The sequence below is a fragment of the Pimephales promelas genome, chromosome 18 (assembly GCF_988280905.1).
Source record: "Pimephales promelas chromosome 18, fPimPro1.hap1.1, whole genome shotgun sequence".
NCBI classification, from domain to species: Eukaryota; Metazoa; Chordata; class Actinopteri; order Cypriniformes; family Leuciscidae; genus Pimephales; species Pimephales promelas.
Window position 1 is genome coordinate 27,145,566 of NC_142786.1, and position 121,896 is coordinate 27,267,461.

Genomic DNA, 121,896 nt, shown 5'->3' on the forward strand with positions numbered 1-121,896 from the left:
ATCGATATCGCAATATTCATTATCGATATCGCAATATCACATTTTTGTCAATATCGTGCACCCCTAATACAAATGTGTCGGATAAAAAAAATGTTTGGTCCTGCCGCCTATCATGCACTGTAAAAAAAAATATTTTCAAGATTTGTTATCACAACATTTTTTCTTTTGTCAAATCAACTTAAATAATTTATTTAGTTGAGATAACTTATAATTTTGAGTTTCTGATGATTAAATTAATTTCCTTCATTGTATGAACTCACCTTTTCCAGTTCAATCAACTTAAAATTTTAAGGCAACCAGGTTACTTACTTTTTTAAGTTAAACCAACAATATTTTTTACAGTGTATCTGGCAACCTCGAGTCAGGGGGGGAGGGGAGGGGATACAATGCTCTACATTAATTTGAAAGGGATTGCAGTACCAGTTTTGGCCACAATCTTACATACGGCTCCTTTAATGTCAACTAAACCTGTATGCAGTGTTTATATTTACATTCATGCATTTGGCAGATGCTTTCAAAGCCATTTACAAAGACTGCAGGAGGGACTCACTGCATTGTTTTAATGATGTGAAATAAAGGTTTTGTTCCATTATCATATCAGGGAGAATGCAAAACCTTAGATTAACTTCTACACCAACACATAAAAACCCTGCATTGGGTCAAATTACAGGGTCTCTCAAAGGAACACGAAAAACTTGCTACACCTTTGCTTCAACTTTCTGTTTGATATGTGACATGTTATCATGATTCAATTGTGTTCTAAACTCCTTGCAAAGTGCACAAGCCATCTGTCCCTAAGGCATTTAGAAAGGAAGTGATTGCACATTTTTAACGTTAACTACCCTTTCTTGTGGTCGATTGAAGGGTGTAAAGTGGTTTTGCACAACCTCCTTCCACCCATCGCGGAAACCATCAACCGTCATTCTGGTAGTCTAGTTGATTTTCATATGTGAACAAGAGTACGATGGAAGGCCATTTGCTCTTTTCGCAATAAAAGTAATATAGAATGTTGAAAGATGAACAAAATGATTAGAAGCAGCATTAAAAGAAAAACCCTTATGTGTAACAGGAAGGAGAGTGGCATGCATGACCTCCCGCAGGAGAAGCTGTGCTACTTTATAATTCAGCAGTGTGGCTTTTCAGAGGCATAGACCATGGTCTGATCATCTCCTTCTGATTATTAGACCTTTGTGGAGGCTCTGTGTGCTGCCAGGCTGTAATTATAAGAAGCCCCAGAGTTAGCTTTTACATGTCAATGCCTTTCACAGAGCAGTTCTGGCAAATATGCATAGGGAGAATGAGCAAAAAAAAAAAACGGATTGAACAGAACCAACTGAAGATAAAGAAGGTAAACATTATTTCGTATTTCAACAAATGTTTGTTTTTTTACATTAACTTGAATTGGCCCTCAGCCTTAAAATTAATTTCAGTTGCATTGAATGGATGTTAAATGTGTTGGTGAAATGTCATGGTGCAAAAGCAGACTGCTTATTAATGTCACGGTAAAATCGCAGTGTGAAGTCTGCATGAAGAAATACTCATACTGAAACTGTGAAATGTATTAAAGTTCACCCCGAAATTAAACGTCTTTTAAAAGTCATTCACTCACCTTTATGTCATTCCCAAACTGTAGGATTATTGTGGAACACAAAATTAAAAGTTAAGCAGAAATGTTCTTTCTGTTAAGCAGAAAGGATGACCAGCGGCTGTTAACATACATATATATATATATATATATATATATATCTTTTTTTTTTTTTTTTTTTTTTTTTTTTTGCTGAAGTCTGTCAAGTTGGTGAAGCACTAGAGATCTTATTTTAGTGTTCATAGGGGTCAAGACCCCTATGACGTTGATTAGGAAACACGCTAGAGTATAAATAATATTGAACGTCGATCAGGAGATGTTCAGGGACATTGATTTGGAGACGACCCAGGTAAACTTGTATCAGGTGCGAAAAAGAGAAAAAATTCTACTATTCTTATAACGCTTTGACAAAGACTCTTTTTTTTTATTCTAGGGATAAATTAATGGACAAAACAGTTCAGGAACCAACCGCACCAAAATAGTGGGCGGGCATTGTAGCACTCTATAGGAACTACCAGTGACGTAAGTGGACTTTGATTGGCAGAACGCATTCCATATGACACACCGGCACCTGCCATTTTTAAATAGCCATTCAAACACACAGTTTACGTACTTATTCCAGGAACTAATTCCAAGAACCTGTTAAACAGAGATAGATAGTATTTGCCTGTTACCTTTGTCTGCGGCGTTGTGTTCTTTTCTCAGCCTGCATGAAATGTTACTGCAAGTTTTCATGGGAGATTTTTCCTCTTTCAAGCGCATAAATTTATGTCTATATTCCATATCCATTGTCATGAAACCCATGACCCACAACAAAAACACAGCTCTGATCATGGAGTCCTCCCTTCCTCCAGTTGTCGCTGTCTGACGGCTTACGTCACTTCAGAGTTCATACTGGCGGTCCGAATGCAACCAGGAAAATGGTTCTAGGGGAACATTAGTTCTCGGGGGACCGGCCTGAACCATTTTGCAAAATGTAAACAACACTGGTCCAGAAGCACTTCCTGTTTCAGTTTTTTAACACTACATAAAAGTTGGGATAAAATACAACCAACAGAACATATAAAACTGAATCAAAAAGTTAAACGCATATTTTTAAGATGTTTTCTTTACATGTGAAATAAAGAAAACAGTTACAAACTGAAACAGGAAGTGTTTCAGTGTTGTTTACACCTTGTAAAATGGTCTATAACTACCCGGTGTGAAAGCCTAAGTGGAAAAGAACGACTTTCTGTCACACATAGGTCATGGGTTTAAAGATCTTGAAAGTAAATAATGACAGAATCTTTTTATTTGAGTGAACTATGGAAAGTTGGTCGAAAGTGGATTGGCATCATTGAGGTCAAGATAAAAGGAGCTGTTCAGATGATGTGAAAACATCAACAAAAAAAGGCTTATCGCAAGCAAAGGTATTGCCGTGAAGCTGTGACATAAATAAATCTTTTTCATTTTTCTCAGTGTAGTAAAGAAATACCCCGAATCAACCAAGCTTATGGAACATGAGAATTTCTGTGGTTAGTTATTTGTTATTTATATATATCTATAAATTATGACCTGTTGCAATGCTTGTGCCAAATCTTGCTTACGTCCCACAATACCTTTCAACTAAACCACAGCACGCAGCAGGTGTTCACTGATGTCCAACAGTGTCCAAAGCTCCATATCCCATAATTCCCTTCACCTGTGTCGACTGAAGGTCCTTCACCCATTGGGTGGACAGGAGGCTTCAAACAGCAGAGCTTTGAGTGAATTACTCTCATCTCTGTCTCCAGGTTGGCATCAAACTGAGAGGTGTGTCACGCTCCCCATCTACTAAGAGAGATTTACGTTTAAAAACAACACGAGTTGGCCAAAGTGCTTTATATTAGTCAGTCTATTATTAATTAGTTGTTCCTTAGGCTGCTGATTTTTGTTAATGGTATTTAGCTGCAACAGGATGTTTTGCAAAAAGTCAGAATAAATATGTTTGATGTCTATGTTTGACTTTTTTTTTTTTACATATTTGTATGGAATCTGGGAATCGATAAGCAGAATGAGAATTGTACTCTAAATCTCTAAAATTTAAATGATACCCAACAGTAAATTGGACAGTACAGTATTTGTATTGTTCATTAATTGACCTAATAAATGTATTTTTGCTTGTATTCATAGTTTTGTCATTAAATGCAATTTATTGGTGTTTACTTGAGCCACTTTTGGTCCTGTGGACTAATTTTGTCAACAGTGGACATGCATGGTCTGCTGTGGCCAAACCATATAGGATCTCAGCCTCCTTTATACAATCATGTGTATCATCAGCAGTATACAATGGTCCAACCAAGATGTAGTATGCCAGGCTTCACCCACATGTGTATAGCTATCTGCTGGCAGTGATTCCTTAGTGGACAGAATAACCTTGTTATCTTTGCAGAACTGTGTCAAGTATTGACCAAAAAGTGAATTCATATCTGATATATCAGCATTCAGATCCCCCAAGACAAACATGGATTCACTTTCCCTTATGTAAGACCCTATAAAAGCAAGCTTATTCAAATGCTCATTTACATTTTTGTGACATTCATATGGAGTATATACATTTAAGATTAGAAAAACATTCTTATTATGCACCAGTCCACATCTAACCTGATCACAGTGACCAAAGGGTCAAATTTCTTGAGCCAGAATATAGCCACACCTCCTGGGATACTACCACACAAAATTCTGGTGTTTAAGTCTGTTGTGGATTCCCCTGCCCCATGAAAGTCATCGTTCACAGTGTTGAGTTTACCCAGATCTTGAATAGCTAAAAAAGTCCCTTTCAAACACACCACATCAGCATTCACAAAGAGCTTGTCAATAACAGTGCGTTGGGCTCTAGCTCCAGCATCCTGCCCAATATGCAAACCACGGGAGTAATAGGATACAACTCTCATAGCAGTTTATCATTGTTTAACATGCATGGGACACTCTTTGGATCAGGCGCATCATCTCTGTGTCAAGTGGTGCTTTAATACCTGCACGTACCAGAGCCCTAGGCTCGCGATTCTCACAGAAGCGCCTTACATAGGTCCCTTCAGGCCACATTGCAGCAAATACATCTCTGCTACTTCCTTGCATTCAGCTATAAGTAACTTTGAAAGAACTACAGCGAGTATACTCAGTGCCAATCTTCTGACAAGTCACATCTCTGGAAAGCTATTCTTTTAAATAACTAGCCAGCGTCTCAGAATCTAAGTCAGGATCAAGCTTTGTCACAAAGACACTCACCAGCTTAGTTGTTAACACACGACTCTCCATTCAGAGGACGTCGGCACCTCAATTCCCCCGCCAGCTGTCTCCTCAATGACGGGCAACGCCGAGGGTCCTGGTGACTTGGTCCATGGAGCCGGGCCTCCTCACTGGCCATGATTGTGGCAGCATTTCCCTTGCTGGCACTGGGTTGCTCAATCACACTCAGTCGTTTGCTCCACGAAGGTTCTCACATTCAGTCGACTGCTTACACACAGTATTTTTCATGGAGACCAACTCTATATTTAGCCGTTCAATCTTACTAACCAGGCGAGAGACATTGAGGCTATTAAAAGTCACCGATGGTAGATCATCCAAGTGAGAGGACACAAAGCGAGGAACATTCTCACCAACCTCATTCAGTTGTTTTAGACAACTCTTAACATTGTTGATATCTTTCAGTTGCCAGAACACAGTTCAAACAGGTGTTTTCAATCCACTCTGATCCAAAATGATTTACAGCCATCAGGATAATGTCATCCTGAGGTACAGTCTTCAGTTTGACAGAAAGGAAGCTTAACAGTTCATCTTCCAGTATAATTTTGCCGTGTAAATCTCAGGTTTAATCCTTTGTTTGATAACATGCCGTGCGGCTCTGTCATCGGCGGCCATCTTGGATTTCAATCAAATTTCATAGGGAACATTTTATCTCTCCTAAATACACATCAATGATATTAACAAAATTTTTTTTATAACTTGACAAATTTACAGCTTGATTGGAAATGGCACACAATAAAAAAAAAGTACGCTATAAATCTAAAGGGTATTTAAAAAGTAGAAGAAATATGGCCTGGTAAAATGTTTCCAAATTAGTTTTAATGTGATCAAAAAGAAAAATATTGAAATCTTGTAATTTCAGTAAACCAGTTACTGAAGAGAAGAAAAAGCTTTATTTGTGTCATTTTTCAAAACATGGGAACACTACATGTTTACACAGATTCTGAAAACCATCTTGGAAAGACAGCTTCAGTATCACTCCTGACAATAATATGAAACAGTCTGTTCTTTCAACAAAGCTAAATGGCTTTTTAAACCCCCTCGGCATCATTCTGTTTCTTTGGATCGGAGTGTTTTGCTAGTTGATATTAGACTTGATATTAGATATGAAACTTTATGGTCTCCCCCACATGAGTTTCTCCTGACATGATTGGGCGCATGAAGGAGGCTGGGATGTGAAATTAACGTTCCGCTCTGATAGTTCTGACCCTGAGCTTGCTGTATTCAGTGCTCCAAATATTGATGAACTTAAAATGCGTCCGAGGCAATCACCGCTGGGCACCAGTAAGGCCCTGTGAATGAATCATTCAGGTTGCCCATGGGAAAGTGAACAGGAGCAGTGATTATTCATGCATTACCCGCAGAAGCAGCAACAAATAAAATCTTTAAATTGACAGAGATTTTGTATAACTTGAGAAATGTATGATTCAGCATTTGGTGTTCATCATAGTGGCTCCTGCAGTCTGCAGTACCACCTCTTAGTCTTGTAACATGACAGCTTTTATACACAGTCAGACAGGATAGCTTGGTATAAGAGCTTTTTTGCTAAGGGAAATGGAAATATAACAATCATGGGTTGCAACAGTATTCATTCGTTCTATTTTTGACGTGTTACACACTTGCGCTACTTCCTACAACTGTACAAATAAATTTGGAAGATTCATGAGTATGTGTCTAGTGTAGACATGGTGGTCACAACAAGGACGATCACTATAAAGTTAATAATCATAATAATTCCATAACAATATGGAAGTCCAAGCCATATAATAACTATACAGAACAATATAATCAAAATCACAAATTCAGAACGATTTTTTTGGAACTATAAAATGGCACCCTTTAGCGTCGATATAACACGCACAAAGTATGGGTAGGTTTGTAATTCTGGGGTAAGGTTAGGTTAGACCACTAGGAGGCGCCTTCTGGCCCATATATACTGTAACTGTGTCTCATATCGACGCTAAAGGGTGCCATGTGCGTTGGATGTAGACACATTAGCAAAAGCATCAGTATATGACGCCTTGGGATATGAACGGGCTGCTTGAACACATGGAATGAGACGGTGCTTTATTTGTAAATGTTGAATGCGATATTACAATTTTGCGCATAGGTTAAATATGCAACTTTGGATGGAGACATACCTAAATCAGAATCAACCTAACTTTTACGAATCAACCTACAAATTTAAAGCAGTAAATATAACTGCAGTGCGCTTATAATGCAAACAAGAGTTTACATTATCGTCTGTTGCTGTGGACGCTATCAGATATCTTTATAGTTATCATTCTTGGTGTATCATTTGTCGTTTAGAGCTATATCCAATGGCAGAGCAAAATTAGATGAAGTATGTCAATACTGTGCCTAAACATAAGTTAAAAACATAACAGACAAAAGCAAACACAATCGCTGAAATAGCTTGCCTTTTATTTTAACAGTGCGCAAACATGCAGACATCAACATGTATGCTTCTCCTCCATTCATTATTGAGGCAAGTGTGAAACAAGTGACTAAGAAACAATCTGTGGAGGGAGAATATATTCCAATTCACTGGAACCATGTAATTAAATGCAAAGTAGATTACCCAGTGAATTCATACATCAGGGAAAGCTTGATTAGATCCTGGAGTATGTGACTATTGGCATTAATCCATTGCCAAAATAAAGCTGTTTCACTTACATTCTCAGATGTTTGGTGTCAGACAGGTTTTTTTGTATCTTGGCAACCATTTAATCTCCCCTTTAACATGGTGGTGTCTAAATAGGCCTCATTTCCCAGCATCCTACTCATAGGTATTAGCATGTCAAATTTTGTTATGGTTGCCAAGCATCAGTAACATCAGGAGTGTGTGCGTGTGTGTAAACATCTAAAAACCATTAAAACACTTAAAGCTTTAACTTTAAGTTAAAGGGATTGTTCCCCAAACATGACAATTCTGTTATCATTACTAATTTTGAATATGTATTGATTTGAATATGTATTGATTTGAGAGTTTTGAAAGTTGCCAAAATTTGTAAGATTTTTAATAAAAACAAATAACAATGTCTGTAACAGATAAAAAACCTGACATTTGACATTTTTTTAAATCATGGTTTAATCGTGAAGTTCACGATTATGATGTTAACAAATTTTGTTGCAAATCTAATTCATGTGTGGAAATATTTTTTTCGACCCTCATTCAACCCTTTGTCAGAAATCAATAAACAGCCATGGTTATAATTGACAAAGGCCATTGCATAGGAATAAGTATAGCGCCCCCGCGCTATTGCACACGGGTAGTGTTCTGAAAATATCATTCATGTAAACATTATCCATCATTTACACACAAGACATTGTGAAAAGTTTACTTACGGTTTGCAATGATGTAACTGCTGTCAAATCCAATAGAGATGACTTCATCTTTTTAAAGGGGTGATGAACTTAGAATTCAATTTTTCCTTGAGCTTTTGACATCTAAGAGGTCATCACATTATAAGAATATCCTGTAAGTTTCAAAACTGAAAACGTCCTTGTTAGTCCAATAAAAGCTTTTATTGACACCAGGCTCAGCAAACGACTAACTTTTAAAAGTGGGGAACTATGACGTCAAAGAGGATAAAACCCCACCCCTGCAGAAGAAGATCAACGCCTACTTCACCACGGCCAGTTTAGCCCCGCCCACCGATTCACGTCAATGGGAGAAATCAATGGGAAATTTACTTCTGGCACCAAAGCTCTCTCGCGCTGTGGGCGGGACTGTGATGCTCTATAGGCTAACTATTCTTCATATGCAAATATCTTTGCCAATATGATGTCACAGATCCCCAAACGAGGTGCTTGATTAAATAAATGCCTATTATGAGGTGGATGAATTATAATATGAAACTTGTAGGCTGTTTTAACAATGTCAATTTCTCAAGTCATATCCAATTTAATATCATATTTGAAAGTGGTTACAAAACTTTAAAAAAGTTCTTCGTCTTTCACAATCTTGCAATAAGCCATCTTTGCTCACATTGTCTGTTAGTGCTGTGATTGTTTCCTCCTGTCAAATTTACCATTGCTATAATATATACAAGATGTTGTGTAGGACTAGGACGTACGCTGTTCCAATTTTCTGTTATGCAGCATGAGTATCGCTTGCATTTCTTGGCATGTATCGAACCCACTTAGTGGCCTCTCATCGCCCTTGTTTAAATGTACTATCACAGTCCTCCGTGCACAGCGGGTGCTCTGAAGTTGGGCAGAACACATTCTCTATCAATTACCTTCCTCGAGTCATTTACATCTCTGTCGTAAATCTTTTAACTCAGCCACCATTGGGTCGTCTTAGCAGTAAAGGTGTACTATTATGAATGATGGAGGTTTGGGTTGGAGGAGCTTTTATGTCAGAAAGGAGAAGTGAGAGTGCTCTAAAGAAAGATAAGGCCAGTCCTCCACGGCACTTATCTGCATGAGGCAGACCTCAAGATGCCCACTTCTCTTAAATATTAATGCATAACCAATTCCTGTCTCAACACACAGAAAGAAGCGTTGATTTTTCCCAACACATTAAAATGCCCTCACAAATACATTAGGCTGTTGTTCACAAGAACTCAAAAGCTCAGTGGCAAAACTGCATATTTTCACAACCGACACATCAGTAGGTTTTCTAAACGACTAAACGAATAGGTAAATGTCATTTTTTTTGCCATGGAGAAACTGATTTTAAAGCAATTCCTTTCAAACTGACCTAAGATCCAAGGATAGTAATCATCAGTCAATAATAATCGGTTAGTGTCATTTCAATTACATTTTTACAGGCCAAATCCAATGTGATCAACCACACTAAACTATACACTTCATGAAGAGAAAGATCCTTATAAGTCTACAATGTGTGCATATGTGTGTCTGTAGCATCATCACTCCCTAAAATCATTAATATGCTGTTCTCAATATTTTTGAGGAAACTGTGATACAGTTTTTTTCAGATTCTGTGATCAATAGAAAGTTCAAAAGAACAGCATTTAAATGAAGCACACCAATTTTAATTATAAATGTCTTTACTGTCAGTTTTGAATGTAGTAATTTATGCCCCCAAACTTTTGAACGACATGTGAATCTAGGCAAGTCATTTGACCCTTATAGATTTTAATCATTAATGTCCTAATGACCCTTTATAAATACATTAAAATAATTAAAAGAAGTACAGCTAACAATAATTTAACAGATATCTGAATGAGATATTTAGGACCCAAGCACCGATGGTTTATTATCTGACATTATCTTCTCACATTATCCAAATTCTAAACCGTTATCATCATGAAATATTTAATGCATCCATTCACAATGCTGGCATCAGATATGACTGATATGCTAATTTCTTGTATTTTCATCACATTTGTCTCATAAAAAAGGGAAAAATCAACATTAATCAAATTAGAATAAGGCGCTCCATCTAACAGCACCACATGGAGTGAGTTTTCATTGTGCGCCCGGTGTTTCGATGGTGCCCGGCATCACAATGAGGCCCCTTGAAGCCCTGGAATTTCCATAGCTTTGATTGAGCCAGCAGGTATACAAAAAGTGATCCAAATACATGATCCGTGTGAGTTCATTACATATCCAGAATGAAAATATGTCTCATGGAGTCAGGATGATTGATAGAATTTGCCATTTTTGTGTCACCTATTACGCTTCAGGCCTTTTATTAATTAGCACCAGCTTTAGAAGTCATTTCATCCATTAATTCAGTGTCATTACGCTGTTAAGGACAAACTCTTAAAACTTTAAAAGCTTTTAAGAACATATCGGCACTCTTTCATATGTCTTTCATGCAGGAAAGGAACTGAATTCAACATACCTTTCTAAAAAATGGATTGTTTTTTCTAAGACTGGGAAAAAGCAATATTTCATGAGTCCAGTAGTGGCTTCAATGTTCCTTTATGATAGCTTTTATGTTGTCGATCAAATAGGTTTTTCTTCTGGAGAAATAAGATATATAATCAAACAAGCTTTCCTCTTTCTAGGATGTTCAAAGCAAAACACAGACAGTGGGTAAAAGTTAATTTGACAACATAGGCTGGAAAAATTGTTTCATGACATGTTTGTCTTTCATGTGGAAGAATAAGTAATTAAATACAAGATAAAACAAGCACTTAAATAACTAAAGTTTATATTCAGCAATAGTTCTTGCAATTTAAAAAATAAGTTTATTATAATTCATGTTAAGTTTTGTATTAATATGATATTAAAATTTTGTATTGATATGGCCAGCAGCCATATCACCCTGTAGCCCAAGACTGGTTGCCCATTAAAGGTAAGCAGGGCTGAGCCTGGTTAGTACCTGGATGGGAGACCTTCTGAGAAAGCCAGGTTGCTGCTGGTAGCTCACCCTGTGGTCTGTGTGGGTCCTACTGCCCCAGCAAAGTGATGGGGACACTATGCTGTCAAAAAGAGGACTGTCCTTCGGATGAGACGTTAAACCGAGGTCCTGACTCTCTGTGGTCATAAAAAATCCCAGGATGTCTTTCGTAAGAGCAGGGGTGTAACCCCGGCATCCTGGCCAAATTTGCCCAGTAGCCTCTGTCCATCATGGCCTCCTAATCATCCCCATATACACCAATTGGCTTCATCACTGTCTCCTCTCCACCAGTAAGCTAGTGTGTGGTGAGCGTTCTGGCGCACTATGGCTGCCGTCGCATCATCCAGGTGGATGCTGCACATTGGTGGTGGTTGAGGAGATCCCCCCCTTCTATGTGAAGCGCTTTGAGTGTCCAGAAAAGTGCTATATAAATGTAACGAATTATTAATTATTATTAATTATTAATAATAATAATAAACTAGATTGTTCTCACATAGAACATCTCTATAGTTGTTGCAATAAGATATAGAAAAGGTGACTTGCCTTTAGATCCAAAAGAGGTCTTTTTAAAGGCATAGCAAGGAAGAATTAAAGAGTTCTTGTTTAATCTTTCTGATTCGAGTCATTTAAAAAAAAATACAGCAGAGCCTTTAAATGAGGAAAAAACGGTGCACCTTTAACAATACAATGTTACTGCATTTACATGTTTTTTTGGCATAAGTGTCATTGTTTTAAATATTATGTTCTGTATAGTGTGTTTCGTTCACGTTGCTCATTCAGTTTGTCATGTGATGATTCACAAATGTGTAAACATGACTGATAACTGTACACAACGAATGGTTATAGGACATTATTGCATAAATCCAATTCAATTGGACTTACCGGGATGGTTTAGAATCCCCAATATTATATATTTCTCCTTTAATTGCATTGCCTCCTGATGTTGCAAATGTACACAATGTTCATCCATGTTTTTGACTGCGCAAGATCTCAACTAAAACAGTGAAACTTTTCGAGTGAAACTTTGAAGTGAAGTTGGAGAAAACTGTCAAGGTAGACTGTGATAGAACAACCAAACTCAGAGCGGCTTTCAGACCGAGAGGCAGGTTACAACACCTGAGGAACTGTGTGTGTGTGTGTGTTAGAAATAGAGAAACAGCGATATCAACACTAACTACAGCACTTCACATTTCACGACTCTTTGAGAGTGGTTAGAAGGAAGACATTTTTGAAAAGCAGTTTTAAATCATGCCTGGAGTTTGAGAACATCTCAAAACGTTTTGAAGCCAAATTTGTGAAATGATGAGACTAAAATTGAGCTCTCTGCCTGAGAGTAAAGCATAGTTGGCACAAACCAAATGCTCCACACAGTATCACTTTGTTCACCAGTATATGAGAACCTGTTTCAGTTGGTCAAAGATCTGCATCTAGAGTGAAGATTGATTTCCCATCAGGACAATGACACAAATCACACAACAAAAAGGATAAAAGGATGGCTTGGGATAAAAAGGTTTGTGCTCTGGAATTGCTGCGGCTGGAGCCAAGCTTGAATCCAATCGAAAATATTTGGCACCATGACTCGACAATTGCTGTCCACCGACGCTCTCGTCTAATCTAGCAGAACAAATTTGCATTGAAGAGCAGGTAAAAATGCCAAATGTAAATGTGTGACGCTCAAACAGACAGACCCAATAAGATCCACGGCTGTTTGAGATACGCACAAAGAATTAACTGGGATTGGAAAATGTACTTTTGCAAGGGAGACGTGTTTGCCATTTCAGAGAAATAAATCTGTAAATGTTTTGGTCTGTAAATGTGTTGAGGGACAAAATGTACAGATTGGAAATATGGAAATAGAACAGCTGCTTCTACCTCTTCGCAACAGGAAGATTCATAAGTAAGAAGTGAAAAAGCAAATTGACAGCAAGCAACTTCCTTCCTGCTCGTTTTTCACCTTTAGTCTTTTATGGCACTGAATGAGAGGCTATAGTGTTATAAACAGTGTTCAAAAAGGCTTAATCTCCAATATTACAATATTAGCATAATTTAAACACGATTTTAAAAAGCATTTTGTTAAGCCCTGAGGTTATCAAAGGTATATCATTAAAGGACACGCTTTTAACTTGCATGGAAATTGTGACTCAATATTAATTAAATATTATTATCAAAGTCTATTGAATGCTTCAGACATTACGGCTAAAGTAGATTTACATAATGATTCAGGTGTGAAGAGTCTCATAATGAGATAATGAGAAGCAAGGAAAAGGTTTTGCTGTGGTTAAATAAGCACGTTTGACAAAGTCGATAAGCTCTTTAAGCATTGACAAATGAGCTTCACAAGTTCACCTCAACCCCAGTCATGTGATGTAAAGGTCGGCCAAAAACCATGTGGCTGATAAGGACAGTCGATTTGATAAAAGTTACTGGACTACTCTTTATATATATATATATATATATTTGTTTTTGTTTATTAGTGAATATATGAAGCTACAATGGGATTTTGATGAATGTCGCTTGAATACACATTCAATTATTTCGATTTTTCTTTCTTTCTTTCTTTATTTTATTTAACATGGATAATCAATACTGCTACAATATGTACACTGGGATTTTACAAATGGCACACTCTTTTTAAATATTTAGATTTTATTGATGTACATATGTAAGCTTGTACTCGTTCTGGAAACATTCCTCTAATTGTATCCTCTTTTTGAAGGCCAAACTAAGTAGTTTGGCTTTCGCAAAGAAACAAAAACAGCGTCAGGCTGGTGGCAACAATAATACAGCGAGAATAAAAGTCACGCCTCCTGTCTTTGCGTATACATTTGGCCAGTGATATGAAGCGTTAAGAAGGCGTGGCTGAATCTCCACTTTTACAAAGAATATCTCTTTGGGTTTGAGACTTCGAGCTCTGCAGATCTTATACATGCACAAACAGCTACATAACACACTAAAGAAAAAGGAAAACAACAAATCAAATCATATGACCCCTTCAAATAAGAGAAATCTGGAACTGATTGAATTGGAACTGTTTTAAAGATCTCAGAGAAATCTGAAAGCCCTACAATATCCATGGCCTAATATAACTCTTGCATAGTCCAAATCAATAGAGCCGTTTGATCATAATGGCAATGGGTTGGCCAACCTGGAAGGTTGCCATGGATTCCCTAAGGAATTTCTAAAGCTAATTCTATTCTGGGTTTTAGCACGGCAAACTGAAAACAGCTCTATGGCTGAAATGCCTAACTATTCACAGAAGAGCTGAAGGGACTAGGCAGAAACCTGTACTCACTGAGTCAGATCACAATTCAAAACATCACAGACTAAGTGCTCATTAGGGGGCTGTTGTCTCAAGCTGGCAATAGTGTTGGCTTTCCAGTGATTCACAAAGACCGTCTTGTTGCCTTTGCGGGCAACCATTACTCACTCACAGTATGGCAGATGTAATTACTTCCCTGTTTCCCAGCATCTCGTGTTTACTCAGTGTGGACCTGTGGCAGTGCGATAGGGCTCAAATCATAAAACATGCTTTCCTCATCTAACAAAACACATCTTCTGTGGCGTATCTCAAAGGCACGGCTATAGAGAGAGATAAGTCATACTGAGTTTCTGTGACACTGTGTTTTGACCCTTCAGATTGTCCATGCATTTCAAGTTTGACCACCTGATGTTTTCCCAAGAGGTCAAAGTCCAGTTTGGATGAAGCAATTACCTGATCAACATCTCATGATCTCACGACTGAATGGCTCACTGCTATGAACTACTGCCTGTGGCATTTATAGGGCTCTTATTATTGAGTGTTGATGCAGAGATGTGGCTTTTGGCATATCCAGGCTTAGTAAACTGTTTTTACTACAGCCTCACATCATCAATTCAATTCACACACTCAGAGAAAATTGTAAACTTCACAAGTGGGAGGCAAATTAGAAGGTACACCAACTTTGGCAGGCTTGCAAATGAAAGTCGTGCAGAGTTTGCGGGGTATTGAAGAGGCTCACGATTAAGGCATTTGCTGAATATTAAAACACTACATCAAATGATTTCTATCCGATTTTTTTTTAAACAAACTCTTGTTTACACCTGCAGCATTCTAACCCAGCCATATTAAGTGGCCTCTGTCAATTAAAAAAAAGTCCAATATAAACAGAAGGATGTCTACATCTGATCTAAGTTAAGTCAACAACGTATTTGACCGTTAGACGTACTCACGTACATTAGAAAACAACGTTAGCTTCTAGCTGCGTTGTACATCATGTCAATTAGCTTCATTAACGTATATCTGTAAATAACCGAGATAACAAATGTTAACAGTGTTGTGCTGAATGATTCATGTAAATACTGTAGCACCAAACGGTGATGGCAACGATATGCGGGTTATCATGTTTACACTGTGACCTGTAACGTTACATCATCTTTTCATCGACCTTCTCAACAATAAAATTATTAATATAACCCTCCAATGCATATAAGGCCCTTTAGGTGACTTCAAGATGATATATAATTTTTCTGTCTCCAAAAATCACCAATTGCCTCTTGTGAAATGTCTCCTACTGTGACAGCTGCCGTAACGCCCGAGAGGGGCGTGGCTTAGCCATAGGTCAATTGCCTACCCTACCTTTAAAGGTGTTTGATGACTGACGTCTGTCTAACTCTGCATAGTATGAAACATGCTGATGACGTATGATGTCTACACGAGCAGGCTGCACGGAGGTGTGGAAATACAAACTTTGACAGGACATCATCGTATCATCGACATTTGAATGCAATGATTGGACAAACATCCTTTGGTCCTAAGCCTTTCACAGATGATATATGTGTACAAAAATATGTATACCACTTATATAGGCATAAATAGATCAAATACAAATAACCAGCATAATGAAAAAAAAAATGTGTCTGGAACAAATCACCAACACTGCCTTTAAGAAATGCCCCATACTGACCCAGCTAAAGCACTAATTGTGAGGTCAGCTATGTTCATGTGTATTGAGAAAAACAGGAATAACAGAAAGAGGGTATATAGGTGGATTTAGTCACAGTTTACTTGCTTCAATTTCATCTGTGCCAAAACTTTTATAAAGGAAGGTCCACATTTAAGGAGTTATGGCAATTTTGCAACTCATAGAGAGCCTGATTATACATGATAAAGAACAGCTTACAACTTGAGAGCATTTTAAAAACAATACCATCATCTGACTAAAATTCTTTTAATAACTGAGTGTGACATTTTTCTAACATAATTTGTCATAATGTCAGATGAACCATCATAATACGTGATGTCATGAATCTCACGAAGCCCCAAAATTAAGAAGAAAAAAAACAACATTTTTGGCCGAAATGAAGCATATAGAAATGTTTTACATTGTAACATTATTTTTAACACATTGCCATAGAGTGCTTTACTGTTTTTATAAAGGTGATTGTGAAGAAAAGAAAAATTAGGACACAATTTTTGGCAAATTATTTAAGTGACATCCTTCTCTTATATAGTCCCTGACATGACAGATCATCAATGGGAGTGGCGCATTGATATGATGAAGAGTTACTGTATCATTTGTGTGCTGTAGGCTACTGACATAATCTTAAAACTGTTCTTAAAACAGTTATTTAAGTTAAAAAAATCTTCTATATTTCTTTTGATTTCGAAGGGAAATGTTCTGAACGGCTTTCGTGAGAATCACAGATAGCTTATATGTTGTTGTTCCGCTACCTGTTGCATGTGTCAATGAACGTTCGCTTCACTTCCGCTATGGCTTAAATGATGCGCCAACTCCTGTATAACAGCCGCTTTACCGATCTGATCATTTCTCCTCTTTTCCATGATCAAATCCTCCAAACTCTGAAACTCCAGAATATGAAACTGTTTGTCAGGCAAAAGGATCTTTAATCTGTACGGCTGTTTTCCTATCCGTATCTCCACTCCCATCTTGAACTCCCGCTTACCGAATTTGCACCAGGCGGCGAAACACTCCGAATTTCTCCAACTTAATTCTCTGTCTTTCGCTCCCACCTGCTCCATTGCGTTCTGCACCACCATGTCACAACTCAGGGGTTTGAATTTGTACAGCTCGTTTACGATCCTGCCCCTCCTGCCCTGACTAGCATCGGTCAGAAAACTGTTCTTGACCTCCGCCCGATGCAGGTGCACCACCTGGAAGTCCCCGACGTACACAGCCCAGTGCGGGTACTGGCCGGTGGACACGAACTCCAGAACGTCTCCGGGCTTACATTTGTTCAGTAAATTCTCCGGGCTAAACGTCTCCAGTTCCCTAGTGTTGCCACTCTTCTCGTAAATGCACTCGTCTCGGTGGTAAACTGCGCAGCCCAGCTCGTTGTACGGCGTCTCGTTCTCCTTTTGCTCCGGTCCATCGACATGTTGATGATGATTATCGTCCAGTTCGTCGTCGTCGGTCGCGAAAATGTACGAGACCCCGATCCGCGGGCCGTCTTCCTCCGCGTCCAGTCCGTTCGGGTCAGTCGTGGGAACTTCGGCGTAACTTAGGTGTGACAGTTTGTCAACCTGGTTGCCCATATATGCCACTTCAGCAGCGGACAGATGGAGTGAAACGAGCTCCACCTGTTACGAGCAGAGAGATGTGGACATCTGGAAGTAGATTCGCTGCGATGCTCGTCTGCGCATATGGTCGCTTACTAAAGCTAGATCCGCGCGCATCACAATAACAGACCGACACAAAGTCTACTTTTCATAAGAGTTACGTTATTGTTTGGGATAAGTAAATGCATTACATCCAGTGTGTAGCGTACATCCAATGATTCGTGTTGTTGCTCCACGCAGTTAGTAGTTAGGCTACTTAGTAGTCCTATCACACCTGATGTGTCCAAGTTCTTCAAAGCTTCATACTGATGAAATGAATAAAATGTTTCTGCGGAATCCGAATAGAGAAAGGCAAACACGTTATTCGCGTCTTTACAGTTACGTAAAGCGGGTTGTCTCTCTCGTGCAGCGAATGTCAAAATGCTACCGATGGCTTGAACTGCGTCTGCTGCTGTTTGCTCGGGTCTATCAGATATGCGAACTGAACTAACAGGCAGAGCTGAAAAAAAAAATAAAACCAGTCACACTTACACGCGCTCCCTTATTTAAAGAGACATTACTGAAAAAAGCATAACACGATTTAAAGCAGTTTAGACAGACACCATCAATTTAATATGTGAAGTAGCTTTATCAACCGCAAACAAAACTAGCAAAACCTAGGCTAATTCTATGAGAATGTGAAATATAAAGAATGATGTCATTAGAATCACGTTTAGAACAACTTTTTCTAGCCAAACAATAAAAACATTGACAGCCAATCAGTAGACAAGCCTATCGTGCTTTAAAAAAAAAGAGCATTAGGCTAATGCTGCCACATTTTATCGTATTATAAATAGGTTTCCTGGTCAGAAATTGGACAAAACACCCCTCTAAAGTCATAAATGAGAAAATAATTTTGATACCCGAGTTTCCGGCGTACTAAAAACTTTAAACGCAGATATAGGAGAATTAATTATTGCTTTTGTGACTCTTTATTAGTTTGTTAACACAACAGATAGCACAAGTCTATTTGATGTGATGTTTACATCTGGAGGACGTATTTTTAAGAGTGTTTCATTTGCAATACGTCTATAGGATGTTTCCTGTCAGATGTCAAATCGTTTAGAAGATGTCAGTTTAACATGCATTCATCTTAAAGACATCTTCTAAACGCCTATTTGACATCTGACAGGAAACATCCTATGCGTATTGCAGATGAGCAAACACTCTTAAAAATACGTCTTCCAGATGTAAACATCACATCAAATAGACTTGTGCTATCTGGTTAGGCTAGATATCACACATCCCTGATAGCACATCACAGAGACGTCTATTTGATGTGTGTGTTTACATCTGGAAGGCACGTTTTTTAAAGTGTTTGCTCATCTGTAATACGTCTATTGGACATTTTCTGTCAGATGTCAAATAGACGTTTAGAAGATGTCTTTAAGATGTAATGATTTAAAATGAATGTTAAATAGATGTTAGTAAAAAGCAGATGCTTTCCAGATGAAGTAATCTTTAACAGACATCTTGCAGACGTATGGGAAGCTTCATCTGGAAAGCATCTGCTGTGTAGAAACATCTGACAAATGTTTTTAAGATGTCAGTTTTACATTCATTCTAAATCATAAACATCTTTAAGATATTTTCTATATGTCAGTTTAACAACAGAACGGAAACGAGACGTATTGCTGATGATTAAACACAACTTTCATAAAAAAAAAAAAAAAAAATAGGAAATAGCATATTTGACCGAAATTCAAAAATCCTCAGCAAGCTCTCAGATAGAATAATGTGACACTATTTTATTCAAAATTTCTTCAAAACATTTTGACTTCAATAAGATTTCCCCAAGAAATAGGCAAGACTAAACCATGTTGTTCTCAATGATTCCTATTCTTTCCATCAAAAGCTTGTAATCACGACTTCAGAAGTGGGGAAGGACATCATTTCTGATAACATGTAATGGCAGCAAAGCAACAGACAACATGCTGTTTATTTTTCCAACTGATGAACAATAAAACTATTGACAGCCAGTCAGAATCCAACTGAGCTTGCACATTTGAAACATAGACGACATAAACAGCACTTATAATAAACAGAGCGTCATTGTCTTGGCGTGGACGTGAAAGCAGTTATCATTATGTAATTATATAGTTATCAGTATAGTAGTTATTGGCTATTATAGTTGTCGTCCTTGGTGTAAACGCACCTTAGCATCTCTATTGCAGGTTGTGAATGACTTACTACAGCTATAGGCAATTAATATCCATAACATTATCACATAATATTGGGACACATTTTAATGGGGTTTGTGCTACTGATGAAAGTCTACAAACACTCCTGTTCACAAATGAGGTCTATTTAAAGTGAGCCTCAAGTCTTTTCAACTGTAAATAAAAGTATTTAACCTCCTTCCAAATAAGTGACAAATACATTACACATATAGTTATTAATGTAGATAGTACCAGTTTTTTAAAGCACTGCTTAGAAATATGAAAGGGTAGAAAGAAAATTTTCTGGCTAAAAGTTTCAGAGGTTGCAAGAACATCTACAATAGAAATGTAACCACCCGCTGTCAAATTTCCTCCCATACACACATTTCTTGAAATATTGAAAGTTTCTGACTTCAGTTACTGACCTAGTTTTAAAGAGCAAGTCTCCAGATAAAACAATTTTCAATTATTAAGCTACAAGAAGATTAATTATAAAATTAATGACAAAAAATAAACCACTACGTACACTGGTCTTGCACATACTGTGGGACAGAAAATACATCATCAGATGCTTTTTCTCCCCCTCTATTCCTATGATGACATGCCCCATTTCAGGGCCTCACTGCCCCCTGGTGACACCCCGAATTTGTGTTGCTATAGTAATTAGAGTCACCAGGGAGCCGGCCTGCCTGTAGCTGAGCCATCAACAACCTGAAGAAAACAGCTTTCGAAATGAAACACAGCACGCTAACACTTTATAATTGGTGTTTTTGTAACATATTTATTAGTACTTTCATATACTTTATACATATTCATTTGTTATGACATATATTTTGGAGAACGGGATGGCGTGAGAGGGGAAATGTAACTTCTGTACCCATTTAATTACAAGAGAATGAACACAGTCCAATCAAGTACACAACAACAGAGAGTTCCTAAAATGCAGGGTGACTTTATAAAACTATCGTTTTTTTTTTTTTCCCTAACACTGTGACAGGGTCAGGCACGGGGCCGCTGATGTTTTGGATCATATCGATGCAGGAAGGAATGGACAGGGGAAATAAAGAGATGAGCAGAGAACGGCGCACAATACACACAACGACTCTACACACTCATCATGCATCATCAAGATCTCTAATCGGTCTTCATCATCATCATACACCACTATAAGGTTTGTTTGGGAAAACACTGGCAACACCCTCAAGTAAAGGCATGAGAGAAAAGGTCAGGCCACTGAGGGGGATTTTAATGCTGTTTACTGCATAATATTCGCACGACAAACTCTAAACCTATACTGATATTCAACACATCGAGGTACTTATTTGATATTCGATGACCTTGTCACTAATTGCAGGTTTATGTGCCTCAGCTAGACTAAACCGAATTGAATCTGTCAAAACTGGCCAAGTGGAAATAAATGCATTTGGTGACTCAGCAGTCTACTGGGCACAACGGAAATAAGGCAGCAAGAAAGTAAAATAATGGTAAAAATCAGCATAAAACAAGTTGGTCTTTGGTCTCAGTGAAGCAGAAATGCTCCTCTGCTAAGCAGAACTGAGAGACAGGTTTTCAAGCTTGAATACGACTCAACCAAATAGACTGTAAGTCCCGACAAAGGTCTTGATTTACAAAGAAAATAAAAAAAAACACAAATCGATTATACCTGAATGTCATCCACAGGCTTTGTGCAAAAAGAAAACCTCAACGTCATGTTTTCAAACCCTCAGTCAAGTAGTTTTTGAGATTTTGTGCAGTGATATCATGCATCAGGTCACAAAACATGACAATACGAGTAGGGTGACTTTTCAACCACAGGATTGGTCCTATGTTTTCCGAGCAAAGTCTATATACACATTAAAAGGTCAATATAGGATCATTTGTAAATAGCTTTTCTATTTTGTAATGGTGTGACGTTGGGTGAATGGGGAGATGTTTGATTGAAACCGTAGGGATTTTTGAGTCACTCTGGACGCTCGCATCCAGATGTGATGAGTGGCGGCAGCACTTGATGGCTGTGTGTGATTGAGTGCCACAGGTAACATGGTAACTCATGACATAAGTGAGTGGAGTATGGTGTGGAGATTTTTAGAGTGCTATTTTATGTGGGCTGATCTCTCTGTGGGGCAGAGATGTGTAGAGAGGGGGGCGCTCGCCCGCTCCATTCCTTCAGCTTGCCGTCCTTGAAGAACAGGTTGATCGCAGGGAGGGGGACGCCAGCTTCTGCCGGGGGCTGACACAGGGGGCCCGAGACCCCACTGTCAGGGTCCGCAGGCTGTTTTCCGTCCTGTGAGGGACGGTGAAAAATGGTAAACTCACCACACATTCAACATTTGACTGAAAAAAAACACCTGGAGTCTCATTTTTCTAGAGATTGCACTCCCAAAGAGCAATTTCTAGCTGATGAAATATTCTACAGCAGAGCATACCCTGCTAAAAAATATCCAGCATAAAGCATCATGAATTTCATGTTGGTCCAGGCTGGTTTATGCCGGTTAGAGCTGGTATGGTGCTGGTAACAGAGCTCGTGTAGCATGCTGATCCCAGCATACTAAACATACCTTATGCTGGATTTTTCACAGGGTAACTAGATATGCATTGAAATTGACTTTTTTAAGTTCCTGATTTCTTTAAACTCCATGATGCATGATGACAGTGTAATACTGCTGAATTACATTTTTGAACTGCTATGAACTAAATCCACATTATATTAGGAACAATAATATAAAATAGAAAATCAGTGAATATTTACCTGGAATGACTGAACAAAACTGAGAACTTTTAATGACAGTTTTCGACTGGAATGTAGTAACTCTTGAAGACTGCAAAAGAAAAAGATGTTCCTTATTCTTCAGTCCAATTTGACCATATCAGTTGTAAATAAAGCTGTCAAAACTAACATGATTAAATATGCTTAACACTGCTTAAATTTTCTTAATATTGTTCATGCATTTATTCAATGTCATTTTGCAAGCAGACATTGTTTCTGATTAAAAAGCACAGGTCATTCGCAGACGGTCACAGGGAACAGGTGTGATTTCACACACACCTATTTTTAGTGTTACCTGTCAGTATAGTAAGATAGTGATAATGAAACATGGCAAATGTGATTTCTTTTTGTTCTTTCTGGTATACACACATTGAATTGGTATTCCAAAACACAGAGAGTTTATTTATAACATTTCAGATTTTGCATCTTCAAACATTCATTTGTACAAACATGAATGAGAAGGTAATTATTTAATTGTTATTTAATTATAACAGATTAATTATATCACTGTACCAAAATATAATATATTTTTGTGCTGTCAATTCTGTAAAAATAAGTATAAACAATAATCGCACTTTTTAATGCAACCCAATGTTTTTCATATATTTTTGTATTGTAATAATTTCACATTAAATCCCCAAATTAAGGTAGAAACAACAAAGACAGTAGCTCATTACCAACCACCAATATTTTTTTTTCTCAACCACATAATTAAAATCTATATTTTTTTAAAATAATTTTAACATTTATTAGGCTTTAAATAATGTAACACATTTTATTTTAAGTTAACTTAAAATAATCTTTACATAAACCCATTATAATAAAGGCCCCATTTACCTGCCCTTCAATATATATTGTGCTCAGTTTCAAGTTTTTACTTGAGTGATTTTCTGGGTCTTTTGTTCTTTGATTAACATTAATGACAGACATCACAGCGGCACGATTAATAGGATGCTGTCACATATGCTGTCACTTGATGCAGTGGATCAGACGTCCATCTATTTTCTCACAACTCTGCATACATTTAATACTTAATATAACTGTGCTTGCAAGTATACTCGTCAAAACTGGCATTTTGGCATAATTGTGTGTGTTGTGCGTTCAAGCGCTGCTTAATGTTAATATATATATATTGATTTGGATAGTGTACAGACAAAAGGAAATGGTTAAAGAGAAAGTAAATGCGCTGGATTCATATGTGCTTAGCCAAAAATATTTGGAGACATGCTACCACAGTATTTTTAAAAACCTTTATGCACAGTAAAAAAAAAAAGTTGTCACCTGTCTTTGCTGCAGAGTTTGTGGGAGACGATCCTCTGACACACTTTGCGGTTTAGCTCAGAGCTAAAAAGAGGCATCCCGAAGCAAAGCTCCAGAGGAACCCATTCATCCTCACTGGACGTCCCTGGGAGAGTGAGCAAACATGATTTTCTGAGCGCCTCATATTGATTAGCATTCCCCACTAGTACTCTCAGCTCAGTTTAACACATTCTGGCATGTTCAAATACATTCAGCATGCTTTCTCAAAAAAAAAAAAAAAAAAAAAAAAAAAAGAATACATCTGTGGTTCTGGCTATATCAGTCAAAGAACACCTACCTTCTGTTCCCTGTTTCTTGCTGCCATCTCCGTTATTCTCCTCTGTAACCAGCTCAAAAGATTCATTGCTCCCGTTGGTTTCAAGCACTCCGCTAAGATCAGGGTCTCCTGTGAGGAAAGTAAAGAGAGTGAATCTCATGTTTCTTTGAGACCATGAAGGCAGCGTTCATGTTTCACTCTGATAAGTGATGCAATCAAACATGTGGACTGCAATTAAAACATTCATTGAATTAGAGACCTGCTCTAATAAAACACACTGGTGAGAGCTTGAAGTGGTTGTTGTTCTCATTCTAATCTAATTGCAGCACTTATCGATACAGCTTGGAGTGGCTAATGATCAGCGTAGGTGCTGTCCTTATCAGGCCTTTCACAGATTGGTTAAATGGGACAGTGTAGATTCAGAAGAAGCTCTTAGCCCCACCGTCGGCGTCACTGGGTCGTCTGCGATGTCTGTTGTTGTGGTTGAGCATGGTGATGTAGCCACACTGGTGCTCCAGATCCACTTTGTCCTGCAAGATCTTAAGGGCTTTGTGCGCACACATGTTGGAATATGAGAACTCTGGGAGAGGCAACACAAACCAGAGCGGCCAGTTAGAATGGCTCTGCTATTCAGAGTGCTAAAATGACTCAAAAAAGTATTTAAACACAAAATATAATCACTTTTTTTAATTTTAACTAATGACATTCGGAGATTTGTATGTCCAAATACTGTATTGGGCCACTGTATGTGTATAGATAAAGATTTTACCTGCTTTAAGGTCTTCCTCATCAAATGGGAAGGGGACATAGACAGTCTCACCATGTCCATGCATTCCATGTCCCTGGACAGAGTGATACATTTTGGTATAACTTGGATATGAGAAAATGTTATATAGTATGAATATGTAACTCTTCGTTGTTTAGGGTCTCCCTGTATTACCTGAATGAGCACAGCAGAGTGGGTCAGCGCGTCATTCAACATTGTTAGCACGTTGGATGATGGGACTACCCCGGGGTCATGACCCCATGATGTAATAAGCAGTCGATCGTAGGCCTGGATAACATGCCAAATTAAAATGCATTTAAATGCATAAAATAAAATGCAGTCTTGGTGTGGAAAAAAAATCCTTATTTATTTACATGGAATTTAAATACATGTATTTAAAATGCATTCAAATATTGAAATATATGCATTTTAATATTTAAAAAGGAATACTGATGCAATAAGAATACTGATGCAATAATAATAAATGCACAATAAAGTAATTTTTTTTTTTTTATGAAATAAATATGTGAATGCTGAGACTGACCTGGAAGATATCTGGCAGCTTCCGGAGCCTGGAGCCCTTGGACAGCAGCAGTGAAGGAGGGCCTTGACCAGTGACAGAATACAGATACAGCTTGAACCAGATGGAGCTGACCTCAGGAATGGCTGGACCGATGTGCTGAAAGAAACAGACCAGAATATATAAAGATAGTCTAACATACAAGCCTAACCTAGTGACAAAACATGTAATGTGACGTGAAGTTATTCTAGACGCACACTGAAACTTATCCCCAGGCCAACTGCTGACCTTATTTGTGCTGTTCAAAATAAAAGACATCTAAACAGCAAAGAACATTATGGAAATGCAGAGCTGGGTAGTTTTATACAATGTACAACTTTTGTAAAGAAACCCAGAGGCAAAGAAAGACCTATTTAGCTTGAATCATACTCTCAAGAGGACGTGGATCTGTCTGCTCACTGAGCACACACAAAGTCCCAGTGATCGCACATCCCTCTCTACGGGTCTGACTACAGTTGGGACTACCTGAGGCGTGCAGCTGCTGATTGGTCGGATCTCGTTGCTGAGTGGCGCCATGGAAACTAGCAGTTTGTAGTTCTTGTTTAAAACACGGCTGCAGGTGGCAGGGTCCAATCCCAGCAGGCTTTCACAGCGGAGGAGGTCCAGAGGCAGACCTGATGAGAAAAACAAACATATATTAGTGCCAATCAGAAAGTGTAAACATGCATGGACTTGTAACACTCCATAATTAAAAAAGAAAAATTTAACTCATCATTTTTTAGATCATCCAGTGATACAGTTTAAATAAGGACATTGATAATGATTACCAAAGGGAATAAAACAACATGCCATTAATCCAATATCTCATTAGAATTTCAATGAAATATTTACTGATGTTTGAAAAAAACGTACAGACCAAGGTTGGGAAATATACATCTATTTTTGCAATTTTTATATTACATTTGGAATACTCAGTATATATACTATATTTGATATACATATATTTGCATTTGCTCTGAAAATACTTACATTTAAATCCTTAAAAATGATTCAAATGTTAAAGCGGGAACTTGAATAAATAAGGAGCAAAATGCTAAATTAATCAAGGCATATTTCACATTGTTTTTAACTAGATAAATTTTTTACATATTTTATACATGCTTTTGTGCTGTATATATATTTTGTATATTTTTTCATTAATTCAATTATTCATTGTATTCTTAAAAATGCATCTGTAAACATGAATGAATTCTTGAACAATTCAGAAGGCCTGATATGTGAAAATGAATTCATTTTTGTCAAGTGACGTGCATGAATATTTGATTTGTCACCAAGGTTTTGCACATTCAAGCCCTCAGATACTGACACATACCTATATTTGGTAAATCAGGGCCCTGATCAGGCGTGAGATCTTTGTTGTAGCGCAGAAAAAGTATTGTGTTCCTGAGGGTCAGCGCATGGTCAAAATATCTCTGAGCCTCTCCTTCAGCCGTGCTCTCCACCTTATAACATGAAAGCATCCTTATCAACCTCAGCAACACAAAGACAGTCATTATATGAGTGTGAAAACGTGTGCAAACAAGAAAAGAGAGATTAAGGGAGAAATGCAATAGCCTTTATGCTTTTATGTGTGCAAGAGATGTGAGAGCAGAGCCAAAGTGAAAAATGTGAGTCTGTGTGTTGTATAATCAGCTCCTGGCGGTGGCCCCTTTCTATTTCAATACAAGCACAGAGCCGGAGATTGTCTGTCCACTGTATGCCTATTTTGTGTCCTATAATAGGGTATTACCTTCTCCAATTCCATGAGAAAACTGTCCAAGGTCTCATCAGACAATTTCCCCACCTCAAACATCGTCACGGCGTGGCTCTTCAAGTTCTAAGATGAAAAGAACCAAATGACATCCCGGTATTTATAGATGATATACAAAACCTCTTTGATAGCAGTTCAATCTTAGACAATTTTAGAAAATCCAAGAGTACGAATCCTCCACCAAGTTAACTAAATCGGTGTTTCTTAACTGGTTTAGCTTCAGGGTCCAGCTTTTACACTGGAGTTCAAGTGGTGACATAACACAGTACTAAAATTGTTTAGTGTACAAAATTGAATTTCGATGGTTTCATGCTCTCGGCTGGCAATAATTCACCACACTAAACACATTGTGGAGGGCACAGATCGTGTTTTGTCCTTGATGCAAGTATGCAACTCATATTTAACGTATTCTGGGTGTTTTTCTTTAACTTGAGTAGATTTGTTCTTTTTTTTTTTTTAAAGGGCATGACAGATTCATCAGTCACTTGATAAAAGCAGCCAAATAAGGCAGATGCCAAATATGAATTGTGTTAAAAAACCATAGAAAATTACCATTATAAGGTCAGTGCAAGATCAGACATCAGCCGATATTAGAGTTTTTAAAATTTGACATTCGATAGTCAATATTGCCTTTTAATTTTTACATTTTGATGACCTTTGCTGTAACCTAACGTTCCCTTAAAGTTAATCTTTAATATATATTTATTGCATTTAATTAACAAACCAGGCATGCAATCTGCAATAAATTAAGCACTTTAAAAATACACTATAAATCTGTCAACTGTAAAACAGAAATACAAAAAACTGTGAGTGAGACACTAACAGGGGAGAGATTGCCCATCATGAGGAAGGCGGTGAGGGTGGAGTCAAACAGGAAGGCGATCCTCTTAGTCGGGGCCACTGGAATACTTAGACTGCTCACACTTGCTGTGTCTAGAGGATTGGGAAAAGCACAGTCATTTCATCCCCATTATTGTGATTTATGTACTGATTGGAGCCAGGCTAATGTTTAACAGTAAACTGCAGTAGAGTGAGTTAGTGTTTAATGGTTGAGTGGAAAGCCGTTTACGATTTAATGAATGCAGTTGTGCTCTCACCCTGGTCCTCTAGGCTGGTGGTGTCTGTGTCAGTGGCTGAGGAACCTGCCTCCATCACTGGACTGCCACCCTCCCATGACAGCAGCATCTTCTGAGGGTCCATGGTGCCCCTGTCAATGTGAGACAAACAATCTCATGTTAAAACACAATAAGCCTTTTACAGGACGTTCACATATACAGCAATTGCAGCCAACAACAACAAAAAAATCCTGATTCGATTTGACTCTCAATCACAAGCTCTCAATTCAATTCTGATTTCAATTTGTTAGTGTAAATTTTGGCTGTCACACTACAGGTTCTCTTTATTTGAACATTTCCAAATATTTTAGCCATTACAGAGTGTGAAACAAAGCTTTCTTTCATGGGAAATGAATCAAAAAAAGTATTATTATTCTGAATTATTGTTAAGTATGCATACTTTTAATATTATTTCATTATCAAATATTATAAATATTTGATATAGCAGAAATGTTCATGCATCAACTCTAAAAATGCTTCCAATCTTTGGATTTTAAGAATCAATATTTATTTCATACTCATTTTCATTTATTGGAAGGACTAAATCAGAAAATGTTTTTTTTAATCAAAAGAAATGGCCACCTGTGTAGCCCACCAATAATAATAGAGCACTTAATAGTCACTAAAAACAACCAAACAGATAGTCTCTGTATGTCTGAATTGTCCTGAATCTGGCTGAACTTGAGGTTCCCACAACAGTTTTTTGTTTCCTCAGACATGAGCCAGCACTAATAGCCTATTCATCAGTGTCAGTAATGTCTTCTCATACTTGAGCCTATTGACCGAAGGGGCACTCTTCCATGAGAGGTGCAGCTGGTCCGGGCTGATCACCTGACCCTTTTTGATAGCGAACCCCAGGCGACAATACATGGACACTGCATTCTGGAAGACAACAGAGAAAAGTCCAATATTCACTCAGCACTCATACACAAGCCAATGATGATTATTGACAACTATATGTGCATGTTAACACCATAACTTCATGGCCAAGTCGTCCAGCCTCTGAACTGTCTTTGGAAAGCATCCACACATCTTCATTAATAATCCATAGCAATATCGGAAAAAGCTTTATAATAATAACAATTATCACAGCAGCATCCTGCCAAAACACAATTTCCATCTGTCCTTTTCACCTGACAACAAGAGACTCATTTTGCAGCTGTGCCAACCGAGCTAAGGTTATGAATACATATTCCCTTATTTTTCCAAAGGTTATTCTCTACATGGCTATAAGCACAATTCAGAATGGTTCCAGGTGAAGTGGAACAGAAAAGAAAATTGCTGTACTGTCACATATGAAGATAACACTGTTGGCTCTGAGAAAGATTGAATGGTGCTGGAGAAACTAGGTCAGGATTTGGGCTCCATACAGCCTGGTATTGTATCATTGTGCAATAAATTATGATGATAATGAGAATTTGAATATCACGCCACTCTATTTTTAGATGAGAATGATAAGGATTTTCACTCAACACTGATGTTTCTGAATATTTTTATTTTATTCATAAATCATGAGAGGAATGGAATTGTGTGTAAATCATTAATTAATAATGTCCATTAAACCATCCTTACATAAATTGTTGCATGGACTGGTTCAAGCTTTTCCAACTTGCCAAAGGTATTTGTCTTCAGGCACATCCCTATCAAAAGGGACCATGTCTGCCATGTAAACACTGACAGCAATGGATCTATTCAAACATACTCTATTTCATCATCATTTACTAAATGAATAGGTTTTATCTAATAGGATGACTGCAGGAAACGTTTCCTTCTATTTGTCTTAGCAAAATGTCAACGAGATAATGAAAATGAATACTGGCTATCCTGCATAAAAATAAATTCATTGGTAAAGATCGTGTCCTTTGAGTCACGTCAGTGTTGGTTTTTCTAATAAGGAGTGATGGTTTTTCATGACAGACCTTATGAATAAGATTGTTTTCCACTCTGCCAGATATGGGGGTAAATGGATACAAAGGAAATGTGTGAACACAATGCTCCATTCTCCTCAGTCTGCATCATACATTCAAAGAAGGACTCATTTCATAACCCATCAAAAGGGCAAAGGGTTTAGAAAATTGCCTTTCGTATTTTTTTTTTTTGGTTTTCTTTTACAGTGCTGGTAATTCCAGCACTGTTGCATCCTGGATTCACTGCTATAAAAGCATCATTTCATATCAAACATTCCATGTAAATGTCCTTCCATTTCCATCCCTGCAAGACACGTACCTTCACCAGGCCCAAGTCAATCTCCAGTACATTAGCCAGCTGAAATGACAAATAGAAAAGTGGTATGAGGGGCTCAAAGACAAGCAGAATCACTGAAGAAACGAGACAGCATTTCAAGAGCACTGCAAAGTGAAAACCGAAAATGTACCTCAGACACGTTGGTCTGCTCGTCGATGGAAACGAAGATTTTGTAGAGAAGCGTCTCGAAGTAATCGCCCTGGACTCTGTTCATGACAAACCCCTCAAGCGGAGGCACTGAAAATGAGAACCAAGTAGAGGTTGTGTGGGTGAGCCATCATCTCTTTTTGATCAATGATTCTCCCATCCTCTATTGCGTACAATCTAAGCGAAACTCGGGATGGTTAACCAAAATCCTTTCAAAAGGGTCATACTTTGGGTTTCATACAAACTCACCAGAGAGCTTATAAATAAAGCCTATTTGATAAAGTGTAGTGCATACCTGAAATACAGCTGTCGTCTGATATGGGCACATCAAGATATATATAGCCCCGGTTGTACAAACCTGAGAACATGAGAAAATGAATAGGTTGGAATTTTCTTGTACGAAATGCACCATCTATAAGAGCGGTGGCTAAACTGTGGCATTTTCAACCACTTTTTCTGCATGTGCGACTACATTTTTGTTAGAGGTCGTACTGTTACTGGCCCCATACTTTTAGAGTGTGTGCTGCCATTACCTGCTGGCATGGAAACCAATCCTCTGCACAGGCCAATGGACAGCGGGGCACAGTCCAGCACAGACCAGACGTTACTGTAGTAACTATGGTAATTTGGCTCAAATGTTAAATATTCAGTAAATATTCATGTTGTTACTATTTTTATTCTTTGATTTTATATCTGTCCGTTATATAGTCTCATTTCATAAATTCACAGTCAAAATATTAGGCCTATATAAATACGATATATATTAAAATGTGTACCTTTGTATCAGTGTCCCAACTTCCTCAATGCTTTTACAGCCAAATATGAGATTTTATGGTACAAAATATATGGTGATTGCATTTATTGGTCAAAACTAATATTTGCAATTATTTATTTATTTATTTTTTGTCTTTACTTTTTTGTTTTAATGGCTCTGTCACAAGTGCTACCTAATCAGAAAGTTTCAACATCTGCGGTACTGAAAAGGGATGACAATCAAAGTTATTATCACTACATTGATTGCATTATAACATTAATGGTTGCCTTGGCTTTTGGCTTGCTTAGTTGGGGACATTTAATATTCAACAATATTATTGATCTGTGTTGTATTATTTTTACGTTATCACTGTGAAGCTGCTTTGATACAATCTGTATCAAAGGTGACTTGACTTGGTAAAACATCTAGATCAATCAGTACAGTAACTTGAATTCACGCATATATTATTACAAGTGGTTTTTCATTTAAGTTGGCCTCCTAGAAGTCAAGGCAAGTTTATTTATATAGCACATTTCATACACAATGATAATTCAAAGACTGAAACTGGCTCAGTGACACTCACTCAGAACCACATTGTACTCCATTGATCCAGCCAGCTGTGGTCCAGAATCGATCAGCTTATCAATGGCAGACTTCTCCACCACAGAGCAGATCTGGAATCATCCACCAAAAAAAGCCACAGGTATTTCACACCAGTTACCTTCAAATGAACAACTTGCAGAGACTTTGTCCTCTTGACAGTTTCATGCAGGAAAAATTACAAAAAAATGTAGCAGTTGATAATAATTTGGTTCTTTGTTCAGATCTTCTTCTTTTTTTAAGGTGTGTTAAGTCTTAGTTGAATCATAACAGGAATATTAAATTCATAATTAAGTTTTATTCTTAAAAGAACTAATATTCTTTTCTTTTTTCCACTTCCAAAAGCCTAATTTTCTAAATAGCCTAATAAATAAGACTGAAGAAACATAGTAGAATTAATCCATCTTACCCTCATGTCGTCCTCTGTGATGTATCCGGTCTGTACCACCCACCAGGGCTCTACTGTGATCTCCACAGGTTTTGCTGGCAGGAGATCCCGAGCCGTTTTCCTCCGGAAGAATTTCTAGCCACAGACAGATGCTGCTTAGGCAACAGTGTGAGGTTATCACTGTGTGTACAAAGCACTGCTCTCTATGGATTTAGATCTTTCATCTTCAAAGGGACCCATGAAATCATCCAGATTTGAGAATCATCTAATGAACATCATGTTGAAATCCCAGAAGAGCTTTGAAGTTAACCAAAAGATCCTAACTGATCTACAGTGTGAAACCAAGAACGACTTACTTTGGAAGACCTGCATTGGTTCATTAGGTCAATGTACTGGTTCCTGCCAATCCCAAGTAGCCTCAGACCTGAAAAGGTCAACAATTTGATCAATTAATATGCTAATGGATGCTGATTTTCAAATACTTTATGTGTGGACACCTAATCTGCAATCTATGCCCCAGATCCTGCCTTCCTGTGGCCTCAGCAGCCTGTCCCTCCCCATGCATAGGACACAGGGTCCTGGGATCATTAGAGAAGGCCAGGGCTGACCGAGTCATGCCAGGCATGATGCCAAAGGCTGTGGAGTGAGCTGTGAAGGGCAGGAGAGCATCACCACATCCAAATCAGACTAAGATTCGAGAGAGAGACACATGGATAGCCTGCTGTTTACCTTCTGTCTACCCAACCTAAAGACCATGCTCTCTGAGCATGCACAGCCTAACCAACTATGGTGATTAATAATTGTTTCAAATACAATTATTTGTTTCATAACATGGTTTATTATTATATATTATGCTATTGACGTTTTACCCAGATGCTTCGGAGTGCATATGTACTGTATGTATGAGTTGTCGCACTGTAATTCCTTCTACACAATTCACTATAATCTGTGCCTGCAATTCCCATAAAAGTGATGACTTCAATTCCAATAGGATACACCAGCACGTGAATTCATGTGAATGATGAGAAGACATATGGGTAAATGTAAGATTTTTGTAAAATACTTCCCATATTTCCACAAAATAATGTAGTGTGAAGGTTTGTTTTATTGTCGAGTGCTTGTCGACTATTTTATTGCTCCTTAAAACTCATATTCATAAATGCATAATCCAGCAAACTATAGAAAATACCAGACCAAAGCCTAAACACACTTTATGTCGATGTCTTACTATTTACACAGTATTTTACACTTGAACCTGCAAAACTATTGATTTCAATGCTATAAATTCAGTGCTTGTTGAATACTAGGCATACTGTGCTTCTAAACTACATTTAACATTCAATTTAATGGGTCTTTCGATGATATATGATATTTATAATAATAAAAAAACAATACCTTCAGAAATTACATTGATTGCTGACTGAATCAATGTACAGACATTTTTTTAGTTTTACAACTCTAGCTTGAACAAATTCAACTGCATAATTTTATTTCTATTTTATTTCATTTCTTATATATAATCTGACGTTTTCACAAACTATATATATTTATGGCAAGCTTGTAGTGCAAAGACAACATTGCTAAATTAATTACTTTCAAAGAATTAGCAAACCATATTGATTAAAATATTTACTGTACGTTTTATTTTTCATTTTGACTTGGCATTTTGAAGTGCCACTTCATTTTTGAGTGGGCAACGTTCAGTCGTCTCTCGTGGTTTGTGGCCTCATTATTGTGCATGAACAGTCAGCAACAGTACCAAATAATGATTCCCAGTTCCGACAGAGAGAAAACAACTTACAATCAGCAGCAGTGAAGTTGGGCAGGGAATCATAACTCTTCTCACAGTTCATGATGTCCTGAATGAAGAGGACAGAGATTGGGTTGTTATTCAACTGAAATGAAGTTACAAAACAAAAGCTTTGATTCTATCATCATACTCTTTCCTTATGCCTTTCAAAACCCATATGACAGCAGAATGTCCAAGCTGCTCTTTTGAATGGATGAATAATGACTATGGATAATTTTCGTCACACAAAGCTGTCACAGAGCTTCAGATTATTTAAAAGACAGCCTGGTTGACAGCCTGGATATCATCCACTTTCTGTCACACTGGGTTGTCGCAGAGAATGAAAACAAAGATCTAATTGTAGCAGTAAGGTGTTTAATGAAGAAATAACAAAATAATCAGGTGACTTTAAACACTTGACAGAAACAACCTCTTTATAATGACAAGAGGATCCAGATGAGTAAATATGGAAACAAGATAATGAGCGACTCAACTACAAACATGAGCGTAAATCAATCAGTAACCAAGGCAACCAACAAGGAAATCATAAAGGCAGGCATGCAAATACCAAAACTAAGGGTAAGTTTACATGACAATAAGCTCGTTTCCATCCACTTTTTGCGCTTTTATGTTATCGACAAAGTGAATGCGAAAAAAAAAAACATTACGAAATTTATCGTCATCAGATTGTTTCCATTCAATTGGTCTTTTACCGATAAGGGTGCGTGCGTGATGATGTCACAAATGACGATTTGTCGCATATGTTTTGGTGCATCGCAAAAAAAGTGCCCTTGAGCCATTTCCACACACTTTTTTACATTTTATTTTAATATTACAAATTCTACCTTTTGGGGTTCCAGTCGGCAACACCAAACAAACACCAACACCAAAAAAAAAAAAAAAAAATGGAGAGAGTATTTAGGCAGTTAATTGAAATTTGCCAGTTTACTGTCATTTCAATTTCACAAATAATTGTCTGAAATATCAGAAGACGACAGCATGGCAGAATGAAGCAGTTGCTAATCTGATAGGACTCGAAGTACCCTTATGTGACGGGTCTGGGAGAGACCACGGAATAAGGCGTTCTGGGAGGAAGTTGTGGAGAGACATTTTACAGAAAGTGTAGATTTTTAGACATTTTTAGACAACATTTTAGATTTTCTTCAATTAAATGGAGAAAATAACGAGTTTTGTCATCTGTTCATGATTACCGCTCCGAGTCCACCATGGGTTGTGACAACTGCTTCCACGTGATGAAAATATCATGTGACACCACATTTATTTGCGTTAAAGCCCTTTTTCTCAACAAAAAGTGTTTCCAAACTAGTTTTTCGCAACATTTAAAGTACCGACATAGAATTTATGTGCTAAAGTTAAAAGGAAAAGGATTATGTGACGTAATGACGCAAAGACATGCTCAAATCTCGCGCGGAAATCCACCAGTACCACTTGAATAAACACCACTGGAATTGAAACACAAAACTGAAAAATTATTACAAGCTTACCGTTTTAAATTGAACACTGGCTGGTTATGTACTTGCTCAAATTTATCATGGATAATTTTTAACCCACAAATGTTACGGAATGGAGCTTTAAGTCACAAGAGATACAAAGCAGACACTTGCTTTATACAATTAAATATGGTAAGCTGACACACTGCATGAGTCATCTACAGTAATCTTCATAAGCTCAAAAAAAAAAACTACCCGTCTAACAAAATTACATGTCTGGACTCTGGAGCATTGTCAGAATGCAGAACTTATACTGTAATGATCATTAACACGAGCAACAAGAAAATGGTAAACAGTTAATACTTCTCTATCATTAGGAAGAAGAACAAAAACACAACGCTTGGATGACAGCCCATGTCTACCATATGTTGCAACAGTTTTCACATCATCGGTGGTAACTGTAGACCAAATAACTTGGAAGGACTGTTTGAGAAAATTAAATTAAATTCTTTAGAGATGTAGCCAACACATTTAGCTCTGGTGCTTAGGTGGGCAGTGTAGGTTTGAGTTAAGCATCATTTGCAGTCCATCTGCAAATGAGGTTTATACTCTCTTTAAAAAAAGTACAAAAAAATGTTAAATAAACGCTTTCAAAACAGTTCAAGACTTTAAGAGTTTAAGAGCAAACCTCCATTATGCTGATGTAGTAGGAGAAGGGGGTGACCCGCAGACCCTTGACCATGATGTCAGACAGGTGGTAGGGGTAAAGCATAAGATGCTCTCGGCTGTACTTCAACAGCTCTTCATAATACTTGCGTTCATCCTTCTTCACATGCCTGACTGTTAAAGAAGAGGTTTTTAAAGAAGAGCGACCGTGTTGTGGGACACTAAATCAGGGCAATGATTCAATCACCCCTTCAAGTCATTACTTTTATGTAATTACATCTGCTAACAGAAGCTACAATGAGCTTTTTGGTCTGGAATGGAGTGAAAAATATGAGAAAAACAATAGATTTTCTGAGTTGATCTAACGCTTACCTAGGTTATTGCGGAAGCGTAACTGGTTTCGGATACTGTACAGAAGAACCTGCTTGTCATATTCACGCTGCGAGTTTCCAAGACTCTATGAATTAAGCAAGATGATGACAATTAAAAGGTGAAGCAGGTATGAGAGAAAGTGCAAAAACATTTAATCCCAACAGAGTCAGGAACACAGTGCATGGTCAGTAAACACAATGTTCTGAGAATTTGAATTTGACTGCGTGACTATGAATTGAATGTGAAAGAAAAATCAACTGCCACATGAAAAATCAATTTCAACATTTTATCAAGTATTTCAAAAGCCACATTTTCTATGTTATAAACATTTACTGTATGACACAATATTCCTACTGTATGTCAATACATGTCTCATTTTGTTTCCTTTTTAACCCTCTGACGCAAGCTTTCTAATTTTCATACTCATAATTATTTTAACTAGTTTATATTGCAGTGGATGACTCTTAAAATATATCATTTTGATAAATCAATCAATCAATCAATTGATAAATTAATGAACTGCTCAAGAAATAATTCAATAAATACTAATAAATAAACAAATAATTCATAAATGTTATAAAATGTATATATTATGTCTACTACAATATAAATTACAATTGTGGATCATAATGCATAATTTATGTTGTATATATATATATATATATATATATATATATACATATATGTATATATTATAAACATTATTTTATTAATATATTGTTAACTTTAACATGCATTGTTTCATAATAACGCTGCATTACAGGGTTACTAGGAATTTTAAAGAAACATGATACATGCACACATCTTATTCAATAATTAAATTTACTGACAATGTAAAATTAATTATTGGAACAAAATGACAATTCCAACGGTCTTTAACACACATAAAATATTCAACTTTCTATAATTAACCTTCCAACATCTATTGATCTTACACATGGACTAGTGTCATGCAGAGGAATCTAATGATAGTAACGACGACGACGATGAGGATGTGTGTGTGTTTACGGGTGAATGAATGAATGAGAAGATGGATGACAGAATATCTGTAAATTGAGCTGATGCTGTGAATTATTACGCAAGTAGGGCAGGCAGCGATGGCAAATGTGTGTGTGTTTGTGTGTGTGTGATAAAGACATGTGTGCTGCTGTGTGTTACTGTACCTGTTTGACATTTGCTGGCAGTTTGTTCCACGGGTAATTCTGCCTGACGTGAAATTCAACGTCCGTGTTCATTGCTGGACTCGAGCACCACGGTTATTCAAACAGATACTTACGGGCTTTCGGGTAAGTCCGAGATGACTATACCCTCCCGGAACGTATTCAATGATAGGTCACCGTTGGACTATTAAATGTCTCCTTTATAAATGTTATTTTAGCCTTGACAGTGAACGTCTACTTCCTTGTTGTATTTCTAAGCTAGCCTTCGTCACGCTTCTTGCTATGTACGTCACTTCCGCTCAGCGCGTGACGACAGTTGTAAGTGCGGATCATCAGTTAGTGATGGGAAGCCCGTCTCATTTTTGCGCATCTCTATTTCAAACGGTTCATTTCTATGAACGGGCTCGGAAAACTGATTTGGCGGATCTTGCTGTTCTTTCTGACATAGCCTACAAGCGAGCACATATCGCTGTTTATTAGTATGGGTGTCCCTTATGTTTTATTAATCATGGTTTTACTGTAATTCCATGTGTAGCCTACCAGTTCCATCATTGCAGTCCTGATTCGGTTTAGATTCTTTTAGAACCTAAATAGGTTATAAATTCGGACTGCTCGGACCAATTTAATCAGATTCGTGAAAGGTTTTTTTTTAGTTCGTTTTTTTATTAATTTAACTAGGGCCTAATTAATGGGGAAAAAACGACTCAAATGAACAATTCGTCCACGAGTCAGGCGTCGCTGAATACAGATTAATACACATTCCATATATGTAGTAACCAAAATAAACTCTGATTGTTTTTTATTAAATCTTTGCCTACACCTTATTAGGCTATAAAACTATCATTAAGTTTTTTTTTTGTTTGTTTTTTTTTCACTGACTCCAGCGTTGTATTTTATTGGTTGTAGTAAGGACTCCAAATTGCATATATATTGCCTATATATGCAGTCAGGCATATAAGCGTTCAAAATGCTCTCTAAAAATGAGAAATATCCTTAGTGGGACTGTTTGTGTTTAGATAAACGAGTTAACTACATGAGCAAGGTAATTCCAGGTATAGGCCTAAAGCATGCAGTGGGTAAAGCAAACACAGCTGTTGTCATCCAGGGAAGAGGTGGCATTGCTAAAGATGATGCTCCCTTGCTGACATTCCAGACTCCATGGCATTCAAGGACTGTCACATAATCTGCCTAGATGCATGTTTGTTTTTCTTTCCCTCTCCAGCAATCTAAACATGACAATAATTCATCTTCTCCCAACATACAGCTGATGATATCTGCTCCAGTACATAACGTTCAGTTCATCTGAGATGGGTTTTACTTTCCATTTTATTTCTTTGCCATCTTTTAATCTGCCAGTATGACTTCCATGCTTACTGAAAAAGACAGGTAAAAAAAGACACAAGTAAAAAACAATAAAACTTTATATTCAAGAAACCAAAAACCATGACTTGAGTTGAAGAACAAAATATCTTGAAAACATCAGATACAGGCTATAGCAAATATGAGGGGTTTAAAACAAGATAACAAGAACCCCCAGCATACTTTAAAATAGAACACAAAATTGTCATATAAAAATAAAAAGACATGAACATAAAACATGACATAAAAACAAGGTAAAGAACATGTTGAAAATGCTGAAAGGTCTAGGCTATCTGAATGTCTATCTTAAAAGGCAGGTAAATAGCCGCCCGTTGTGGTTTTCTCCTTATCTTCTCAAACCAGAGGCAAACCAAGGTAACCGGGCCTAACGGTTCAGCTGTTCACCACATTCATCCTAGCCATCAGCACTGCACTATATTTACCAGCTTCCTGAGTTACACAAGCCTGCCAAGGGGTGTGCACAAGCCCTCGACCCCTTCCTCTGTCCTCCGGATAAGCCTAGTTTGTCACTGCCATAGTAAACACACAAAAAGAATGGTGCACGGCCCACCGCTGAGGGAACAAACAAGGGGAGGGTCACATGTGAGACCCGGAGGGCAGCCCTCCAGACTATTCTAGGTAACTGGAATGTATACAGCGACCTCATGGCAAAAACTTGAGACCTCGTGTCTTTCTCCATACCACTCTTGACTGTGTCGTCTTTGAGAAAGAAATTCGGTAGAAATGTATCTGCTTTTATCCTGCTGAACTGGGTCTGATTCACATTGGAACTCAAGAACAAACAGGTGAGTTCAAAAGCTACTTTAAAAATATAAGCAAGATTGAATTAATGTACAAATTCCAAATTCTGATATAGGGCATATGCTTTTCCTGAATTGTCCTGCTAGTTTATAATGTAGTTCAAATCTAGTTATTTTATGTTACCTGTTTGATGAACTAGAGAATTATATAAAAATCGTCATTAGTTATTGTTACTCAGCCATTTTCACAACTGATTGTTTGTTGTCTATTTTGAAGCTGTCTTTTTTTTTAAATGAGTACCACTGGAATATGATATGGTATCTTTTTTCTGTGGGGAATACTTTCAGCCTTGTTGTGGTGTCTCAGAATGGTGATTAATAATAAGAAAAAAACAATTAGCATCCCAAAATAGACGTCAGACCGGCCCATGTGACCTAGAGTGAAATAAAATCAGTAGCTGTCTCTGGGGTGATTAGACGACTTAGTGTTGATAATAGGCCCATGAAATGTCCTGGTCTAAATGGTTAGGCTGTCAAGGGCAAACCTACTGAGAGGATCAGAAACAGCTGGCAAGTGATACAACGGCGTTGATAAACTTAGCTTTGATTGGGAAATGTTACCAAGGGTTACACATGAATGCATTAAAATGATTTAAGGGACTCTGGAATAGAACATACGGGGTGATAAAACAACTGAGAAAGCGAGCGGTGCACAGGCTGTGCAGTGGCAATGACAAAAGCAAATGGTAACTTCTTACTCATGGTGACTGAACGCTAATGTTTATTTGCCATTAAACTCTCAATCCTTACCCTTTGCAGCATGGCTAGTACATCAACAGAGATCTTTCCGTTCAAGGACCAAGAGCTGCCTGCTCACCTCTTGTTTCAGTTGAACATACTGAGACAGGAGCAGATCTTTACCGATGTGATCTTATGCATCGAAGACAGGGAGATCCCGTGCCACAGGAACGTCTTGGTTTCCAGCAGCCCATACTTCCGAGCCATGTTCTGCAGCAACTTTCGGGAGAGCAGCCAGACTAGAGTGGACCTGAAAGGGATCGCATCGGAAGTCATTGAAGGTGTCGTGGATTACATCTATACTGGTGCCATCACCATCACCATGGAGCTTGTGCTGCCACTGATGCAGGCAGCCTCCATGCTGCAGTACGGGAGGCTCTTTGAGGCCTGCTCCAACTTTCTACAGGTACAGCTCAATCCGGAAAACTGCCTGAGCATGATCCGGCTCTCTGAGATCCTTCACTGTGAAAGCCTCAAGGAGAGAGCCAAAGAGATGGCCGTGCGGTGTTTCTCGGACGTAGCTGCCTCCGAGGACTTCTGCGAACTTTCCCTTCCCGAGCTAATGTGCTACCTGGAGGACGACCGACTGTGCGCGGAGGAGGAGCAGGTTTTTGAGACGTTACTTGCATGGATCCACCACGACCCCTTCTCCCGCCGAGGAGCCATTCACGACCTCTTCAAGAAGGTCCGTTTGCGGTACATCCATCCGACGTACCTCTTCCAGTTCATCGCCAACGATCCGCTCGTCCAGTCGTCTACACTGTGCACTGAGATCATAGAGTCTGTGCGACGTCTGATGTTTTCCGTAAGCGCCAAATGCACTCGAGAGCTGAAGCCTCTCTGGACCACACCACGCCGCTACACGTGTCGGGAGACTCTGGTGGTGGTCGGAGGACGCAAAAACAACGAACAGACGTCTCGGGAAGCACTTCTCTACGACGAAAGGACACAACGTTGGCAGTGGCTCGCTAAACTACCTTTGCGGCTCTATAAGGCGGCTTATGTTTGTATTCACAGCATTCTGTACGTGGTGGGTGGCCTCAGTCTTAGTCTGGTATCTGGAGACAGTGCGGTTAGTGCCACAGTGTACACACTCTCATTGAAGACAAACCAGTGGAGGACCGCCGAACCCATGCTGGTGCCAAGGTACGCCCACCAATGCGTCTCCTACCTTCACTTTATCTTCGCTCTTGGTGGAATAGGGCCGAATAAGCAGATCTCGAATGCGGTAGAGCGCTACAACAGCATGTTCAATCAATGGGAGGCCATGGCGCCGATGCCCACAGCAGTCCTACACCCTGCAGTGGCGGCCAACGACCAGAGGATTTATGTGTTTGGAGGCGAGGATGCCTTACAGAACCCAGTGAGACTAATACAGGTAACGAAAGTTATTCGGGAAAAGATAAGATGTGCTTTGCTCAAGGTGTGATCCCACAAATACCTCTCATCTTTCCAAGGTTTATCATATCTCCCGCAACTTGTGGTCTAGACTGGAAACCAGGACAGTGAAGAACGTCTGTGCACCTGCTGCAGTGATAGAAGACAAGATTTTTATTGTTGGAGGTGAGTAAATATTGTAAGAAAAAAATATGCAAATTACATGTCAGTTTTATTTATTTATTTCAAAAAGAAATCATAATGTAAAACACTTTTTGTACATCTATGTAAAAATGTTGCATTTGTTTATTGACAATTTAGTTTTAAAGCAGCACTATGTTGTTTTTTCAACCTTTATACTATTTTTCCAAAACCCTTGAGATGGAATATCAACTTACAATAGGTTGAATGACAAGTCTGCCATAGCCTGACGTGGTCTGTATCGCTTTTACTGGCACTCTGTAACTTTGGGGAGTGGGTAGGAACCCGAGCACAAAAAGAACTACAAAATTCGACTGCTTTACGGCACACGTCACTTCCCCCAGTTCCTTAAATTCCAACGTGAGAGCCCAACGAGCGTTTTTTTTTTTTTTTTACCTCACTATGTTGTCATGGCTGAAACAGCAAGTAGCCTATTAAACCAAATGTGAAGTGTGTCAAAAAACAGTTTACTGTTGGTAATGTGTTGTGTAGCTTCGCTAGCTTGATATTATAATATTGACGACATGGCTATTATCTACCAACAAACATTGAATTGCTAATGGATATGCTACATTACTATAAATACTATACATTACTATAAAGACGCTGGCTTGTAAACGTGAGCTACGCAATCTTTTGACGTTTAAAAAAAAATAAAGTCCATGACACTGTATTCATAAGACATGCTGAAATATATGCCAATACCTGGGATGAAGACATTTCACACGCAACACTGGAGTCTGGCCAAGATGTGAGGGGTATCACTTGTCAACAAATGCACGCGTGTATTCCCTATATGACAGATTTTACGACAGTAGTATAAGACAATACTGTTTCCCAACTGTAGAGGGACCCCGAGAGCAAATTTCAAAAATAACATTGCTGCTGCATTTGTTGACATTTTTTTTTACTTTTATGCCTCCCACTACTCACAACAATATTTAAGATTAATAAGAATTAGAAAGGTTTTTCTCACAATTTTTTCCCAATGTAATATTCCAGAGCTTAGCATAACTAGAAAAAGAAAAATGCCCATGGAGTTGTAATATTTTAATAATAATTAAGAAGAAACACTTAAGACAGGTAACACACTTTGAAAATTGGGCTACCTCGTATACCCTTATTTATATACACTAAGAACCCTGGTCTTTCAAAGTAAAACAGATATTTTTTGAATTAAAATAGGAAAAATCTTGATTTTTAGTTTATTTAGGTTGTTTTGTATTATTTGAAATAATTTTAGGCCTGCTTGAACCACTGATTTAGTTGAATAATTGAACAATGACCGGCTAAACGTAATTTTTAAATTTAGTCAAAATCAAGACATTTTTAACAAATAGTCATAAAAACATTTTAATATACAGTATAACATTAAAATAAATTCAAAGGTCACTATTACACAATGACAAAACTGATTAATCACAGAATTCAATGAATAGAGCAACATTGAATAAATGTTGAGATGAAATCAGTCAAGAGGAACATTCTTGTCCCTTCCATGAAACATCTGTTGAGTTGATGCATTAATTAAACTACTGTGTTTTGACATTCTTTTTTAGGATACACAAGTAGAGTGATTGCCTACGACACCAAAGCTAATAAATTTGTGAAGTGTGCCAACATGAAAGAGAGGAGGATGCACCATGCGGCCACAGTCATCAATAACAAACTCTACGTGACCGGAGGACGCTTCCTCAACGCTCATGATGTCATCGAGGACTCAGACTGCTTCGAGTGCTATGACCCTAAAACAGACGTGTGGACTTCTAAAGGAACTTTACCGTACAAACTGTTTGATCACGGTTCACTATCTCTGATCTGCGTCTCAAACCGCCCCAACCCACCATGATTGCTCAAGGGGTGCAACATCTCTGCTTGGGCGTCCCGTTCGCTCCCCTCCTCATTAAGGGAAATGAAAAATATGGGGCCACAGCTGAGACAGGAAACCATCTGAGGAAGGTTGCATTGGTTTGTGGGTTGAGTATATCTCAGCTGGGGCTTTGATGGTATGCTGCTGGTGCTCGCCAGCATCTGCGCTGTCTTAATCAAAAGAGATTTGAGCTGGCAATTGCAAGTGTCACAGTGGACCTCAGGGAGTGAGCCCAGGACCTCAGAGCAAAATGGCAGACTTATGCAATGCACAGCTGTCCCTGAAGAACTGCGACCTAAAAATCTTCAGACAGATGTTTCTCATCAGAATAGCTCGAGCAGCCCAATTTTAGTCAATATAGTGCCTTGTTAGCCTGATGTAATTAGAGAGATGTGACAATCTTTTTAGCCAGAGTAAAATCTGCAAGCATAAGGACATGAGTAAGTCATGGAGTAATTGGTGAGGTGACGAAAACATTCCCTCGGAGCTATCGTGTGTGGTCAGTTCTGTGTAATTAATAAAGGCTCAAAACAAACCTAATGGATCATGAGATGCTTGATGTACACCTGCTTCTAATGAACAGAGTTTATTTCTTCTACACACATTACTAACAAATCAAGCATGCAACAGGGTCATGCATTTCACATCAACCCAATTTCTGAAACTTTCCCGGCTCAAAAAATTGATTTTGTTTAGCCAATATTTTTTATTCTGAAGAAAGATAAACATAAATAGCAATGAAAGCCAAAATATGAAATGTCATGGATGAATATTTATGAGGTAATCCACTGTTTAATTATGCATTAAACCTTGGGCAAAAAACTCCCAAGCCTAAAAACACAACTGTCAATGTTGGCATATAATGCATCAAACATTGCTAAAGTCAACAGATTTTACTAAAGACCTGTAAAAAACCTGTGTCTGGCTCCAAATCTCAGGTGAAAATTGTCGGTTTGACGCCCTATAGTGGATTACTCAGTAAATATACATTTATATTATGGCTTTCTTCTTTATTTATGTATTTCTTTCTCCTCCAGACAAAACCCAGCAAACATCAGCAGGACAATATGAACACCTTTCTGTTTGTAACTCGGTAGTTAATAATAGGGTAAACTTCAATATACTGTATATATTTTGCATTCCCGTTTACTCCAACAGCAAAACAATCAAGGCCCGAGACAAAATTTAAAGACACTCCTTAACTTTTGTAATAAATCGACTACATTAAAAAATAAGTCAGTTTAATGTTGTACATCCTATTATTATTATTATTATACACTCTCAGAAAACCTTTTCAGGTTTTGTCCATTTTAGGTGCTAATATGTACATTTTAGGTGTTAATTATGTACATTTTAGGTGTTAATATGTACATTTTAGGTGCTAATAAGTACATTTTAGGTGTTAATATATGTACATTTTACGTGCTAATAAGTACAGTTGTCCATTTTAGGTGCTAATAATTACATTTTAGGTGTTAATATAATCCATTTTAGGTGCTAATAAGTACATTTTAGGTGTTAATATGTACATTTCAGGAGCTAATATGTACATTTTAGGTCCTTATATGTACATTTTAGGTGCTAATATGTCCATTTTAGGTCCTAATATGTACATTTTAAGTGTTGATATGTACATTTTATGTGCTAAAACGTACCACTAGGTACCAATATGCATCCTTTGGGTAAAAGCGTACCTTTTGAAAAGGTACAGTCCCAGTGACAACTTTTGTACCTTTTTTTCTGAGAGTCTATTACATTTTAATAAAGAACTAAATATAAATAATTTTAAGACTTGTAAGTTTGCCCAGCCAAATTCTTGTCTGTGTGAACTTTTTTTTTATCCCATGTGATGGGGAGGGTTAGGTTTATACACAAGGGGATAGAATATACTGTTTGTACAGTATAAACATCATTATGTTTATGGAACGTTCCCATCAAACAATATATATATATATATATATATATATATATATATATATATATAACACTATATATAATATATATATGTATATATATATATATATATATATATATATATATATATATATGTGTGTGTGTGTGTGTGTGTGTGTGTGTGGTGTTGAGGTTTACACATTCTTTTGGCCATGTAGTTTATTTCCCCTTTGTGTCAAAATAGCTTTGAATGAAAGACTTTTGAAAGAACAGGAAGTGTTGGGTGTTAGTAATGATTTGTGTTTGCGGCATTAAAAAGTTGGAAAAGGTTCTCTTCTATGGAAACTCGATTATTAAATAAAAGATGAGGAATTGAAGAGCCCTGACATCTTTGAAGACACAAAGGACCAATGGATAGAGATTAAATCAAGATGTAATTCTGCTTGGAAGCTGTCTGCTTGACCTTACCTTTGATGAAATTATAAGAAATATCTGTTTGAACAAGTGAATGGAAGAAATGTTGACGGATTTAGTCTATTCATTCCTAAAAAACCGATCGATTCAGCTTAGTTTTCACTGCACTTTGTTATTTACGGCACACAACTACACACTGAGCATAATAAAGGGGTCTGACTGCAGGAGGGTGAGCGTAACCGGAAGCGCAGCTGGTCTCGCGCTTTACCCCGAAAGTGCACACCTCAAGCTTACACAGCCCTTGACAACTGTTGTCGTGGTAACAACCAATGAGACCCCCAGACAGGCTTGTTTTGCTACTGTCATCTCAGTTTACTCTCTTTCAGCTGAAACTCAGTGGGAATTTGTTTGTTTGTAAATGAGTCGGCAGCCTTAATTCGGCCTATTCAGGCTTAATGAACACTGTTGAATGAACACAGGCTTAATGAACACTAAGTCTTAAGAAGTTGACTGTATAGCTCCTTATAAGCCCAAAAGTATTGAGACAGCTAGATTTTACTATACAGTTACTCAAATGAACTTACACAGGTTTGGAACAACTTAAGAATGAGTAAATTATAACAACATTTTTCGGGGTGAACTATCTCTTTAAGAAATGGAAAACATGCCAGAAGTCAGCTGTTAAAAGTGATGTTTTTCTGCCCTCTAGTGGAGAATTTCAATTCTGTCTCTCCCCTACTAGTTCATGTCGTGCATCCACAGCTATTTGGATAGTCAAATGTCAAAACCAGAAGAAGAAAAAATGAAACATCAATATTCAGGTAATAATGTGCGGAAAAGTTTAAGTACACGTCATATTTAACTGATCTAATTTAAACTGCCAGCATCATAAATACATCCTCACTGATTATATTATTTTTCTTTATTAGGGTTACACAGAGGTATGTGATTTTGGTTATAATATATCCTATGATGGTATCTCTCATAAGACTATTATTCCTTGACATATCCAGTCTGATGATGAATGTTATAATACATCAAATGCAATTTCAAATGTTCAATTTTCAAATGCTTTATTTATTGGCAATTCTGTTTCTTAGTCTAAAAAAAAATCATAGATTTCATCATGCATACCAATCATTCTTTAGCTTAGAGGAAGGCAGTACAGTCAGTTTTGCACAAAACAGAAGAACAAGTGCATGTGTATAAGTGTGTACGTGTTTTATAAAGTAAGGAAAAACTGAACAAATCTTTCCAAAAACCCTGACATGACTGAAGTACCTTCATATTACGAGATGTTAAAGACTCCCAGGGTCTTTCATTGCACAAAATGAGTAATTAATAATATTACATAACATAATTTACAAAGTTTTAAGACATCAAAATAAACATGGTTGAAATATTACAAAATATATTTAGAAGTTGAGTGAAGGTTCAAAATGAACATGAAAAGATAAGCAAAATTTGACACTTCAAAATAAAAATCATTATTAATAATATAAATCATATAACTTTAGAACAATAGAGCCTATTTTAACAGATCAGTGGATCAGATGAGATATACAGCATATGTACATAAACAACATATCCTACAAAAGTCACTTCCTATTTAAAAGAGAGCGATGGTTTCCCCCTTCGGGCCGTCACTATCTCCGGTAAATGTTACTGACTATGTACATCAGGTCCAAGACACATATTGCTTAGATTGTGGAGATTTGTTTGGCACAGCCGATCGCTCCATTAAGAAACACTACAGCTTTTAGCATCCGCTCTAAAAAAAACACATCTTTGCCCTCGTCTTTTACTAAAAGCTCAAAAACACAGCCATCAGAGGAAAAATATATATCTGCAAGTACTCTCTGTAATTATCTAAAACGCCATTCATTTGGACCGTGTCACTGTTACAGCAGCGATTTTAACGTTCAATAAGAAAAACATTTGGTAAGACTTGATTTTGAGTTCATCAACAGTCAGACTAGTTCTTCCTAAAAGGGGAAAATTAGTCCTTTTGGATGCCTATTTACATCTCTATTTACATACAATTGAACCGCTTTTCTTTACTATATTGAAAAATGTACATTCAGGCCTTGGTTCTTTCAGTAATCAAAGCAGCCTTGCGTTTTCTTTTTCACACTGTCATTTTCATTTCATTCCGTGTTAATTCAGATTCATCTGTTTTTGAGGAAAGCTGGTTTAAAGTGTGTTAAACTACATTCCAAAGCTCCAATAGCAGAATCAAACCATTTCCTGAGAAGGCTGGTGCTTTTAAGGACTCATGCTGGAAGAGGGACGGCTTTATTCCTTCACCTCTGGCACTTTTTAAATGGAAAAGAAGAGGTATCGAAGGTACGTTACAAAGCTAATAAGAGTGGCCGTACACCTTTCACATAGCAAGCTTATTTCTGTCTGGCACGTTCACAACAGGCGAGAACAGTATAAACAGGAACGTTTTTATAGGAAGGAGGACCACACCGTGAAAGTTCCGACCACTTGGGATCCTAAACCTCTTTGATAGTCCGTTCTGAAGGTTTGAAGTGGGAAGAATTGGTGTTGGACATGTAGACTGAATGGGTCCTGCGGTGCAGACGGGCACGTTTGGTGGTCTGGTTACGCCTGCTGTTGCTGATGATGTCGTTGATGAACTTCTTGCAGTCCACGCAGACCTCCATGGTGCTCCAGTCTTCTGTGAACTGCTCGGGAAGCTCCAGCTCGTCTTTGGAGGACGAGCGCTCGCCGTGCTTTGATGATCTGAGAGGGATCGTGACAAGAAACACTCTTAGTGGAAGTCCTAACTGTGGTACAGATGATACTCATGATTTCTGAAGCTCACCTGGACATGGAACGCTGAAAGCTGTGGCGCTTGAGGCTGGATGCGGAGGAGGTCTTCTCTGCCGGGGCTGATGCTCCAGACTCCTTTTTGGGCAGAATGCTGGGGCCCAGAGAGGAGATGGGTAGGCTGGCATGGGGCTTGGAGGGCAACTTCATCTGAGATGAGAGGATATGAGGTCATTAGCAAATTGAAAAATGCACACAACCATCAGTCAGACTAATACCGTTAATACCTTTATTTAGCAAGGATGCAACAAATTGACCAAAAGTGACAGTAAAATATTGATAATGTTACAAAATATGTATTATAGTTACAATAAATAATGTCCTTTTCTATTTATCAAAGAATATGCAACAAAATGCATCACCGTTTCCAAGTAACTGATAATAATCAGTGATAATTTATTTCCAAAGGATCATGTGACAGAAAACAAGAGTAAAGGCTGCGGAAAATTCAGCTTTGCCATCACAAGAATAAATTGCATTTTACAGTTAAACAGTTATATTATTTTGGATTATAATAATATTGCACAATATTACTATTTTTACTGTATTTTGATCAAATAAATGCAGCCTTTTTGAATATAAGAGACTTATTTTAAAAACATTAAAGATGACCTAAGATTTTGTTTTTTAAGACTTGAATTTTTATGCTTGACTGTTCAAAAATACACATAATTTTTCACATATTTTACATTCTTGCAGCACCTCTCTTTTGAGTAATGTTCAGAAGAGAGGTGCTGCAATAATGTAAAATATCATTGTATTAATATTATTAAACAGTTCCTGTCTCTATGAAGCTGTTTTCTGATTGGTCAGTGTGTTGTGAGTGATTGGTCAACCGCTTCGGCATGTTCCTATCTGCGAGTTTTGGTTTTGACACCCTTTTTTTTGCGTATGGCTTGGAAAAATGAATATTTTAAATGAGGAATGTTCATTCCCGGGTCTTGAGAAAACTCAAGACTACAATGGAGGTGTTTCACAGAGTTCAGAAACAAACAGCGCACACTGATATAGAGAATAACTCCCATTGGAGTGGACATTGTAACTTTGCAGATATTTTTCATGCTCAAACATTAACATTACACACTAAAGAAAGTTGAAAATGTGCAAAAACCATAATAGGTCCTCTTTAAATATTTAAATATATATAAACGGAAAAGTAGCTTAAAGATGTTACATTTACCTTCTTACAACACTGTGAACAAACAGGCCTGTGAGAGTAAAAGGAGAAGAAATATGATTTCACTGCACATCGCTAATGTGTTTTCATTATTTCAATTTCTGAATGAAAAGCTCCACCCACCTCTTACAGAACTGGCAGGTGTAGGCCCAGGTGAAGAGCGAGAACTTCTTCGTCCGACACGAGAAGCAAAGCTAACGGAATAAATTGCACAATTAAACACTTACTGTAGTGAGCAGGATGTGTGCTCCAATAAAGCTTAGGCTGTACATTTATAGTGAGCAGTGAATGTACAAGAGTAGAGAAAGTGTACCTTTCCTTTCTTCAGCGCATTATAAACCTCTTTATACTGTTGGAACTTCTCCAGCTCTGCTTTGACAAGAACCTGTCTGATATGCATCACCTCCTCGACGGTCAAAGTCAGGCACTCGACAGGGTAGCAGAACTCCTCCTGAAACAAACACATCACTTTCACAAACATGCCGAAGGATATGTTGCATATTTAAACATGCCATGCTGTCACACCCAAGAATTAGGGATGGAAAAACTATTACATGCTAGTCCATGACTCTGCAGTATTTCACCCTCTGCCAAACACGACACAAAACAAAACCCACAACACAATGGAGATGGCAGGAAAGCAATATTAAAGGAATGTTAAACATGAACACGTTCATGTTGCTTTGCATGATTCACCTCTAGGTCAAGCCTTGTATGGAAAATTTGCATATAAAGGTGAGTGGAAATCTTAAAAAAATAAATAAATAAAATGAACGGCGCCCCAGGACTAGTCCTTACCCAATTTAATAAGGAACACTGATTTAAGTACACATAAAAGCCAATAGACATCTCTAATACTCACATTCAATCACCTTAACTACCACTCGACAAGACAAATCATCACTACAAACTCATATTGGCTTTTATGCCCCTTGTCTCCCAGTGTTAGTGTAGTATCATCAACATGTAGTTTAATAGGACGTACCACACGACCGCTGCCTAATGCGTGAGCCTGACCAAAGAAAACAACATGACTATTATTTAATATTTGTTGAAAACTGACTTGAGTATAATTTCATGTACAAAAATGTCCCTGATACTCCCTAAATGTTTTAAAACAAGTAAATTACATAAATGTAAATGAAAGTATATTTTAAATGGGCAGAAAGTCTAAGAAACACTAATCCAGTATAAGAAAGAGAGCAAAGACAAACCTATTTTAAAAGCATCAGGCATATAACATAATATAATATATTATTTATGACTTATATTAATTATATTAATTATACATATTATTATAATTAATATATTATATTAATAATATATAATATTATTATATATATTATTAATTATAATATATTAATTATATTATAATAAAATAATATTATATTATAAATATAATATAAAATTAGTGCTGTCAAATCGATTAATTGTGATTAATATCGCATCTAACATAAAAGTTTGTTTATATAATATATATATATATGTGTGTGTGTATGTGTGCACATGCATATGAGTGTTTGTGTATATACAGTATAGACAGAGAAATACATGTGTGTGTGTGTATGTGTATATGTATATATATAATATATACACACACATTATGTAAACAAACTTTTATGTTAGATGTGACTAATCGATTTGACAGCACAAAATAGAATGTAATATAATAATTATTACTTTGCAAATATTGCTGGCTATCACTATATTATCCCTTTTTATTTAAATCTTAATTATAACTTATCAAAATCTAACACTCTTTGAATGATGCACATAACTTATAGCATTTTAAGCATTATTCAAAAAGGAGGAAGCTCATTGACCAATTTTGTCTTCCATTATGATCATAAAATCATCTTGATGACGGGTAACTGAAGTGATTTTACACTCTGCCCATTTCCTTCTGCAGTTTCCCTTACTGGCCATGCAACACTCTTCAACACACACACTTGAAGCAACAGCCCAGCTGAAAGACTATAAAGTGATTTCACTGCAGATGAAATAGTGATGAAATGACTCCTCCAAATCTGTGGACATGAGAATGTGGAAGATGTATGCTTTACCTTGTTGTCCGAAGACAGCTTCAGTGTAAGGCAGGAAAGGAAAGTAGAGCAGTTACAGCTCTCTATCTAGTATACTGCAATAAAACTACAGTATCACTTACTATCTAAAATAATCATTTTCATGTAAAAGGTCTGTGACTGTCAAATTTACAACGGTTCAAAGACCTCAGAAGTTTCGCAATCAGCACTGATCACTTACAGTGATTTTAGACAGGACCTAACACAGTCAGCATGACTAAATCTGAAGCAGTCATTTTTCATTTATTAAGCTGCATGTAGTAAATCTATCAAGGCGGATAGATTATATGATGCACTAACTTTCAATGTTTAGGGTACTTTTTTATTTTAGACTTACATTTGATCAAAAATAGAATAAAAAAAAGTAATATTGTGACTGACATGGCACCTTCATAACCATGACATGACATCTGTCTTGAATATGAAGTAGGGTTTATGCATGTTTACGACAACTGTCATTAAGTGTCTTTCGCTCATAATCTGTGGAAACTCTCATTTGGACCTTGAACCGTTTGGTGCCCACTCCATTATATGGTAAAAATCCTGGAATTTTTTCATCAAAAACCTTAATTTCTTTTCTACTGAAGAAAGAATGACATGGACACCTTGGTGACATGATGGGGTGAGTAAATTACCAGCAAAAGTTTTTGCTACTCCTTTAAGTGTGCCCACAGCCTGCAGCCAACTGACTGCTCTACACCAAGTTATTCTCATTTACTGTCCTAAAACTTTGCAGGCAGAAACATGTCAAAAACATGGAGCTAAGGAAAGGTTGTGTTGCAGTTACCAGAGATTTGGAGTTCTGGCGAGACGGAGGCAGGAAAGACCGTTCGCTGGTGGGAGCTTCCTTCTCTATGGAGTGCCTCCTCTGCGGAGCGAAGCGTTTGTCAGGTTGAGGAGTGGAAGATATGGGAAGGAACTTTGGAGGAACTGGGAAAAAGACAAAACAGAGTGCAAAAAGAGTCAATGACATGTATTTGTGTGACTGCAAATACAAAAGTTCTGCATATTTCAGTATGGTTCTTACTCTTTTTGCCCACGACGGACTCTGGAGATGTGTCCTCAACCAGCGAGGTGGATATGCTGGAGCTGCTGTCGGATTTTCGAGTGTTTTGGTCCTCCTGGAGTAAGAAAAAGAGGCTAATACAATTGACTCCCACAGGATTCACCAAGAAGTCTGGTTCAACATTTTGGCAGGGTTACTGCAATATAGAAAATATAAAACACACTCACATCAGAGTCTGAGCTGTCGAGCTCAGCCAGCGTAGGCGCTTTGAGCAACCTCTTCCTCTGGGACAGCGGCTGTCCTCCGGCTACACCGTTTACAGGGCTCCGAGTCGGCGTCGTGCCATTGGCCAGGGACAGTGTGCTGACGGCCAACTTTTGGGGTCCGTCATGGATGTCTGTGTGGATGGGCATTACGGACATAATCAGGTACCAATCAGAACAGCAATGGCTTGCACATTAGGAAAAAGTATACTTTGTTTACACTGCACCCAACTGATCTTGAGCACTAACAGTTCACATTGAAATTGTTCGCATTGAGATTACATCTGGTAGCCATGTCTTAAGAATCAGAAACTGATGCTAAGAAACTGGGAAGTTTCCAGAAAGGAAAACTGGAAATGTTGTCCATCATGGCATCTTGCTGTGTTGCTGAACTCATAAGGCGCATGAGTTACTGTATTTACACGTTCATGGATATACTGTGAAAAAAGCGGTTCACTCACTACATAGCGAATGCCACAAATTTCTCTATAAGAGAAAATTAGTGCATACAGACACAAAATGGTCCAAAATGCCAATTTAGAGGTAAAAAGAATTAATTTTATTTGGATTTCAAATCATTTATCTAATGTAGTTTGTTGAATTATATATATATTTTTTTGCACTCAGTAAATAACGGCCTAGGTGGTATCAGGGTGAAAGGTTATGCACAATAGAATATAGTGATGAAATTACATAGCAATAGCATTGATGTCCATAGCACTGATGTTCATACATAGCAAATTAAAATAGTGTAATTCACAAAATCAAGTCAATAGCCACAATGTCAACTCTGTGACCTAGTTGTCTTCTACGGATTGATGAGGTTTAAAAACAATATGGTTTAATATTTGGGGTCGTTGAGATTTTGATAATGTTTTTAAAAGAAGTCACTTATGCTCACCAAGTTTGCATTTATTTGATACAGTAAAGGAGGGATATTGTGAAATATTACAATTTAAAAATAAAATTTATATTTGAATATATATATATATATATATATAAAGCAGCCTTTCTGAAGAAAAGTATTAATTTCTTCTTAAAAGAATAATAATAAATAAACCTTTGAATGGAAATGGAAATCTCTGACACCAAACACTAGATTGGTCTCATGCTGACAATTATCATGTAATGTAATTTAATGTAATGAGACAATGGTCTCATTACATACAATGTATGGGACTCTCACACAACAAAAAGCATATAATCAAATAATTGAATATAATAAAGACCATTATACTACAGCTAAGATACTGAAAACTTCTATATTAAGAAAACAAATATATCTGAAATCCATCTGTCAAAGTTCCTCGTCATTTAAGCCTCAAGTTAGGTATTTCTAGAACAGCAAAAACATTTTTAGATGGACAGAGTATAAAAATAAACTGCAGCATATTAAATATTGATGCCTGCGGACTCAGAGTTACATAACCCCCCTCTTAAACTAGACTAATCCTCATTCAGAAATGAATTCTGTGAGATCTGCGTTTGATTCATACACAAGCTCTCAGAAGCCAGGCATTTCTATCACTGGGCTCAGAGGTGATGTGACAGTCATGCTTGCATCAGGAATACTTTACCTGAGCTTCGGAACAAGTCCTGTGGGGTGCTCATACTTTTGCCTGCGCCTAAAAAGGAACATATTTTTCAATATGATCCCAACAGCACAAAACAGGTCTTTCTAGCTGACTTTCACACAGTAAGTTAATATATGAGTGTAAACCACACTTAGGTTAACCAATCAGCAGCTTGGGGGCTAACGTGTGACTGTGACATCAGCACAATAAAGCACAAACACAGTGCATCTACAGAGAAGCAGCAGCCATACATGACATAGGATTAGTGGGATATGGAGGTGGAAGAAAGTGTGTGCTAACAGAGGGAGGAATTATACAGGAAAGTCCAGTGCAAACAGCCATATTGGAGGCTAGGAAAAAACGCTTTTAGATTAACTATTAGCCTAATAGTGTATATAAATGTAACACAAATAAAAACAAGGCTACCAAGAGAAGGAAATGCAGTGGGCTTTATAGATTAAACACCGACAATGATTAACTCCGCATTGCTTCCATTTTCGTAAAAGCTGAGCTTGCGGTCACTAATGTTGTCAGAAATTGCCAACTCTCATTGGGAATGAAATATGCCGCTGAAAAATGCAGTCAGCTTTGTTTCCATCCACATATTTTTATGTAAATGTTGGGAAATGGCATTTAAAAAAACTGAACGAAAATGACAAGATGCACATAAAATCTTAAAATACGCTTAAAAAAAGCGTGCTCAGTTGAGATGAACTCAGTTATTCTGCAACAAAACATTTGCATAAACTATGATGAAACACATTTACTGAAAATTCCAGGATGCATAAAAAGAAAAAAAGAAAAAAAAAAATCACGCGTCTGCCTCAACAGATCATGCGATTGGATAACTGAACTAACCTGCGGACCAAACTCATCGCACACCATCTAAAATTTTGTCAATATTCTGAAATGCCTAACCCCAAGTGTCATCAAAATGATTCTGTATAATGCAAAATGATTTTCCCTCTGAATGCAAGATAACACGACAGTGTTTGTTTTATACGAAAGTTTTTAATTCTTCAAAGTTTAATTTGCAACTTTGGATGGAAACATACGTAGCATGATCTTTCTTATATCAAGGTTTTTATATCAAAACGGTGTCTTGAAACTCCTAAGGGGAAGTGGATAACATATACTTTTACAGTAGGTCTGTCAAAATGAATATATTTGTATCATACTTATTAACTTGAGCTATCAATAAAATAACGCAACTAGTCAAAATATATTTAACAAATCATTTTATTCCATTGTTTTAACTAAAAATGTATTTGTTTTTCAGTTTCTAGGGAGAATCTCCTTGTGCATAACATTTGTGGATGGAAAAAAACATGATACCACCATAAATTAATAATTAAATGATATATATACCCATGTATGCCTCATTTTCACTGGCGTCAAATTAAATATGATATATATTTGCATAACTAAAGTCTATTCAAATATAAGAATATCATCTGGTTATTAAGAATTACAATAAGAATCAGGACATTAGAGTTACTCTCTATTGACTGATAAGCAAATACTATAAATCATTGCTGAAAGAGAAGCTTATACAAACCTAGATTTATTCTCTATATCTAGGTTTTATTTGTTTGAATCTGTCTTACTTGGTCAGCTAAAAATGTAATAACTGATATTCCTGAAACTGGAATACACCACATGACTTTTAAAAATCTGAACAGATTTTAAAACACGAGGCATCATGCACTTGTGAATGGTTAGAGAAACTCTGTGCATCATACACTAACACTTTGTCTACACCATATATACGATATATAACTTTATTGTCAGACAAAGTCTGAAATTTGTCTTGAATTACATTAAATTAATTCACACTTACAAGAACCATACGAAACGACGTGACAAAAGCACATAAAAACCATTATAATCAGTGATGCTGTCTACACTGGATGCATGACGCGACAAATTACCAACAGTAAACTGATACCCCAATTTCTGCAGTGTTTCAAGCGCTCAAGCTACTTCTGACAAGAAAAACAAATGGATTTGCAATGGCCGCTTTGTCGCGTCACCGTGTAAATGACACACTACCAGACTTTCAAGTCATTCCGAACACAACAAACTTGCACAGAAACGTGTCTTATTGCTAGGAAATGCATGACACATGAAAACAATGTGTTCTAAAATAATCTCAAAACATTAAAAGCTGCAGACCAAAATCTGCAGACTGAACTACCAACTTGTCCAGACTGCAAATAGGGGCAAAAGCTGTGTAGTGTATTCCAGCCTTTCCAGAATGCGATCCTGGTCTAATAAGACCTCTATCAATCTTGATAATGTCAGAAGTATTTCCTTTAGACTGAAGGCACTGCCTTGTCCTCTTCCTCCTCTGAGGACTATCAGGATCAATGCCACGACCCCACCAGCAGAGGAGCGTGACATAAGGGTAGGGGTGACCGAGGAGGTCAGGCACAACCACAGAAGCAGGGTCAGTGAGCTAACAGCGGTAAAGCCACAGTGAAGTCTTTACCTGATGAGTCAAAACTGACAGACATGCTAAGTGGGCGCATTACTGTGAGAGAGAGGCAGAGGTTATGGATGAAAAGAGAGGGAGGAGAAGATAAATAAAGCCATGGGTTAAAACAAGGTATTAAATGTAAATGCATTCAATGTCAGATACAAAGGATGCTGTTCAGTAAATCTGTTAATAAACAGGAACAAAATTCTACAGCTGAGCAGTCAAATAACATGTCATTTCTTTTGGGATCAAGAAAGAACCCATGTTATTTTTGTACAATTTTATACCAGACAACCACTATGCAAGTAATACTGACAAAGCTATGATTCACATTACGAAACTGAGGACTGATGAAGTTTTCTGACAACATAAAATGGACAGCACATTCACACAACCAGTGGCATAATCAACTTTATAAAACTATTTAAGTGTTTTTAAGATTTCTTTATCGCAGTTTTGCACCAGGCAACCACTATTTAACCTTAAATTTAAAATGTGAGAAAATAGTACAGTCCAACTATTCAAAAAACATACAGTAAATATTATTATAATAATCTCCTTTAAGTTTTAAAGGTTTATAGACTGTGTAGACTCTAAAATTTGTCTCTTTAGGCAAATGGGGAAAACAATACTCTTTTCACCACACAATCTGAAAATACGCCTATGGCATGCAACTTAAGCGACTTAAGACATTTATCCATGGATCAGTCTGATATAATGATTGGCAGATTTGTGCTTATGTAACTGTACAATCATCCACACAAAATAGCCTAAAGGCTTTTATGTATGCACACATTCAACACATTCAACCCTACTGAATTCTACAGAGCAAATCTCAGGGCAAATACACTATTAGGATTACGTACCCTCTCTATAACCTTTTAAATATCAATGGAGCTGATGTACAGAATGTTACATGAATCTAATGTTTTGTAACAAGGTGAATAAATACATTTAAAAAACCTACAGTATCAATCCAAGGTGCAATATTAGAGATTTACAGCTGTAAATTAAATGTGCAGCACAAGAGTTAGAGACACAGGGCTTTACTACAGACACTGTTAGAGGCAATTGAAAACTGCAATGGTTCAGTATAACACAAGCAGCCATGCATGAGAATGACACACTGTCACACATCTGTACTGCTGTCTGTCATGACACATACAGTACTCACCTCCCTCCACATGACTGAAATAGTTGATATTTAGGTTAACAGCATGAAGCATGGTTTTAATGTAAATACAATGCTAAGTAAAATCAATAATTTATATAGAATATGAACAGAATGTATTTGGAAAAATATTTGTGCACAGAACGATAAACATGGAGAAATGGTGCACTGGTAAATGATGAACACTAGCAGCCAAAAATGTGGACACACTTGATTAAAATGATCTTAAAAACCTTTTGATTATGCTTCAATCTTTAGAAACTGTGCTTGTTGAATAATAATAAAAAAATAATTATATATACATATACACACACACAGTAATTATTATTATTAATTTTTTTTAAATACACACCTACATACATACGTATATTATCATCATCTAATGATTATTATTAACAGTTGTTTATAACTTAATTATGTGTAATGTTTTCTTTTTTTATGGACAAGTTGAACTAGTTAGTGATGGAAAAGTAATATTTTGGTCACTAATAAATCCCGTAGTTCTATTTTTGTTATTTCATAGTTCTGATAGCTTTATTATTTTTATAAAATTAGAAAAAAAGAAAGAAAGAGTAGATGTCCCCAGATGTTTGACTGGTAGTGTATGTAATGTCAGAATTAAAAATGCCAGTGTTTTTTATTAGTATATGTAGTCCAGCTTATGTTTTTAGTCATATGCTTAAATGATGTGAAAAAGTGCACTAACCGAGTCGACTTCTACGGAGCATGTCAGGTGAGACAGGTCTCAGCTTTCTCTCCGACTTGATCTCTTCCAGGATGCGTTCATGAAGACTTGGAGGTATTTGAGGATGAGGCTTAAGCTTACGAGCAGAAGCCTAAAAGCACATCCAAACACACAAAGGAGCAATGGTTGAAAGGTTTGAGGTAATAGGTGTATAATTTGTATGAATAGATTCATTTAATTTTAAAGAAACTCTCACAAATGACCAAAAGTAAGTGTATTTTGTATGCTTTCATGCTTACAGGATTCAGTGGAGGCCTGGATCGAATGAACTCCAGTATGACCTCATGGGCACTCTTCTTTAACCTCGGAGGAATGTCACCATTGACCTGCAGTAAAAAGAAGGCACAGCAGGGATCAAAGGTCAGACAGGCTCTTTACAACAAGCACATGTTGTCAGTAAACTAAAACCCAAAGTCTGTGTCATTTGCATTGAGTCAGAAAAGAATGCACTGGACACATACCAAACAAGTGTCCTGTCTGAAGAATGCATTCAAATATTATTAGTGACAGCTATGTGCTATTGTCTCTGCATTAATAACTGGAGGCTTGTTGAAAAAAAATTTGACCCATTACCTTACTAGGTTCAAATTGGCCTATCATGCAAGGCGTTGACGTGGCAGCTCTCTGAAAGGTTTGCAAACTTGTATGTCTATTTTTACACAATAACCTACATCCATCTTGATATACTCTTTTCAGTGTCATTCACTTGATCCAGTCCCACCCTATAAAACTTTTTTAACCTACAGCTTCAGAAATAAGCCTGCTTGAATTCTGATAAGCAACGTAAACATTGTTTTGGTTTATGATCTCTGTAACAAACAGCAATAAAAGTGAATTGAACTGTGTGACTGTAATGTTGGTACAAAAGGAAAAAGTGACTCATGCTTGTTTGTTCATGGAGAAATAACGTTTAAAAAGATGCTGAAATCACAATATATGCTCTGAAAACAGTCAGGTTAGTCATGCAACCCAATTCGGGATTAATTAAGTCATATATTTATCATGTCCACACTAACCATGACCTTGCGAAGTTTGTAGCGTTGCGAGCGGATGTCATCCATGAGCATCTCATAAGGCGTGAGCTGGTACTCGAAGGGTAGAGGGTTATATTGACGCTCCTGGACCTTCTTCAGCTTCACACCATGTCTTAGGTCCCTCATTACCTGCACCCAAAACCGTGCCTGTGGAAAAACACATCCGGATCCAAAGTGCACTCTTAAAGGTCTACTCCATCTCCCATATATACTATGGAAGTCAATGAAACCAGAAACTGTCTGGTTACTGATATTCTTCTAAATATCAGAAAATCGGCTGAATGCATTTGAAAACGATGAAACTCAACTGTTTAACTCTGGGGGAGTTGTAAAATGAGTATGCCTTTAACAGAGCCTAGTCTGACTGCATTCAGCAGCATTATTTTGGCTTGTGGTATTGCTCTTACCCAGTCAGCATTTTGCAACTCATTCAGGTCTTTGACGGGCTCCTGTGTTTCTCCTTCCATCTTTCGCAAATTCTGAGAAAAAAAAGAAAGACAGAAAACGATCTTAAGACATATTCCAAAGGTTTCAGAAGAGGGCTGTGAAGATCCTGCAAGGGGTTCACAGACATATATATATATATATATATATATATATATATATAAAAATAATTCTCAAAACTGAAAAAACAATATATAAAATACGTAACATTTTATTTATAAAAACATTTTCCTATGTAGAAATATATTCCCCCCCCCCCTTTTTTAAATTTCTAAAATATATAAAAACTTATTTCTTAAAACATATTTTAAAATGTCTAAATAAAAATAAATGTATTACATATCTATATAGTATATCACATAAAAAAAATTGAGTACACCCCTTACATTTTAGCAAACATTTTAGTATATCTTCTCACGGGACAATACTATAGAAACTAAACTTGGATATATTTTAGAGTACTCAATGTGCTGCTTGTATAGCAGTAAATATATTTACAGTCCTCTGAAAATAACTCAACATACTTTTGTTGCCAGCTATTTTGTCAATAATGGCTGAGAGTACACCCTACGTCATATTAGCATGTTCATGTTTTTGTCTGCTTGACAGGACCATACAAATTTGTGTATTAAGAAAGTTAAAATTTGTGCTTTGAGTACAATTCTCATACTGACCACTGGATGTTCGACATGGAAAAACAACTCTCTAAGGATTTGAGAAGTAGAATTGTTGCTCTCCACAAAGATGGCCTAGGCTATAAGAAGATTGGTAACACCCTGAAACTGAGATACAGTACAGTGGCCATGATCATACAGATGTTTTCCAAGCAACTAGTGAAGCTGAAGGTCATAAACTGCACACTGCAACTAGTCGGTTTGCATGGCTGTCATCCCAGAAGGAAGCCTCTTCTGAAGATGGCTGAAGGTGTTCTGAAAGCATCCTGTCCAAGAGCATGAATTAGTGGAACCATGCCCTGTGGTCTGATGAGATTAAGATAAACTTGTAAGATTTAAGATAAATTAAGATAAAAAAAGGATGATTAAAGCAGTGCTAGATAACAATGGTGCTCAGTGCCAACACAAAATATTGACACTTTGGGCACAGTTCCAACGTTCACTTAAGGTGTACTCACTTTTGTTGCCAACTATTTTGACAATAATGGCTGTGTGTTGACTTATTTTCAGAGGACAGTAAATATATTTACTGCTATACAAGCAGCACATTGACTACTCTGAAATAAATACAAGTTTAATTTCTATAGTATTGTCCCGTGAGAAGATATACTAAAACAAATTTCTGAAATGTGAGGGGTGAACTCACATTTGTGAGATATTGTGTGTGTGTGTGTGTACACACACAACACTACATATTGTATATATATACAATGTACTAGAAATCCCAGGAAACATTCAATAAAATGTATTCAGAATTGGTGTAACAGATGGCCTAGATTGTCCTCAGTCTGGTGTTAAAATAAGAAAAAGTCAATGTCGCTTTAACCATTGTGGGTCTGGCTTGTTTGTAAATCGATTTGTTCTCATGTGACAGACAGTCCAAGCAAGTAGGACAATATTAATTCATCAATATTGTAGCATGATCAATATGCAGCTAATCTAGTCTTTAACTACTTTAACTAGTCTAACCTACATTGGAAAAAGGTCATTTCCACAAAGGGTTGAAGTTGGGACAACAGCATCCATGATGGTGGTAATGGCTGTGCCACCTGCAACCAATCGACAAACTATATAAACGTGTTTAGTAGACTTTAGCTCAGAAAATGCTCTCAACGTGTTTGTTTTGAGTTCGAGTGGTTTGACGTTGACGACAAAATAAAGGAGATGTACCATCACAGGACAAATTAAAATGTGTACAATTTAAATTAGGATTTTTTTTTTCTGGCATAGCCTTCAAATTATATAAACCAGGCTTATGGTCAGAACAATAAATCATTCTTTTGCAGCCGCTTGGATTGCTTATTAACTTCCTTTGGTGATTTTGGAGTCTTTCCCCCTCCTGTAACCCAGAGTCTGATCCCTTAAATCAAACACAACTGTGCTGCATCATAAAACACAATCTAAAAAGGAAGAATTCATTGATGCATAAGAAAGAAAAAGAAACAGACGCAGAGGAAAAAAAAGCTCTGAATCATCAGAGCGAGACTATTTCTGTCAATCTAGCTAAGATCAAAAGAACCACACAGCAGATTCTGCCTTTTTCTGCCCCTTTCCACTCGCTCTCTTCACTCATCTTCTCCTCTAAAGCAGGCGTGCTCATTCAATACAGCTTCTAAAAATCTACTATGGTGCATCATAACTAACAAAGCAGCCAGTAATATTCAACTGAACAATTGATCTGGGCTGCTTGTTCTATTACTCACAGTCAATGTGCAATTTGTCAACATTATTTCACACTTTTTTGATGACTTCACTATTATTTAACATGTGAAAATCAGAACTATTAAGATTGAGTAGGTGTGTGCATGAACTTTTCACTAGCCAATGTTAAACATGCAAAAAGATGACCGTCATAAAAATTCCATCTTGGTGAGCTGTTGCACACATAATAAAGATTACTGGAGTAGATTTTACAAGAAAAATACTATTTAATTCTTTCTAATTTAAAATGTCATGTTTTATTCAACGTGTTGGTCTTTTCTTTGTAATGATTTGTGAAATTTACTTGCCACTTCCAAGTGAAAACTGTTTCCACGCCAAATTTGTTCAGTGTAAGTATTAACATCTATAACATTTATCTTAATTTCATTACTACTTTACTTTTAGGTTCATACATTAAAAAAATTGACATTTTTGACAACAGCAAAATCCCCACAAACTCTATCTGCAAAGGTTGAGGGAAATGAGAATAGAGTCGCTTTGAAAATCCACTAAGAACCACACTAAATTAAATGTTCAGTGATGCACTCAATCTAATCTTGTATACTATTTATAACAGATAGCATGTGAAATTTGTCCTGGATTAGCGGTTTGACTAGATAAGATGTGTTTGAGGCCAAGACTGGTTGCCCATTGAAGCTAAACAGGGCTGAGCCTGGTTAATACCTGGATGGGAAACCTCCTGAGAAAACCAGGTTGCTGCTGGAAGGGGTGTTAGTGAGGCCAGCAGGGGGCGCTCACCCTGTGGTCTGTGTGGGTCCTAACACGCTAGTATAGTGACGGAGACACTATGCCTTCGGATGAGACGTTAAACTGAGGTCTGGACTCTCTGTGGTCATTAAAAATCCCAGGATGTCCTTCGAAAACGAGTAGGGGTTTAACCTTGGCATCCAAGCCATATTTGCCCCTTGGCCTCATCATCCCTATATGCTAATTGGCTTCATCTCGGTCTCTTCTCGACCAATAAACTGGTGTCTGGTGGGCGTTCTGGCGCAATATGGTGGATGCTGCACATTGGTGGTGGTTGACGAGATTCCCCTCTTCCATGTAAGTGCTTTGAGGTCCCAGAAAAAGCGCTGTATAAATGTAATTAATTATTAATATTATTAGAGATGATACTAAATTCGGGTTTAGGATTGAGCAGCCGTGCTCTAGACCCATGATAACTGCTCCTGTCTCACCCACAAGGCCACGACCCACCAACATGTGACCTCCACCAAGTGCCACTTGGTGCTGGAGGATTAGGAGCTATAGCAAGCAGGCTAATGCAAACTAAAGCCTTTGAGAGAAAGAACACATTCAGAAGGATAAGGCTCATGTTACATGTTCACATGCCATTTGATTGCATGAGACAGTTTAAACAATCAACACATTACACAAAAATGGGCTAAACATGCCTGCCTGACTAGGGAGATCAAACAGCTATCCCCTTAAAACTGCTTCTTATGAGCCTTAGTAATAAAATGAAATGCACACTATTATATATGTATCTGTGTAGTAATGGGTGGTGTGTATATGTAATAAGGGCAAGATTTAAATTTTCTTATTGATTATGAATATGCAAAAAAGATCACTCAAAATCTAAAAACACATAACTGGAACACTGGGATCAAGAAGCTAAAACACAATTACAATTCAATTGAACTCTAAAATCCTATTATGAATTGAAAGAATGTCTCAGACTGTCAGAGACAAAGCAGAGACTGATCCTGACCATGCACAGGCTTCAGTAAGCGCAGTCTAGTCATTGAGGGTGGCAGACTTAGAAAGAGCTGGTTATGCAGAGAGCAAAGAGTGTGTGGTCACAGCAGGACAGGAGAGATCGAGACAGATGCATTTCCTTCTTCACGGTCACAGATTTAAATCAATAAGAGACCTCCACCTCCAAAAAAAAAAATGCATAAACTTAATAAAGAACTTTACAGCCATGACTGAAGTAGAACAAATAGACAATATAGGATTATAGGACAAATAAAGATAATATATACAGCAGCAAAGGCTGTGAGATATGTGAAGATGCGCCACAGCCTTTGGGATGAACTGGAATGGAGATTATGGGTCAGGCCTTCTCCTCCATCATCAATGCCTGATCTCACAAATGCTCAACGGGATGAATGGGCAAAATTTCCCACAGAGTGGGAGCGACAGGGGGACTAACTCCATTATAATGTCTATGTATTTAGAATGCAGTTTTATCACAGTCCCTGTTGGTGCAATGGTCAGGTGTCCCAATACGTTTGTCCATATTGCATACATGTATGGATGCATACACAACGTGTACGTATCTATGGGTGTATGTATTGGTCAATATATGGATGCTTGCATGTACAGTATGTATGGATACATATATGTATGTATGCATGTATGGATGTCTTTATGGATAAATGGACGGATGGATGGACAAATGGATAACATAGTGCAGTCATAATAGTGCAGTTCATGCCGTTTATTAATGAAATGTCAAGTATTGACAGGTAAAGATGTTCATAACTGTTATCATGAAAATATTAGAGCGAATCTCTTCAAAAGTTTCGGCATGACTTGAATGTAACATTTAGACCCTCTTTCATTTAGCCAATGAAAGCTATGAGGGCCATGCTACAGTCTATGCAAATATTGTTTTTAAGAGTTAATAGCATCTAAATAAAACCATGTCATCAAAGTATAACACTTCATAATAATGTTTGTTAATAAATCACTGCAACACTTTGAGTCATATCAATAATAATTGGCTTAACTTACAAAGCAATGCTAAAGAGCTTGCCATACTAAAGTCTTGCTTTATTTTTTAAAAAATGGCTCTGAAAATATTTGAGATACAATAATCTAATAATGACGAGACACGTAAAATCAAATATGTAATATATTATAATAAATCAAAAAATGGTTCAAATAAATAATAAATTAAGAACAAATTCATTAAATACCAAAATATTTACATATCCAATACTTAAGCAAATATCACTCTCTAAATTTTGTCATCTTTACTGTAGTAGATTATAGAAATTCCAGATCTGTGTAGATAATCTATATGTAAATGTCTGAGAATATTGAAAGCCCTTTAGGAAAACATTAGTACAAGATTTACAGCATTAAAACCAGATTAAACAAGCGTATGGCAATGCGTTAGGTAATAAATGCACTAAGCATTGTTGGTTTCAAACCAAATTCACAGTCCACTTGAGCTGTCAGCCCACTCACTCTATTCTATTTGATAAACACAATAGCCTTATGAGGCTTTCAGCAATGTAAATATACATCTGTTTTGATTTTCACCCAATCATACCAATATTGTTGTAAGACGCTGACCTTTCATTTGTTTTGTTTTGTTTTTCGGCATAAATCACAAAAACACAACCCTGATAATATGTGTGCGTGTGTGTGTGTCTGTATATTTTTTTTAAAGTCACCCACAATTGGCAGTTGTCCCATAAATAACTAGACATGAGTGTCAATATGAGGGTCATTACCTCTTTGGCACACTTGATCTTCTCCAAGAAGGTGCGTAGCTCCTTGGTCTCTGTGTACAGGGCTCGGCATACGGCCTGGTAGTGGTTGGGGGCATCCGTTGGGCTGGGGAGGTGAGACGTGCAGAGCTGGAAAGGAGAAAACAGTGAGACTAAAAATCACAGCATGAGACCAGGAATTCTGAAAAAAAAAAGTTATTTCCATTTTTTTGTAGAGTACCATTTGTTTGGGCAACCATCATATGACCAGACGTTGTCCCTTAGACTGAGACCAAACAAGCAATAACAGTAAATTTAACTTTTAATGTTTATTATTTCCCATTTGAATGTTGCTATTAATATACTAAACACAACAATGCTCCCAAACATTCCCCTGCTTTGTCCCATTCGCAAGCAAACTGGTTACATTACGTCTACAAATCTTTACTAATTGCTCTGTTTGTGAGGAAGTCTCTTTCCTAAAATAGTTCACAGGGTTGTTGAGGAGAGAAGTGCATTTTAAGGTCAATGCATGTCTCCTCTGTCTCTGTCTGAAAAGTTAATCCTTGTATCTTTTACAGACTTTAAAAAAAAATCAGTCTAAGTTAATTCTTGCATTACACATTATGATTTGGCACATAGCTGAGAGCCAAACCCAAAGCTTGCATTCCTAGCAGCTGAAAAACACAGGCCCGTTTAAAGTTCAGTGTCCCAGGTATAATAGTTTGAGCATGACACGCATTTTAAATATACAATTACGCCGACCAAAGACACCTCCAACCGGCTTAATGACATTTCTCCCCACACCTTCCTCGAGCTCTGCCCTCTTCAGGAATGTCTTACACAGCGTAGATTCCCTCCATGACGCGTCTTGCTGAAGAATCACGCTTGACGAGAATACTGATTACGCCAAGGGAAAGTGAATACAACTTAGGGGAAGAAAGCTAGACTTGACAGGAGGAAGATATGAAGTGAAATTACTTTCCCATTCCAAGCAAATGGGCCGATATAATAAAAAAGGTACGTCTCAACAGTAGTGCGCTATCTTTAACTTTTTTGTAAACCTTCCTCGGTCTAATTAAAGAATTTAAAAGGTTTCACCAGGCAGAGTATAAATACAGTCAGTCAGCTTGAAGAAATCTAATGTCACGGTTCGTTTCTGTGCTCCGAGACAAAAAGGAAGGCCTGAAAGGACAGAGATTATCTAACTTGTCCTGAAAAGATCCTGCAGAATAATGTAGAACGTACTGTGACCCACACTGACCATTACCAGATGCATGTTGTTGTTTAACTCAAGTGGTTTATCTTTCCATGTGTATTTTCATGGCGAATAAGTTAAAGGTACTGCTTATTACGATGTTAACTCCCTCAGTCTGGTCGTATTCTTTCTTTCCACAGCTACATTAGCGTATTGATAAATATGACTAATTTAGAATAACTGCTGATAAGTGTCTAAATGCCTTTATGGAGTCTCAGGGTAATGCGTTAGTGGAGTGGGCCTGAGGGAGCAGCATAATGAATACCAGCGGAGAGAGTATCTCTCAGTAAATAACATTCAGAGATAAGAGAGAATAGATTAAGCCAAGATCTTGCTTTCCAAGACTCACAAAGGGGGAAAACTTTTTTTTACTTATGTAAAAATGTATACAATTTCTATATGGATCATATTGTATACATTATATTTAATAAAAAAAATCTATATTTCAATAAGATTTTAACTGTAACGTTAGGAGATAAACAGACACATATGCGTATCTCTATTGATTCATTCATGTTTATTTATCGATGGTAATATCACAAGCAAATAAATGGCTTTTTCCTTCCCAAAAAATCAACATCTGTCATTGTTCATAGCAGTTGTATGTGTGTTTTATGAGGAAAAATGTATTAGTAATTAAATGTTATTTGAGAAATTCCACAAAAGGCGTGATCTGTGAGTAGCTGACCGACACCTCCTCTCGATTATCGGCTCGATGACGTAAAAAGCGTGCAAAGTTGGTGCAGACACTGAAATGGGCACTTTAAATTTTCGCACTGTTATGACAGCGTATGTCATGCGACAACAACATGTAGTACGTCCGGACTCATTCATTCATACTACTCGTATTCATACTATATACTGTAGATTGCACTTTTTTAACGGTCGCGAAGTACGTTCTTATTTAAATATAGTACGTACTCACATGGTACGCGATTTCGTGACTGTTTTCCAAGATGGCTCCTGTCTGTATACACGAAGTGAACCGTCTTTATAAAGTATCTCCTTATTAAACGGTCTTACAAAGTTCTCAATGCTTCGTTTTGCATGTATGGACCCTCATTATGTTACTGTGTTAGTGTGGGGCTATTTTGAGCCTTGTTAGTAGTATAAACTAGCGATTTCTTTTTACTTAATTAGTAAACGCCCCCATTACTAGCGTTATACGCTAAACAGTTTTTAGAGATAAAACTCTTTACATTCGATTATCATGAAAACAAATCGCAAAGAACGGTTGACTAGGTACCGATGTTCATTTTGCGCCGGAGTTATAAAAACGTTATTTCTGAATGTTCTAGGAACATTCAAAACGGCAAGCTTTTTAGATGTTTTATTAGCACTATTTCTTGGTTATAAGAACGTTCAGTTCTCTCTAAACCAGAAAAGCGGCTTAAAAAAAAAAGAAAAACGTGATACACATGTTTGGTCAAACCGCCCAGAACTAATCGATCTATACTTACAGAAATGATGTCACGGTAGCCACGAATGTTGGAGACTTCTGTAGGTTCTTCCTCTCCCTCATCCTCTTCTTCCGTTGCCTCGTATCCCTCATCAGGACAGTCTGTTTCTGTGTCTGCCATGTTGGTCATGAGGTCGATGAGTTGCTCCAGAGGAGGGCTGAGTTCTCGCTCCTCATGCTCCTTCAGGCCGTAATCCAAAGCCTTGTAGATCATTATTCCCAGAGACTCTATGATCTGTAATACACACAGTCACATTCATCAAGAATTACTGAATAAATAAGCATAAAATCATGACATCAGAAGCAACACGTGCTATGACATAAAACTTTATTTTACAAACCATATCATGACCACAGATAAAAGGCATCAGAAGCAAGCTCAAGAGAAAGAGCCTCTTGGATACGCCTCATTACAGTCTTATGACTCTCAGAGGCCTGCATGGTTTAAATGGAGGGGGAATTCAGATGTGACAAACGCTGGATACTTGGCTCAAATACGGCTTGACAATGCTGGATTTAGTCATCTGTTGTAAATCTGTGTTGTCAAGATACATTATAAGATTTATGCTAATGAATGTCAGTTGATTAATGATTGTTAATGAATTAATTGAATCTAAAACAATGAGAATATTTTCATCTTGACGCTTTATAAAAAAAAAATTAAAATAGCAACAATGTGTATTATCCCTTATCAGTTATTTGTGCTTTGCAATTTATTTTTTGTTGTAAATTTGTCTCATGAAGAAATATAAAAAAAATAGAATAATTGTTAAAACATTAAACAATGTATTTGATATTTATTTATTAATTAAATTAAAGATACTCTGACATTATATGAAAAATATTGTTAAGGACTGACTGGACATTTCATTATTTACAAATATTCATTCATTCATTCGTTCATATTATTATAATTCTGACAAATTATATACAATGTTTCTAAAAATAGCAACAGTTTTTTAATTTGAGCCTCATGGTCAGTGAAAATTAACACCTTTCAGTGAATCAAATTTCCAGAGAAATATGAACCCATGCTGTTACCCACCGTGTGCCTGACAGTTTCTGTGGACACAAAGAGGCCCTCTGTTATCACATGAGCCATCAAGGAGTTGATGGACTAGCGTTTTGTACAAGTTCAATATTAGGCTCATGCAACAGAAGCGGATGTACTCGTGAGTCAACTAAAAATCAGCCTGGGAATCACTGAAGCTGGGTTCGCATCGGGAGACTGTCATGACCCAACAGCCAACAAGCAATCGATTAAACAACCTAATACAATTGTGTTGCAAGAACATCTCATGCAGGGCAAATGATATTATGCAATTACTGAAAGAGTGGTAAAACCAACTATTTTGCCAATGCAAAAGTTTGGCAAACATCTCAGAACAACAAGATGGTCTGATAAAGAAGTTCAAATAAGGAAGAATTAAGATAACCTAGATACAGATTTACTCTCAACCCTTTGTCAATAAACTTAAACAAAACTAACATGCAATAGAGAATTAATTGTTTATAAAGGGGGCTATACGAAACGCCTTATCAGCAAAAAGATATAAAAACCAACATAATTATTGTTATGTAAGAGTGTTATGTCAAACAGATGAGGCTTCTCCATTATGTCTCCTAAACATTTCACCACTTACAGCGCTGATGTACAACCCAAGACTCATCAGATCTGCTCATCTCTATCTCAATATTGACATTTTCCAGGCGTGGATTAGCTGTGGTTCACCTGCTAAAACATGCTGTGTTCCAGACGTTAATCCTTGTCATGAGGAAAACAAATATTATAAGTGTCCTGCTCTTATGTAATCTAATCGTCCATGTAATACACTACACAAGAGCTAAGCTACATGATTCAAGCCTAGCCTGCATAGGATTGCAAACACAGAACTGTGTGAAACAGTCAAGGATTCATTCATTACTAGCAGACTTGTTTTTAGTTGTTTAACACTTCAAATGCTGGCTAATACAGATAATAATTATTACCAATAAATGGTCAATATGTTACTATTTTGTATTTTATTTATACTACTCAGGTTAAGATTTGCCAGATAACATTTAACAGTGCTATTGCTGTTTTGAAAGATTAAAGGGCTACTTTACCACTTTCAATAAAACTTGGTTTCCTACACAGTAGAAACTAGAAAAGAAGGGGGGGGAATTCGGAGCTACCCGACAGGAGAAAACAGAAAAAAGGCTGTTGTCGTCCCTCTCGCAAAATAGGTAGGAAAACTTCACCACCCATAATGCACTGGGCATGTTGCGGTCCAAGGCCACTCCCACCAGTCTACAATGGAGCTTCCCATAGTCAAAAACTACCTTGCTTTAGTAGGAAATACTTCTTCTTGCAAAACTGTTATCCACTCACAGCAGTGGGCGTTTACTTCCATGTCTTCAGTGCGAGACACCCATAAAAACTGAGCGTTTTTGAGCTGGGCTCAAAACTAGAGTAGAAAATAGCCTATTACTTAAACATTTTGATGTTTTTTAAATGTAAAAAACAGGAGAACATAATAAGTTGACCTCAGAAAACAATATAAAAATTTTTTTTTAAATCCAGTTCATGACCCCTTTAATTGAGCATGCAATAACTGAGAAGGTAATCAGAATAATCAGTAGGTAATCAGTAAAAATAGAGGAAACGAGCATGCAAAATTATTTTTAAATAATATTTAATATTATTTGTAGCTAAATACAATTCAATATAGAAAGTCAACAAATCCAGATCAACTTAAAAAAATACAACTTGTTAAAACCATGTCCTGTTCAGTTTTCCAGCCTTGATCTATGATTCTTTGTCACGCTCACATAACATCAATCCTGCCCTCAGTATAACAACTCTTCTTCCATCAACGTCATTTTATTCCATCATTTTCAGGTGTGGTCAACATCAACAAAGCATCAGACATCCACCTCAGTTACACATCTGGGAGAGGCAGAGCTTTTACATAACATAAGTTCACCAAAAAGGGGAAGTCAGGAGGAGGAGGATGCTGTAAATGAATGCAGCAACAGCTTATCGAGTGGCTCATCATTTATTAAAAAATAGAGACACACGTCAGTAACTAACAGCCCTAAAGCTGAATGTAACAGTTTTGCTAATTGTTTCACCCAGACAACAGCTCCACATATGACAGGCATTTTTCTTCCACTCACACACACACACCTTTTTTCTGCAGTAGGGCTAGCTGTACTGTACTGAGACTGTGAGAACATTGAGTTCCTGCAGACGTCTTGAAACAGTGGAGGAACACAGAACTATCTCTCTGCAGTTTTCTCTCCAGGCTTGTGACTCAGAAGGAATGAGGGAAAAAAATGAGTTTGAGAGAGAGCAGTGATGGTGGAGGGAAAGTGACAAGAGACAGCAAACATACTGACGACACACTAACACATACAGGACTAAATCCAGTCAGAAGCACGAGACTTGAACTAGACATCCATGAGAGAATTTTTAAGCATATCAGCTCTAAATCATTGTTTATATTCTGATAGTGGAGATTAGTTTTTTTGGTCATGCCATGAATATAACTAGCCCTTAACCCCCAACAAATCCAATTTGGAGTGATATTTCATCTCCCTCGGTTTAAGTTCACAATACTGATGCATTTGCTTTCCTCTCTTCCTCTCTCACGCTACGCAAAACAATGAAGACACAGGCTACTGTTCGCTCAGACCAGTTCACATGACATCACTGCTCCGAGGCAAATCCTGAGTTTGTTAAGCCTGTTCTCAAGACCTGATTTAAGGATGAACAATATTCACAGCCCTAACAATTTGTTACAATTGTTGCTTTTGATTTTTGTGCATGCATAATTGAGACACTTTCTTTTAGATAGATACCATTAGCTATTTTTGCAAATTGCATATTCCCAATAATTATGATTAGTTTAATTTAAAAATGCACATTTTAATAATTTGGTAATAGCAGGTGACATACTGCATTTATAAAAATGACTTGTACACTTTGTATATAATAATTGTGTTATATAATAATAACTTACAATAATAAGTATTATATAATAAGAACAATAATTAGGGTTATTATTATATAATCTACTCATATGTAATAATAATAAAATTCACTAAAGATATTTTCCTATTTTTTTGTTACTATATTATTTTCCTATATTTGTCTATCAGAACTATAAGTGAACCAGACTAAAGCAACAAAAATAGAAGTCTCACCATTAAAAAGCCATGTTCCAAGCACTTTAAAAATTAAGTTTTAAAATTAATTTCCTTACCAAAAAATAATAATAAAAAAAAATTCTATCCATCATGTACCATCATGGCGAACAGTGTGCATCTGAAGTGTCTCAACTGAAGGAAATAATCCATTATTTATCAGCTTAAAGGAAACATTTACACGACAACGATATGTTTAAAACTGAAAAGTTTGATGCCGATGAAACACTATATTAAATATGTAATACGCATGATGTCATCGTCTTCAGAGATTCACATTTTTGTAGTTTACACGGAAACCGTTTTCACTTTGAAACACGTTTTCAAAAGTTTGCATTGTCAGGCACCTAAAACGCTGTTGTCGTGTAAACAACCCCTAAGATATCAGCCAAATCTTCTTATCGGGCCGATAAAGATAACATTAATTAAAAATAAATACACATCTCGGCAGATAGCGATATGCTGGCCGATATATTGTGAATCCTTACTACTAGCAAACAGCATTCTGACAGTAACAAGCGCTGTCTGCCGGTCAGACACAGTTGGGTACCGCTCTCCTCCCCTTATTGAGTTAGCATGCCAGTCCCTTTACACAGATGTGGGCAACAGTCAGCTGTCTGCTGAAGCATCGGCATGTGGCTCAGCACACACACACAAGCACATGATGCGTGAACCAATGTGTGCACAGGCGCACATAAGAGGCCATGTGTTTCTGTAACCTCTTAACAATGTGCCACAAACAAACAGCATTCAAATTCTGATTATTTCTAAACTTTATCTGAATCATTCCAGAAACAATATTAAGAGGATGGTCAGCTGTGCCAAATCGCCCACAGCAGACCTCAATAGCACATAATCAATAGAACCGCTTGTCCTGAGTCAAATCACATTATGCAAAAGGGAGGGGAGGTTTCCAGGTTATTTATTTATAGACGGCTGACCCTATTAAGATGGACCATCTAAACTACAGTGCAGACAAGATGAGACGGGTTCTTCATCACTGTTCATATTCAGTTGGGGATATTGTGCTGATCACCAGAGTGCACAATGGGAAGGTATTAACATTAAAACACAAGATGAATTTCTTATAGAGACCAAGGAGAAAACCATTCATTAGTTTCAGCCTCAGACTCATGCTATTGATTAACCTTCATATGGTCTTCGTTTCCTGTTTACACTTCGGCTTCGGGGTTACGACCCCAACAATTGATTGAGTAATTGTAAAAAAAAATATACATTTTTAATCATACAAATAATATATCTTTTTTTTTGTTTACTTCTCATCTATTGATTAATGCTGTGTTTTTGGAGATATAAAGTACTTTTGTATCCATATACCGCACAATTCCTCAACTACACCATTAGCTTGCATATGAAATATTATTTTTTTATGATACATTGCATTTATGCTCTAGTACTGTATTGTACTAAACTAAAACAATTAAAATACTTGTGAAATATGTATTTACAGTCCAGTTGTATTACGGTAATAATATACTTCCGACTTAAAATGTTATTATTATTATTATTATTATTATTCCCACTCGGAGACTGAGGAATCTCAGACAGCAAAGTTACAAGTTTACAAGTAAAACTTGGATATTGGTCCTTAATGTTGTGTCAATTTGTCCCTGTGGTATTGAGAAAATGGTATCAAATACCAATATTTTTCCAGGTATTGTATTGAGGTTAGAAATTCCAGAATCATGACAACACTATATGGCAGTCAAGAGTTTCACGTCCCATCTAAAAAGCCTTTCATAAGCTAAAATGGACATCTCACTTAAAAATCGAATTCTGCATTCATAAACTTTCCAAAACACTTAAAAGCGTTTCCTTAGCAACATTCCATTAATAGTTATTCATTCAACAGGTGGGTTTCCTGCAGTGCTAAAGACAAACTAAACACTGGTAAGTCTCTGTTCATCCAAGATGAACTAAGCAAACATTCTGAGGTGAACAGTTAAATCTGAACGGTCTGTGGTCGGTTTGACAGTGATGGTGGAGGGGAAAAGGCCACCCATGTGAACTGAGCAGACAGGAGAGAACTAAAAAACATCCTGCCACTTCTTCCACGCATATACATTGCAGCTCTATGAAAAGAATATGAACAATATGCCTGGTTTGACATCCCACCTCAATAGCTAAACCCACTTTGGAGTGATATTTCATCTAACTCAGGACATACAAATGCATAAGATGCAGTTGTTTTCCTTTCTCCTGAGCTCCATCACGTGACATAAAACAATGAAGACACGGGCTACTGTTGTCGGAGCCCTTCTCACATGACATCACTGCTCCAAGGCAAAGTTTTCACCATTTCACCAGCATCATATGGAGATGAGCCACTCGAGAGGAGCAGAACAATGCCATTCTTCTCTAATTTACTCAACCGAACTTTTGAAAATAAACTCAGGATTTCAGACCACGCATTGGGAGCACATTCTCCAAGACCGCAAATGCCCAGGGGCCTCAACCACACCTTGATAAACTTACAATGAAGCAAGTTGGGGGGGAATGGCGCTTGTGCTCCAGGGTCCCATGGTCCTTTTACCAACCCTGGATAACCTACTGTACATGAACAGGATGTGAAATTAACATCCACCACCAACCAAATGTTGGAACTTTTCGTTTATTGGCAGATAACAGAGCAGTTGCTTTTAGTTTTATAATTGTAGCGTTCGTTGTCCAACTTAACTGGTTTTTATCTCTATAAAAAGCAATATGACAGTAGGGGCAGTGCTGCGGTAGGCAAGTAAAGAGGTAACTGAGGTAACACAGAACATAAAGCTTGCGCTCAATCCACTCTTTCACTCATCAGCTCAGGCACAGCAGCTATATATTAGCGTAATTATTTAATTTGAATTTGTTTAACGTTCTATTAATTTGCTTCATAGGCTCTAGTCTACTGTATATAAATGCCTTATTCATTCATTCAACCTTCTCTGATATATCCATTTTGCACTCTGTTTGCTCTGTTGTCTGTATTTCTTCGTCAAAAACACTACTGTACACGCTGGTATCGGGTTCGGAGCATTTGAAGGACTACGAATACACGAGCGCAGTATCATGCATCCCTATAATGTTTAAATATTGCCTGCAGTAAATGCTCATAGAAGACCTGATTTAACATCAGCTTTGCCATCCTTGGTTAAGGCTGATACTATCTCTGGATGGTGGCATGGGGTGAACACTCCAACCAAATCCCGTATGTCATATCCACCTCATTCGTTCGTTCCTTCTTAAAAAATCCCAAATATGTCTATACATTTTATTTAAATAAAATGTAGCAGCCTTTGGAGGACAGCCTTTGGAGGACAAAAAAAGGAAAAATTCACAAGCTGTATAAGAACATAAGCTGTATTTAAGGGGCATTTAAGGACTGTTTCTCAGGAATATTTGGAGCATAAAGTACAGAAAGACATCCACTCTTACAAAAAAAAAAAATAATCAAGAAAAAACACTATGAGAAAGTGAATGAAAAGAAAGCGAACAGTTACATAATGATCTGGGCTACATCCAGAAGCCTACAGCAAGGTGGACATTTGCTTCCCTCCGACGAGCACTGTGACTCACTGTCCCATACACAGACTGACAAGGCGCCGACTTGTCCTACTGTTTTAATGTAGGAAAAATTGTTTCTACTGCCTCAACTCTCTTTGACCTCATTCAAGCAAAAAATGAATGGAAAATCTATTCTGTGATGTTAAAAAAAATCCAATCAATCTCTTTTAAACATCAGATTAAAACTGTACTCTAAAAAAAAGTTATGTAGCTGCTATCGCTCTCAGTAAGAAAGAGATAGACAGAATTAAAGAGATGTCACATGTACTTTATGTAGTCTTAGTCATTGTGCAATCTGTAAGGATGCATCAAAATTTCGCCACCAAAAATGGCTTTTTTTTGTTTGTTTTGTCTGAAAAAGAAAAAAGGCTGAAAATATAGTTCCTGGAGGAATGGCGTTTGGCTTGACTGTGTAAAGGCTGTATAGAGCTGAAATTACAATAAAGCTACTCTGACTCTCGGCAGATGCAGAATTGCGGTGGGCTCAAAGCAGCAGACTCTAGATTATCTGTGAGGGGGCTGGACACTACGCTTCTTCTGAAACCTAAAACCATTAGTCTCACTCTGCTGTTCCCCACCCTTGAAGTCCTCTGGGAAAGGATGTGGTAACTTTATAAGGTTGACTCATGGCCAAAACAGCATAAATCTCATCAGACAAAGCCATTCAGCAGTTTAGTCAACCACTCAGTGACAGAAGCGACAGGTTAGGGATGTACGTAAACTTAAACTAAACTGTGGATTATATCAAAGCATTCCAGATATGGATATTTAAGTGTTCCCAGCAGGCACACAACGACATATTTGGTTAAATTTCAGGTGGGACGTCATAATTCAGTGTAAATTCAACAACTAATGTCAATGTTAAATTGATGTCCAATACCGAATACAATGAATTTTGGTTTTATCGATATATTTTTTATAAAATGTCTGGTCCAACTATTAAGTAGTAAGATAAAAGTTATTGCTCAAGTGTCTATCATAAAATATCTTTATTTCATAAAAAATAAAGTAACCTTTTTTTATATAGCGGTGGTTTTATATTCCTAAAACCACCACCAATTTGGGCATGGATCGATATGGTATATGTCCACAGTGGTCTGAAAGTCCAAAGTCTTGCAGTATTTTTTTTATTTTGAGTATGATTTCACAAAAATAGGTTGCTGTAAGCTATCATGGCATGTTCCAAAAATTACTAGGGTTTGTTAAGTTTTAGTGACTCTCAGGTTACAGCAAAAATACTTCAAGTCAGTAGGATGTCTAAAGTGGAAAACCAGAATAAAGTATTACCGATTATCTAAGGCACAAGAGAATAGGTTGAATAAGAGAACAACTTGTTTTTTGACGCTTATTACGTGGCTGAAAAGTGATGATCGTACGTAAATCGGCTCCAAATACGACTTGGAAATTTAAAAATAACGTTGTGCGTCAAGGCTGCGTGTGACCGGGCCAAAGTACTCAAACATTCTACCTCATCCTTACACACTCACACAGTCAGCTGAGGAAGGAAAGTTATGCAGCGAGGAGAAAGAAACAAGCTTTGTGCTAAGAACAAGAAAACCTCTGGAGAATAAACCACGGGAGCTCACAGCTAACAAACAAGTTCCCCAAACCCACACAACAACTAAAAAAGAGAAAGTGAGATGAGGGGTATTTCAGAGGTGAATTGTTTAACAAAAAAAAAAACCCAGACACGGAAGGGGAGGTATAATGGGAATTTACTTGAGTCTCTCAACAGGTGTTTTACAGACCATCAACATTCCTCCTCATCCAAAACCTCTCTAACAGCAGCCTCTCTCTCAAGTCCAGAACCACAGACAGGTAGTATGACCCGCAGCTTGAAGAAACTCTCATTAAGAGGTCTGATAATCCCCCTTTAGCCACCGAACTAGATCTTGGGTCTAATCCTCTTTGTCCGTGCACCTTGGCGGACGAAACGCGGTGATCTTTGCAAGTTTTCATTAAGCTGCCAAGATGCCTATTGGTCAAAATGGACTGTGTCTTTCACCCTTCAGATCATGTAGATCAAAAAAAGCTTTAATGATCAGTTGGCAGATGCACATCAGTGAATAATGGAAGCACTTGGAAACTGATTTTGATGGAGTGGGTTTGTTTTTAGCTGAAAGACCCTGGTGAGAAGCCAAGGCATCTAAATGTGATTACTATTCTCCTATTTATAAAGCAATCGAGTCCTGCCAATAGTACTGAGTTAATGGGGAAAAACTGGGTCAGCTCGCCTCCAGAGAATTGCCAAAGGCCAGAGTGAGCCGGATGAAGACCAACCGAGAGCACTTCCTAAAATCAACACCATTTTGGGCATGGATCGATATGAACTTTAAATGGTTAGGTAAAAAATTACAAATATCTTTGAGAGACAGATTATGGCTGTCTGAGAGCTGAAAAATGTTGCATAATACCTTGCTAACCAAGATGCCTTCATCTGGTTTTTAAAGGCAGAACAGATGTGACCTTCACTATGATATCTGGGTGCCAGTGTTGTTGTTAACTAAAACCAAAAAACTATTAAAACTATTAAATTCATTCATTGAAATAAAGCTGAAATAAAATAAAATAAAATAAAATAAAAACAAAGAAAAACTGAAATTACTACTGAAACTGAAATAAAAATAAATCTAATAAAGCTAAATAGAGTTAAAAAAATAACTAACGAAAGAACATAAACTGACTTAAACTTAAATTGAAAATATAAACAAAGTTAGTTCAAAATATGAATAAATAACACCGCAGAGGGCTTCTTTTTATCCAATCCATTATAAATATATTCATTAATTCATTAAAAATGCATTTGCATAAGTTGATTTAAATACACATTTTATGATGTTTTTACATTTTTAAATTTTTTTAAAAAAAAATGTTTTTACATTTAAAAAAAAAATAAAAAATTTACACAAAGTAAAAAATATCAGGGTGATGACAGTCCTAATGAAGACAAAGCAAGGGATTAAATTTCTAAAAAGAAAACTTTACCGAGTAGTTGTCAAAAAGAAAATTGTTATCAAAAAAGATTTTGTTCAGTTACTATAAAGTCATGTGTTGTGAATCCCTAAAAAAATTTGTGATATTTATTAAATAATAATTGATGATAAATGTTTCAAAATACTTCAAAACTTGATTACAAAATGATTAAGATGTGCGTTCGACCACATAATATTAAAGTCATTAATTTTTTCTTGAAAATGCTAAAACAAATACAAAACCACATACATGAAAAATAAACGTGACGTGCTTTTAAACTAGATTTTAAGTCGATCGCGAAGAGTTTTCAAAATTAGAGAAAAAAACCCTATTGTGTAGTAAAAGTGTCTAGGGGATGCGGAGGTGCGCGCGCTGTTACATTCATTTCATTTTTGCCATGCGCACCGAGTTTAAACAAGGCTTTAACCAGCTCAGCAGCCACAGTAACAGCTCATATTAGCCAGCTAAACTTTTACTAACCTGTTAGAAAACATATAGAGCTGCATAGTTTCATGTGGTTCTTCTCCCTCACTGTATAATGGGTTTGCTATGTGGGGGGAAATGTGCTGGTTACATTCGTGAGACAATCAGCGTGAGACGACGATATGTTTGTCCTGTTTTAGCCACCGTAGCTTCTTCGAAAGGGAGGGGTGAGAAGTGGGCTGAGCCCTCGGTGTAACTCGCAACCGAACCGCTAGACGTTGCTAAAAAATACACACTGCCATTACACCATTAAGTCGCTGACGGAGAGGGCAGTTGGTTTGAGACACACAGCCAGAGGGGGCAGTGGATGCGTGTCTGTGGCGACGGCGAGCAGCAGAATTTTGTTCAGTCAGTGTCGAGGCATTCGCTTAACTTGGCCATGAGGGCGAGGTCATAAACATGCATACTGCAACATCACATGATCGCTGAGAGAGAGGTGCAGTCATGCAGAGCAGAGCGCACACACACACACACACACACACCCTCTCATTACTGGCCTAAGACAGGGTAGGCTTTATTAAGAGGAGGGCGCCTTCGCCCAAAGCTCTGATCTCACCGAGTGTACATATGAAACATTACGTACAAATGATTATCCTGTCATCATTTACTCACCCTCATGTTGTTCCAAACCTGCATGACTTTCTTTTTTCTGTGGAACACAAAAGGTTTTTGAGCTTCAAAAAGGAAGCACCACTATAAAAGCCTTCTGAAGCCATACAAATTAACTAAAACTATGGAAGCTTGTTTACGCCACTGAATGATAAAAAAAAAGGTAAGAGGCTGAGCAATTTTTCATCTTGCAATTCTGACTTTTTTCACCTCAGAGCTGCAAGACACAAACTTGCAATTACAAGTTATAAAGTCAGAATTGTGAGCGGAGTTTTTTTCTCTCCGAATTTGACTCTCGCTTTCGTTTTTCTCGATTCTAAGGAAAAAAACCTAATATTTGTGGGATATACAATCACGAAAAAAGAAAGTCATAATTATTGTGAGATACAAACTTGCGATTCTGACTTTTTCCTCGCAATTCTGATTTTACCACTCGCAATCGGGAGTTTTTGAATTGAAGAATTGCGAGCTGACTTTTTTCTCAAACTTGGACTTTCTTTCTCGTAATTGCTAAATTGTAGCAACTTTTTATCTTGCAATACTGACTTTTTTTGCCTCAGAGCTGCAAGATACAAACTTGCAATTACGAGTTATAAAGTCAAAATTGAGAGCACAGTTTTTTTTCTCTCAGAATTTGACTCTCGCAATTGCAAGTTTTTCTCGATTCTAAGGAAAAAAACCTAATAATTGTGGGATATACAATCACAATTGCAAGAAAGAATGTCATAACTATTGTGAGATATAAACTTGCGATTCTGACTTTTTCCTCGCAATTCTGATTTTACAACTCGCAATCGGGAGTTTTTGAATTGAAGCTTTTTTCTCAGACTTGGACTTTCTCATAAATTAAGTTTAATTCGTACAATTCTGAGGGAAAAAAAAAAGTGAATTGTATATAATCTCCAATCTCCCCTGATGGAAATTGAGTGGGAAAGAGAGTACAGTGCGTTTTTCAAAATTTCTCCTTTTGTGTTCCACAAAGTCACACAATTTTAAGCAACATTAGGGTGAATCAATATGCAAGGCTAATCTGAATCGCTAGAGCTGATGCGTTTACTCACTGATCGGTCTCGATCACATCTATGAGATCCAGTGACAAGTGCTTGAATTCAGCAAAGAACATGTAGGACTCTGTGATTTAACCAGGTAAATCAGCGCTGACATTCCCAACAGCACTGACAAACACGAGAAACATTGTGCCATGAACAATCCAGTCAGAAGAAGGCTTTTCAATCAACAAATCATCATCATTTACCATGGATTTAAAGTAGTAACACTAACACTAACCTGTCCCACATTGTACAGCGGCTCCAGCTCCACATAGCCAGTCCACCCTTGAACGGCACCATGGTATTATGGCATAAATATGGAACATTCATATAGAATTATTATATTATTATTAATAAAAAAAGTAATAAAATGTACTTACAGTATTTTTTTTATTATTAAGCTATAGCATTTGTGTTAATACTAGAAATGTATTTAGGCTAATGTTTTTCATAACAAATAGCATAGAAACTATAGATTTTACTTTAGCAATGATGGGGCTGGTTTTACCTATGGTTCTCATGATCTAAATGTATGATACAATGTATGATGGATAATTTTATGGTTAATTCTAATAAAAGTAGAGTCCTAACTAAATATTTTCTCACAATCACTTTTTTGGCCATATCAGCCCCACATCACACGGTCTATGAATGTTTTATGTTCACAAAATGTCTTATCTTTGATGTGCATCAACTCTATTGGAAAAAAAGATAGTGTTTGTGTGCAGAGGAGGCAGGGCCCTGCTGTTCTGCTCTTTGAATATCCTCCCATTCACAGTCACAAGTTTACCGTCTAGTGCTCTGTTGATAATCTTGTTCAGAGATGGCCGCATGTGTTCTTTTTGTTTGGAAGTCTATGCGTGTGTGGCTGTGTGGGCTCGTGCTTGCATGTTCGCATCCCCTCTGTGGACCCATCTGTTAACTCTGAGGGCATTCTAAAATCGATCACATTTAGCCAACAAATCTTACTTCAAATTTTTTTTTTGCATAACACACAGTCTTATTTGCACAGCACTATCTTCTTTACTAAATAGGAAGGGCATACAAATGTCTTGCCCTGTTCCGAGAGATCTCTTGGTGCTGAAAAGCTTGGGAAAACTATTTCCAAATGTATTACAGCAAACTAGCTTTGGCTACTTCCCAGAGTGGCAGGGAGCTTTAGGGAAACTTTGAGGCAGGCCGAGATCCACAAAGTTGTCACGCCAACAAAGAACTAACAGCTAATGAATGAATACCATCAAGACAATGCGGTTCCCACAGACACATATAGTCCTCAAAACCACTCGCACCTAAATCTAGCTGGCAAACATCCACACCACGGGAAGAGTCAGCAAAAAACACTGCACCTAGAAACTTTCAGAAACCAAACACACAAAGACGAATGCTAGCTTTTTCCTCTGGATGGTTTGTAAAGCTGATGCCCTTTACCAAATATAGCAACAGAATGACTCATTTTTCTCTAAAGTCAAAAACCAGACTGGCACCTCAACAAAAGTAAATAAGATGACTCACCTCTATTGATGAACTGGGCGGTTCAATGTGTTTATCTGTAATGGGGAAAAGAAAAAAGAAAGAAATATTTAATATCTGACGAATCCATTTTTTAAAATCACATAACTCAAATTTTACATTTCAACATTACAATTTTCAATGAACTTGACAATAGGATATAATAGAACTAGATTTTTTTCATTTCTGGGATCTTGCCAATACATAAGGTTAGGTGACTAAGTAGAAACCATTTGTTGCTAAATATGCATATCTAAACAAATATTTAATTGGTTTGAGAACATGGGGAGATTATGTTGTTCTCAGTGCCTCATGGAAGTGGGCGGGCACTAAAAAGTTTGTTTTGATTCTCTGATTGGTGAAAATTCTCTGAAGAATCATGGGTAATGTAGTTTTTCACTAGGTATTTTGCTGTTGAACAATTATTTTTAAAAATAAGCTGAAATAATGCAGGCTGATGCTTAACAAAAGCACATAAAATCGATCAACAACAACCTCAAAACCCACATTAGAACAGTTTTTTAAAGGTTTACAGGATATTATTAAAAATCAGCTCCCCTATGAAGAAAATTAACATGATTTTTAATTCCAGAATCAGAATTGCACTCTACTATATTGCCAAGGTGTTCACGGATGTTGCTTATAAATTGATAGATGGTTCATAGGTTGATATGGATGGTTTCTTATTGGTCATCCTCAAGTATCTAATATAATTAGCGCATCCAAAATAAAAGTCTGTGTTTACATAATATATTTGTGTGTGCTGTATATAATTATTTTGTATATATATATATAAATACCTATGCATGCATATATTTAAGAATTATTTGCGCTTAAATTCTGTATATATATATATATATATATATATATATATATAAATACATAATCTATATTATATAAAGATTTTATATATGAATAACACATTTTCTTAAATACATGCATGTGTGTGTATTTATATATACAAAATAATTATATACAGCACACACAAATATATTATGTAAACACAGACTTTTATTTTGGATGCGATTAATCGCAATTAATTTTTGCAGAGCCCTAAATATAATATGATTCGGGTCCTTCAATCAATGCGGGTCTATGGGTTTTGTTGCTCGTTTTTCATACACCAGCCAAAAATGAAAAAAAGTAGACCATTTTGATTCATTTCCAAAGCACAAATGATGCAGGACGAGATAGTTTAATACTTACAGTTACGTTATAATAATAATAAAGATGCTGTATAACAATAATGATGCTCACTAAGGCAAGCATCTTTCTAGAGAAGTGGTGTATGGGTTGCAGCCATGAATACATTTAGAAGTGAAATTGACCATGAAAAGCCCCCTCCCCCATTTCTATATTACAGAGAAGGGACCCAGGGGTTCACCTCAGACAACCTTCATATTAAATATTTAACACAAATCTATAGAAGTCAGACAGAGATGCAATTTAGTTGAGCCTGAGATACACAACAAAAGGCTTAGAATCATAATGTCTGTTTTAGCCCTTCCTTTAGTGGCACTGTAGGTGTAATGTTACAGCGTTTAAAAGAAAGAGCCTCCTCTGGTATTGGCCGAGACCCAGAGTTCACTGCTGCCACTAATGAATGAACCCAGTGTCATTGCAACGGACACTTTCAACAACTGAAAATCAAATATAACTGAAAGTCTGAATTTAAACCCAAATAGCGTCTAACATACACCATCCTGACAGGGAGAAGGCATTTTTCAAGAGGTTCTTTTGTACTTAGTGCAATTGGATGCCATATCCATTGTTGTAAGAAACAGACGAGTACTGTAATATTATCTTTCTATAAAGATGAAAGGAGAATCACTGAAAATGATAACGTGGAAATCAGTTCATAGGGGTGTTTGACTCAGGAGGACAGTAACAAACTCAAATTGGGACAAAAGGGCAAAGGTGTAAACCCATCCAGCTATTTATTAAATGACTATTTACTTATATTCATAAATATATTCATTTATTTTTCAGGAGTTGAGTAGTGCAGTTCATTTAAAAGTATATTACTACATATGGTTATGTTTGTATATTAATATTTTCTAGTAGACAATACTAACAACAACATCTGTGACAATTCCTCACAATATTCTGATGCATTTGATGCAATCCCAACACCTTGTAAGGACAGAGAGTGAAAGCTTTATCTATCTCAGATTAACCTATATCTTTGAGTTATAGGCTTCTCGGGAGCTACAGATCTACACTTCCATATTTCATTTTTCTAGTTGGGATACATGCTGTTTCAAGGGCTGTAACAACTATGAATCACTATATAGCTTTAGCAAGCAGAGAAAAGGAGACATAAACATCAATGAAGCATTGTCTGGAGCTTGAAGACAACTTTTTCCTTTTCGTTTTATTCAATTTGAGAGACAGATCTATTCATTGGGGAGATATCATGACTGAAACTGGCAGGTTCACAGTCTGATTTCATTGGTCAGTCAGCGTTATTTGAACATACCCACATTTGCCAGGACAGCAAACTTCCCCAGGAGAGCAGAATTCAGCAGACCGTCATGTTACATAAGCATTGATTTTCCTGCCTGGTAAGGACCGTCATCTAGTTACTTGCTTGTCATTTGGCACTATACTCACTTCTATAAGGCAGAGGACTTATGTTTGTTCTTGACAACTATAAAAAAATGTTGTATATACACGGTCATGGACTATACGTTGTTAAATGCAGATCAGTCACAGGCTAGTATTCTATTTCAATGAGAACAAGCAGGAGACACGTCTCATTTAAAACATCAAAAACACTCAAATAACTGCTGAACCCCACATCTAAATCCTTGTTAGGGAGATGGAAGGATTGAGACATTCATCCCAATAATTATACTTATGAACAGCAGTCAGATTAACTCCCAAAGGAGGAACAGAGATGGAAGCCGAAGCCAAATCCAAAAGCCTCAGGCGAAAGAACCCAAATTAGATAATGGCTGAGAATTTAATTATACAACTTCTGCCACAGAAATCCCTCCCTCTCTCAAATTTTAATAAATTTTTGGTTAATAGAAAACAGTTATTATTCAAAGCACTTTACTATATTTTTCCTCAAATGTATTGATTTGAAATATATTCTGGTTAATCCTCGAACATTCCATGTGCTAAATATGAGTGGGAGTATAAAATCAGCCAAGCTACATTTAACATAGGCTATTAAATGTTATAATTGTGCATCCTAAACAATACATAAATACACCTAAATGTTGAATCAATATAAGTATGCATATCACAGGAGCACTAGGCCAAAGATCAGGTCCCTTTTGTTGCCACATGCCTAAAGGTGCCTATGGATGAATCCATCACATGGCCCCATTGTTTACAATGGCTCGATGGTCGAGAAGATATAACCGGTATTAAAGAGTAAATGGCCTGTATTGCAATGAATGAGATAATAAATCAAGTCAAATTATATAATAAAATCAAAGCATATATATGCAAATATCGGCCTATATTTAAAGTCATGGTAAAATAATCGGTGTACAGTTAGAATTGAGGTGTTAGCCTAGGTACATCCCTAAATCTGTCTAAAAAAATTAAAATGGCCCCCATTAATCATTTTATCGCTTATATTTAGCTGTGTCAAAGCAATGCCATTGTAAATAATAACGCATCGTGCTATTGCTGTTCAGTTGGCTTCATGCTGCGCCATTCACTGCGCGTTTATTTTGACTTCTCATGTAAACATTATGATTTACCTGGACTGCTCTGTTGATATAATTTAACAGTCCCGTCCTTCCGGATCCTCACATCTCCAGGACCCGCAATCCGTCCAGGTGGACTCACACCTTTCTCTTTCCGTCTCTGTTTTTGAGTTAACCACCTGCAGCACTGATAACACACGGCCCAGGCTTGCTCCTCATTGATCGGTTGACTGTACAGTGTTAAAATCTCCTCCAAACACAATTCATCTTCCCCGTCCGTACAATCCATACCGATGTCTTCAGTTTTCGCTCCATCTCCGGGATCCTGGAGAGCCGACGGTGAGATTAACATTCCTTCGTCGGTCATTCTTCTTCTCCAGGCTTCCAGGGAGACGAAATGACTGTGTGTTGAGATGATAAAGAGACAGAAAAAGGTATGTTTACGTTAGGTCTGTCATCTAGAAGGACCGCGCGCGTCCACCTCTGAAGCCTGTGTCGCTACTTCTGAGCTCGCGCTGCTGCTGCTGCTGTTCGACTCTGAGAGGCGCTCATATGACTTTTCCGCATGGTCTCAGAGTCAGTCATGTCATTGACAATAATATTAGAGAAGATTGCTTCATCTTAAATATAAAATTTTTCACGTCATATAATAAAATGTAAAAATGTTAGGGGGAAAGAAAGTAAAAATTGCGGGGAAATATTGCTTAAAATTTCACCAAAACCAATTCACATGGCTGGGGTGATTTATTTGTTTCTGACATCCATTTTAGAAGAAGTGTTGTGACAAGTGCTGTTGGTTTACACTGTGAAATCTAGTGGATTTTTTTTTTTTTTTTTGCATCAACCAGGTGCTAGAGATGGCTTAATCAGTTTGAGTTAAGTTAGGTAGGCTACTCCTCTCAATTAAATATAGTGACTCAAAATGTGCTCAACCGTTTGGTTGAGAAGTCAGTTGGGTTTTAAATGACTGAAACAGCAGGTTCTCCTTTAATTTGACAAAAAAACTAGACATAATGTCTAACCATGAAAAGTGTGGTTGCAGCACTTCCAAACGTAATTCTACTGGAGCAACAAATTCCACAAAATCTGCTACAAATGTTTTATTTCTTTGTTTTGACAAGGGCATTACAGAATAGCATTACTTCAAATTTCATGCAGCAGAATTCTGTAGTCTTTATGGAGAGTTGGGGTGTGTTAGATGTTTCCAAGTATTATATTATGTTTCATGCATTCCTATATTTGTTAACCTGTTATATGTTACCTGTTGAACTTCAACTGTTTAAAGTGAAATGAAGGTGATAATGGATGTTATATTGATTATTTTGAATTTAATATGGTAATTAAATTCACCTGTTCATGCACAAAACCATTACAACTCAGCCCATTAATGGGGTAGATGTAACAACAGTGCTCGTTGTACTTGACATAGTTCAGGTAGGCTATAAAGTTAACAACTTTTAAACAACTCCCTGATTATTTCAGCTTCCTTCCTTATCAAACAGTTTATCATCAGTTTGGTAATGCAGCATTAAGATTTGTCAACAACCATGTACAGACAGTGCCTCACATTTTTTAAAACGCTTTATTATATATACTTTATTAATGTCCAAAACACAGCAACAGTCTAAGATAAGCTGCTCCATCTAGTGGTTATTTTACAGCACTTATAGCTGGTTGTATAAAATGCCTGTGGTCTATCGATTTTGTTGTTATCCTCCAAAGAAAGCAACTTTATTTCTAAAATAAAACTACTATGATACCGAATCACTAGTAAATATAAAATAAATAAATGAATACTGTCAAATTTCCAGTAAATGCATATTTACACAAACAGAATAACCCAAAAATAATATTAACTGTTATTTTTAACAATTATTTAAGATTAGCATGACAATAAAGCATTTAGTAGCCTAGCCTGTTCTTTAAAATCAGTTTCATTAGCATTAAATTTGCACAGTGCATTGTGAGCAATAATTCATGCAATAATATGAACATATGCTGCTTTGCTCAGTAACTCCTGAGACATCAGGGTGCCAGAAGATTAAAATCTATATTTGGCATGCTAATGATCAGATGCACCTTAACCCATTTTAGCAACAAAACTTCAGTAAAGTGTAAGATTTCTATAAGCGAGCGTTAATGAGATGTCATGTCTTGTGAAGCTTGATTTCTCTTGACAGCTTATGATTTCTTATACAGCCTATAATCCTCATGGGCTGAACTCCTCTGGGTTTCAGAGCGTATCCTCCGCATCAGGCGAAGATGATTTTTTCCACATTGGCTCCCCTGGGTGAGATGCAGCATCAGATGAAACCCCCTCAAAATGAGAAGTCCCCTCCTTGTGTGTTGTCGGGTTTGAGTCACTTATCTGCAGTATAAACACAAACGAGCTGTCACCATATCGATTGGGAAACAAGACTTAGTGTTACTCAAACATTGACACAGCTGTCTGTAGGCTGCATTGGCAAACCTAAAGTTTGATGAATTATACATCCGAGACCAGACCATAATGTTTCATTAATAACTGCTAGCTTTTTGAAGCAGTGAGCTCAAACCTCAAGGCCACAAGATGTCTTTTGATGGTTTGTGCAGGTGCTGGAAGTCAAAACCTGCCTCCCACATTGAGTTCCTGTATTAACCATCTGTCTGCCTCTGTCTCCACAAGACCTGGCCTCTGTACCTCTACCTGTGGAAATCATATTTCACAAAAAAACTTCTGGAAGCTTTGATTTTGCCTGATAACATACTGGGTTATCATATTTCAAAAGAGAACAATAAGCCAAACAAACTTTGATTTGATTTCAGAGCATGCTGAAGATCTTAAAGCTATAGAGTTTTGCAGTTAAATCAGAATATGCTCATGCATTTATAAATACAGGCTATAATACTTTTCACCAACGACAACAAAACAGTATTATAGGCTACCTGATAGTTTTGCATTGCCTTTAATAAGCTGGCTACATTCTCCACGAACGACGCGGTTCTTATAAGTCACTCCGTTGGGGATTTCAGCATCAGTGTTGGTAAGCCACGTCGATTCGGTTTCTCTGGTCCAGCTCTCATGATATCGGGGTTCAATAGCGTCTGATCGACTCCCACCGCAGCCCATTGAGAATTTGAGATAAGATGGAGCGATGCATGCGCTAATAATGATGATGCAGATAGGAGAGCGCGCGGTGTGTGCTGTGGTCCCACGCGCAGCTGTGCCCTCGTGTTGTTGTAGTTAACTTGAGATCAGTCATCTCCTACGTCATCGATGGCCGGGTACAGTTTATTGTGAGAGTGTGGCGAAAGTTGTACGAAAACTGACTACTAAACAATAGTGGCCAAAAGTATATGTTCGGCCCAGAAAAATTTACTTCTCCACTATTTATTCAAATTATTAAAAATGTTTTAAAGATTTTGTAAGCAATTTGCGTATAGTGATAGACTAGTCAATTGTTTTAGTTGTGTGATAACTCAATGAAACACGCCAAATTGTGAAACATTTTTGGCTAGGCTGTCATACGATGAAAATATTGCAAAAACAAGAGAGAACCAGCGAAATATTAACTGATTGACCCTTCTATGCAACTTGTTAGTAATAAAGTATTTACTTGAGTACACTCTTTTAATGTTCTTTATATCAAATTCTTTAAAACGTTTTAAACATTTCTTTAAAACCCATTGCCACAAAGATTGCAATATCTGAAATCGTTGTCCTTGCGAGGACATTTTTGGCTTCCCATGAGGAAAACAGCTTATAAATCATATTTAGTGGTCTTTTTATGGCTCGGGTTAGGGGATAGCATATTTGTACAGTATCAAAATCATTATATCTATGGAATATCCCCATTAAAAAATCAAAACCAAATAGTGTGTGTGTGATATGTGGATATATAATAAGAGTAACAGTGCATATAGTCATTTGAATTCTCCTCTGACCATAAAAAGGCATATTGATGTGCTATCATTTTATTGACTTTGATTGGTCTTAACATTCAGCATGTATTTCACCTTTTACAACAAAAATATAAATACATTAATCTCACAGTAGAAGCACAAACACAGACAAAAACAAACATAGTGGCTCTCGACAACATAATTACTGCATTACCTGCAAATGGCACAGAGTAAGCACCGACAGAAAAAAACAGAGTACACGACCATTACAGGCTCAGTAAATGAGGAGTGTTCAATGTTGGACCACACATGCCATCTAAGGCCAGATTTTAAAACCCCTGAAAATCCTTCATTTGTAAACACATTAAACCAATAACACAGATAGTAAAACTCTGTGACTGCTTATTCAAAATAGTGATCTGCAGGCAGGAATGAAAAAGGAACGAGCCAGTGAGAGGAAGGTACGAGCAGAGAGGTTAAAAAGGTAATGATAGAATAAACAATAAGTGTTTAATAAATTATTAGAGTCCGTCTTTGTGAAGTAGAATTTAACAATCTATTTGAATTCTATTTGTAGTCAAAGAGGTTGCAGTCGATCTTGTAGTAAACGTAAGGATAATACTCTTGCTGGCTGAGATTCAAACCCGGGATGTCCATAGATGCCTATACCCCAACAAAAAAAGAAAACAAATCAGCTGTGATTTAGAGATATATTCATTTAGGTCTTTGGATCATAGAAAGTACACTAGCGTTCAAAAGTTTGCAATAACTACAATATTTAAAAATGTTTTTAAGTCTCTTATGCTCACCAGAGCTGTATTTATTTGATCATATAATGCAGTAAAACAGTAATATTGTGAGATATTAAAATTTAAAAGAACTGTTTTTATTTGAATATATTTTGAAATGTAATTTATTCTTGTGATGACAAAGTATGTACATAAATCCAGTCCTTCAGAACTCGTTCTAATGCTGATTTGGTTCTTATTTTTTAAATTATTATTAGTGCATAATCCTTGCTAAATAAAAGTATTACTTAAGAATAAAAAAAATCATTTTTTGATCACCAAATCATTTTTTAATGGTAGTGTATGAAGACTGGAGTAATGATGCAGAAAATTCAGCTTTGCCATCACAGGAATGAATGAAATTGTTTGTGTAAATGAAAATGATATGTTAAACTGTCATAATATTACATAATATTACAGTTCTGACTGTATTTTTATCAAATAAATGCAGCCTTAGTGAGAATGAGAGACTCTATTTCGTAATTATTCCAAACGTTTGACGGTAGTGTAACTCACATCAATAACAGAAGCACTGCTGTCCAAGTGTTTGTAAAGGTCCTGCAGAACTTCTCGGAGTTTCTTTACATTCTTCTTGCCGGGCTGCAGCAACATGGCCTGGAAATTGACTGGCAGCCCATACCTGTTTAATACCAACATGGAGGTCATATATCTGGCAATATCATATATCTATCTCCATAAGAAACAGTTTTATACCCCACATTGTACCTCAAGACAGACTCTGTAAAAACCCGAAGTGCCTTGATGTGTATCCATGTGATGAAAGCCTCACTGAAGTTTACTTTAAGCCAACGTACCAAAGGACCCTGAGGTGCAGAAGAAGATTGACATTATTTATCTTTTGGTTTTCCTGTTACTTCAAATGAAGAGTAATCAAAGCTCTGGTCCTCTCAGACTGGCTGTGATTTTGAGGTTCCTCATCAACATTATTGTGAACGATTTTATAATGTTCAATAGTGAATAGAATGTAGACAGCTGCACGCATACAAACTGCTTTTTCTTGTCAGTGGAGAGGCGAGTCAGCTCCTCTTTGTCTGCTTTCATCTCCTCTTCATTGTACTGAAAGTCACGCACCACGAACCTGAAACAAATTCAGTAGAAACAGGTCAGTTTCCCTCTGATTCAATGGGCATCAAAAACCAACAAGCACTGATAGCAGTCTTATAGTATTTCAATATATAATCTGGGTATATATTTACATTGATTCTTGAAATATGACAAAACTGACAACAGAACTGAAAGAACTTAAAGTTCAAAAGCAATATTTGGTATTTTAATACATATAATTTTGATTATAAGTAGACACAACTGTTCAAAAGTCAGTAAAAAAATGTTTTATAGAATTTCATACTTTTATTCAGCAAAGACGCATTAATTTGATCAAAAGTAACAGTAAGGACAACTATAATGTAACAAAAGATATTTATTTCAAATAAATCCTGCTCTTTTGAATGTCCTATTCATCAAAGTATCCAGAAAAATGTATGCACCAAAAACATATTAAGCAGCACAACTGTTTTCAACATTGATAATAAAAAGAAATGTTTCCTGTGCAGCAAATCAGCACATTAGAATGATTTCTGAAGGGTCATGTGACTGAAAGACTTGAGTAATGATGCTAAAAATTCAGCTTTGCCATTGAAGAAATAAATTACATTTTAAAAATATATTAAAATACAAAAAAAAACACGTTTTTTAAAAATGTAATAATTTTGTTTTATTTTTGACCAACTAAATGCAGCCTTGGTGAGCATAAGAAACTTCTTTCAAAAACATTTAAGAATCTTAACAGCAATTAATATTCAGCAATATTCAGAGAGATCAGACACTCACTTGTTTTCTCGTGCCTTTTGTTTAAAGTCATCAATAGCCTTCCTGAAGAGTGTGACGCTAAACAACCCACTGTCGTGGTCTTCAAATAAAAGCCTAACAGAAGATGAAAACTCTGATTTAGGATCTATCACAGATGAGCACTTTCCTTGATTCAACGGGAGGCAACAATAAACTGATAAGGACATATAAAACACATATGAAGGATGAACATTAAAAGCAGTAATCTCATTACAAGAGCTCTATGAAGCCACATTTTGGTCTACATTGTGATTTATTGTTGACAACTTCAGATGCAATTAATTGTGCACATAAAGGACTAATGGTGTGTGAGGCTTTAGACAAGTAATAAATATAGGTTACAGAAAGTACATAATTCTATCCTTAGCCAATAGAATGTGCATTTGACCAAAAACTTAAGACATACAAAGACAATTGACTTGGGACCCCTACACTCTAAAAAATGCTGGGTTGTTTTAACCCAACTTTGGGTCAAATATGGACTAACCCAGCCGTTGGGTTAAATTTTTACATTACATTTTTAACCCAACATTTCGGGTTTGTCCATATTTGACCCAAAATTGGGTTAAAACGACCCAGCATTTGTTAGAGTGTATGAATGGGAGAAAGTGCAACAAGCAATATGGCGGAATAAGTCCCACCTTCTAAATAAAAAAGCCAATCTCAGTGAACAGGTTTGGAGAATTTGATGTTTCCCCATTCAAAGAGATAGGAGCTGTACTTGAATGACTGAAATAGACATTATTCACAGCAGAGCCATCTTTGATTTTTAACGGGAATGAAAGCGAGGCTTTTTTGGATTGTTCTGCTGACGAAACACTGCAAAAATATCTTTCGAAAATATTTGAGTTGACAAAAACTCCAGACATTAGCTGTGTAAAATTATAAGCGGTCTAACGGCTTTTTACAGAGGATACCATGATAACACGGTAAGTCATGGCACTGCACTGAGTAAGGTCTATAGCTGCCCAAGAGGTGTTTCAAAGATGGCCGTCAAGTGAAATGACTTGAAATGAAGGGACTTTGATTTTACTCACTTTGTAGATCTTGGAACAACCATTTCAGAAAGAGTTTCATATGCCTTCTGCCAGTCAGGATAATTTGTCCTTTTTGGGCCATAAAATGGTTTAAAACAGATTTTTTAAATATGTTTTGCAGTGATAAAAGATGATGAACAAAATTTTGCACATTCTGAGTTTAAGGGAAGATTCACCCAAAAATGAAAATTCTGTCATCATTTATTCCCCCTTATGTCGTTCCCAACCTCGATTACTTTATTTATTCTGTGGAAGATCATTTTAAAAATGTTCAGTTCCCATTGACTTCCATAGCATTTACGTCCAGCGTCCACACTATGGAAGTCAATGGGAACCAAAACTCTTTTCTTAAAGGGATAGTTCACCCAAAAATGAAAATGTTGTCATCATTTACTCACCCACAAGTTGTTCCAAACCCACATGCATTTATTTTGTCTGCTGAACACAAAAGAGTATATGTTAAAGAATGTTGGTAACCAAACAGTTGTTGGGCCTCATTGACTTCCATGGTATAAAAACAAAAATACCATAGAAGTCAATGGCTACCGTCAACTGTCTGGTTACAGACATTCTTCAAAATATCTTCTTTTTAGTTCAACAGAGGAAATAAACTCCTACAGGTTTTGAACAACTTGATAGTGAGTAAATAATGAGAAAATAGTATTTTTTGTGAACTATCCCCTTCAAAAAAATTCAAATATATTCTCTTATTTACTGCAGAAAAAGAAAGTCCCACAGGTTTGGAATGTCATAAAGGTGACTAAATTACTGATTTTTCAGATTTCAGGTGGATAAACTATCCCTTTAATGCAATGAAGAAACATTTAAACAAGTCTTTACAAAGGAGCACAAATACTTAAGCTTGACTTACTTTGGAACAACTACAAGTAGAGTAGTAAGGTATTCAGAGTCTAGTATAAAATCATCCTTCTTGACTATATCAGCCAAACTCCTGGTCAAAAGACTCCCCCTATTGGACAAGACATGTTATTATTTGACGTCGCTTAAAATTATTTTTTTTTTTTATTAAATGGTTGAAGAAAAGAAAAACATTAACAATTATCGTCATAGTCATAGCATAATACAACAATACACCAGTGTCCTTCAGTCTTTCTTTCAGTCCAGATTAAGTTCCCTCAGTCTTTCAATCTTAAAAATGATTAATGCAAGCGTGCCGCACACATCCTGAAAAGTGAAGCCAAAACATTTCTTTTGTCCTCCTAGTGGCTGGCTGCAGTCATATTTTTTTCTTCCGAATATGGTTTCTGTCAAGATAGTTCTTATCACACTGACGTATGTTCAAGTGTTTGTTTTTTGTTAGTCTCAGCCTCAGACGTCAAGCCCACGGAACGTGAGGTCTGGCTACGCGAGACTAGTTTTTCGTTAGCTATTTGACCCTATAAAAAACAGGATGTAATGTCATGATTGACAGCTGTGATTGCAATTAAGTCTGCAGGAGTGGGATTGTGGGCGGGACAGTGATATTGTGTGGCTCCACCCCAGAATCACCATCGCAGACTCAGGCTCCAAATGGCATAAAAGGCGAAAACCGTTTCTGGGATATTTTGGCTTCATTCTTCTACGGTGGAAGGAAGTGGAGACACGTCATCTGTTTTTTTTTTTTTTTTTACAGTCTGTGGAATAATGTCTCACAGAATGTAAATTGAGTATGTAAAAGTCCTCCTACTTACACATTCTTCCTCTCCAGACTCTGTAGGTTCCCCTTTAAGCTATTATAAGCCGAAGCTCTGGCTTTAAGATCATTGTCAATCTGAGTCAGTTGCTATGAACAGAGAACCACAACATGATGTTTATTGAAAGATCAATCTCTTTGTACATTATAAAAAATGATAAAAGATTTTAACATGCCTCACCTTGGACATAATGTCTGAGATGTTCTTAAGAGACTGTTTGATGGGATACTTTGCCATATCCCACTGGAACCGTGTAACATATGTTACCAGATCAACTGTATGGAAATATTTATAATCATATAAAATAAGTTTTATATATGTACAATGACTTTCAAATACAACTGACTAGATTATGATTACAAAATTTTTTAAACAAGATTTTATATAAATGTTAGTTTCACATTACTACCAATTAAATATCTGTATGTGATGTTGGTAGTAGTAGCCTAGTTTACCATCAATATTGTGGTTAGTGTGTATTGAGGGTTGCGTTCACTTGCCTCCATTGGCCAAAAGATTCTCCTGAACTTTATCTCGACTGTCTTCTAACACATCAGCCATGTACTGGGCCACTTTCTTCACTACACTGGAAAATTAAAAGAATAAATAAAAAAACCACAATGTAAATAACACAACTAAATTTAAAGAACTATGTGAGCAAAGCTAGAAAATGCATGAAGTAAATGTGAAAGGAATTATGAGTTTGTACCAAAGCGGTGTGATACTGAACAAAATTTTAAAGAAAAATAATCAATTTAGACACAAAAAACAAGCTCTTGTAATAAGACGAATGTAGACATGAAACCTTTCAACGAATGAGTCCAACTTGGCCAGATCATCTGAGAGCCCTACAAGGACATCCAGAGTTCCCACCTGTTGAGAAACCCCAAATATCATTAGATAGAGGAGAGAGACGTTAATAAACGAGTTTTAATTGAAATAGAAAATAGGGAGTAATCAACCTTCAGTTCAGGCATGTTGAACTTGTGGTTAGTGGACAGGTTGTTGGTCTGGGTTGTGGCCATGTTCATCGTGTCCCATGTCTGCTGGCAGGTCTTCTCTCCAGGAGCAGAGATCAGCCAAAACTCTGTCATCGTTACTTCTTAAATGATAACGGAAAGGCTCATAAAAAAACATGTGCAACATTCACGTGCTTTCTGATATTTCCTACTTCCCACTTCTGTAGTCGTGATTACGAGCTCATCGCATGATGAACATTTTGACTTGATGTCCAATTCATGTCCCCTTTTTTTTAACAAGGAAACTATTACTAGCACATGACGACAGCATACTGGTACCTGAGACACAAAATAACTGTAAAAATAAAATACACCGCTCATAAAAATGACCATGTCACGAGTCATTCCGCAATAACACAATGCATGGCTCCATCAGATAGGCTAAATGTGTCCTGCTCGAACAGCTATTTAAGAGCTATTCATCTTTTTTTCATCTTAAATGTGTACATTAAGATGGTAACGATATATACGTATACGTGAGTGACTTAGACGCTTCTATTTTTAAGTCTGTAACGTTAAATATTGTATGAGCAGGGTTTACGGCTGACTGTCAGTCACGACTATGAAATTGAAATCATTTTCGGCGATACTTACCGATTATGTAGTCCCTTAGTATACAACAAAACAATCTGATAAAACTGTAAATTGTTTTAATAAAGCATTGTATGGACAGTTAATTGAGTCGCTGTGTTGAAAACCCTTCAGAACGCATCACACTTCCAGTCAGCTGATCTGAGCTGAGGAGGTTGTGTTTCGTTCAGATGACAGTGCGTTCAGGATGCGCAAAGTGGATTTTTGCACGGTTAATAAACTTTATTTCTTGGTTAGGCTACTTAAAGGGAGTTAAGCAGTTGGCTATGTAGCCTATTTCAAATAATTCAGCTTTTGGCTATGTAGCCTATTTCAAATAATTCAGCTTTTTTCAGCTGTTTTAAGAATTGAATTTAAAAATATAAAAAACCCTATATTTTTTTGTATAAAAACACCAAAAATTAACAATTTGATTTTGATCAAAAGGAGGCTGCATTCTTTGTAACTAAATATTCTCTCCTAAAAGCACTTAACAAAACAATTGAAGAACAAAATATATATATATTTTTGACAAAATGTAGGCCTACGAAACCACTCAGTTACTAAACTTTACAATATGTGAAATAAGTTCAATTAAAACTTTAAGTTCAATTAAAACTTTCTTCAAGAATTCAGGCTGCACAAAATACATGTATTTCATGTTTATAAATAGGCTATACAATATAATGTTATTTGAGCACAGTAGGCCTACACAGTATCAAATGATCTACCTTTATGTTTTTACTCAGTTGATACAGCTAATGTGCAAATTCAGTTTAAATAAAATTAAAATATTCAATTTACTGCAATTGTAAATAACATGATTAGCAGACAAAGTAGGATATGAGGTTGAATATAAATTGAGCAACATATTTTGCAACGATTTACTGAAACAAAACAAGATCTTTAGTGAAGGCATGTGCACTCTACTTTAACAAGTTGTTTGTCTGAAAAAATAAGCTTTTTAGTCTGTTTGGGGAATTATCTAAAAAAAAAAAAAAAAGGCTAACAAATAAAACCCAAAACCTCAGAATATGACCTTTAATTCACCCAGCAAAAGGCTATGAAAACAATTCCACCTTGTGCTTTGTATGTTTATGTATCATTGTGTACAGGTTTGTTATGACAGCTTTGCCAGCTGTAAACTTAATCATCATTGTTTTCTACATTATGAATCAGATGAAATACAACTGATGAATGCAGTCTGTGTTGATAGAGAACATATTAAAGAGAACACAACATTATGAACGGGTTATACTAGTACTGGTGGTACAGTTGTACACAGTATAAAATAAAAAATATGCTGGTTGTATCAAACATATTCAATATATGAATCTAAAAATAACAACAATGACCATGGCCTATATAATGGGGTGTATCAGAAAGCATAAGCACTGTATTAAACAACATAAACAGAACCCACGGTGGCCCATAGATGTCTAAAGGAGCGCATTTCTCCAAAAGGAATTTGCTAATGAATCATAATTCTTTCTTGAGTACAGATGTCTACGCCGGGTACGCCCACCACTCTGTCTTCGAAATTCGAATCCCACTAAAAAAAAAATGCGAAAGGCTGAGCTCATGAATATTAATCAGAGTGGGCTGAACTTTCTTGGAAATCCTCTCCAGAACAACCAGTCACGAGCCAGTTACGTAACCTAATTAATATTCACAAGCCAAGCCTTCGCTGTAGTAGCAGAGCTCATGTAGTAGTATGTGATCTTAGGCTCCGCCCCGTGTTCTCTAACCAACCGCCCGCCTTCTTCCACCAACCATTTCTGAATCTGCCTGAGATAGACAGCATCGCTCTCGTGTTCGGCCGAGCCCTCTCACCCAGGCATATGGCACTTAAAGCCTCTTTTCTTTCTTCTATTTGTGTCCCCACCACTCTTTAAAAATTCCGCCGAAAAAGAGAAGACGATTTTCCAAATCTTTCAGGCCGTTATCTCACGTAAGTACAGCGTTTGTTGTGTTTAGTCTTCATTCCGGAAAAATTTCGCCGTTTGCTGTAAGGAGCCGTGACACAACATGGCGGTTGGTTGTAGTTGCGCTCTTTATACGGGCAATGGCAGTGCTCCATGAAGGACAACGAGAAATGGATTTAAAACTCACATTTTATGAGAATTACACGGGTTTTATTGGTATAAATAATTAGTTGTTGGTGTATGACGGGTGTAGTCGGGTAAATAGTTAACGTTAGTGAGCTGTTCTGTGGACCAAACCCAGGTGCTTACGACATGTCATGTCAGGTTATTGAATGACGAGTGTTAAACATTAAAATATAGACTAGTTTACCTTGTTCTAACGTTAATTTAATTTCAGGTATGACATTCTTATGGTCACAAAATAGATTATACTTGCATAATTTATGTGAGTTAAAATTTTGTTTTCCTCTAGAAACTCATTAACGTTGCCTCATGCCCAAACACAAGTCACTTAAGTTACAAAATGTTTATTATAACTTACCATAATAGCACTATATTACCACAGGTTTCTAAGCCTTAGTGGATTAGTATTTATTGTAACGTTACTTCTATTTCTTGCCCAATTGGTAAGGCCATAGGAAACAGTTAAACAGTTGATCATGGCCCTAGAAAGTCATGTATTAAATATAATACAGTGTGCTGTATAGGTTAAAGTGGTGTCCACATGAAGAAACAAACACCATGACCTCTGATAAATGTTCAGCAAGTTACTTCATTTATTGATCCCATGTGGGAAGATGAAGATAAGACTGTGTTTAATGCTTAAAAAAGAGAACACGAAGTAACATCACCCAGGTCAAGTACAAAGTACAACTGTAAAAAAGCAGTGACTTGATAAAAGCCTACAATATAGCCTACAAATAAAGGAATGCTGAAAATATAGAATGCATCTGTGTTAGAAAACTGGTTGCTTATCTGTGATTCTGTGATGAATTATTTCAGAAATGTTCTAACCACTCTGGCTACTTCTTTTGTTGTTGTTGTTGGTTCCAATATATGTCAGTTTATTTTATCCATCAGCTGCTCTTGTAAATCAAATCTTTATACACCTGTTTTTGTGTCTCCACAGGGCTCCCCACTCTCTCTGCGAGTGTATAAGCGATACCCAGAAGGCCTAGGGGAGGCCCTCTACCGCGAGCTGTTCGACTTCAACGCTGAGCCGCCTTGGGATCCTAGTTGATAGCGGGAGAGGACCATCTCCCACCTTGTCCATGTGAGTACCTAAGTATTACACACTTCTCCTGAAGTACCGGTTATTGCCAATTACATAATAACATGATTTATTTAATTGCAGATAAAAATCTGTGTCTGCACACACCCAACTGTAGTGGATTATTTTTGGTTTTACGTAACACTATTGGTAGATTATATTTAACACCTTTGCCCCCATTCATACTGCACAAATCCATTGGTAATACCATCAAATACTTTATTGTGCTTCAAAGCCACTGGGATTTATTTTGATTGGGTCTGAGGAAAAAAAGTAGCCTGTAGGCCACATTCTTAAAGCCTATGTGTTGTCATCTCTAAAATTGGACTCATGTGATACTTTCTCTAGCTATGTGATTAGTTATCCATGCTAGTTGTACTTATTAGCTTTGTTGCTGTTGTAAACCCAATTTAGATTAATGACAAACCTCAACTTCCTGTTCAAAGTTTGCTCATGAAATACTGTGTTTTGAAATATGTGGGTAGGTGTTGTAATTGACCTTTCGCATGGAGTTTGATTGACAGGCGATCTGACCAATCATAATCCACTGAATCTTCCATTTTTGTCTGACAAAACAGTCTGGAGAGTTGGAGGATTTGAACTTGAAAAAACGGAGTGTATTGACTTCTTTCCGCGGTTAAATGTACAATATGTAAGAATTTTATTAAAAAAATATATCCAAAAATCACGTGCATGCGTGATATATTTCCTGCAGTTGTGTATTTAAAATAAAATAATATAAATTAAGAATGAAACGTGGTCTGGAAACCACATGTAAATTTTCTCGTATTTGAGGCTCTATAGCGATCTGTCAGACACATTAAAGAGCCACAAAATGGTATTTATTGTTTAAATTAATGGAAAAAAATGACCAAATTTGAGAGTTGAGGCTTTTTCATATCAAAAGTTGTCTGGTCTGTCTGTCCTGTCTATCAGTGCATTGTATGCATTTGTATTTTTCAAAGCGTGAGAGCAGCATGGCTTGTCGGACATAGCGGACTCTTTGCGAGCGGTCAATTGTACGCCATGTTGTCAAGTTTTGTCTGAAAGCGTAAGGTTATTTGAATGTTGTTGAAGTTTTTGTTATAAAACCATTTGTTTTCCCTTAAACAGTTTGTTGCATACCCAGAATACCCCAGCGGCTCAGTAAACTCTCTATGATTGTCGGATTTGCGGAATACGGTTGAGATGAAAGGATTCGTTGATGCACCAAACTACTTTATAGAACTACTTGAGGGAGGTACGACCCTTGAAAATGTTATCGACAACCACGTCTATGAACAAAATCTGGTGAGTTCAGAAAATTGGTAGTCAAGTTGCATGATGATTGTCTGTTTAAGTTAAGAAATAAAACACTTGTGTTTTTTCATTGTTTGATCCGATTTTGTTCCTCAGGCTGAAAAAAATGCATTTGTTGTGGCCGACCTTGGGGCCCTAATGCGACAGCATGTTTTGTGGAAGACCACTATGCCCCTAGTTCGACCCTTCTACCCAGTCTGTTGTAACAGCAGCCCTGTAGTCATTGAAGTCCTGTCTGCACTTGGTGTTGGTTTTGTCTGTGCAAATAAGGCAAGTAACATTTACATTTTTCTTTCTTACTTTAAGATATTTTAAAGATCTCAAAACAGTACTATGAAAACATCTGATTGAAACATCTCATTGGATTTTGAGGCACCTCATCTAATAGAAATGTATTGATTTCTTTCAGGCTGAAACCACATTGGTGTTGGATCATGATGTCCCTCCTGAAAACATCATCCTCTCTGGAGTTTGCAAGCAGCTCTCACTTATTAAACACGCTGCCAAGAACGGCATTAACTATCTGGTGTGTGAAAATGAGGCAGACCTTCGCAAAATTGCCCGCGCCCATCCTGAGGCCAAGTAAGTCCTTGCTAAACCTATTCACCTACACTAAAGTTTAAAAGTTTGGGCTCAATAAAAAAAATTAATTAATGGTTTATTCAGCAAGGATAATTCAATTGTTCAAATATTACTATAAAGCCATTTATAATGTTACAACAGATTTACATTTGAAAAATGCTGTTCTTTTAAATTTTCTATTCATCGACGAACCATGAAATAAATTTATCATGATTTCCAAAAATATGAAGCAGCTGTTTTCAATAATAATATGAAAAGTTACTTGAGTATACTTGAATTTCTGAGGGGTCTTGTGACACTGAAGACTAAGGCTGTCAAAATGGCTGAAAATAATACTATATAATACATAATATTATATTATGCAACATATGAACATAATATTATGTTCAAATAAATAAGGCATTATTTCAGTTTGGAGAAAAAGGCTTTTAGTTTGTCTCCTTAGGCCACAAGAGGGCGCAAGGAGCAAAATATTAATGCATCTCATAACTGTCTGTAAACAAAAAAAGCAGTTTATAAATCAAATATAATTTTGTAAATTGCATTAAAAATTATGAACACAACAGCATCTTGTAGTTATGTATTTAGCTTTGTTTGATCCGAAGCGTCGATCAAACACTTTTTGTTTTAAAAACATGAGATAGAGTGGAATGGGGGAGAAAAAGTCTTGAAATATATTTTTTTAAAGGATTCTCTTTTTTTTTTACTTTAATATGGCTTTTCAAACTCGTGGCTGTCAAAGATGTCCGATGTCTAGTCTAGTGCATGATATATTTTTTGATATATTTATGAAATTCTCCTGTTCTTGTCTTAACAGGCTTTTGCTTCAAGTGTCTACTGAATCACAGGTGGAAGAGGCGAGTGTGACCATTGGTTGCTCCCTGAAGGGCTGTAGACACCTTCTAGAAATGGCCAAGGAGTTGAGTGTAAATGTGGTTGGAGTCACGTAAGTGAAAGGATTTATCCCCATAAATCTGCTATGACTTCCTGGCTTTTTAAGATTTTTTATAAAATGGGATATTTTTTTGCAGGTTCCAGGTGTTAGCATCATGCAGAGATCCCCAAGCATACACCCATGCACTGTCAGACGCTCGCTGCATCTTTGACATGGGGGTCAGTTTTAAGAGAATTAAATTGATTTATTTCATGTATCTATTGGAGTGCTGAGACCTCCTTGTTTCTACAGAAGGAATTAGGCTTTGACATGAACATCTTGGATATTGGTGGAGGATTCAGTGGTTCTGAGTTTCAGTTGCAACAGGTACAGCAAGCATGATTCTCATGTTTTTTTCTTTTTTTTGTCATCCAGCGTAGATGTTACTCTAAGCATTTCTCTCATGTCTGTTTGATTAGGTACATTCTGTTGTCAAACCTCTGCTGGAAGCCTATTTCCCCTCAGCGTCTGGAGTGAGCGTCATTGCTGAACCAGGGAATTTCTTTGTGTTTTCCTCCTTCACCCTGGCTGTCAATGTTATTGGCAAAAAAGTGGCATGCCGGGATCTCCTTAGCACCACACATGGTGAGTCTCATTATATTTGATGTGTGGCCCTTGATAGACATCTACCTTATCTTATATTCTCAGTGTCTTTTGCACTTTCAGATGAGCTGACCCCAAACGACGTACCAGAATTTGTGTATTACATGAACGATGGTGTTTATGGAACTTTTGTTGGGAAGTTGTTTGGAAATGTCATCGCCACACCCTCTGTCCACAAGGTAAAAAAAAATGCATGCACCAGAACACATGACCAATATTTGTACCAGTTACATGAGGTTTTTAAACCGGATGTTTTGTGTATTTCAGATGTCGCTCACCCTTGATGAGCCTGTGTTCTCCAGCAGCTTGTGGGGCCCGTCGTGTGACCCACTGGACCAGGTGGTGGAGCACTGCCTGCTCCCTGAGCTCGCTGTTGGGGACTGGCTCATTTTCAGCAACATGGGGACAAGCGGTCAGGAGGGCCCAGCAACCCTCAGCGACGCAGACCAGCCACCTGTGTATTACACCATCTCCACAGATGACTGGTGATTATGATCACATTTCATTTGACCTTTTGTGCTTTTTGTAGACTGTTTTTGTCACCCCCTTTTCATTTCACTCATTCTAAGGAGTGATTGTGTGATTTTAAAGGTTGTTTTAAGGGAATATAATGCCATTTTTTTCCTCTTTCCTCCAGGTTTGAGATGCAAGAGGCGGGAATTTCTCTTGATGACACCATGAAAAACCTCTCTTTGGTCCAGTATGGCTTGTAACAGAGCCAGAGTCTGTCCACTAACCACTGGGCATGTGAATTGCTTGCAGAGTCAACATTCCATGGGTGGAAAATTCTATTTGACTTGATGTTATTGGTCAAAATCTAATTGATTGACATTGTTACCTCAGTTTCTCACAATTACAACAGGTTCACTTTCCTTTTTGCTCAAAAATGACAGAAACCCCATATAAGAAAACATATGCAACAAAATGGATGACTGTGGAGATGGCACCCAAATCCTGGGTTTCTTAAACACCGTTTACATAAATGTTCAACTAATTTAATTTTATTATGTATACATATATTGATATAGATGATCTACTGACAGTCTTTTTAAATGATTTGTCCGTACAAGATGCATTTGTTTCAAATCATGATGGATTTTAGATTCTGCACATATAGGCCATGACCCTCATTGTGTGAACAAGTGTACGTTGGTTTAGCGGTCTGTCCTTGTTCTCTCTTTTTAGTTTTCCATGGTTTTATAGAAGGAGCTTCTCTTCGCCCCTCATGCCAAATTATGGTTTCCTAACTACATGTGGTGTGTCACGTGACAGTATTTCCAAAGGTTGTTATATATTTCATAGTGCTCTAAGGTAGAGTGTGCTATAATTTGCAGTGTCCCTTCAAAAGATGTTGAACCTTCTGCCAGGTTGTTAGTAGAAGGCAGATGTAAATTGGTCTCACGTTTTCCCTATTTAATTGTATATTTTATAAAACTAGAAAAACGGCGTGGTGTTATGACTCTGCTGATAACCTGCTTAGAGATGACATTTACCTTAAGTTACACTTAAAATACAAGTTTCACCACAATCAGAATATATACTACAAGGCACTAGTTCTCAATCTAAAATTGAAAAGTCAAATGGTGTATATTTCAAATTCATGTTATACCTCATGGTGTTCAAGTTTGATTATAACAGCTCACGGTTTTATAAAATCACACCCCTTAATGAAATATACTTTTGTCTAAGGCACTAATGGACCATTGCCTGTTTTTGAGTGTAAAATTGTGCTTGTAAAAGTGATTAAAATATTAATTTAATACATTTCTGAGCAAATACTATCGAGTCATTTTTGTCTCAATTTTAAAATCATGTGTGAATCAATGAAACTGCATTACACAAGGTACTAGTACTTTTATTATTTAATTGAACTAGCTGACGGGTGGTTAAGGTTAACTTATATTTTACTAGGTTAACTTACATTTTATATTTTGAAGAAACGAAAGGGTTAATTTCTGTACAGAAGCACTGTGGAAGAGGAGGAGCGATAAGCGTGTTATGCATGCTTGCTTCAGTTAAGTTAGTCATTTTCAATGACAGTCAACGAAGAGAGATCGCAGCTTCGTCGCTGCTGACCAAACACGACTATAATCATGAACTCCAGTATAAGCAACTCTCAGACGGACATTACGGAATATCAGGTAACGTTAACGTTAATAATACATTATTATGCCGCGTACGATGCGGCCTTTGAATAAGTGTTGAATCTGCCTGCCTGAATATGTGCGCGGCTTTAAGCTTTCATAACAAAGAGCCTCGCGCACAGGAAAAGGTGACCTTAGCGCTAAATAAAGCGATATTTGATCATAATGATACATAAGTAAGTGTTAATAGCAATACAGTTTCGAATGTACTGTGTATTATAATAACAGATTCTGTAAAAGGGGTGTTATGTGTTGCGAATCGCAAAAGCGATTTGTAAAAGTGGTAAATTTAAGGTATGAATTATGTAGAGATTAGTTTATATTTATTTTGATGTATTAAAATGTGAATATAGGTGAGAATTGTAATGTTTTTCTTTAAAGCACACGTAAATGAAAATGTCGTTTTAAATTTTTCGTAAGCGGATTCGTCATCACCACATTGACAGATGACACATTTATTCTTTGCGCTTTAATAACGAATAGCCGATGTAATAAAACTTCAGTGAATAAGTTAAATCCGCTATTAACAGTCATGTTTCTCTTGCAGAATGGTCACAAGGATGTTGACCCAAGCAGTATTGAAGACGAGCCCCTCCTCAGAGAGAACCCCAAACGATTTGTCATTTTCCCTATTCAATATCCAGACATCTGGAAAATGTACAAACAAGCTCAAGCTTCATTCTGGACAGTCGAGGAGGTGAATATTATTTTTGAATGATCAATTTAGTATTAAGATTATAACTTTGGCAAGGGTTTTTTGTGATGTGCGATCACCGGGTTTTATTAAAGGGATAGGACAACCAAAAATAAAAATGTATGTAATTGTAAGGCCGTCCGGTTAACGGAATATTTTATCACTTTCAGAATGATTTTTACAGCTGAGCTGATGAACAATAAAAACATGAACAGCCAATCAGAATCCACCCCAATTTAAAGAGTTCGAGCATTTAAAACAGCAAAAGACATAACTTCAGTGCATGTTGTTATGACTGACTCCAGGCCATAACAATCAATGGGAGACCATGCCATAAACAAATTGTGCCAAACATAAATTTATTGTGTATCGAACGCAAATACAAACAACGTAATTAATCATGGGATATGAATGTCAGCATCAGCAGTGTAAAGTAAGTGCTGGGATGTGTTGTAGGTGTGTATGTGTGCAGATGTTGGATGTAAAAATAAAAGACATCAACTCAGATAAACTTAAAGGTGCATCTCTGTGAAATCCTGGCGTATCGAGCGAGGTCTAAGCCTGAAGCAGCTAGCCGAGCAGCGTCGGAGTCTTCAGCCACCAGATGAGGAAAAAGCCCGCCATACAGCGGAGAAGCTCCCATTTAAAGCACCATCTTCCCAGGTGTTAGCAATTAAGCCTGAAAGAGAGGAGGAGCAGGGGAACGACCAAAAACAGGCCAAAGGCCGTAACAATGTTAATAATAAACAGAACATTATCTTGAGTTGGTGTGTTTGCTGTTGGACTGTTGTCATGACAGGTCCTCCCTCGAAATCGTGTCTCAGTTAGGACCTCAAGCTTTCCCATTTGCTCAAAATACTTTAAATAACTACTCTTTTTAGAGCCCGATCACAATTCCTTTTTACAATACAAAACCATGTTATGATAAATGCTGTTTGAACTAATGACATTAGCTTTTTTGAAACCACTAAACGTTTTAATGGGTTTGTAAAGGTGGACTTATCAAAAGACTTGGTTCACTGGGACAGCCTGAAGTCTGAAGAGAAACACTTCATATCCCATATACTGGCTTTCTTTGCAGCAAGTGATGGGATAGTCAATGAGAACCTGGCAAGTGCATCTCCTTCTAACTCACATTAAGATGAAACCAATATAAAATGTTATGAAATAGATCAGTAGAACAAGATGTTTCAAATAAACATAATGTCTTTATTTCTAACAGGTGCATAGGTTCAGTCAAGAGGTGCAGCTCCCGGAGGCTCGATCCTTCTACGGCTTTCAGATCCTCATCGAGAATGTGCACTCCGAAATGTACAGCATGCTCATCAACACCTACATCAGGGATCTGAAAGAGAGGTGAGATGAAAATGAAGTGTACTCTCAACAATGTCAGTTACAGCTTTTACACAGGTGACAGGTGCAAGATTCAGTTAAGCAGCTTTTGCTAACCTTTTCCTTATGTGGTTTATGAGCCTCAAAACACGTCGTAAGAGATACGAAGGTATTGATTGTTCTACTTGTGTTTTATATGAACATCATGATTAAGATTATAATAGTCTTAAAAACAACTTGTGTTATAAACGTTTCATTTATTATTCCTTTCATAATATTTTCTGAATGAAATCCAATAATTCTTTCTCTCTAATTTTGGGGTGCTGATCCCAAACATTCCACACTTTCTCACAAAACATGGGTAACACTTTATTTTAAATTAAAGCTGAAAAGTCTTATATCTTAATATTTTTTTAACTCGGCATCATCAAATTGCTATTGCATTAAACATGCTATTTTAATACAATGTAAGGATCCTCTCTAAATCCAAATATCTTCTTCCTAAAGGGACTATTTGTTTAATGCAATTCAGACCATGCCTCTTGTAAGGCGGAAAGCAGACTGGGCCTTACAATGGATCTCTGACACAAACTCAACTTTTGGTGTGTGTGAAAAATTATTTTTTCCTAAAATAAGAGTACAAAATTGGTTATTTTTAGATTTGATCAACAGCAGATTTTGTTCATTTATTTATTCTTAGGAGAGCGACTAGTAGCTTTTGCTGCGGTTGAAGGCATCTTCTTCTCTGGATCGTTTGCTGCCATCTACTGGTTGAAGAAAAGAGGCCTGATGCCTGGACTCACCTACTCCAATGAACTCATCAGCAGAGATGAGGTTAAAACAAAAACATGATAATGTTATCAGTAGAGGCTTTAAGATAATTAGATCATGATTTGATCAAAGTGTGTTATAAATGCTAAACAAATATAGTGGAGATAAGAGTGAAAAACTAATCAAGGCTATTGTTGTTTATTCTGAACCTTCACAGGGTCTGCACTGTAATTTCGCCTGTCTAATGTACAGCTACTTGGTGAAAAAACCTTCTGCTGACAGAGTGAATGATATCATCAAAAAAGCTGTGAGCATTGAACAGGTAAGTTCTCATTGCTGTGCTCTAGTAATGTGGAATGCATTATTTCAGGCATGAAGGTAATTGTATCTGTCTTTCCTGAAGGAGTTTCTCACAGAAGCCTTACCGGTCGATTTGATCGGGATGAACTGCTCTCTCATGAAGCAGTACATTGAGTTTGTGGCTGACCGATTGCTAACAGACTTAGGATTGCCCAAAGTCAGTATTTTATCGAGATTGTCTTCTGATTTTTGTCCGATAATCTTTATATTTATATAACTGTGCTTTATAATTTATGTCTCAAAAGGTTTACCGTTCAGAAAACCCCTTCGACTTTATGGAGTCAATCTCATTGGAGGGAAAAACGAATTTCTTCGAGAAGCGAGTTGGGGAATACCAGCGACTTGGAGTGATGTCAAACATGATGGACAGTGAATTCACTCTTGATGCTGATTTCTAATGATGAACTTGAAGAAATTGTATTTATTTATTGGACAGTATTTTATTACTTCCTACTGAAAAAAAGTCGTCAATTTACTTTTATTTTTTAATTTTTTTTAAGTCAAAGCTGAAAATGAAAAATGAATAGCGAACTTGTTTTATTTAGGGTTTTTTTCACATGGGACTCCAAGGTACACAGACAAGCAGAAAACAAATTATGGGTTCTCAAGCAGAAACAAAAACAAATATTTTTGTGGTGTAAATGTTTTAGAATTTCAAAATGTTTTAGATTAAACATAAAGATTGAAACTTGTGTAACATGGAAGATGATAACCCATGACACATTAACATTAACAATTACATTAACAAGGGCTAAAAAATTACATTGGGTTGACAATGTCAAGTGTCAAAATCCATTATAAGCCATTTCAGAGAGAAAACCTTGAAATGTTGAGGTTTATATTACAATAAAAGTTTGTCAAATTAGCCTATGAGATGTCACACGTTCACTGTTCAGGACATTCAACTTTCCTCTGTCAAATGTACCATTTTATAACGATTCAGGTTATATGAGAGTTAAACATCATCCGGTTCTCTGGAAATTCAACGTTGAATAACATGTTAGTTAGTCTTGTTCCTTCATTAACAGTATTTGGGCACATTTGAGAGGTCCACACACACACCACTTGCTGGCTGTCTTCAAATCCCCCTTGTTAAAATTACAAATTAGGCACATAATAACAAGAGAGTTGCAACTGACCTAAAAACCAAATACAATAATGGTAGTAAAACCGCATGAACGTTCAAAAACAAAACAAAGGAGGAGTTTTGTGGTTGAAATTTTAAAAAGTACCAAATCTTTCACTCGCGGGTCAATTTGACCCCCATAGGAATTAATGGAATGCAAGGAATGCTTTATAGAAAATGGTTAATAAAACATAAATATATATTATAAAGTCTTTGTTCTACACGTGTATATGAATGCAAACTTAAGAAAAATTGAAGGTCTTCTGTGACTTTAGGACTCATCGGAAGAGCTCATTTGCTCCATATAGAGCTATAAGGCCATCTAGTGGCAAGCGTCCTGAAATATTATGTTATATTTTTTCCACAAGAGGTCTACAAAAACACCCAATTTTAAAACATTTTGAGTTGAATCAAAAAAATTGTGCATGAAATTGGGAGTTAAGTTGCCGGAATGTGCTTAATTTACTATTTATTTATTATTTATGGATCGAATCAGTAATTTAAAGGTAAATAAAATAAAAACAACAAAAATAAATGCATTATTTATAAATTATTATTATTATTATTATTAATTATTATTTATAATTATTTATAAATGCAATATTTACATATTGTCAAAATACTTGTTTCCGCCACTGAATAAAAAAATTAAATAAATAATTGTGAATTTTTTTCTCACAATTCTGAGTTTTTTTCTCACAATTGCGAGTTTATATCTCGCAATTCTGACTTTATATCTCTCAATTCTTACTTTACAACTCGCAATTGCGACTTTTTATCACGCAATTCTGACTTTTTATATCCCAATTCTGAGAAATAAAGTCAGAAATTGTGAGATAAAAAGTCGTAATTACCTTTTATATTTTTCATTCTATGGCGGAAGCTTACATAGTTAAGAGAATCGAAAACCTTATTCAGAACCGGTTAAATATTTCGCAATTGATAAATAGATTACAATACTGTGTAAAATGACATGTAAATCAAAGATATTTGTACAGAATTTTTTTAATTTTGGTTCCGTATCTTTAAAGTGATTCCGCAGAATATACTCTTGAGAGCATGTAGTAGTGTTTGGTGTTTAGTCGGATTCCTGAATGAATGACTCGTTTGAGTCGGTTCTTTTTCATGAATCATGACCATTTATGAATATGAATTAGATTTATTTCACCCTTATGTATTTATTTTTTTGCTATCTTTTCTGCTTAAATCCGAAATGATCTCATAATTTGGCAATAGGCATAGTTTAAAAGAAAAATAAATACTCTTGTTTCGCAAGAGTAAGGTAAGTTGAACTATGAAAGAACTCGTTCAAGATAAACCAGAAGTGGAACTAGAATATTTACATTTCTTTTGATTGCCTTCTCCTTGATGTCCAACAATGCAGCGCCCTCATATGACGCGCAAAAAGTGTTGTCTAGGTAGCCAGATCGATAGGTATTGAGACACAACTATCACGCAAGAAAGCAAGCAATTCTAAAGCCACTCCCCTCCTGCCGTTCACTGACTCTCTCCCGCTGCCAGCAGCAGGAGCTCATTATTCGTCTCTTCGTGCGGTTCTTGTCCGCTTGCTTAAAATGGACCAGGACTGGCGAACTTTAGCCACACAGCGAGCCGAATACGTGTCCGACCGTATCCGCGGGCTGCTGTCCTCCGGCCTGGATTTCCTCCGAGCCGAGCTGGGGGTTGATCTGGGGATAAAACCGGAGCAGTATCCGTCGTGGCTGATTCTGAGCACGGCTCTTATCGGGCTGATTGTGCTGGTGGTGCTCCCGGCCTGTGGACGAAGGAAGCGCCGAGCCGTCCCAGTTACTGTGAGTCCCAGCACCGTCGCCGAGATCCCGGTCAAGACCGCTCTGTCACCGAAGACTGTGAAGACCGAGCCAAGCGAACCGAAGAAGAAGAACAAAAAGAAAGCATCCGACAAGGTAAGCGGCCTGTGATCGTGATTGCCTAGTGATAATGGCTGTTATCTCAAAACCAAGACAACTGCCTTCCTAGACAGCTCTTTTGGACACTTATGTGACACCCAAATTTAAGAGATAGATAGGCAGCTTATTAAGTTTTTGAGATGCAGTCATATAAATCATATGAATCTTGTTAGAGAGATTAGCACGAATAACGTTAGCTGCTAACGTGCTAACCTGTCAAAACCAGTGAGAAACGGCTGTTGCTATAGAAATCTTTTCCCTATCAAAATTATTTCATTCTAAATTATTTATCGTCCCCATTCAGAATAAATGAACAACTCAGGCGTTGTTATTATTATATTACGAGTGTCGTGATATAAGAGACACGAAGGCGATAGAAGAGCCACGTAGCACTGTAGAGCTGACCGGTTAACTCACGCTTTCATAACTTTCGGTTCAGCTAAACACCACCTTTTGTAAGTCTAACGCATATTGTGACAGTTTTCGTGCCCTAAGGGGAGTTTTCAAGCACTGTCAGTTCATAGAGGAAGGAAATGTGGAGTTTGTTGGTTTGTAACTGTCATGTGCTCGCAGCAGAAGGCCCAGGCAAATGGACAGACAGTGGCTGAACCTCAGCAGGAAATCAAAGTCACCGAGGAGAAGAAGAAACCCCCTCCTTCACCAGCACCAGCACCAGTACAGCCACCTGCTGATACAAAGGTTGTTCCACATAGAAGTATTCATTCTGGTTTCATTGAGGAAGTCTATTGGTTTGTTTATATATTTATAGTCACAATAACTGTAGTAGTATTTACATTTGGCAGTGACTTTAGTTTGCTCTGCAGCTCCTCTGAATAGCAGAACGTTTGGAGATTGTTTTTTTTTGTTTTTTTTTGTTTTTTTTGTTTTTTTGCTTACATCATCAAACATAATTATGCAATGATTTATCTTTTGCAAATGTTTATACAGCACTTTGAGATAACAACAAAATCAACAACTATCCACCTACGTTTCAGTAGAGGAGTGTAACACAGTCATTCCTACTTGCCACTTTGGCGGGTTGAATTCATATAAAAAAAAAAATCAATGTTGGATGCTTGAATTTCTGCGTGGGATTGCGCCTAATTTTACTCAATCCCCCAGATTGTGCGCATTCAAAGCTGCCTTTTAGTACTAAATTAAGTTATTTTTGCTGCTTATTGAGCTTAAACAGTCAAATAAACACAAAATAGTCTCAAATGCCGTTCTTGGTTCTGGGGTAAACACAGTCAGTTATGTTTTAAGTGAATGCATAATATTATATAACAGATCTGTGCATCAGGTCTTAAAATGACAGCAGCCTAATCTACCTGCTTCCAAGTTATGAGACATTATTAAAAATATCTATTTTCCCCATCGTATCGATGTCAAAATTGTTGCCAGTGAAAATGCTGAGTGGCTAATAAATTTGGAAAACCACTAGTCGCAGTAGCTGATATTATATCCTTATAATCCCTGGATATTATCTATATAAGTCCACTCTTTCCTACTTCGCTTGTTCATTCTTGTAACTCCACTTCAAGTAGAGCTATGAACGTTTGCACCAGCCTTGGTTCAGTCTGTAAACAGTGATTGAGAGAGGTCGGGTGTCAGTATCGGGCTGTAATTTGATAATGCAGATACAGCAAATGTAGGGTACATCCAGAGGGGAACTGTACTTTGTCCCAAGACTTCAAACTTTAGGCATAGTTTTTACAAGATCAAATAAGCTTTTTAAGATATCTCTGAAACGGCACTTTGTGTCTGTAGTAAGTGTGAGAGTAAGAAGATTCTTGCTTTATGACTTGTCAGGAAGTTGTAAACGAGTGTTTTTGGTTCCTATGTAGACCAAGAAAAACAAGAAGAAACCAAAACCCGAGGTGAAGCCAACCAAAGCTGTTTCCTCCACGGATGCCAAGGAACCTGATGAAGGTATCAAACTAGGTTACCAAACTGCAGTGGCAACTTGACTTTTTCACTATGAAAATTGTTTGTTAGTAATTAGACTTGGAATACAAGTTGAAATGTAAAATATCTTGCTTAAATAAAGTCAAGTGATCTGCTTTGAGAAGGTTCTTTTTCAGTATGACTGTGTTTAGCAGGTGCGTGGGAAACCAAGGTCAGTAATCGAGAGAAACGTCAGCAGCGCAAAAAGGAGAAGGGCCCTGGCGACAGCTCTGGGAGCCCTGAAGCTGGAGACCATGCCAGCCAGAAGGTGGAACAACCTGTGGTTGCATCCACAACTGGCACCAAGAAGAACAAGGGTACGCTTTTCCTTTGAATCCTATTTAGATTTTACTCGACACATTTCTGTGCTGATGGCATTCAAGATCATGTTAATATGCAGGGGTTTCCTTTTTTTTCCTCATTTTAAAAATACAACAATCGTTTATTTTTCATTTTTCAGTTATGGGTTAAATAAGGGAAAACGAATGGACACAAAAGTACACTGACCTTTTGGACATAATACGAGACAGAGTTCTTTATTCAATTCATAAAAGAAACAATAATTACAGGAATAGCCTACTGGACTCTAAACCTCAAAGAAATGCCACAGTCAAGACCTCGGAGCAGAAATGAGGGAGAACAGGAACTCCGTGTCTTTCCCTGCCATTAATGCTTGGATAACACACCCCGTCTCCTTCCATTGATAATAATAATGTCTAGTGAGGCTGTCTGATATAGGCCATAAACCAATGTCCGTTGCCATGTTTTTTGGAATGACTTATCGAGAGATGGAAAAAAAGACGTTTTATTTAGTCGCATAACATTGGTTAATTAAAACGGTGTCATTTCGCAGTACTTTATCGAAAAAAATCACAAAAGTTTTGCGCAAATCTCAGTCTAATGTCTAAGCTACACTCGGGAAATGATGTATGATGTGACCAATCACAGCTGTTGCGGTTTGCGTCGCCTCGACGCGTTGTTACAATTTTTGGGAGGTGCACGTCGAGCTATGGCGGAGGGGTTGGAGAGGGGTTTGCGGTGACGTAGAGGGGTCTGCGGGGGTACACTGTCAATTCGATGCAGAAGCATAAAACAGGCTTAAGTTTCTAAGCAGTTTTAATGATTAGAGATCTTTTCCTTTGATTTATTGTAGAGTCATCACGTGCCAAGGCCACGAAGAGTGATGTCATCACAGCCCCAGGTAAAAAAAAACCCCACAAAAAAACCTTTTAATTTACAGAATATAAAATTATGCATTGATTAAAAATGTCATTGACAGCATCAATGTTACTAAATATTTCTATTTCAAATAAATGCTGTTCTTTTGAACTTTATCAATGTTGAAACTGCTTATTTTTTGGTGGAAACCCTTATGCATTTTTGACTAATCAAGAAATGAATTAGAAATGTAGAAAAGTTTCAACTTGAGCACCAGATCATCATCAGAATAATATTTAAAGGATCATGTGACACTGAAAACTTGATGCTAAATGCAGAAAATTCAGCTATGCCATTTCAGGAATACATTCAAACAAATGCATTATTTGTCAACTCGAGAGACTTTTGAACGGTGTCAAGCAGAATATACCTTACAAATATCACCTTTTCCTTTAGTGACGTCTAACTATAATGATGTGAACTCTGTGAACGGTGGAGGGTTAATGGAGGAGCCTGTGAAGTCAGCGCAAACAAGCGCTTTAAACAACGAGAAGTGGTCTACTGGGAGAAAGACCCTTGGGCAAAAGAACCGTGATAACTCCACCTGGAAACTAGAGTCAGAAGGTAATAGATCACACTTGTTTATGACCTTGCCTTGAGTTTATAACAGTTACAGCTGCATTTGACGGTTTTTATCTTCAGGTAATTGTAACAGAGCTTGGAGTTTCTTCTTACGTGTAGTAAATGATTAGATGGTAGTTCCAATAAATTCAAACCTTGGGGTTATTACACTTTACTCTATTTTATATTATTAAGATGGTAAGCATAGTAACCAAACCTTTATCACAGTAATTTTATATTTTGCAAATGAGCAGTTTGGTTTATCAAGAAATATTTTTCAATTTTACTATAATAAAATAATAGATAAGCATGCTGTCTTATTATTTGTCAGGGGCATGGACTAATTTGGATGGAAAAATTAAGGCAGAACCAAACCCAGTGAACGTAATGCTTAGACTGAACCCACCAGGTATGTGTAACCTTTTATTTTCACTAAGAGGACGTTCTTGTAAGGAGCACATCATTTTCTCCTTGTATGCTAATAAACACTACAAATATTAATCATCTTTTCCCATGTGTTTTACAGGTGGAGAGACTCGGACTAAACCGAACATTGAAATAGGGAAATGGGACAATACACCCGCCCCTGACAATGAATGGTCCAGCTCCAGTAAGATCAAAACTTATTTAGTCTCAGAAATGAGAGACTGTATTTACTAATTACATTTTTATAGAAAATGTCAGTTTGTGTTCGGTAAATTTTTATTATTTTTTTAAATCACCACGGTTGCATTTATTTGATCAAAAATACATCTTCAGTGTCACATGATCCTTCAGAAATAATTCTAATATGTTGATTTGGTGCTCAAGAAGCATTTATGATTATCAATGTTAAAAACTGTTGTGATGTCTAATATTTTTGTGTAAACCATGCATATTTTATTTTTTCATTGTTTTTTTTTTTAAATTTCTATTCATCAGAGATCTTATTAAAAAGTATTTACTGAGTTCTATGTGTCCTTGCTGAAGAAAACAAAATCATTGACCACAAACTTCTAAATGATTGTAGATATATCATAAAGGACCATTAACATTTCCTGTGTCTCTGTGTGATTTCAGATGGTCTTTCCGCTGTGGACCCGAGCTCAGACTGGAACGCTCCAGCTGAGATATGGGGGAATTATGAGCCCAAAGTTGATGCTCCTGCTTTGAAAGAGATTCCAGTTTCCAGCCCAATTGTGGTATAAAAACAGTTATAATTTGGGGTGTGCGGTGGAGCAAATATTTGAATATGTAATCCCTATGCAATATAATGGGATTTAAAACTTAATTGGGAAGACTGTTTAATATTTGTCTGAAATTGTGCTTCAGGTGACCCAAGGTCGAGACCTGCCTCAAGGTTCTTTCCCAATCTCGGTAAATTAATATTTAAGTATCTTCTGATTATAATACTAAATGTTAAAAAAAACAACGTTTTTACGTACTTTAACTTTATATACGAGTCGGACTAAAATGGCTGATTGGAGGACATGGAAATTGAATGAAAATATTCAGTGGTTCAAAATCAATAAAACTACTTTTACTATGCATACAAAAAATGCTAAAATTATACAGAATACATGAATGCTTGCCATCTTACAAAGAACTAGTAATAGCCTATCATTATCATACAAGGATTAAAACATTTAAAAAGAAACAGACAAGTAGTAGAAAATGTGTACGATTCAGTATCTTAAATGATGTTACTCTTGACAGCTGGTTTTTAAGAGACAGCAATGCGGCTATTTGATTTCTGATCGTGCTGTGCTTATTTAATTCATTTTAAATGATTTAAACACACATATTAAAATGTGTATGATTCAGTATCTTAGTTGATATTTCTGAGACAGCAATGCAGTCATTTCATTTGTGCTCAGTTTACACTCATTCACTTCTTACACGCATTATATTGCATAGTGATTTTTGAGGTTTATGCATAATATTGTGCTATGCTCTCATCTGTGATTTGGCAAACACAAGAAATGACTGAATATTTTCATATTTTTTTCTATTATTTGGTTGAATTAATTTTTTTGTTTTGAAGCCATTATCTGTGCCTTTCCTATTAAGGTATTTGGCTTTGGGCACATCCCTAGTTATAATTTTATAAATGTACTTTTAGTAGATTTTGCTAAATGTTTGTTCTTTCTGGTTGCAGGAATCAAACGATGACAAGGACCAGGCAGATCCTGCAGGAGGTGGAAAATCTAAGAGACGCAAGAAAAAGAAGAGACCAGAGGAAGAAGGTTCAACCGCTGAGGTAAAAATCATAATAAACCGAGAATCGACACATTGAACGCTTAAACGTCAACACTGTGAATTCTGACCAAATTGTATGTTCCTCTATAAGGTGATTGAAGAAGGTGTGACTGTCAAGCTTCATCCTCATGTTCCAAAGGATGAGGGATCCAAGCAAAACATCCCTCCACAGTCTTCAAGTGAGTAAATCGCAAATGAAATGGTGAATCTAGTGAGAATGTTTGAATAGGGCGTATTATGCTTTTTTAGTATGTGATGTTCCTGTTTACAAAGCACAAAGTCCACTCTAAAGGGAGGAAATCTCTATATCAGTAAACACTGTTTCTCAACTCCCTGGAACACCTTGAGTTTTCTTTTGAGAACATATACGACATATTAAATTCAAATAATTTCTCTCTAAGGCATACTGGAAAAAAAGGGGTGAGACGTAGTTGAGTTGGTCAATTGCCCAATCATAACACTCTGGTCCAGCTGACCAATCAGAGCACATTGCCCTTTTCGGCAGGAGGGGCTTCATAGAGACAGGAACTAAACCAGGCATTAATGACAGATTGAAAAGTGAGGTCCTGCCACAATGTGTAATGTAAAAAGGAAAAAAATACATTCTAGTAGACAGAATTAATACTTTGTAAAAGGGCATAATTTGTCTTTACCATCAATATAATGTGTGAGGTAAATGCATTTTACACACATACATTTAATTTTTTTTTTATGATACATAATTTCAGAATATTGTTTGTTTGTCATTTATCCACGCTTTTCTCGCCACAAAAAATACAGAAATAAAACTTTAAAGCTGCAGTCCATCCGAAATACATATTTGAGAAAATACAGTGTTCAAAACTATCTGCTTGCCTTAGCTCGATTCAAAGCGGTTAGCTTGTAATTAGGGGTCGACCGATTATCGGCGCCGATATTAAACATTTTTATGGTTATCGTATCGGCCATTTTCAATTTGCAGATAAAATAATTTTCTTTTGATATGGCTATATTTGGCTCTGACGCAGCTACATCTGTCGGAACTCACCACTCTGTAGACTACACTAATGTGTTGTCTAATGTCGGTCATACTTCCAAAAAAGAATAATCTGTGATTCAGAATGCCAGTATGGATGCCGGCGCAGTGACTGACAGCCTCACAGTCTCCGCAAACATTGTGTTCATCCACACGATGTGCCGTGTCGTGCCGTGTTTGAAGTACGACTCGCGTAAAGTTGATCATTCCGGGAAAGACTGCAATTGCACATTTCGAACAGAGATGGCGACGAAGGAAAAACACTGGACTGTAGCTTCTCCTAGATTTTCATATTTGACTTTAATATGTTGTATAATAACATTAATAATGTATGATGATCTTGCTGAAAATAATATGTATATAATATTTATATATATATTTTTTTTTTTGCTCCCACAGAGATATCTGATCAGAATTGGGAACCACCGAAGCAAGTTCAGAAGAAAAAAGCCAGGAGAGAAACATGAACTGTGAATAAAATCCAGGATAGTTTATGCAAATAGATTGTTTATGCAATAATTCCACAGTACAGAATTTTATACTGAAAAGTTGACTGTGCTTTTAAAATAAAATCCAAAATAGAAACAAAACTGAGTTGGAAGAACTCGACAAAAAAAAAAAATGAAAGAATGAAAACTATAGAGTAAAGGTGAGCAGTCCGTGGGCTGGAACACTACTTATGTGCACTATTACGCCACACTGAGGTTTGTTAATATCAGACATGCTTTCAGTGGAGCAAAACATTCATGATCATTATTTTCCAACAGATGCTTAACTGATTTTGAACTTGGGAAATCGACTTTCTTTCCATCTATTACTGTTCCTGTGGCACTTTAGTTCTGCTGAACTGCACTTTGCTGTCCAGCAGTTGCTGAAGTGTTGCAGTTCCTGTTAGAAGCCACAGAGAGGCGCTGTGAGCCCGCGTCTCCTCCAGCAGTTCTTCTGTGAGGGTGAATTACTGTAATCCT

At 37.0% G+C, this 121,896-nt stretch overlaps 9 protein-coding genes across 25 annotated transcripts; 4 read left to right on the forward strand and 5 right to left on the reverse strand.

The window, feature by feature from the left end:
- Positions 1–15,000: 15,000 nt before the first annotated feature.
- On the reverse strand, positions 15,001–18,214 carry lratd2a (LRAT domain containing 2a). The gene has a single exon (XM_039681214.2). It carries the CDS (start codon positions 17,698–17,700, stop codon positions 16,891–16,893), a length of 810 nt encoding a protein of 269 aa, XP_039537148.1. The 5' UTR covers positions 17,701–18,214; the 3' UTR covers positions 15,001–16,890.
- Positions 18,215–20,683: 2,469 nt separating this feature from the next.
- Positions 20,684–38,343, reverse strand: fam91a1 (family with sequence similarity 91 member A1). Its single transcript, XM_039680824.2, has 24 exons — positions 38,051–38,343; positions 36,888–36,972; positions 36,538–36,689; positions 34,411–34,468; positions 32,966–33,033; positions 32,631–32,744; positions 32,205–32,295; positions 31,163–31,225; positions 30,851–30,957; positions 30,703–30,741; positions 29,246–29,358; positions 28,459–28,568; positions 28,185–28,294; positions 27,341–27,427; positions 26,924–27,053; positions 26,077–26,225; positions 25,576–25,710; positions 25,206–25,319; positions 25,035–25,107; positions 24,708–24,845; positions 24,287–24,394; positions 23,971–24,094; positions 22,672–22,741; positions 20,684–22,206 (listed from the first exon to the last, which is right to left on the reverse strand). Exons 1-24 carry the CDS (start codon positions 38,120–38,122, stop codon positions 22,021–22,023), a joined length of 2,496 nt encoding a protein of 831 aa, XP_039536758.1. The 5' UTR covers positions 38,123–38,343; the 3' UTR covers positions 20,684–22,020.
- Positions 38,344–39,565: 1,222 nt separating this feature from the next.
- On the forward strand, positions 39,566–44,929 carry klhl38a (kelch-like family member 38a). Its single transcript, XM_039680450.2, has 4 exons — positions 39,566–40,212; positions 40,987–42,343; positions 42,423–42,528; positions 44,103–44,929. Exons 2-4 carry the CDS (start codon positions 40,988–40,990, stop codon positions 44,390–44,392), a joined length of 1,752 nt encoding a protein of 583 aa, XP_039536384.2. The 5' UTR covers positions 39,566–40,212; position 40,987; the 3' UTR covers positions 44,393–44,929.
- Positions 44,930–47,776: 2,847 nt separating this feature from the next.
- spire1a (spire-type actin nucleation factor 1a) lies at positions 47,777–88,661 on the reverse strand. 10 transcript variants are annotated; one of them, XM_039680811.2, is made up of 20 exons: positions 88,180–88,661; positions 84,464–84,498; positions 70,087–70,320; positions 67,393–67,518; positions 61,493–61,564; positions 61,068–61,232; positions 60,291–60,377; positions 60,013–60,142; positions 58,148–58,189; positions 55,660–55,707; positions 54,047–54,216; positions 53,841–53,934; positions 53,601–53,743; positions 52,796–52,813; positions 51,718–51,744; positions 51,046–51,183; positions 50,856–50,926; positions 50,736–50,763; positions 49,551–49,705; positions 47,777–49,468 (listed from the first exon to the last, which is right to left on the reverse strand). In XM_039680811.2, exons 1-20 carry the CDS (start codon positions 88,490–88,492, stop codon positions 49,219–49,221), a joined length of 2,346 nt encoding a protein of 781 aa, XP_039536745.2. In that variant the 5' UTR covers positions 88,493–88,661; the 3' UTR covers positions 47,777–49,218. The 10 variants fall into 10 exon arrangements, with proteins under 10 accessions (XP_039536745.2, XP_039536746.2, XP_039536747.2 ...); XM_039680812.2 differs by lacking the exon at positions 52,796–52,813; XM_039680813.2 differs by lacking the exon at positions 51,718–51,744.
- A 555-nt stretch (positions 88,662–89,216) lies between these two features.
- Positions 89,217–91,371, reverse strand: LOC120485205 (uncharacterized). The gene is made up of 3 exons (XM_039680819.2): positions 91,051–91,371; positions 90,681–90,811; positions 89,217–90,493 (listed from the first exon to the last, which is right to left on the reverse strand). The coding sequence occupies exons 1-3, from the start codon at positions 91,232–91,234 to the stop codon at positions 90,359–90,361; spliced, it is 450 nt and encodes a 149-aa protein (XP_039536753.1). The 5' UTR covers positions 91,235–91,371; the 3' UTR covers positions 89,217–90,358.
- A 692-nt stretch (positions 91,372–92,063) lies between these two features.
- atp6v1c1b (ATPase H+ transporting V1 subunit C1b) lies at positions 92,064–99,149 on the reverse strand. Its single transcript, XM_039681182.2, has 13 exons — positions 99,009–99,149; positions 98,358–98,497; positions 98,201–98,268; positions 97,896–97,981; positions 97,576–97,670; positions 97,393–97,484; positions 96,573–96,671; positions 95,702–95,770; positions 94,647–94,739; positions 93,801–93,894; positions 93,522–93,619; positions 93,312–93,435; positions 92,064–92,670 (listed from the first exon to the last, which is right to left on the reverse strand). The coding sequence occupies exons 2-13, from the start codon at positions 98,487–98,489 to the stop codon at positions 92,575–92,577; spliced, it is 1,146 nt and encodes a 381-aa protein (XP_039537116.2). The 5' UTR covers positions 98,490–98,497; positions 99,009–99,149; the 3' UTR covers positions 92,064–92,574.
- A 1,609-nt stretch (positions 99,150–100,758) lies between these two features.
- On the forward strand, positions 100,759–106,468 carry azin1b (antizyme inhibitor 1b). Of its 2 annotated transcripts, none has more exons than XM_089123294.1 (12): positions 100,759–100,935; positions 102,039–102,182; positions 103,293–103,469; positions 103,575–103,748; positions 103,888–104,060; positions 104,878–105,006; positions 105,092–105,173; positions 105,247–105,321; positions 105,414–105,579; positions 105,643–105,776; positions 105,865–106,082; positions 106,235–106,468. In XM_089123294.1, the coding sequence occupies exons 3-12, from the start codon at positions 103,368–103,370 to the stop codon at positions 106,308–106,310; spliced, it is 1,329 nt and encodes a 442-aa protein (XP_088979420.1). In that variant the 5' UTR covers positions 100,759–100,935; positions 102,039–102,182; positions 103,293–103,367; the 3' UTR covers positions 106,311–106,468. The 2 variants fall into 2 exon arrangements, with proteins under 2 accessions (XP_088979420.1, XP_039536592.2); XM_039680658.2 differs by having other exon boundaries at positions 105,661–105,776.
- A 1,790-nt stretch (positions 106,469–108,258) lies between these two features.
- rrm2b (ribonucleotide reductase M2 b) lies at positions 108,259–111,763 on the forward strand. Its single transcript, XM_039680659.2, has 8 exons — positions 108,259–108,438; positions 109,429–109,545; positions 109,658–109,791; positions 110,275–110,369; positions 110,468–110,601; positions 110,756–110,860; positions 110,942–111,055; positions 111,144–111,763. Exons 1-8 carry the CDS (start codon positions 108,274–108,276, stop codon positions 111,294–111,296), a joined length of 1,017 nt encoding a protein of 338 aa, XP_039536593.2. The 5' UTR covers positions 108,259–108,273; the 3' UTR covers positions 111,297–111,763.
- Positions 111,764–113,499: 1,736 nt separating this feature from the next.
- On the forward strand, positions 113,500–121,518 carry mtdha (metadherin a). Of its 7 annotated transcripts, none has more exons than XM_039680775.2 (13): positions 113,500–113,949; positions 114,526–114,651; positions 115,797–115,881; positions 116,049–116,213; positions 117,050–117,097; positions 117,511–117,678; positions 118,007–118,084; positions 118,202–118,285; positions 118,735–118,856; positions 118,987–119,031; positions 119,813–119,914; positions 120,005–120,092; positions 121,328–121,518. In XM_039680775.2, exons 1-13 carry the CDS (start codon positions 113,599–113,601, stop codon positions 121,393–121,395), a joined length of 1,530 nt encoding a protein of 509 aa, XP_039536709.2. In that variant the 5' UTR covers positions 113,500–113,598; the 3' UTR covers positions 121,396–121,518. The 7 variants fall into 7 exon arrangements, with proteins under 7 accessions (XP_039536709.2, XP_039536711.2, XP_039536712.2 ...); XM_039680777.2 differs by having other exon boundaries at positions 114,529–114,651; XM_039680778.2 differs by having other exon boundaries at positions 114,529–114,651; positions 116,052–116,213.
- Positions 121,519–121,896: the final 378 nt, after the last annotated feature.

What these genes read in the sequence shown, in the direction of transcription:
- lratd2a (XM_039681214.2), bottom strand. Translation starts at nt 17,700, where the DNA reads ATGGGCAACCAGGTTGACAAACTGTCACACCTAAGTTACGCCGAAGTT.
- fam91a1 (XM_039680824.2), bottom strand. Translation starts at nt 38,122, where the DNA reads ATGAACACGGACGTTGAATTTCACGTCAGGCAGAATTACCCGTGGAAC. An exon ending in CACCAGCCTAGAGGACCAGG is followed by an intron (nt 28,295 to 28,458) that starts GTGAGAGCACAA and finishes CCAATCCTCTAG; the next exon opens with ACACAGCAAGTGTGAGCAGT. An exon ending in TGATGGGCAATCTCTCCCCT is followed by an intron (nt 27,428 to 28,184) that starts GTTAGTGTCTCA and finishes TTTTCATCTTAG; the next exon opens with AACTTGAAGAGCCACGCCGT.
- klhl38a (XM_039680450.2), top strand. Translation starts at nt 40,988, where the DNA reads ATGGCTAGTACATCAACAGAGATCTTTCCGTTCAAGGACCAAGAGCTG. An exon ending in ACCCAGTGAGACTAATACAG is followed by an intron (nt 42,344 to 42,422) that starts GTAACGAAAGTT and finishes CATCTTTCCAAG; the next exon opens with GTTTATCATATCTCCCGCAA. An exon ending in CAAGATTTTTATTGTTGGAG is followed by an intron (nt 42,529 to 44,102) that starts GTGAGTAAATAT and finishes ATTCTTTTTTAG; the next exon opens with GATACACAAGTAGAGTGATT.
- spire1a (XM_039680811.2), bottom strand. Translation starts at nt 88,492, where the DNA reads ATGACCGACGAAGGAATGTTAATCTCACCGTCGGCTCTCCAGGATCCC. An exon ending in AGTTGCAAAATGCTGACTGG is followed by an intron (nt 61,233 to 61,492) that starts GTAAGAGCAATA and finishes GTTTTTCCACAG; the next exon opens with GCACGGTTTTGGGTGCAGGT. An exon ending in GGACTTGTTCCGAAGCTCAG is followed by an intron (nt 54,217 to 55,659) that starts GTAAAGTATTCC and finishes CCATCCACACAG; the next exon opens with ACATCCATGACGGACCCCAA.
- LOC120485205 (XM_039680819.2), bottom strand. Translation starts at nt 91,234, where the DNA reads ATGGGCTGCGGTGGGAGTCGATCAGACGCTATTGAACCCCGATATCAT. An exon ending in AGGCAATGCAAAACTATCAG is followed by an intron (nt 90,812 to 91,050) that starts GTAGCCTATAAT and finishes TGATTTCCACAG; the next exon opens with GTAGAGGTACAGAGGCCAGG. An exon ending in AGACATCTTGTGGCCTTGAG is followed by an intron (nt 90,494 to 90,680) that starts GTTTGAGCTCAC and finishes TTTATACTGCAG; the next exon opens with ATAAGTGACTCAAACCCGAC.
- atp6v1c1b (XM_039681182.2), bottom strand. Translation starts at nt 98,489, where the DNA reads ATGACAGAGTTTTGGCTGATCTCTGCTCCTGGAGAGAAGACCTGCCAG. An exon ending in GAATCTTTTGGCCAATGGAG is followed by an intron (nt 97,671 to 97,895) that starts GCAAGTGAACGC and finishes ATTTCCATACAG; the next exon opens with TTGATCTGGTAACATATGTT. An exon ending in CTACTTGTAGTTGTTCCAAA is followed by an intron (nt 95,771 to 96,572) that starts GTAAGTCAAGCT and finishes TGGCCCAAAAAG; the next exon opens with GACAAATTATCCTGACTGGC.
- azin1b (XM_089123294.1), top strand. Translation starts at nt 103,368, where the DNA reads ATGAAAGGATTCGTTGATGCACCAAACTACTTTATAGAACTACTTGAG. An exon ending in GTAAATGTGGTTGGAGTCAC is followed by an intron (nt 105,007 to 105,091) that starts GTAAGTGAAAGG and finishes ATTTTTTTGCAG; the next exon opens with GTTCCAGGTGTTAGCATCAT. An exon ending in CTGAGTTTCAGTTGCAACAG is followed by an intron (nt 105,322 to 105,413) that starts GTACAGCAAGCA and finishes CTGTTTGATTAG; the next exon opens with GTACATTCTGTTGTCAAACC.
- rrm2b (XM_039680659.2), top strand. Translation starts at nt 108,274, where the DNA reads ATGTTTCTCTTGCAGAATGGTCACAAGGATGTTGACCCAAGCAGTATT. An exon ending in ATCAGGGATCTGAAAGAGAG is followed by an intron (nt 109,792 to 110,274) that starts GTGAGATGAAAA and finishes TTCTTCCTAAAG; the next exon opens with GGACTATTTGTTTAATGCAA. An exon ending in AAGCTGTGAGCATTGAACAG is followed by an intron (nt 110,861 to 110,941) that starts GTAAGTTCTCAT and finishes TCTTTCCTGAAG; the next exon opens with GAGTTTCTCACAGAAGCCTT.
- mtdha (XM_039680775.2), top strand. Translation starts at nt 113,599, where the DNA reads ATGGACCAGGACTGGCGAACTTTAGCCACACAGCGAGCCGAATACGTG. An exon ending in AAAAGAAAGCATCCGACAAG is followed by an intron (nt 113,950 to 114,525) that starts GTAAGCGGCCTG and finishes ATGTGCTCGCAG; the next exon opens with CAGAAGGCCCAGGCAAATGG. An exon ending in CATCCCTCCACAGTCTTCAA is followed by an intron (nt 120,093 to 121,327) that starts GTGAGTAAATCG and finishes TTGCTCCCACAG; the next exon opens with AGATATCTGATCAGAATTGG.